Source organism: Malaya genurostris, chromosome 3, assembly GCF_030247185.1.
Source record: "Malaya genurostris strain Urasoe2022 chromosome 3, Malgen_1.1, whole genome shotgun sequence".
In the NCBI taxonomy this organism is placed as follows: domain Eukaryota; kingdom Metazoa; phylum Arthropoda; class Insecta; order Diptera; family Culicidae; genus Malaya; species Malaya genurostris.
In genome coordinates, this window is record NC_080572.1 from 73,289,406 (window position 1) to 73,407,574 (window position 118,169).

The 118,169-nt window shown below is 36.5% G+C and overlaps 5 protein-coding genes across 10 annotated transcripts; 3 read left to right on the forward strand and 2 right to left on the reverse strand.

Moving 5' to 3' along the window:
• The first annotated feature begins 1,790 nt into the window (after positions 1-1,790).
• On the forward strand, positions 1,791-94,137 carry LOC131435045 (uncharacterized). 6 transcript variants are annotated; one of them, XM_058602518.1, is made up of 7 exons: positions 1,791-1,985; positions 6,374-6,920; positions 44,424-44,461; positions 83,483-84,163; positions 91,042-91,412; positions 91,475-91,996; positions 92,051-94,137. In XM_058602518.1, the coding sequence occupies exons 4-7, from the start codon at positions 84,082-84,084 to the stop codon at positions 93,155-93,157; spliced, it is 2,082 nt and encodes a 693-aa protein (XP_058458501.1). In that variant the 5' UTR covers positions 1,791-1,985; positions 6,374-6,920; positions 44,424-44,461; positions 83,483-84,081; the 3' UTR covers positions 93,158-94,137. The 6 variants fall into 6 exon arrangements, with proteins under 6 accessions (XP_058458501.1, XP_058458502.1, XP_058458504.1 ...); XM_058602519.1 differs by having other exon boundaries at positions 44,424-44,450; XM_058602521.1 differs by having other exon boundaries at positions 6,502-6,920.
• Positions 94,138-104,833: 10,696 nt separating this feature from the next.
• LOC131439565 (histone H4) lies at positions 104,834-105,195 on the reverse strand. The gene has a single exon (XM_058610721.1). It carries the CDS (start codon positions 105,193-105,195, stop codon positions 104,884-104,886), a length of 312 nt encoding a protein of 103 aa, XP_058466704.1. The 3' UTR covers positions 104,834-104,883.
• A 286-nt stretch (positions 105,196-105,481) lies between these two features.
• Positions 105,482-105,936, forward strand: LOC131439561 (histone H3). The gene has a single exon (XM_058610717.1). It carries the CDS (start codon positions 105,526-105,528, stop codon positions 105,934-105,936), a length of 411 nt encoding a protein of 136 aa, XP_058466700.1. The 5' UTR covers positions 105,482-105,525.
• A 659-nt stretch (positions 105,937-106,595) lies between these two features.
• LOC131439562 (histone H2A) lies at positions 106,596-106,970 on the reverse strand. The gene has a single exon (XM_058610718.1). The coding sequence runs from the start codon at positions 106,968-106,970 to the stop codon at positions 106,596-106,598; it is 375 nt and encodes a 124-aa protein (XP_058466701.1).
• Positions 106,971-107,198: 228 nt separating this feature from the next.
• Positions 107,199-107,596, forward strand: LOC131439563 (histone H2B-like). The gene has a single exon (XM_058610719.1). It carries the CDS (start codon positions 107,222-107,224, stop codon positions 107,594-107,596), a length of 375 nt encoding a protein of 124 aa, XP_058466702.1. The 5' UTR covers positions 107,199-107,221.
• The last annotated feature ends 10,573 nt before the right edge of the window (positions 107,597-118,169 follow it).

Here is a 118,169-nt window from a genome sequence, read left to right on the forward strand (position 1 = left end):
ATTCAAATGAAAGGTCTTGAGGTCCCATAAAAAATTCCTGAATATTATTTGGATCCGACTTCCGGTTTGGGAGTTATGGGGTAAAATGTGCAAAAAAATGAAAATATGTTTTCTAACTTTTCTCATAGATGGCGCGACCGATTTTCACAAACAGGTCCTGTCCCATACGTAATTCCTGAATTTCATGCGGATCTGACTTCCGGATCCGGAAATATTAAAAATTGTATACCATCACTGAAAATGGGGTAAAACCTTAATCTAAATCGACCTCAACTGTTTTCCAATTGATAGTTTTTATCAGTAGACGGTCAAACAAACCGATTTCGGTTATTCTTTTATTTTGAAGAATACCACAGTATTATATATGATAGTTTGATTGATATGAGAAAGGCATCATTACACCATTAGGTGGATTAAAACAGGTTTTTATTTGCTCCATCTTCTTGACGATTGTTGAACCGATTTGAATAATTGCTGAAGATACTGTATTAAATTTACGTATTCAATATTTTGTGCAATAAAAGCTTACTCCTAACCGTTAGGATATGTAGTTCAATATAATCTAGAAGAAAAATCATGACTCCTTCTATTGCCATATATTTAGTAGAAAAATGACCGTGGCATTTTTTTTAGAACAGTGTTTTTTTCAGTACTCTATTCACCAGCTTTTGATCACATAACAATTTAATTCACTAAAATACGAACCCTCTTGATGATTACTTATACGTATTGTAATTCTTCTTTGTGCCTCATTCATTCTCGAACAGAAAGTTCAACATTTTCTCTAGCCAACATAAACAATTAATTAGACGAATGCATGAGTGAAGTAAAATTCTGCATGATGATGGTAACAGTTGATTCAATGGAATTTTACAGGTTTCGTCCGATTTGTGAAAAAACCGTGCGAAATCATGGAGTATAAATATATTTTAAAATATAATTTTAACGGTATGCTGAATCAAGCAGTGAAGATGAAAATTTATTCTAGATACACCTGACCCATGCGGCACCAACTTTAACATTATTAAAACGCATTTTTCTGTTAATTATGCTATTTCATGACTGATTGAGTTGTACATGTTTCTCGAGTAATTTTCACCTCACAGTTCAGTAAAAGTTTCATTTGTTACAATTGTATTCAATAAGTAATTCCGGACCGGAAAACGGATCCGGATAATATTCTACAGTAGACTACGCGAAACTCCAAAATGCCAAAATCGACATTAGTAAAATTATGTCCTTTTCGTTTGAGAAAACTGAAACTGACGCAGGGTAGTTTCATCAAACAAACACTATTCATGAAAATGTGTTTGGTTCGCACTTTGCAACGGGGGTTTGGAGCAAACCTGATATAAAAACCAGGTTCGAAACTGACTCGATTTTCAGTTCAACAACGTTGAAACTAGGTTCGAAACTGGCTTCAAACGAACGGTTTGACAGCAGTTAGAATGGAAACTAGTTTAGGTTTGGCATAAAGCGAAAACGACATAAGAAACAACGCTACCGAAACTGCTGATTATTTTCATCCACTGTACTCTGAATTTAGCAAATGCATTCATTTTTTTGTGGCAGTGTAGTTGGAGTGCGTTCACAAAGCTCAGCACGTCTATTACCAATCTACCACGTGCTTTCCGAAGATGGTGAGCGCAAACGAAATCAAAACATACAACTAGAACTGAGAGAATCCCAGTAATAGAGAGAGCGTGGAAGAAATTTACTCTTTTATTCTCCCGTAGCAATCCGCGATTCGAATGCAACATAAAATTAATTTACCAACTGAGTCAGCCGCGGATAGATTCAATGGTAGAAAACATACAGAGTTCGAAGCAAACCATCCACGGCTGTGTGGTATTGTTTTTGATCGTTCACATTTTCGCGTCCTTTTTCGCTGCGACTTTCAACCAGTTGCGTATGAACCGTGACCGCGAGCGGACGTTTGAAAAAGTTGTCGAGAAGATAGTGTTTTGTGCGTAAATTCTTTTCTGGTAATGACGTGCTAGATGAAAATATTTTTTTCCCTGCAACAGTTGCAAGCGTTCTCACTTTCATCTGTAGCAGTGTGCAGTTCGCTGGGTGGAAACATTTTTCCTCGCTTAAATGACATTGAAATTTTCAGCACCTTCAAAACCCGCGTCTAAACAGTGGTACATATATTTAAATTTTTTGTTCAAATGTCTCTGTCATTGTCATCTCTAAATCGAGTTCGACAAGTGCTATTTTCGTGTAGAATACGTTTTAGTGGAAATTTTTTTGAGTTATTCAACCCGTGGTGATCAATTTACCGAGTGACCGACTGAAGCTGACACCTACTGAAAAGATTGGTGCAGATCTCAACGTGTAGTTTTGAAGCCGGTGTGTGACTAAATTGAACCGTGGGTGGAGGTAGATTACTCACGCAACGAGTGCCGCAGATCCTTGATCCGCACGAGGAAACCGGAAAGAGGTTTTCAGACGAGCGGATTAATGTGTGTTTGTTTTTATTAGCCGACGTACATTCTTCTAGAACGGTACGGTCGAAGCAAATCAACAATTCAGGATTCACGTATTTTTTTTAAACAACCATCGATGTCGTGCATTTCTCAAAAGATTATTTATGTATGGCGAAAACTGCTACGAAAATAGTCTTTACAACCAAAATACTCTAGTGCTGTTTGGAATATTCATGAGTTTGATCAATGAACCGGATGTCGGCTTGTTTTGTTGGCGACACTATTTGCCTTCTAATAAAATTTTAATCTATTAGAAAAATAACTCTATTCGCCATAAAAGAATTTTTGTATTGTAGAGACTCAGAAGTTGATTCTGAAACAAACAATATTATATGTTTTTTATTTGGTTTTGAGTTCTCTATGGAATGTCGTTTTTGTTTCTTAATGATTGCTAGAAAAACTAGAAAATTTTCCAATTTTTTATTTTTTTGTTGAAATTGAATAAAAAAGCGGAATAATTTTTTCAGTGGTATTCCATTGAAAAGTTAATACCCTTTCATCAGATATAAAATTATTTTAAATTCAACATTTCTTTATATTCCGTCTATTCGTCTATTGGTCTATTCGTATTTTAAATTGGTTAAGGTGTTCTACGATTACGATAACTGCAAACACCGTTTACCTCTGTGAAAACAACATGTCCTTCTTTGAGCAACCATATCTCAGAAACAACTCGATATTTTTAGATAGAATTTAAACTATGGCAGTCTATGATAAAGAATAATAACTATCTTAAAATTGAAGATTAGACAACCCGCAGCTTTTTTCAATCCACATTCGAAACGAAGGATTATGAAACCCTGTTAATAGAAGAAGCTCCTATATACTGGAAACAATCACAATATTGGTATTTGAACAAATATTCAGAAATTTATATTAAATTTAATGGAAAGTAATGACTAATGCGGCTTTATGTCTTCATTTACAAACTACAATAAATTCCGTCGTAATCAATTTCCAAATATTTTTACTGCATTTGTTTGGTCGGTATAAAGTCAATCGAATTGGCCTGTTCGACACGCTGATTTTCGGTGTAGTACAAAAACTATCAAAGTAACATAATTCTGCGACATGACCAAATTTGTTTCCAGGGCTACCCAAGTAATCATATACATTATATAACAGAACATTTTTAACTCTATTTTGACATGGTTAATGTATAATTGCACTAATCATACATAGTTTAAAGCAATGTGAATTAAATTTGTTTTTGACATGTAGTGAATCATTATATTACAACAATTTTTCGTTGTTCCATATATCGGCATTCAAATCCATATTTAAGTGCAACGAAAGTACTTATAAGTTTCAGCACCTCAGAAAAAGTCCGTATGACAAATTTGGACTAAATCGGATATTTTTTTTAATATCGGCTCTGATATTTTTACAGATTTCCTAAATCGATTTCTTTTTGTCGTTGTCGAATGTCCTGAACTTGCATGAAATTTTTTCGAGATGATAACACCCGATCTTCACGTTTCATGCAACTTAAGACCCTTGGCATTTAAATAAATTTTCTATTTCGAAAATCTCAAAAGTCCCCGAAAGTCGATTTAAAAAAAAATTCGAGATGACACTAATTGTTGACGTTTCATGTAATCCTGAGCCTTTTGGCATAAAAAGAAATTTCGATTTTTAAAATCTCAAAATTTTTCAGAGTCCCAGAAAGCCAACCTTTACGAAAAAAAATAAAAAGTTTTCTATTTTTTTTGAATTTTTTTTCGAAATGTCGCTCAATCTCGACAAAATAAACTTTAATCACCGGGTACCCTTTACCCATATCCGATTTAGCTCAAATTTTGCAATTGAAAACGTTTTGAGCACTACCACTTAACGAAATTAGAGATGACCCTTATAGTATTGGCACCATGATAAACATGAGTTGTGCAATATAAAACACTATAATGCTATTATAGTGATGAATATATATTCAGGCTGGAACGATAAAAACATACAGTATACAAATATTACGCCATAAACAGCAGTGATGTTCATGTATTTATGTTTATTATTAAATACCTTTTCCGGTTTTAAAATTTATTTGCGAAGTAATTTTCAAAGTATTATTTATGTAGTATATATTTGCATTTTAGCTGCATTAATAATGCACAATTCCTATTTCACCTATCAGATCCTAGAAGAGTGTAATAATCGCGCTATTCGGTTTTATAATAACATTCTAAAAACATTTTAAGCTCAATTGCATTCAGTCAATTTCTTTACGAGAATTTTTAAAACTGAAATAATGTTGGGTTATAATGCGTCGTGGTTTCTTGGGAAATATGCACACTAGGGTGTGACAAAATATTGATTTCAGCTCCACTAAACTTTTCGTGTTCCTTTTGGGTCCCATAAGAACCATTCAAAATTTTAGCTTGATCTGAGAAACAACATTTTTGCGCCCGAGGTTTAAAGTTTGTATGGGATTTACTATGGAGAAATTCACAATCCAACATTTTTAGAAAAAGTTATCAAAGGAAACCGACACAAAGTCCAAAAAATAGCTCATTTTTTAATATATCTAGCATCACTGCTGGTCGTCTACTTTTTGTATAACGTTTTATTGATTGCACTGTTTGCTTCATAGTAAAATAGTTTATACTTAATATGAGGCTATGAAATTTGAACAGACCCTGTCAGCTTGGAGCGAAATTAATCCTTAGATCAGCAACGCCATCGCACGGCATCACATTCAACATATCATGTCAATTGTATGGGTGCGCAGTTCTGCTATTTTGGCGCGCACGAATTTGACATTTACGCTACTTCTATGTACGAAATTCGATGCGAACTCGCCTGAGGGTGCCATGCTCGCAAAAAAGGTTGTTGCCAATGATTTGTTCGGGAAATGTAAGAGCTGGATGTCTTGTTAATGTGATGTCTTTGGTTTAATGCAACGACCATTTCTGTACAATTTACAGTTTCCGATTGACAACGATTTGAACAGAACCCATGCAAACATTCATTCGAACCGTCTAGTGTCAAATTGACTTGACATACTGAAGATAAGAGACAAGTTTCATCTAAATCACAGTATTGTTATCAATTACTGGATATATGAATTTTTCAGGTAGCAGAATTCTACTAACGATACAATTCCTAACTACTTAACTTGTAAAAACGGCGCAATATTCCATTCGTACATAATTGCACTAGGTTACTAAGTGCCGCTGTATGGATTTATCTGTACCAATTATTCCTTGAGCAGATATGTGCTCATGTGGCTCAGTCGATAAACTGACGTGCTTTGTGATCTAATGTTTCTCGGTTCAAGTCGCGCGCTGCTGCTGCTATCGATCTTTTGTTTCATTTGATTTCAATATAAATTTATGTGGTTGAATATAAATTTATGAGAAATACGACGCTCCATTTTTGTGCATCTTATAAGATGTAAAATTACAAGATTTGTTCGAACTGTGTAACAACAATTTCAACATAGCAATTTTGCTGGCTCTAGTTAATTAGTAGTAGAAAACAGTAAAATTTTATCGTGGTTTGTGTTACTCTAGCAAAAGTGTTTACTATCAAAGCACGATGAAAACTACTTTTATTACCAAGAGATTTCTGCAGAAAGTACGATTCAGACGGCACCCAAACTTCCGGCAACACTTACGAATTGTCAGCGTTCTTTCAAGATTACGTCGTACGTTAAAATATTCCGTGCCGTTGAACTTGCGTGTCATTGTTTTAATATAAAATGCACTAATGCTGACATTCCGTTGTCGTTCCGTCTAGATGACGTACGCTTGACGAAATATGTAAATCGGACTTAAGTGTGACAGCAATTCTTATTTATCTTCTATCTTACAATCAGTCATGTAATGAAACAGAATAATTCCGTTTATAATGTGACATCTAATTGAGCAATACCGATTTTCATTTAGAACACCACAAAAAAATAGTTTTTCAAACGCTAAAATTTCAACGAAATTTCGAAAAACAATCGTACTCAACCTCCCGATTGTGCCCATCCAAAGTTCATTGTTATTCGAATATTAACTAAACGAAACAGTTTGTGGAATATATATAGCTAAATATAGAGGATCGTGCTCCCACTGGCACCACCACAACCACCGTCGTATCTGAAACCATTCAACAGGTGCTGTTCCTCCCGGACGATGTGAGTGCGCCAAATATTTTGGCAAATCAAATTTATTCAGTGTGTGTCGGTATATGCTGTGTGTATTTGTGTGTGGACCACGTCGAACTGGTCAAAAGTGTGCATAATATTACGCCTGTTCAAAGATTACGGCACGGCCTGTGGCGCGTTGTGAAATTAAGAATTTAAATCATCGATCCAAGACTGCTCACAGCAGGATTGCACGGTTGCTACATTTAGGAAACCGTTCCGCTTCACATTTGCAGCGCTACCCGGACGGGTCGGAGTACCGTTGGATCGACCCTTTAGAACAAAGCGGATCGAACTCGGAGGTGAGTGATCATATTTTTATGTTTCTTGGTACACTTCAACTAGCATTTGATTTTCGAATCGCAGAATAATTCATCCTGATCATCGCGAAGTTAGACTGTTTAGGGCGTAATGGTTCACTCACGTTCTCGATGACAGGCTAGCAACATTCGATGAGAATATTGCCCATTGCCCTCGACCTAAGCGACAAAAATCATTTTTAAACAAAGGGACATTACGGCAATCGCTGAATCCATGATGACAGCGACCAGTATTTAGCATATCATGAGCATTGTCGGTGTAAACAGTCGGCAGTCACGACTCGCTAGAATCATGTTCGACAGAGAGAAAATGCATGTTCCTCTGCGGCTCCACTATCTTATCCACCCATCAACACCTTTCGCCGCCGGTTCAGTGTTTTGAGGTGAGGTAGAACAGGACATGCAAATTAGGGAGTACAATTAGCTGTTTCTTGGATTGATTACGTATAATGCCAATTTACGTTTCGCAAAGTTGTTCCTGGAAGCTGGAAGGTAATAACACTATCTCGACTGCGACCCCTAGAATCTGTTTAAACTGAACATATTATGACATCGTCATCACTGCTCTTGTTTAATGATTCGTTTCGAGTATCAGCAATGTACATTAGGTTATTTTATTAATCAATTTGAGGTCAAATGTATCGCGAACAAGTTTGAACGTCCTGAAGTTCTCAATATGTCATGGTTTTATCGATTTATTTTGGTTTTGTGTGAGGACATTAGAAGCTGCCTTAAACTAGTTTTCATTATCCATCCCTGCCAACGAGAAACGGACCGAGAGGGAAGTTAGATGAATAAAATTGAGAAGTAAGACACGATCCCGCAACCTTCTCCGTATCGTTGAGATGAGATTTCGATTTTAAATCGCCGGTAAAAGCTTTTCCCATCTATATAACAGGCCACAACGTAGTTAAGTTAGAATCCGATTTTTGTTTCCGAAAATACAAAGTGATAAGTTTTTAAAATTTTAAAGCGTCATTAAAAGTGGCACTGTAAAAAAAACGTCAAACAATCCAGTATCCTATTGGGGTTATGCCCTCGTTATGTACACAAACTTCCCTGCATCTTTCATATTGGGAGTACAAATAATACGGTTCGTTTTTTTGGGGTCAAAATTGCAGTTATTTCAACATAAAAAGAATTAAAAGACTAATCAATGTATCATACATCGCTGGTTACTACTTTTTCCCACTTCTCGGTCAATTTTCAAATTCCATCCCGGAAAAATGTCTCGCTTTTAAGATTATCTAAACTTGAAGCAAATTTTCGATTTCTGTGAAAGAAGTGAACCGATGACCTACCAGATCGTTCTGCATTCGTCGTAACAACCAGTAATCAGAAAGAGCCAGCAAGTTTCCAAATACACTTTCAGGGCTTTTGTGACATGAGGCCGAGCGTTGTCATGCAGGAGAATAACTTTATCATGTAGCAGCTCATAGTACACATTACCCATGAATATTCCGTTGTTGTTGAGGTCGACGGCTACAATTAACCGGGTGTAGCGTAATATTTTTTCTTCTTAGGGTGATCATAGACTATCAATTTTTCATCCCCAGTAACAATTCGATTTAAAAAACCCTCTTTTGCCTTTCTCATATAGAAAGGCTATACAATCACTGTGAAAACCGACTTTTGAACCGAGGTCATATACCATTCGACTCAGTTCGACGATCTGAGTAAATGTCTGTGTATATTTTCTCTGAGATGGTTGAACCGATTTTCACAAACTTAGATTCGAACGAAAGGTCTTCTGATTCCATAGCTCGCTATTTTTTTATAATTCAATAATGTAATATAATTTTAGGCACACTGCTTAAGCTCTAAGATGCCAAGGGTATTTTCTAATCTTAATTAACGACTAACTTAAAACTAGGATAGTATCATTAGACTATGTCATCTCGGGTTCTCGAAAATCCAGCTTTCAGTTTTCTACAAGTAACTAGCAACATATTGGAGATCGGTTGGAAATAAGTTGTCGTTACGTTGCAATGTCATGCTGAAATAGCTAATCTTTCCATAACAAGTAAATAACTTGTTTTTAAGTAAACTAATAAAAACTTAGTCACCATCGACATTGTAATCATTGAAATAATTGAGAATGCTTTTCTATCAATAATAAAAAAGCAGCTTAGTATTTGACATTAAAACCATAAGACCTTTCATTTGAATTTAAGTTTGTGAAAATCAGTTCACCCATCTTTGAGACAAGTGAGTGACATTTTATTCAATTTTTGGTGCATATCACCCTGTTATTCCGGAACCGGAAGTCGAATCGGGATAAAATTCAATTGCAGTCTATGGGACCATGAGACCTTTCATTTGAATCTGAGTTTATGAAACTCGGTTCAACCATCTATATGAAATTTAAGTGACATTATTTGTCACATACACACGTGTATGCACATACACATACACACAGATACATACACATACACAGATATTTTGTGATCTTGACGAACTAAGTCGAATGGTATATGACACTCGAACCTCCAACGATATTTCGAAAAGCGGACATAAAATAGATTTCGTCTTCTACATTTATATATACGTACATATTGTTATACCCCCCACAAACAATCACTTAGCTACACCACCTTCAATGTTATGCTAGTGTTCAAACAACGATGTTCTCTTTCTTTATGGTCGAAATAAAATTATTTTTTCCACGGTAGCTACTACTTCTAAATCGCTTCATGGCTCTAATTTCAAAGATGCTAAAGTTAAACTGATGGGACGGGGAAAAGGTAGGAAACCAACCCTGATTATCTCTTTCAAGATACATCGATGCCGGCAGCTTTGAAGAGCATGCTTTGTTCGGTTGACCTTGGAAAATTTTCGAGAAAAATTGTGTTTATTTTCTGGCGATATCCGGAATGAACGATGGCAATGGGTAAATTTTTATTAGACTGCAATAAAATTATCGTATAATAAAATCAATGATGTGTATGTGCGATTCCCGTAACGATGCATTCTTCCAGTTTATCGTGGCACTACTCAAATTTGATCGCTTCGGAACGCTCAAATACTACTAAGAAATGTGATGTCCTTGATTTGTGATAGCATCTCGTAATCGTAATGTTATCGTTTAATACTCCGTCCGTGCTCTACAGTTGCTTTACAATCCTTAAAACAGTAAATAACATACTTTCCACAAGCATGAACTCTGTTTCAAACAACTAGTTCGCATCGTTCGATCGGCCCAATTCTGCGTCAAGTCGTCAAAACTAAGTCTAGCGTTGCGCTTCAATTTGCCCCTTCAGTTAATTTTACTTCTTCTGTATTAAAAGAAACGAAATTCTTCTCCGATTGTCTATTCGTCAACTGTATGATGTCATACGGTAAAATACGGTTGGTCAAAGCGTTTGGTGGCGATCATTTATAGTAAAGTTAATGGTGTTTCAGTAGTGCATTTGCCGGTACGAATAGCCGATAGAGTCGCGTGTGCCTTGAACTTACGACACAGTAGCCCATGAAAAAACAATAAAACACTTCGTCTGTGTGTGTATTTGAGTTTGCGGTGCGAACCATTAATTGAAAAGAATACCATTGGTGGCAAACTGATTGGTACTAATTTTAAATATTAACTCCAAATAAAACGCACTCAGTGTGACCGCCGCTGATAACACTGGCCACAACAAAAATCGATAGTGATGAATGTTATTGAAGCTCTTGTTTTTTTATGAAAATCGTTGCGAAAGAAACTAGTTTTGTATTTGATACTCTCAGAAAACAATGAACTGTGCAACAAATTGATAAACATAAATACACTAAGTAAGTTGTTGTTGTTTTTCAGAGGCGAACTCCTTTCGTAAAATAATTACACTTTACATAATTCCAGATCACATTCATTAACCCTAGAATGCTCTCTACCCCAGCGCTACTTCAAACCTCCGTTATTTGGTTACGGTTTAATATAACCATAACCATTCTTTACGACAGTTCAATCTGATATTTAGGATTCAATTTACATTGGTGCATAATTTTTATTTGACCTAACTTTTTAATGACTATGACTTTTTAAAGTTGGTCTGGGGTAGCAATGTACTCCACGAGAGCAATTATGTTAGTGTTTTTTTGGAAGCGAAACATTCGGAAATTTTATTATAACTTTTTATGTGAACAAAATATCTAAACACGGTAAGCAAAAACAAAATATGTAAAGGATACTGATACTGATCAATAGCAATGTCACGAAGAAAAGAGACAAAACACATTCGTTTTGCTGGAATAGGTTATAATTTTATACCATACAACACCATGTTTAATAGCTTGAAACACATGTATCTTCTGTAGCCCAACTTCTTATCATTTGCATAAGTAATAAAAAAAAGCTCAAACTACATATGGCGTTACTAAATACTTGCATTTGTTGCGTGTAGTATGTTGCATGTTTGTAGATGGATAGGAAACAAATTACCATTTATTAAAAAAAACATTTTCAAAATCTACCACAAAAAAAAAATCAAAATCGGTTGTGAAATTCTGTATTTATAGCTAAATGAAGGTAAAAGCGGAATTTTGACGTATTCAGGGACTTGTTTAAAAAATTATATCTCATAGGAAATTTTACCGAACTAAAATATTACTATAGAGGCTTCTTTGCGATAAGTTTAGAAATGAAACTGTACCGTTTATTTGTAAATACAGTAAAATTTCAACAGCTTCAGATAGATTTCAACTCTGGTGTAGAAATGTACCTCTAAGAGCGTTTACGTATATGAAAAGTCACGAGAGTATTCTAGTGTTAAATCAGAGTCAAACCAGATCGAGATAAACGATTTGAAGATCTTTCAATCTTCTAAATACGGTAATCAATAATAATCGTATAGTTGTCGTTATGCCTTTCACCATAGAAAGGTGAAAGAATTGCTGGTAAACCCGACTTTCGACCATACCTTCGGAGACCCAAAGTGTTATATACCATTCGACTCAGCTCGATGAGATCGAAAAATGTCTGTGTGTATGTGCATACACTTTTCGAATATTTGTAACGCTCAATTCTATCGAAGATCGCTGAACCCATTTCAACTAGCTTAGGCTCGTTTGAAAGCTACTATTGGACCATTGTAGAAGTGTAGATTGTAGATCAAATGACTGTCACTTCCGGATCTGGAGATATAATGGTATAAGTGACGTAACCGACAAATCCCAGTATTGTTCAATGTTTATCGGAGGTAAGAAACACTTAGCCTTGTTTGAAAGCTACTTAGGTTATTTGATGAGCTCACAATACTAATGGCCAAGATTAGAATCATACAAATGTTTCATTGAGACTATTCAAATGGCAAGAGAAAGGTATTATCACACCACTAGATGGATTAAGAAGTAACACTCCGTAAGCTCTACTATGCCGAGAGCTTTGGTAAAAGGTGCGTACCCCCCCTTGGCAGATGGGGGTGGGTATAAAAATTGTAATGCTCTCTGTATCGTTCACGGATTGGATATGATTCATAGTGCTTGAAATAGACAACATGTCATTCGGTGGTTTCATGCATTCTTATACCTGTAATTATGTCACCAATTTGGACTAACTTGATGCAGTTGGGGTGAATATTTATATATCACATTCGTCCTGAGCTGGTGAATTTATTTCGAAAAGGAGTACTATTATTATCAGGAATAAGAGTAAATTGACATCTCATGAACCGGGCTGGAACTTTCAAACCTATCCGATCCGGTTCGGTACCGGCACAAATGTCATGCATATTGCAATGACGACGAAACTGATTCGGTCAGGTGTGAATAAACTCTCAAATCGGGGAAGGTTTGAATGTACCTAAATTGCTCACTCTTTGACACAGATGCCACCTTCTAACTGAAAATGTGAGATGTTTGTCTCTGAAATAATACGGTTCACTTGGACCATTTCATCCAATAACCCCTAGTATTTCCATGCGAAATACATGTAATTATTGTTACAGGCAGAAATGTTGTTGACTGTAGAATACTTTGTAGTTTTCCTTTCCACAATGCTTCTTTCTTACTCTAACTTCATCACTCTCAGCACGGAACTACGATAAATAAAATACTCAATATACTTCTCAAAGGACCAGCAAACTGCTCATAGTTCTCAGCACATTGCACTGTAGCAATTCCATGAGAAACTGATATACTCAAAATTTTATAATATTTGGAAGAATCGTTCTTCATTGAACAATATTAGACCCGTATTTTTTTATTTTGCCTTTCTGCTAATTTTTGGATATGTTGTCAATAAATGCCTACAGTTTTAAGAAAAAATATGGGAATATTGTGAAATTTGAGATTTTGTTTTTGCAAAAGTCAATTTTTAACTGGTCTTCATGGTTTGGGCACTATGTCATATTGCTTTTTTTGTCGTGAATACGACTTACTTTACTATGGGGTGCCTTTTCAAAATTTACCCTCTGAGAGAGTGATAAGTTTTTGATCGTGAATATCTCTTGTTGTATCTAACGAATCAAGATAATTTTTGCTACACCCCATCGGAAATATGATCACAATTTTATGATAAAATTTTCAGTTGTGTGACATAATCTCAAAAAGTTCAAAATTAAACTTTTCTGAAATGTTTGGTATAAACGAGTATCAAAGAGGATAATTCATAAGGCGCGTTTGCTTTCTCGTATTTTAAAGCTCATAGCTCAGTGATCTGTGAAAGGGTTGATATAATCTAACTACCAATAGAATCGAAATTTTTCAACTTAAACGTGAATAGCAAAAGCATTGAAGTATTTCAATAGTACACTATTGAAAAACCTGTCTCATTTGACCCATGTCTACACCAGCCAATCAGAACGCGTTCTGAGGAAGAGAACAAAATATCTGCTGCTGTACAACAATTCGTTCGAGAAAAATGTTCCGAAAAGTGTTGAATATCGTAGTGAGTTCTTCAATTTGGTCCTTCTGAATGCTAGAAACGAATCCCTACAGCATATTGATAGTTTCTTTCAATAAATTATGCAAATCCGAAATGAAATAATCGACATTAAAATTCTGTATGCGGCTATTTTTATAGCCGTTAGGACCGCCTATTAGTGAAAAAGCTACAAACGAAATCAGGTAAAAACAAGCCTCTCAACTAAAATTGGATCAGTTTGGATTTTATCGCCACTGCGAGCAGATATATTTTATGTCATTTGCAAAGCTAGTTTCGCTTCCGACAAGAGCGATTACGTCACAGCTGCGTCATTTGCATTGGTGAAAAAGCAACGGTGAAGAGCATTACACAAAATCAGCCGTTCTAATGGCTCTAAAAGTTTTCTAAAAAACTATTAGGATTTTTTGCTCGCAAATCGAAGGGAAATATCCTCAGTTTAGTGCAAATCTAGAACTGTTTGATTTGATTCTTGCACTTTTCGCTGTGTGAAATTCACAGTAATCGAGATCAAGTGAAGCTTTCTTTGTTTTTGCGAAAAATGTGGAAAAGGGGAATGCTTGCATAATTCATATAATTGATCAACTAATTGATATTCGGAAGTGTTTAGGAACATGTCCGTTGTTTTCGTATTCACGACATCCAGTTATGTCTGACATTACCCACCCACCTTTTTTTCTTAAAGCTGAAACATTTTTCCATAAAATATCAAAAAATTGTCGATGTTTTTGTTTTTGAGTTACAATTTTTTTTCAACTCAAGTTTTCGTAGTTTTCGTGTTTTTTCGATTTTCTCTCCAAAACTCAAAACAAAAAAAAACATACATAGCCAATTTATGGATATGTTCTGTGGAAATGTTTCAGCTTTGAGAAAAGAATATAAAATGACATAGTCGCAAACCATGATAACCGTTAAAAAATTACACAATTGACTTTTTCAAACACAAAACATCAATTTTGCAATATTCGCATATTTTTCCCAAAAACCATAGGCATTTATTGACAACATATCATCAAGATAACAGAATCTGCCATTTGATTCAAAAGCTTTTTTAAGTAATGTATTTTTTAAGAAAATCGAAAATAATCGATTTTTTTATCCACCCTAACAAGGAAATGGTCACCCAAATTACAAAATGAAAAAAATACGGGTTCAATATTTTTCGACGGAGAACGATTCTTCAGTTTCTCAAGGAAATGCTGAATGATTATGGCAGAACGGATACTGCCCACTGATCTGTGGAAGAAATTAAATAAAGACTGTCCCAGAAAGTATGGACGCACTTTGATTTCGCTGTAAATAATTCATAAGTGTTATATATTCAAATTTTATTCGATATACTGATAATATTAGACTACAACAACAGAATATTATTCTCAACATTTCCTACTTAGCCATTGTAGACTAGCTGGCGCACCTTCTTGCGATCGTTACTCATTAAATTCCGTACAGACTTCTAGGCGACAAGTTTTGACACGTTTTTTCCAATCTTTTTCGAATTGTTGAATGGTTTCGGCTGCCGAGACATGTTTTCTAAGATGTGCCTTCGTTAATGCCCAAAATTCCTCAATTGGTCGAAGTTGTGGGCAAGTTGGTGAGTTCATGTCTTTTGGGACGAAAGTGACATTTTTGGTAGTATACCATTCTACAATTCGAATCATGGGTAGAAGTCGTTTTTGTAAACATTGCTTGATGTATATTTCTCTGTTCATTGAAGCAGTGGTGATGAAGAGTTTCGAAATCTTACTACAAATTGCTTTCTTACCAAATTTTTCGACTTCTATCGTTGTCTCGGACTGGTTTAACACTTGCCCTTCTCACTCGCAGCCATGAAAATTGACAGATTCTGAACCATTGTGAAATAGCAGCGGTTTTTGGTTGCGTCCATACTTTCTGGGACAGTCTTTAGTGCACTGACGAGTCTAAGACGAAACGTGAAGAAAAGTCAATATTTCTGTTTTCTCTGTCATTTGGCTTAGAAAGGGGGATGAAATGATGTACTCTTATACTGTTTTCGTTTTTGAACCTAGACGCGGGCTACTCTGACTCCGAGTAAAACGAACACGTGGTACGCGCCCTAAACAACAACTCATGAAAAAAAGAAAAAATAAACAAACTTGGCTGGATGCGTGGTGCGACCCGAGAAAATTTTCAGAGCGAAACTACGCGATTGGAGTCCGATCTAGAGCGGTTGGACCTCAGGTTGCTAAAACAAACATATCAAACGTTGTTTGGGCGGGCCTGGGTCAGCTCTCGGGCTGCTCTGATCAATAAACGAAAACGCTATTAGTCACCTCTGAGAACCGCCGACAGTGTGGACAACATCGTCCAAAGTCTACACACCTAGTAGTTTGATTGCATGCTGAGTGTAGCTCTGTTCTTAGATTGCGTTGTAGAATGCTTTTTACTTCCTCTAACATTTGTTACTTTCACTGAGTTCCTCACTATTGCAATCATCATTTATATACCACCATGCGAATGCAAAAAAAAAATCATCGACAAAGATAGAAACAAGGAGAGTAGATTAGAAAAGTTAGTGTTAGTAGACCAATCATTTCTATATAATTTCTAGATATTTAAAGTAACAATCATATGTACCGCTTCAGACATGAAAGACATAAACCGAAGCGGATACAATACGAAACTCTCCGAAGTTTCATTAACGAAAACATTGAAAACACAGAGGCAGTTGGTATTATGACAAAATACCGATACGATGCAGTCGCACGACCCAATGATTGAATGGTTACCGGGTAAAACACATTTCCGGTCCAAGTGACAAATATCATCGAGCAGTATGTTCGCTAGTGAACTTTTCACAACGGATTTTTGGCCATGTAAGATCAGTTCCAGTGAGAATCGCGTAAATCAGTAGTGAACTTTTATTCAGTGATTTTTCTGATCGATGATATTTTTGTCCGAAAATTACTTGTAAAATTTTTGGTTATGTTAGAAATTTTCATTTCTTTCCTACACTGGTTTGAAACATGTAGCATCATATTAATACTGACATAACATTGTTGTTTGCATTGTTATTCATAGCTCGCTCAGGTACGGAAATAGTTGCAGATAGAAGATTTGTTATATTACACAGTCTAATTTTATTGTAAAACTTGTGCATAGAATCGAATTAGTGATTCCAAATATCCAGTATCTGCTTCAGTTTGACATTGCAACGAAACGGTAAATAATTTCAAACTGATTGCAACTGATATCCAACTAATTGCCAGTCCCCAGGCACAATTAAACTTTTTCAATCACGTGTAATCATCTTCTTAAACTTTTTGTTGACAACTAGTCAGAAATAATCTACCGAATCAAAATTTGTAGTATGGGTAAGGACTTGGAATAAATCTCTCGGCATCATATATGGTTAAATCAATGCGTAGTTTTCGCAATTTTTTAGTAATTCTGATCTGATTGAAGTACAGACGTTTTTTGGGATCCATGATTTTATTCACATTTCCTAAATTCAAAGCAGATTACACAAGAAATAAGTAAGAACTTTTCCGTGTGAGCTCTCTTTGGTAGCAATGACGAGATAAAAGATATTTCTCAATAATTGCCGTAATCGCTAACAGTACTTATCCGGTGAACAACTAATTTTTGCAGGTCTCTAATTTACTTGGATAGCTTTCGTCCTAAACCAACTAAATGTCAGCCCTCGACATCTTAGAGCTTAAGCAGTTTACCGTTGAACTTATATAATCAAATTGAAAGAAACTAGAAGTCAACCATTTTCTTAAAACAGAAGTACATTTACTCTTCTAGTAAAATTCCAATTTCACCTACTGTCAGTAGATTTCGGTAGTTCTTTATCATGGCACATCCAGTTGGTGCCACTTACTTTCAAGATTTGCTCTTTTCTTCAGAATCGACTAAAACTCCTAGGTGACAACAATATCTTGTAAAGAACATTTATTGTTTGATACTGGTAGTTTCAAAGGTAAGCAGCTTATGACTGTATCGGACAAAATACGAATACGAACTTAATGACGAAGTTTCTCGCAATTTCTTCAGATATGTATAAGATGTTTTGTTTATGTAGCAACTTAACTATTTCCATTCTACCTTGAAATCGTTTATCTCTAGGAATATAATACCAGTTTGTATGGAAAAATAAATTTCTAGATCATATTTTATTTATATGCAATTCGTTTAAATATTCTGTGAACAGCTGCTTTATTTAAAAAATTATCATAATTCTCAAGATTTCGGATCTCGGGAATACCGCTACAATAACTTTGAGTGATTTTTGATTAATCATGGTAACGTAATATAAATTCTGCACATCTATCTCTGATAGCAAAACTTTCCTGCGCTTAGAACCCGTTTCTCAAATCGAACGATCAGAAAACCAAAGGCGAACGAACAGCATTTCGCGTTAAAACTTAAACAGCGCTAATGCGCCAATCAATAGCCGATAATTGGTGCGGTAATTGATTCAAGAGTTTTTCACTTCAATTTTATTGACGGAGCTGCTACGCCTTCACAGTTTTTGTATTATTTTCTTCCGTTTTGTGTGGTTCGTCTGGCAATACTCATGGCTCGGGCATTAAATCTTGGTTTGGGTGATTAATTAACGCTTAACTCGTGCCGTCACTTATGAAAGAATCGATTTTTCCGATAAAACTTTGTGACTTGAAAAGTAGAATACAATTAAATTGAAGAATAAATATTCTGAAAAAGTTTAAGGAACAAACTAATCGTAGTTTGGTTCACTTCAAAAACTCCACCGGAATAGTATCTATTCAGTGAAGTTAGGAGACATGTTAGCACATAAAGGCACGTACATTTTCTCCAAACAAACCATTAATTAATTCTGCACATCGGTGAACAACCAGGGTGTTTATTTTAGCGGAAAATTAACCTTCTCCGTACGATAGTGGTTTGTATGATAGGGACGATATTGTTAACGAACAGAGTATGTTGTACGCTTGATTGAAACACAAGAGGACTATCGTACGGAACGGATATCACAGCTGAACGGCTCTGAACGTAACACGTAACAGAGGCTGTAATCCGAATGGATAGAAATAACATAATCTTGATTACTAAAGCCTTGAAACATATAATTTTCAACGTCTCAAATAAATAACAAATAAAATATAAGTGATTTGTACAACATGTATACAGAACTAAGAAAAAATCGGATGGGTAATACCAGAGACCTAACTGGATGACGTAAAAACGAACAAACTACAAGGATCAGCCCCATTGACAAAGCAACCAAAATTTCTAATGATCTACAATCAAGTTCAATCAATTGTCACACTTTTGAATCCGCAGTTGCACGGGAGTCCTAGATTGATCTTGATTAGGAACCAACACCGAACATTGTTTGTTTTATAGCCGACGAAATTACACCAATATCCCAAATGTATGCAATTATATCTTTGTACATACCTGCGATACGATTTTGATATCAATTATTATTTTTCTCCAAGCTTGTGTTTAAGTTTTGGAAGCAAGAAGTTATTTTTATAGCGTTTCTCTACCATTACTACCATTCTGCGATTTCGGTTGAAGCGATAAACTTTTTCTCATTATTAATCGAGTTTATCTTATATTAAATAGAAATTAATCTTAAGCATACAAAATTTACCCTGGGGTAAATGTTAATTTCTCAGGCGAAACGACATTACATGGAATTTCATTCCAGCTTGCCTGACACAAGATCAGAGCATACTAATTAAAGCTTCAAATCGTTTTATGGCACTTTTTGTCTTGCTGTCTAGCAACAACCTACCTCTAGCACGCTACGCGTAGGACTGAAATGTTAGCTACAATTTGCCTTCTATTTATAGATTCGCGTGCTACCAACAGCTTCGCTTTTGCATCGATTGACCAATCAGAGCGATGCTTTCCCTTTGATATATCGCTTACTCCTTCAAAACAGTCGTCTATGGCAGGGAAATCCGATATGCCGGAGATTTTTAGCAGACAAAATAGAACACTGCTCGCTACTAATCAAAATTTCAATCATTTATAATTAAAAATACGTGACTTGATACATTCAAATCGAATCGTAGGAATATTTTCAATCAAATAATGAAATAATATTAATAATTGATACAAAATATACTGAGCTGTGAGTTTTTAAAACCTGACCACATTTCTACGTGTATTTTTCCTTGAGTTTCTAATTTGCAGCCCTATATAGAAAATAAAGATGTGTTCCACATCGAAAAATGACACGCTTCTTTCACACTTCTAAATAACAAAAATAGTTCTCATTGATTAATTGGTTGTGTGAATTGGACAAGCTTGTACATCTTCGCGTCTAGAATTGAAACGGTGCACCTATAGTACAGCACGACTTAGTCACGCCGAACATATTTTGCACTCAATCAAATAAGGTGGGACAAAAGAGAGTGAGACAATTTTTCGGGGTTCGAATCGATTTCAATGGATTCAAGTATATCAAACAAAGTTCTTTGGTATCTGTTTTAGAACTCAAAAGAACTTCTGCTGCTGAATATTGGTGAAAACAATCGTCACAATAAATGCGAACTGTACACAAAGTACATCTTCCAACTGGCTCCCTCACTGGTATCTTGCGAACACATGGGTATAATATTACCCGACTGCAGAACTGTGCACAGTTCCAACGCAACTAATACTGACGCTAGCTGAATGGAAGAGCTCTATATAAATACTACGTTACTACCCTTTACAGTCAATATGGCTGGTCTGACGATAGCAAAACAAATGCCCAACCACCGATGTGAATTATCACTCTCATTCTTGTTTACGTTCGTTTCGACCATTCATACGAACACATAATTTCGAACGAATACGAATAAGCCATTCCTGTTTTCACTCCAATTTTCGTAAGTGGCTCGTTTGCCACAAAATAATAAAATATCAGTAAACTCTTCTAAATAATTGCTAAGTCGTGAAGAAATCAAACAAATTCTAGTGATTAACCGTATGCGATACGCTACACCGAAGAAAAAAAAAACTTAATAATTTCTTAAGTTGTGACTTATGAACCAGTACAATTTTGATTTCATTGGCCATAGGCAGCAAAATCCCAAATCAGCGTCTGTCGGTAAAGCAGAAAGTGAAGATAGACTTAGATGTGTGTTTGTTTTCTATTGGATGGGTTTCCATAGAGATGGGACTATTTTTGAATGCTGTGGCGGCCAAATAACCCGGATTGGAGGTTCAATGCATATGACGTTGGTCTTACAAGCCAGTTGTCGTATGTTGGAGCCACGACCTGGAAGGATTCTTAGTGTCAGTAGGATCGTAGTACTAGCCATGCAATTATTAGTCAAATAGGCTATCTCTTGACGTATCTTCATATGCAGGGTAGTTTAATTGAAAAAAAAAACAATTTCGCGGTATTTTCCTCATTAGATACTGATCAAAATTATTCGATTTCTAGTCACAATTGGTTGCTGCACTTGAATCGGAGTTCATCTAGTAATGGTAGCGAGTTTCGGTAGATTTAAATGGGTTCTATTCCATTTCGGCTCAGATTGACGAAACCCTGTTCGTGGAACTGAAGGTGTATGAGGGGCCTGCCTCACGAGGATGTAAATAGTCCTACTGTATTGCCATAAAAAAACATAGTTTTTTGCTTGATGCCAACCCTAACCTAGTTTCTACCCTAACTGCTGTCAAACCGTTTGTTTGAAATTAGTCTCAAATCTAATTTCAACGCTGTTGAACTGAAAATCGAGTCAGTTTCGAACCTGGTTTTTATATCAGGTTTGCTCAAATTCCCGTTACTAAGTGCGAAAACGACATAAGAAAACCTTGGAATAGTTCTCATAGCACTAACTGTTTTGTTATCATTCCAGTGGTTACTAACAGTTTCGGAAAAATTTTGACTGCAAGAAAAAGTCTCCATATTTTCGCAGATGCTACTGATCGGATTGCAATCTTCAATACTCTGATTTTACCTTGTAACCTTTCTAACAGCTATTTCGAAGTTTTATTTAATTTTTTTTATCAGTTTGAATCAAACTGATTATCGCGAAGACGATATTTATTTATTCTGTAGAATTCGTCACTTCTTGTGAGCTTTGGTTCTTTTCGATTCCGAATCGCTTTCGTACACATTCGAGTGGAAACAATAATGGCTTATTTGAATACGTTCGAAAGTATGTGCTCGTATGAATGTTCGAATGCTCGGACGTAAACAAGATTGATGATACAAAACAATCAAACCAAATAACAAACAAGTTCATTACAACATAAGTCTGAACGTTCGAATTTTGCTTGAATGTTCTAGCTCAAAATTGGATACGTAAAATGTTTTACGAGAATTACGCTTGTATCATTTATTAATCTAACAAGAAAGCATGCAATTTTCATTGAACGTACTTCGTTAGACGATTCCAAAAACAGATTCTTCAAATAAAAATCAATAGAACTCAGCGGTGCCAGTAGCTTCTGCAATCAATTACAATCAACTTCGAAGTATCGTCCTTGCAAAGGAAGCGTACAATTATTCCGATGACTAATCTCTTTCCGCGTTTTCCCGATTAACTTTGCGCTATAGACCCGTCAAGGTCATTCGGATTGCTGGAGTGCTCATAAATACACAAACACACAAACATTCACTTTATAGCTACATCACGTAATTCTGCTAGACAGACCGACGCGTGCATTGTCCATAGTGCGAGAACAGTCCACCCCCTTTAATGGAATTAAATTCCGTGCACCCAAGAGCGCGCTCCATTTCCTTGCGGAAAGCAGCAAGGCGTCGGCATGTATTAAACAGGAAAATGTCAGTTAGTCCTGTGGGTCAAGTTGGTGCCAACCGGGAGCCTGGCAGGACTTTTCAAGGTCGCTCCGGTGAGTTTCGTTAAGGCATGAATTGCGAACGATTGCATTCGCCAGTAGAAGAAATTTGTCCTTCGAGCGAGTGCAAAAAATAACCGCTCGTGACAGTGGTGATGTCATGTCATGAACCAACCGTTACGACATCCGACACGAAATATTTGCGTGAACAACCGGTGTACATTGGATGATGGAGGAAGTTGAATTTAAAATCCTAGTTTTTCTGTCTTTCTAGAGTAAACTTCGTCCAGAGGCAATGGTTCGTAGCACGGACCGGGTTGAAATGAAATGTAAACAAATTTCGGTCGGACAACGTTAAACCGGGCAGTAGACCGGAAAGTGTGCGTGTGCGCTTCAGATGACGAAATCTATCCAAATGTTTACCAGCGCACTAATCATAACACATAAATTACGGATGGATTTAATATTGGAACGTTATGTCATTTGATAGAAACTCATCAATCTTTTCTCGATTGCGCCACCGCTGTCATTCGCCAACGCCACAGAGGGAATTTGCATGACATCACTTTATTAAGAACCGTTCTATGAATGACGAAATAAACGATTTGTTTTATGGTAACGTAGAACATAGCGTTTCAAGGAAAATAATTGGGTGGGTAATGCCAGCAATACAGGGTCCGGCACTCGAAGTGTAACCAACTTCAGACCGCTCGCGCAGCTGACGCACGGGCATCAGCTCTCTAGAAATTTGCTAAATGACAGTTCGGAGTTGTATTGTTTACAAGCGCAAGAAAGTGAACCCGAAAAAAAAATCTTGACTTGAGAGCGAAAGAGTTGCTTCGTTTGGCCAAAAGCGGTCAATTTCCGAACATTGTATTTTCTGACGAGAAAATTTTTCCAATTGAGCAATTCGTAAACTCTCAAAACGATAGGGTTTACTTGACCGACCGTTCATACGAGAATTTGAGTCATCGATTGGCCACCAGGAGGCAGCACCCGCAACAGATAATGGTTTGGGCCGCTGTAACCGCAGATGGGCGCTCTCCAATCGTTTTCATCGAGCCTGGCGTCAAAGTAAATGCGACATATTATCGGGAAAGTATTATGGAGGTTGCTTTGAAGCCGTGGGCAGACAAACATTTCGGTGGCAGACCATTGACGTTTCAGCAGGACTCGGAACCGTCTCACAAAGCTCGAGTGAACCAAGAATGGCTGAAAAACAACGTTCCGAACTTCATCACGTCCACACAATGGCTCTCGAATTCACCAGATGCTAATCCAATGGATTATTCTCTTTGGGCCATTTTGGAGAGCAAAGTCCGAACTAAAAGATACACCAGTCTCGAGGCGCTGAAAAAAGTTATTGTCCGCGAGTGGACCTAAATACCTGCAAGTCACATTCGGCAGCTTGCGATTCGTTTTTTGGCCGTCTCAAGGCCATAGTCAAGGCAAAAGGTGGTCATATCGAGCAAAAGTGAATTGATTCTGAATTTTGTATTATTTTTACACATTTTGTACTTTGAATTAAGTAAAAGTAATTTTTCAAACTGAATTTATGGTCTTTTTAATTGGTTACACTTCGAGTGCCGGACCCTGTACAAAAGGGTTATAAAAACTGGTTATACAAACTGTATACGTATCGCATAAAAAATCATATAACTTCAAAAATTCGCATAAAACACCGCATGATTTTGAAAATTCGTAAGCAAAATTATAGTAATCAGCATATGCATTTTATGTCAAGTGTCTTAGAAATGCGTCTTTTTTCGAGTGTAACACCACATTTCAACGATACATGTACTTTTTAGACGTTCGACATTAAAAAACCGGTTTTAAACCTCCGGGCTTCGGTGTCGGTTTCGCTTTCTCTACCGCGTGTGCGAGTCGAACACAGCACACAGCGTTCTTCGTTCGTAGAGGCGGTGTTGTGTTTTCTTATTTCGTAGCACGGAATTCAATTCACTTGGACGTCAACTGACAAGGCCTATATATTGGAGTTGATTTGAGCCCATTTGTGAACTATATTTTCGTGTTTTGCCGCCCTGCTCTGCAGAAATTTTCAACACTGTTCACCCTGTAACAATAAGACCTTTCAATTGAACCTAAAGGGTGTAGCCGGGTTTCCATATAAAAACTGCCCCCAAACAGGAATATTTCAGGAATTATGGGAAACCTTTCTGATTTTTTTCAGAACTTTTCAAAATGTATTTCATGTGAAATAAAAATGTTCAACAGTTTCGAATTTTTTTAATCGCGCTTACAACTTTGGTACCACTCTAGATTTTATATCAAAAATAAATCATTTATGAGTACATTACGCTGTATTTTGTTCAGATTTTTCAAAAATGTGGACGGGTATAATATCATACTTAAAAAAAACAAATCATACGGGAAACCATGTGTCTCCATCAAATTGTCATCATCCGATGAAGACGCATGGTATTTAGTTCGAAAATCATATATCACATGCCCTTAGAACTAAATACCATGCGTTTCCATCTACAACTTGAGCTCAGGGTATTTGATATATGATATGCTCAGGGCATGTGATATATGATTTTCGCACTAAATACCATGCGTCTCCATCGGATGATGACAATTTGATGGAGACACATGGTTTTCCGAATGATTAATTTTGTTAAAGTCTCATATTATATCCGTCTACATTTTTGAAAAATCTGAAGAAAATACAGCAATGTACTCATAAATGATTTATTTTTGATGTAAAATTTAGAGTGGTACCATAATTGTAAGTACGATTAAAAAAAATTCGAAAATTTTCAACATTTTTTTTGTGACATGAAATACATTTTGAAAAATTCTGAAAAAAATCAGAAAGGTTTCCCATAATTCCTAGATCATTCCTAATTTTTTTCAATTTGTTTGCTAAAGAGGTTTTAAAAAATAAAATTAAAATTAGAAGAACCACCCTAACCCCACCAATATGGCAGTTTAAATTTTGGGAAAATCATATCCAATATAAACCCTTTCAAACAGCGTATATAAATTTTTATTCTGTTTGGGGGCAGTTTTTATATACAAATCCGGATATACCCTTTTTCAAATCGGTCTCGCCAACTCATGAGAAAAGTGAGGAAGTAAATGAAATTGGAATTTGTACACTACCCGATCAACATATCGTTTCCAAATTATTTCTCTTTTTGATACTTGTTAGAAAATTTTATTTTTTCAACTACTAACGAAACCAGACTTATATCAGCACTTGCTACCAAAACATATTTTTGTCATAAACTTGTTACGGCTTCTTGATCGGGTAATCACCCTGTAATTCCGGAAGACGAATTCCCCGAGAAAAGCGAATGTAAACAAATGTTACATACGTACATACTTACATATTCACATACACACATTCATATACATACAAAAACATACACACACTTGAGAGACATTTTGCGTACTCGACGAACTGCGTGGAATGGTATATGACACTCAGTTCTCCAGGCCTCAGTTCAAAAATCAGTGTTCATAATAGTGATGGTTCAACCACTGTAGCACTTCTCCGCTGTAGTGACCAGTGCTGTAAAACTTCATCCAATTCATCATCAGTTTAACCACCGTCAGATTATCTCTTGAAGTAACAAAATAGCTCTTACAATTAAATACGAGAGCGGCCTTCAAGTGAGGTTCATGTAAACATTCGAATTGATTCAAGATAATGTATGAAAGGTAAACTAGTCATGATAACTGAAATATTAATTACAAAATAAACATAAATTATCGATTTTTGCTGGAGATTATTGAAAACTCAAATGAGAACCGACACTCTATTTATCATTATGGTCGGAGAGAGTTTTGTGTTATCGAGTTGATGTTTATGCACATGCTCAATACAAGGAATGCAATGATCTTGGCACTACAAACTGAGCAAGCCTAACTTCAAGTGACTAGGTAAGGTTATTCAATTGACGATGAGTTCTGGAAGCTCCGCAACAAAAGAAAAATAAATGAGAAGGGATATGCTGACAGTCAACGGCCATAAATTTAAAGTTTTATCTCACTGACAGTGACAGCTTGCCGAACAAGCCAAAACTTGACAGGTCTATTGTGAGGTTTAATGTAGTGATGGGCAAAACCGTTCATTTTGAAAGAACCATTCAGAGCTAGAAAGTTCAATCAAAAGAACTAGTGATTTCCAAAGCATCAATCACCACACATAAACCAATGACTTCACGTATCCATAAAAAAGATTAAAATAATCTAGTAGCGTCAAATCACACGAACGCGGAGGCCAATTTGCCGGTCCATTTCTCGAAATAATGTTGAAAATATCGTTGAAATGTTCTTTCAATAATTCGATTGTTTCGGCCGCAGTATGACAAGTAGCACGAAACAAAAAAATTGGAAGCGTTGTTCTGCAGTTAACCTATTCATGATGATTTGCCAAACAATACTGAGTAGAGACGTCACTTTACACTATTGATTCCCAAAATGGTTCCTACAGCCCACCATTGGGCACTAGCTCGTTTTCAGTGGACAGTAAGATAAAAATTTTCAATGGGTGGGTCGAGTCGCAAAAAGTGGGCTTCACCACTTTAAAATTTATCTGAGAATAGTTCAGAGCACATATATTCGTGACAAGTTCATATAGACATGTGGGGGATCTGGCTGCGTTCATTTATGGCTAGCGGATGTTCAGAAAGCTGAATTCTGATTGATTTATATCAAATGAGCTTTCAGATTACAGATAAAAAGCTTTAAGAAATTTCAGTGCTCAAAAAAAAAGTTATTTTACAACCATTATTAGTGCTTACTGGTTTCCTGGATTCCCTAGATACATTCAGGTCTATGAAACATTGTTGCAAAAAATGTTATTGTCATATGGATTTTGTTACCAAATAGAGAAATAGATTAATTATTACTGGTTGGAAGGATTTGTGAAATTCTCTAACAATCATACAACCAAACACTAACAAAATTTATAGACACAATTGTGCACATTCTTCATATTACAACTTCTGTCTAAAATTTCCATTTGGAAGACTGTGAGTCATGAAACAAACTATTTGATCTCAAATGTTTTTTTTTCTCTCATACAAGACGTAAATTCAAAGCCATAAATGTTTCAAAAAGATACTTTTGTCGTAAACAATAGGATTCTTTGGAAATTTTTTTAAGAAATTGAGCCACATAAATATTTAACCATGTGGTTGTCTTTGTATGTATTTTTAAATATTGTCCATTATTGTTTGTTTAAGCAAACACTATGCAGTTTATTATGTTTTGAAGTGCGGCAAGGTTTTCCAATTTAGTGGAGATATATAAATGTTTAATAAAAATCTTCACCCATTTAACGGTACAATTACAATGTCATAGTTATGCAATGTTTGCACCAAGCAAATTGAAAATCATATAATTTGGAAATCTAAATTCCTGATGGTTAGCTATTTCTTTGGATGATTATATAATGTGGAATAAATTGCGAAAACTAATTGATTGTATAAAACTGTCAGTTTTTCTTTGTCTCAGTCCTTCACACACTAGTAAAATTTTAGAAAAGCATCTAAGTAAAACACACAGTTTTGTCCACATATCCGACAATATTTCCTATGTAGAACTTTTCTTTGGGAATAAAATTAAAATAACTTTCCGTAAAATTAAGGTAATCGAATACGAACACTGGGATACTAGTTTATAATTCGCAATCTTTTTCAATCCGGGGAAATTGTCATGCCAACTGAACTATTGTGGATGTGATGAAACACAATTCAGAAAACGGTAGAACAGAGCTAGGTATATGATCTGACTATTTCTCTTTGATTATCCAGGAGAATTGATGTGGCATTTTGTTAAGTCTTTATTACCGTCTATTTTTCTCATCCATTGTTTTTTCGATAGGATCTTGAATTGATATATTATTTCAACCATGTCGGATTGGGAAGAATATTAGTTTTTTCACCCTTTTTCTCTACTTCACTCTACTATACTCAAGTTGACTACAAAAATGCTATACCCATTGGCATAAAATTTTCTAGTTTGTTTCATCGGGGGGCAGAAGAAAGAATAATATATAAAATATGGGGATTTGACCAAAAAGGTTTGGGAACCACTGCTTTACAGTGTCAAAACAGCTTTCAGACATAATAGTAATCCCTATTGAGGAAAAAAACACCCGTTATTATTGGGAAGGGAATACTAATTAGATCGCTTCAAGTTGCAGTCTAACACAAATACAAGCAGTAAAAAAACATTCATTCTCCAGTAACAAAATCTGCATCATTTTGTCTGGCAGAAATCGTAGTATAACAAATTTATGTTCAAAAATCCAAAACATATATCAACAAAATTATCACAAGCCAAGGCCAGAAAAACCATTCCAAACCATCTAACAAAAGAATCAACATTTTAGAATACCATGCGTAGTAATGCGATCTGTATAAACAACATTCATTGATGCTTTGACACAAGTTTGTTAGCTTCCGACTCCCTGTTATCGACTAGGGTAAGTGCAGTGGTATTTTCTATTTGGCAAATATTTCTTGTGAGGTAAAATACGCGGCTATGAATTGAGCTAAACGTGAAAAAAGGCATGTCGCAGCATAAACAGGATTCCAAAACTGGTATTGAATATGCATTGTACTCTGTGATGTGAGGGAATTTTTTTGGCAACTGTTTGCTTATACCATAGAACTACGTCGCTGTTCCTAACTATTAATTGCAGTATAATACAGAGAAGGGAAAAATGACGTATTCACCAACCGGCAGTCGGTACAAAACGTAGTCCAGAACCTATGATCAGTCAAGGAATATGCGGTAAAATTCAGTGAATTATTTCCCAGGTTAGTGAAACAATCACTCACCTGAGAACAATGTTCAAACAGTTATTATCTCACCCGAAAAAGGCATATAATATATTCAGAACAGTCCAGTTGAAAAATTGCTCACCAGATTATATCAAGATTTATTTCTGTTCAAAAGAAATGAGAGTAACTTAACCCTGCTAGGGGAGTCCGCACTATTTTCCCCCCGAAAAAAGCATTGTTCGTCATTATTTACTGTCCCTGCTATTTCGGAAAATTAGGTCAGCCAGCGTAAGAATCACAGCGCACCGACTGCGGTCGGGTCGCTTGTCTGTCTCCGTTCTTCCGCTCGTCGACTTTTCGCCGTACGAATTTAACTACCATTTGGCGAGTATGAAAATGCAGAGTGGGCCGCTATACAACATTTCGTTGATGTTTTTCTTTCTCCTACCGAAAAACACATCTAGCCGCTATCATCGGGCATGGACGGAGAGATTACAAGCCGACTAGAGAAAGGTCGTGATTCTTGTCTCGGTCGGTGTTCCAGTTTCCACTGCTTATGGAACGGTTGAAGCGGAGATAGTTTTGTTCCGGCCCAATGCTAAACCGGGTGCGGGGGTTCGAGAAACGAAAAAAGACATCTGTTTGTTGTTTTTCTATGACGGCTTCACTCGAAGAAAACAACAAACTGCGGACGTAGGAGACTGCTGCTGCTGATCTAAAAATAATCAATAGTACACCCTTGAACGACGCAATGACTCATTTGGCGACCGTTCTGATTTCATTCGATAGTCAAACATTAATATGCATAGTTTGTAATCGATAGTTCCTATAGATTTTCAATAAACGAAGAAAAAACAAAGTCTAGGCATTGTGTCTCATGCCTCATGTCTTGTTTTAATCCACATATTGCCTTTCTCATGTTACTCATATTCTCATGAATTTTAATGTGGTATTCTCTAAAAAACGCTTCATTTAATTTTGAATAAAAACAATAAAGTTTATTTGGGAATAATCTAGCATAACCTACAAATTAAAACAGTGTTGAGCAACATTTAGAAGAAGTTTTCCGCTAACTTCAAACACACTTCACCCTGTAGCTCGGAAAACGAAAGTTTTAACTTTAAGGTCATTCGCCTCCTCGGGCCTGAAAAACTTTCTGACTCTATGTTCGGGGCTTGGGCTGCATGAAAGACATCGGCTAGCCAACTCTGGAAAAACGAAGTGATTTCCTTGTTGGAGTGATTGACCATTATTTCCAGTACTTCCGGAACCGGGAACTGAGAACCGATGGATTCGAAATCAAATTTTCGTATTTGGCACTGTAGTGTCACGTCTTCACTAACGTGCCGAACAAAAACGTTGTTTTCGGCTTATGCTGGCCTATTCAGGTATGGTCATTTAGGGGTTAGCCTATGCTTGTGCTTAAGGAACATAACCGTACTTTACGTCTGCTTAGCGGTTCAAGTTGAACTGCTTAAGTTTACTCGAAGCAGTTCAATTTGTACTGATCTGCACTGACGAGTCTAAGATGAAACGTAAAGAAAATTAAAAACGGTTGTGTGCCCTAAGCACAAACATAGGCAAACCTCTAAATGCAAATGAATTCCAAGAAAAAATCACCTTGAGGCATTACATGCCTACAATCTACTTATACACATAGAAAAGATGTATTTATGTAGGTTTGTAACGACATAGCTCCGGAACCACACAAAGGATTGCCCACAATCTTGACCAGTGGCGTACCGAGGAAATTTGGCGCCCGGGGCAAAATAAGAGATTTGCCGCACGCATCGTTGTTTTAGGGAGCAAAAGAGATAAGCAAAGCTGAACTCCTTCTCCGGAAAGCTGACTTGAGCAAGCAAAAAAAAAAGTTCTCAAGGATTACTTTGCCGCCCTCTAAAATTGTGGCGCCCGGGGCTAATGCACCCTTCACCCTCCCTTAGATACGCCACTGATCTTGACACAGGTACTACTTGCTCTTCAGAGGTGGCCATAAAAATATTGTTTGATGCGGGTGCGACCAGTTAATGTTGTTTTAAATAAAGAGATGGCTTTTTGGTCAATTGGTTTCTCGTCAAAACATTTATTTTTCGTTAAAGGCCAACGTTTCGAAGGTTATACCTTCATCTTCAGGGCAAAACGACTACACTAAAAATATTTGTAGTCGTTTTGCCCTGAAGATGAAGGTATAACCTTCGAAACGTTGGCCTTTAACGAAAAATAAATGTTTTGACGAGAAACCAATTGACCAAAAAGCCATCTCTTTATTTAAAACATAAAAATATTTTTCGAGAAGAGAGAGTCTAGCAAGTGTCCATCATAGGGGGGAGGGTAGTTGTGATAAAATGGATTTTAAAATACCACCACAAATACTTCTTGCGTAACTCAGATATGGTCTCATGGGTTCTGGGAGGGGGGTCGATGTAGTAAGTGCCTCTAAAAATGGGAGTTTAAAGTGAAATTGATATAATTTTCATGATCATAATTATCTGGCTGATCATTATGGTGCCAATATTTTAGGATCTTATCTAATTTCGTTAAGCGGCAATGCTCTGATGTTTAAGCACCTCAAAAAAGTCCCTATGCAAAATTTTAGCTCTATCAAAAATTAGATGATGGCTTAGAATTACATGAAACGTTTCATGTCATTCCAAGGCATTTGATATGAAAAAAAAATTTGATTTAGGAAATCTCCCAAAAGTCCCGGAAATTATTAAAAAAAAATGGAGATGACACTAGATCTTGACGTTTCTGAGAAATCTCAAAATTCCCAGAGAGTAGATTTTTCTAAAAAACAATTTTTTTCGGGATGACACTAAATCTCGACGCTTCATGCAATTCTAAGACTTTTGGCACCATAAAAAAATTTCGATTCCGGAAACTTTCTTATTCATGTTCCCCAGTTTAAATGAAAGGTCTCTATCAAGTTTCGGAATTTTAAGCTGATAAGTAAAAAACATTAAATTTCAAGAACGTGATTCTCCAGTTCGTGCTCGACATTCATAGTTCAAGTGTAATAGTAATCACTAACAATAACGATTGAATTAGGATATATTCAAAGTGTGAAGGATTCAAAAATCCATTACGAATCAATGAGTCTTTTTTTGCAAACCAACAAAATTCAATTTGAACTGCTTTAAGCCGTAGGCGAAACGCGAAGAAATCGAAACGAAATATGTACTTTATGTACAAAACAAAAAATCCCTAAATGCTCAAGAGCCTGTATGTTCTCTTAAACAATCTCCGTAAACAACTTCATTGCAATAAGCAGTTCAATTTGAACTGCTCTGCACTGACGAGACTAAAACGAAACATAAAGAACAGTAACTTTATAAACTCTACCGACAAAACTTATGAAATCGTGTAAATTTACATCTTCTGATACCAACATATTCGAGCGGCTCAGTAAATCCAACATTTTCTTTTCCACTGTGTTAAGCAGTGTTCATATCTATCTTCATGCGGTAGCACAAAAATGAGTATTTCGTTAGAATGTGAATAAACTGTAATAAACAGGATTTCATTGAAGGAAAATTGAACTAACGAGAACACAAAGCAAGGTTTCGATTATATTTACATTGAAAAACTACAGGTTGGGAAAGTTGGCTTAGTCAAATACTTAGACTGTATTCTACTCTGCTGACGACCGTTTTGCTTCTAGAGTGTAGTGAAGAATCCAGATTTCATCCATTGTCACATATCGTCCCGTAAAATTTGGTTTATTACGGCGTTGTGACACGTTGTCGTTTTTGGTTCATCGGGAGCAAACGTGGCACCCACTTTGACAACAGCTTCCTCATAGACAAACGTTCGAGCAAAATTGGTGCGTATGACATTTTGATTTACGGTTTTCCACAACGATTTGATGTACTTTCTTCTCTGTTTCTGGTGTAATAACCTTCGGTTTTTTCAGTGATCGTACGAGCACGTTTCAACTTAGCATACCGCCGACAAATGATTTTGATTTCGATGGAGCAGAATCTTCGTAGCACTTTTCAAGCCATTTGCAGTAGGGGTGCTATCGGGATCACTGGCAACGATTTGTTTTGCTTTTGATGCGGGTAAGGTTATATGTTTTTCGGTGCTATAATCTGGAAACGAATTAGATGTCACTCGTGCAATTGAGCAAAAACACAATCCCAGCAAAGTTACTTGTATGCATGAAAGCAAAAAAATGTCTCAGTTGTTTCAATTAATAATTCAGTTATTTGACCTAAAACGTGAATTGCAATAAATATTTTTTACTGTCAGCCTCTTCGGGGGCAGCTAATCGTTCACTGCTTGAACAACGAAATTTTACCTAATTAACTGCTTATATCTTTATCATTAAACTCACAAAGGATATGGAAATGAACCAAAAGATTACAATTCCAAAAAGGGAACTCACCAGAAAATGGTCACAGGGAATTAGGAAATTTTTTCTTCACTCGCAGAATGGCTCGCTGGTAAACCTAGTGCTACAGATACACTTTCAAGAAAATACAAATAGTACCACTTCACTTTAGCAGCAAATTTTTAAGCGCTAAGCGGTTTCAATAACATTGACATGAACTGTCCTAGAAAACATTACTCTCAGATGAAATTAAAACATTTATACTGTAGGAATATCTATTTAACACATGGAAAACTTGTTTTACAATTAACTGTTATATTCTTCTGCATACTTTCACTTACGTAAAACGACCACTACGTAACTAACATAAATGACGTTCATTTACCATTGAAAATATGAAATGCTTCTGGTGAAATGAAGAGGTTTTTTGTTCTGCGTTTCGGTTACCTGAATGGTTATTACAAAATCAACAGATATGTTAGTTAAATCAACAAAATTTTAGTTGAAACAACCAGGGCAACAACAATATTGTAATTTTGTGAACTGCGGGTTCTCCGTGCAGCTCGAGAATTCAGAAAATTTATAAATCAAGTTCTACAGATTAAAAATTTCATATGAATTGTAATTGAACCTGCATTGAATATTTATAATCCTCCCTTCTGTTCCAGTAACATTGATCGAATTATCAAATTCATAACAGGGAAAAGATAGGAAGATGTATTTCTTTCTGGAGAGGCCGGTTGTCAGGCTCTGTCCTAGGGATTCATCAATGATAATATTCCTATAACATATACTAAAAAGTGTTCCTTCCTGTGATGCATGTGGGAATGCAGAGGATTCCTCGGTTTATAGTAGTAACATGCATCGAGCTAACAATCCTTCCCTTCCCAAGTAGATTTGCTAGCTTCACTGCCACTGGAACTCCCAAAATATCTAAAAACCCCGAATTGCTTGAAATGCACCCGCAAAAACTGTGTCGTTCAAACATACCACTTCACTGATTAGGATTGAAAGCCATATTCCCCGTTTCGATACATCTGACCAATGCATAGTGATGTCATTTTCAGCTTCCCCGGTACACTTTCATAACAGATTCAAACCTGAAGGTTCTTTATTTTTGAAGCATAAGAATTGTGTAAGGGACTGACATCAGCATCTTTCGGTGACATCTCGTTCGAGTGGTTTGCAGTTTCCATGTTTCATCAGTTCGCCTTGGAATATTATTACTGCTGATGAAGTCACAAATTTCAACCGGTTCAACGGTGGTGACGGCATCATACATTCACTATTTTGTTCGATGCAAGCGTTATTGTTTTTTTTCCAATCCAATAAGTATTAGCTTGATTCTGAATGATTCAACAAAATATGATCTATGATGCTTATCCGACAGGGCAGTCATTCTCAACATGTCAAAATAACGCACAAAAGTATCAATAAATCACTGCAATAGGTCTTACTCAAAATCAATTCGATTGTTGGGACCAATGTCGGCTCAGTGTCCCAACAAACGTCACATAATGCATTTTATTGTCAGCCCACCGGTTTTTTTTTTGGCATCTGGCAGCACATCATGGAGCTGACAGACAGACCGTGATGAAGAAGACCACGACGATTCAATGTGCGATATTTATGGGACGCACTGAGACCGCGAACGCACATATTCAAAGGCATGCCATCGCCGTCGCGACATTTCCTACCAATGAATTCCAGGTCGAACTTGTTTTGACCATACTTTGTCGGGAGCAAGTCAACCGGGATCCGGGCGTCCTCCTATGCCACCGCTGCACAATCCAATATTTATAACCACTTTTTTGTCCCAAAAAGCAGCAGCCTCTGCGACAGCATAAGCACACGATCCACTCGGTAGACTGTGTAAAATGGTGATCGCTCGTCGTTGACCGATCATTCCATGATTTAATGGCGCCATTATGCTGCCAAATATGGTGATCAGATATTCCGCGTCCAGCATGCGTTATCGCTACGTAACCATCGGGAAATTGTCAACTAATGACGAGTTTCGCGCAGATTCCAGGCTTCCTTGTAAGTTTGACAGGCAGCAGAAAGTGGACAAATTTGCCACAATAATTACGACTTCTGCAATAAACTTTACAAGCGAATGAAGAATCGAACCGTTTTCTGTTACGAAAGATTGATGCACAAAAGCGTAATCCTTTGAAGATTTGTACGATTGATTCGAATCATCTTCCGTTCAGACAGTCGCGTTACTCACCTCCCTACGTCGAACAGCTCCATTAGTCATTATTCCTATTCGGGTTACAAACGTGGGTGCATGTAGCCGGAAGATAAGTGAGTAATGCACTGCCCCTCCACGATATGTCTTGTGGTTTGGGAAGGTGCACGTGAAAATGAATAATTCATGCACCTTTGGGCTGGTGTAATGCAAAAGGTATAGTCCTCATAGGCGTAGTGAAATGTAGAATACAAAATCAATACTGCTACATGCCTTCATGCTACGTACCATGTAATAAAGTTAGTTTTTTTGCTTTTGTACTCAATGTGTTATCGAAACAATCGGTAGTTCCGCAAAAACAATTTACGGTTGGCATTGAAAGCAAGTTTTAACATTAAAACATGTTATTTCTAGGTCAGCGAAGCAAACTATTGTCGAACTCTTTCACCATGAAACTTAAACATTACTTCCATGAGACTCAAACTTTACCTATATACAAGATTGATATCATTGGTTTCAGACAGGTTTTTTTTCTAAACTATCATCTTGTTTTCTTCAAACTGACCAATAAGAGTTCCTTAAGGAATAAAACATCATTCAATATGTCGTATAAGAAAAAATATGAAAATATAAATAGAAAATCGATTTCTCATCTTCAATATAATCTTCTTTAAAAGCAACCTAATCATTCCAACGCTTCTCTATTTTCTCGATATCGTGCGAGTAAAATAATTGTTTTTTTTTTCTCAAAATAAATCTCACCGAATTTCTCATCGGCGAGATCAACGAATAGCCAGTAATCACTGGGGGCCAGATCAGGACTATATGGTAGATGAGAAAGCAATTTGAAGTGTATTTCGATCAGTTCAACCATCGTTGCCATCGACTTGTGAATCAGTGCAACAATGTTTTTTTCCGTATTTTTTGCATTCAAACAATGTTTTTTTTTCCATACTGTTTGCATTCAAACAATCTAACAATGCTATTTGTTGTTTTTCCTTTCTCAAGATAGTCGATAAAGATTATTCCATGTGCATCCCAAAATACTTCTCAGCTAACTGTTGTGTTTTTGGACGAAGAAAAATCTGATTCATTACCTGTAAACATGGCCAAACACAGCTCCTCGTCAGAACATTGTTGTTTTTGATCGGTGAGTAAACGAAGAGCAATGATAAATTAACACACCATTGCACAGTGGGGAAAAATGGACCAAAAACGCGACGATTTTTCTGGAGGCATGATACAGCTGACCATTATTCCGCAATCAGCCTGCTTTCTGTATGCGAAAAAAAGTTTAACCAGAAATATAAATATAAATTGAGGTAAAACGGGTTTAACAGGCTAGTACTGTCGTTCTCATTGTGTTTAATTGGATCACAGATGTTTTGCACGTATTATGAACCAATATTGATAGATCGTATTGGATCTTTTTTTGGATTGTAGATCATATTTCAACTGAATATTATAACTAGAAAAGAAATGGGGTAAAACGGTGCAAAGAGTTTTCTGCTGTCAATAAAACTATATGCAATCGATTTGTTAGACTCTTTCTAAATACATGGAATCGATTTTACTGACCATTTTACACCAAAAAAGTGCTTTTTGGTCAGCTGTATCATGCCTCCAAAAAAATCGTCGCTTTTTTGGTTCATTTTTTTCCACTGTGCATTGGTTTGAAAAAAGACAAAAATAGCTTCACTCTCTTCTGACTAATCGGAATATCTTGAAACTTCACACATAGTCTTTTGAAAGTTGGCAGTTCATATACGTCATATGGATTTGAGAATGTTAGCGCCATTTGTGTGTCAGTCACACGACTTCATAGAGGGTTCGGATTTTGGAAATCTTACCATTGCAACTTAAACAGAACAACTAGACGTTCACTGGGAAAAGTAAAGGATAAGGAGGAGAATATGTTGATGATTCACCTACTTTACGGAAGGATGACGACTCATCACTCTCTTCCATAGGTTTCACGGAGTTGGTAGTATAGCATGCTTTGCGACCATGAAATAAAATTTGTTATTTATAAATTGTTTAGAATTCGAGTGCACAGTTATTTGATTTCAAGTAAATAACATTCAGTAGTTTACATATTACTAATCGTTTCCACAAGCTACCGAAATCACACAGTACTGTTCTCTGAACGGCTCACTTGAAATCTTTACCGGCTATAGTTATTCGGAAACGCTCGAGTTTTATTTATATTTTATTTGTTTGTTTAAATTTTTTTGGTTTTTATTTTGTACTATCTTCTAATGTTTGAAAATCAACTTCATCAGTATTTATTGCTAAAATTTTCATTTATTTTTCTATTTCTCCCTGATACTTATTTGTGCCTGAACATCACTGTTAACAGTTCCTCGCGAATAGCGTCAACTCGCGAATAGCGTAAACTCGCGAATAGCGTACGACTAATTCTTCAAATCGAGTTATAAATAAAAACGCGATCATCGGCACTTCTGTATTCCATGATGTAAAACTACTAGACGAAAAATAAACCTTCATTCTTCTACTTTCCGATGCCCTATCCGGTTTCTACCTCCTCTGTTCAGTTTCAGTGTAACCAGAGAACAAAATGTGTCAGGTTCCAAATAAAACACATGGAGACATCCTTTTTTCTATAAATCGCTGTCATAGAATGGAGATTAAGATAGGAAAAACACACATAAGTGGGTCAGTTCAATTAAAAAGATTCAGGGGCGGAGGTATTTCATGAACTTAAAACCATGTTCATGTTAAACCAATGCCTTCGTACAAGAAGATATTGTGGTCTTTCGACTAATAATTTGAAAAATAAATTCACGATAGCAAAAAAGTGACAACTGTCAAGTTAGAATCAAGGTTCAGAATATTGTTTTAAAATTCAGATCTGAAATTCAGGCCCAGAATTCTGGATCTTAATTAAAGATCTGGATTTCTGATCGTCTAAACATCATGAGAAAGATTCAGAAGTAGGAAAATGGATTCCTGATGGACTGAGTGATAGACAGCCGGGAAAGCGAAAAACGGAGAGCGAAATTTTGCTTTTTCGACCTGAAACTTAGAGTTTTCTGCACCGGAACGTGACTGTAGATGAGAAATTGGATCATTAAAAGAATTTCAAGCGTAGAAAACCATGGATCGACTCTGGCGATCATTGACATCTACTGCAAAACCTAATCGCTTCGGAATGAAAACGATACTGTGCATTTGGTGAAATCAAGAATCAGTCTTGAACTACGAGCTTCACCGAACCAAGGGAAACAGTAAATACTATTCCCTACCGAGAGCAAATAATAACATTGAATCGAGCATTGCTCCAAAAACGACCTAAACACTTCACAAGACACGAAAAAGTCATTATACAGCACGACAACCGCCCTTCACATGCAGTGAAAGCGGCCAAAAGCATCATTCCTGAACTCAGAGGGAAACTTTTGCCCCACCTACCTCTTACTCCCCAGATTTGGCCCCTTCCGACTATTAATTGATTTCATAGATGTCTACCGCACTTGCTGAGTACTATTTACTGGTTATGAAGATGTGGAAAATGGCTTCACCACTGGATCGTTTCAAAAGATCGTTCTTCCGACGTGGTGTTCGTAAGTTGGTGAAAAGATGGGAAAATACACAGCTGAATGAGGGCAGCATCTCGAACCTATTACTTCAAACTAATATGAATTTGCATTCAAAAAATCCCGCATTCTTAACTGACACACCGAGTAATTCTTTACTTTTTTCAGACAAACAATGATAAGCGCGTTTTCTTGAATGAAGGTTATATTAGATGCTAAAGACTGTCCCAGAAAGTATAGACGCACTTTGATTTCGCTGTAAATAATTCACAAGTATTAGATATTCAAATTTTATTCGAGATACTGATAATATTAGACTACAACAGAATATTATTCTCAACATTTGCTACTTAGCCATTGTAGACTAGCTGGCGCACCTTCTTGCGAACGTTCCTCATTAAATTCCGTACAGACTTCTTGGCGACAAGTCGTTTTTGTAAACATTCCTTGATGTATATTTCGCTGTTCATTGAAGCAGTGGTGATGAAGGGTTTCGAAATCTTACCGCAGCTACAAATTGCTTGCCAGACCATAGCTTTCTTACCAAATTTTTCGACTTCAATCGATGTCTTGGACTGGTTTAACACTTGCCCTTTTCGCACCGTATAATATTGTGGTCCCGGCAAGGATTTGTAATCGAGTTTCACGTAGGTTTCGTCGTCCATGATTATGCAGTTCAAATTTCCAGCAAGAATCGTATTTTACAGCTTTCGAACCCTCGGTCTGATCGATGCTTCTAGTTTCGGACTACGTTTTGGTTGTTTCTGCATCTTTTAGGTTCGAAGATTCAAACGTTCTTTAGCAAGAAGAACATTTGACTTCGAAGTGCCCACTTTTTTGGCCACATCCCGAACTGAAACCTCCTTCTTTTGCTCGAACGCCTTCAGTATACGTTTATCCAACTGAGGGTTAGCAGGACCTTTTTTCGATCCGTTTTCGGTTTATCCTCAGAGGTGTTACCTCATCGAACTTCCTGATTGCATTTCGCACGGCTTTTTCACTTACTCCTTCCATTTTTGCTATCTTTCTCAGTGACAGTCCGCGTTATGTGCACCATTTGTACACAATTTTTCGACGTTGTTCTACTGAAAGTCCACGTATTTCGAAACACACTAATGAAAACGAATAAACAACTGCACAAGTGGTTAGAGAAGAGTGTAAAGAACAGGACGCAGCCATAAAAATTGACAGATTCTGAACCATTGCGAAATGGTAGCGGTTTTTGGTTGCGTAGAGATAGAGATCTGGAAGTGTTCCTACGGTCGCGATTTTATTAGCAAGTGTGGTGTGATTTCAACTCTAATTGAGTATGAACGTTGATTGATGAATAAGTGGAACATTAGAATGGTACTGAATGAATATAATGAATGTCTCAAGTATAATACCACTATAATAGAAACTTTATTGTGTCATGTCTGTAAAAGTACCAAGTATTAAACAACGCAATCTAACAGAGAACTACATTTATAATGCATACAATCTACCAGAAATGTCGTTTTTTATGTTGTGTTCCACGTTATTCGGCACTCTTCAAAAACACACATTTCAATTTGCAACCAATCCCCAACTAGCAATTAAAATATAATAACATTTCATGAGTTATCAACAATTAATTAACCCTGGGCTTTGGATGATGAGCTACAGGGCGCGTACCCCCGCTTGGCGGATGGGGGTGGGAGTCAATTTACACTTCGCGTATTGACAAAGTCGGACCATACCGAGATCGATCGTTCGCTTATAAATGTAAAAGATGAAAATTGTTATGTTATCTGGATCGATCTCGGAGTGGACAGGACTAATACTGCTTGAAATTGACAATAGGTCATTAGGTGGTTTCGAGCATTCTTATGCCTGGAATTGGTCACCAATTTGAATTATTTTGATCCATTTGGGATGAATATTAATATATCATATTCGTCCTGAACTTGGTGAATTCAATTCTAAAAGGAGGACTATTGTTATCAGGAATAGGAGTAAATTGACATCTTATGAACCGTTTAGGAACTTTCAAACCTTTTCGATCCAGTTCGGTATCGGTAATGTTTACAAATTGCAATTACGGTGAAACTGATTGATCAGGTGTAAATACACTTTCAAATCGGAAAAGGTTTGAATGTACTTAGATTTCTCCAACTTGGACGCAGATGTCACCTTGTAACTAAGATTGTGAGATGTGTGTTTCTGGAAGAGAACGGTTCACGTGGACCATTTTATCCAATCACACCTAGTATTTCTTCACGAAATGCATGTAGTTCTTGTTTCCTGGATGCGTGCTCAACACTAGAAAGCCCAAAACTTAGTTTAGACCTAAATTGCTCAAAAGCAGTCAAAATGATTGGAAGAGAGAAAGTCAATAATATAAACTGTGACAGAATAAATAAAAGCTAGTGCAGTGTGCCTAAGTGCATATATCGTTAAATAAAGAATTAGAAAAGTTCACAGAATTTCAAGCATTCCTTCCATTGTTTACATATTGTGACTTTCCTGGGCAATCTAGTGTTAAATGCGCATCCTTACATTATATAATTTAACAACACCTGATTTTATTTTATTTTTATCACGAGAAACTATCAAAATAAAAGATTATAGACAAAAACTATATGGAGCGGAAAAATCTTAGGGTGCCACAGGAATACCAAAAGGAAATTGAGAACAAATCAAGAGCCCCAGTAAAACAACGAAAAATTGGTATTTTTATGTAATAACTCATTTGATGACATATTAACTTTTGGTAAGTCACAATATTTCTATTTTTATTATTACTTTTATTATTATCATTATTATTATTGTTGTGATTGTCACTATTATTATTTCTTATTGATATTATTATTGTTATAGTAATTATTATTATTTCTTTATTCTTGATAAATTATCACATTGAGATATTAACAGGTTTCTCCGGCATAGTCGAAAAAACGATGCAATGGGGAAAAGGAAATGTAATGTAACTTCGACAAAGATAGAAACAATCAGAGCAGATTAGAATGAATAGTGTTAGTAGACCAAACATATCTACATCTATTTAGGAACTTTAAAGTAATAATCGTTTGTACCGCTTCAGACATAAAAGACTATATAGGAAAGCAGGGCCAAGACCGAAGCGGATACAAAGCGAAATTTTCCAAAGTATCATCGACGAAGACATTTAAGACACAGAAGCAGTTGGTAGGATGACAAAATACTAATACGATACAGACGCACGACTCAATGATTGACTGGTTACAGGGTGAAGCACACACTTCCTGCCCAAGTGACAAACTCTCTGGTGAACTTGCAATAGAAGATATTCGTATCTTTCGTTGCAAATTGATAACCGTAAAGGAATCTGTCGCTTGGGTTACATGCTGGAGAGAACCTATCAATGATAGGCCGGTTTCCTCCTTCGTTACTAGTGTTCATTTGGGCACCATAGCCTAGTTCGTCCGGTATGGAAAGTGTGGATCGTTGTAACCACCCCCCTCGACCAGAGCAACCCATAAAGGAAAAAAAATGAGTTATCAACAATTAATTAAATATTTACTCCTGATAATTATGATTCTACTTCTCGAAAGGACTCAACCAGCTCGGGACAAATGTGTTAGTTTAAAATTCATCCCAACCGTATTAGATACGGTTGGGATGAATTTTAAACTAATACGAATTGGAAATCAATTCCAATTCAATACGATGGCTAGCTTGAAATTACCTAACGACGAAACATCCATTTCCAGTGCCTTCAATTAAACCCAATCCGCAGTAAAGAAGAGTAAACGTACTCGCACCCGGCGGTACTCGCAGTGTGGCTCATCATCCGAAGCTCAGGGTTTTCAAGAGTTGATGATTATCATGAATTTATGGATCCTACTAAAATCACCACCAGTATTCAGTAAACTTCGATTTCGCAATGAAATATAAAGTCAAGTAAAACGATCGTATTCAACAGAGATGGCATTTCACCAGAGTGATAAACGCTAGAGTCAGATTTTTGCCACACCGAGGATGAAAAAAACGAAGCACCGCACAAAGAGGAAAGCGCACTTCTTCTCAGTGTCGAATAGACAGCATTTGAGTGTGTGCTCGTGGTTAAAGCAGCTGGCGCGAGTGAAACTTATTCTCTTCGCATGAATCGCTCACACGCGCTCTCGTCTAAATACACCCAAGTGACCACTGGCGCGTGATGGTGAGCGAACACTTCTGTGAACTTCAATTAATAGAGAGTAGATCTGGCCTTGCTATGAAAAATTTGCAAGGAAAACCGAAAATTTTACGATAAATTGTTTTATTTTGCTGATTTTGCGTGTCCACGCTTCATCTACGAAAACCATACAGCAGAGTGCTCACCGGCGTGTACACCTCTGTGAAAGTATCTGCATCCACCTCGGAGAATTTATTAGCTAATGCTCTAGCACTTTGGTGCGATTCAGTGGAAGAGGTAAAAGGAAATAAACAAACGCACTCATGATGCGTGTACACTTTACACAACAGTGGTGTATAAATGTGAAAGAGAAGAGCTCTCGTTGAAGTTGTCAGTGCGAGGGGAGAAATATTGCTTGCTCTTCGTCACACAGAGGAGATAGACATCTCTGGTATTCAATACTAAATACACTTATTTCGCGTAAAAAGTAATGCTATTTTCCAGTTAGGGTTTATTGCTTATCGCCCCACAGCGATAACTGATTCTTGGAAAAGGTGATAAAACCAGTATTGCAACGGCTTAAATTAAAAGTGATCGTAAAACTCGCTTTATGCTTCACCGCTTGGTGTGACAACGTGGAACCTTCATTCGTTAAAGATGAAGATCTTCCTTCTCGAAAATATCTTAAGTCTAGAGCCCATATGCTCGAGCCCTGACATGGAAAAATTTTCAGAGTCAGTGTGTTAACCATGTAATTGGCTGCAAAATTTTTCAGATGGTCATGTTCCGCATCGGAATGCAGCACCACGCACGGTTTTAATTTTATATTATTTTTATCCAATCTTTGATCGATTTTCTCATAAGTCTCGTGGTTATGACTAAATTCATTTAAATATCTTCCTCTATCTTTTTACAGGAAACCGATTAACGGCGCGAAAAAGAAGTAAGTCTACGGTAAGTAAATATATCAATCTATCGAAAAAATTAATCAGTCCCGTATTAATAATAATAATTAGGTGGACCAAAGTTGGCAGAAGTGATTTTATCGACTATACACGAACATGCGAACATTCGAATGATTTAATATCGATAGTCTCAATAGTCTAGATGGGAACTTTATTTTACCAAATAAATGAAATAAAAAGTCTAATTTGTTTCTACGCAGTATAGATATAAGATAACATCCCATAATAGAATTTGAACAGAAAGGTTTTCCTCACTGGACTTTGTAAATATAGTGTTCTTATTGTTCTGAGAACGCTGTTCGCAAAAACGCTTTATGCAGAGAAAGAGTGTGAATTTGAAGATGTAAAAATATAGAACATTGATTTTAGTATTGAGGCATAGCGTTGTGCAATTTTTAAACGAAAATGTTTTTCTTTAAAAAAAAGGGGCCATATCAAGCACCCTTCAAAGTAAAAATTTCATTAAATTATCTAAAGATCCTTCCTCTCCCTGAGAAATTCTCATTGTGTTATTCCCAAACATGTGTCATAATGTTGTTTCTTTTAGCTATTTATTTACTTATTTATCCATTCATTTATTCGTTTATATTTATCTATTAATTAATTGGTAGCTATCTGTAACTAAACATGAATATGCAACAATTCTCTGTTCACCTAATTAGTTAGCGAATCCATTCACCATAAATTAGTTCGTTTCGCGGTTCAGCAACTTCCATGAAGGGTTCTTCTAAATCTTCAGTACTTTCAAAACTATTACAAGCTTATAGAATCGATTCTTCTGAACTCTTATATCCGCTAGACCTCGACATTCGCCACTTTTTTCTTCGAGCTCATTCTTTTTTTCGCATTCCCTTCACTAAAACCAATTGCATCTATGATGAGACGTTCGTTAACATGTGACTTTCTTACTGGATGCCTACATTATTTCAACACCTGATAAAAGTATATTGTTCAGAGAACATAATTACTTCTGCTCCGATAGATACTTTTCGCATTTTAAAAATTCGAATACGCTTAAGCCGACATACGCTCCAAAGTCAATACTGGTCGACGGTGTGAAATGGTGCTTCTGTTGAAGGGAAACTCATTCATCGATTGTTGCCGGCACCGAAAGCTAAAGCTAAAAAAATGCACAACGAAACGTGACGACCAAACGGACCTGCCGAATTAAATGGAATTAATTTTCCGACTCACCTCTGCAAGTTGGTCACGCTACTGGCGGGTTTCCCATGTCCGAGGGGCTACCCGTCATGATTGGATCAGATAAGATTCAGAATATCTACAATTTTTGAGGAAAGGAAAACGTCAAATTCATGTCAGCAACCGTGTCCAACATGTAGATAGTTAAAATGTTTTGAATTCTTTGTCAATGAAATATGTTCAACGGTAAACATTCCGTTTGTTGTATTTTGACGCATTGAATTAGAAACTTGAAGTTTCGGAGGCTCGCCCCTCGCAAACGGTTATCCACATCTTGGAATGCTTGACAGCCGATAAATCCCTGACAATCCACGAAAGTATCGAGGAAGGTATTTAACTATCACTAATGAGCAGTTTAGCGCACCGTATGTGATTACGCGCGCTAGCTATATGAAGTTGGACACCCCGTGGGCAGAACCACACGGCACACAAAAATATATATGCCGATGCGTACACGTACGATGGCAAAGACCCAAAATTAATCAATTATCAAAACCAAGTTTCTGCAGTTTTAACGTGGAGTTAACGATCACGTGGTCGAAAACGACCGGTTAAATTTTCTTAATTGACACACCCGCTGATGTTGGTTTGATTGGTATGAGAACGAGCTGCTTGTCGCCGCATATTGGTGTGCAAGCATTCGAAGACCGGCTGTTTGCAACTTAACGCTTAAACGAGAGATTAATGATCCGAACAAAATACATCATTCAGAAAGATTGACGTGATCGAAAACAGACGAAAAATAATCTTATAATAGATAAAAGGAGAAAATGTTATCTTGATCTCGATGTGGAACAATTTCTTAATTAGAAATCGAGCAAATTGTGGATCATAGTTTTCTCCGGAATGCAGTTATGTTATTAAAAAATGTTATCATCTCAACACAACGTTTTACAAATAGCTTTTGATAGATACAGTTTAAGAATACGATTATTTTAAAAACAAGCTCAAAAGTTGTATACTAGATTGAATACTAATAAGATTACCGAAAATTTGAAATTTGTGCAAGATCAGAAAAATAGGATCATTTGTTTATTTATTTATTTAATCATTTATTTATTTATTTATTTATTTGTTTGTTTGTTTATTTATTGTTTTATTTATTTATTTATTTATTTATTTATTTATTTATTTATTTATTTATTTATTTATTTATTTAATTATTTATTTGTTTATTTATTTATTTATTTATTTGTTTATTTATTTATTTAATTATTTATTTGTTTATTTATTTATTTATTTATTTATATATTTATTTATTTATTTATTTATAAACTGTTCAATAATTATTTTACCCGGCGAATGACCATAATGGTTAAAGCCGGCCCTAATTAAACGATATATAAAAAATCATTTATCTATTCAGTAATTCATTTATTATTTTTTATTTATTTATTTATTTAGAGGTACGAAAAAAGCCTACTGGATCGATATTCTGTAATTCTCCTTTTCCAGCCTGCATGAAACCTTCTCATGTCTTATATCAACATCATTATTTCAATCTAAAATTTTACGCAAACAACAGGGTTGCGCAAACGAACCTGACACATTTTGATCTTTGGATACACTGGAACCAAACAAGGGAGAAAGAAACCGAAACTTGTTTCTAAAACAAACATTCTACTTTAATTTGATTAGTGCCTTTTAAAAAATGATACCACAGCTGAAACAATTTGAAGACATTTGCCAAAGATCAAGTTGTTGATGGAAAGATGCCATTCAAACACTAGAAAATAATTTCACAGATTGAAAGCAATGCATTTGCTCACAGTGGTCTTTTCTATAGATGTAGTCATTTTCTAAATATCTGAAAATGTAATTTTAAAAACCTATTCTCAATCCACCTAATGGTGTGCCTTTCTCTTGTCATTGACGCAGACTCATTAGAACATTTATTGCCTTTTTTATAAGATAATTGAATTTGCATCAAAATCGAGCCCAAAGATTTTGATGCAGATTCATTTAGGTTTATTCGGGTGGCTCACAAGAGCATGCTGTAGTGCTTAGGTCACCCATTTGGCAGCATTCCTCAAACCAAGTGCACCCGTAATAATACATTTGAACTTGATCATCGGTCATTTTCTAAAATAATTTTACGGTAGCGTGACTTTACCGATTATATCTCCGAAACTTGAATTGTCAGCCATATGATTTTCGAACTCGATCCACAACCCAATATTAGTTCCGAGCGAGCCTGAAATTTTTTAAATTGGTTTATTGTCGTTTATGTCACTTATACTATTTATCACCGGACCCGCATGTGACAGCTATTTTTACTTCAATTCCGTTCAATGAACCAATAGTAACTTCTAAGCGTGCCTAAGCTCGATAAAATCGGTACATGAAATTTCCGAAATCGACAAAATTTTTTTGATGCCAAAAGTCTTAGAATTGCATGAAACGTCGAGATTTTTTTTTCATTTAAAAGATATTTTATTCAGGCCTATTTGCGTACAAGCTTTACGTGGCCGATTTAGCTGAGTTTTTAGATAATTTTTTTTTGTATTGGATCTCGTTGTCACCCTTTTTCTAGGGGGAGAGGAGCTTCCATTTTCCTCCTGCGAGGATTGAGGGGCAGTTTGTTCGTGGTTCGTCTCGTCATCCATTGCCGTGGTATTGTTGTTGATTTCGTTGCTAGTTGCTGTAGATGCGCCTTGTTGTACATTGTTTGCAGTTGCTGGTTGGTTGGATGGTAAGCTGTTAATTGCAGCTGGTGTACTTTGTTCTATAGGGGTTACGTTGGATGGTTTCGTTGAAGGGGATACTTCCCTGTTGTTGGTGACTGTCACAGGTGTACTGGGGTTGCTTGGGGTTGGTGTAAAGGAAGCACCGTTGTCCTTTGGTATAGTTGTCTCCTTGTCCGGTTTATTACATGGCTTACCGTAGTGAACAGCTTTTTGGCAATATTGACATGTGGCCATCTGATTGTCATAGGTAACAAGTGATTTGCACGGTATTCTTGTATCCTGACCGAATGTCACATAAGAAGGTATAGGCCTCCTCAAGCGCATGCGTAACAAACGTACGCCATTTAGAATACCGGGGGAAAATTTTTTCCACTTTTCTTTTTCGATAGAGAGAATCTCTCCGTATTGGGACATAGTTGCGTGAATATAAGGATCGGGGACGCATGAGGGTAGATCATGCACACGCACTTCTATAGCACTATCTTCCATATATACTGGAATGTTGTACTTGATATTTTCATGCTCCACATAGTGCACATTATTATTGTCTTTAGCGAATTGAATTGCATCCAACTCTTTAGAGAACTGGATATAAACAACATTATTGGTTTTATTGCATTGAAGTAAATGCACACGTTTAATGTCAAGATGCATTTGCTCCTTAAGAAAACCTTCAAGTTCTCGTTTCGAAGGTCAAATTTTGCACTGTCTGAAGTCAACAATAATTGTATTCTTTCGTACCGGCGGTAGCTTTTGTTCGTTTGGTTCACTCATTTCGAGATCGTTCTATTGTTCACTACACAATACTGTACTTGATTTCTTCTGTCTCGAACGTAAGCGGTTTTGGTTTATCGACTGACTTGGTTGAGATGTACGAGCGAACTGACGTCGAGATTTATTTTTCAAAACATCGACTTTCTGGGACTTAGCACCCCTTACCTATGTCTGATTTAGCTCAAATTTTGCATGGGAACTTTTTTCGAAGTGCGGTTACGTCACTTATACAATCATATCTCCGGAACCAAAAGTCACAGCCATTTCATCTTTGAACTTGACCAATGGCCCAACAGTAGCTTTCAAACGAGCATAAGTTTGTTAAAATCGGTTCTCCATCTCTGAGAAAATTGAGCGCGTTAAAATATCTTCGAAAAGTGACATTTTCCGATCTCGTCGAACTGAGTCGAATGGTATATAACACTATGGGCCTCCGAGGCTCCGTTTGAAAGTCGGGTTTTCCAGAAATTCTAATACCATTCTATAAAGAAAGACAAAACAGACGTTCTTCCGATTTACGTCACTTATTCCATTATTCCTTTCAGACAAGTCTAAGTTTGCTGATAAGCAATGCTGAGTCCAACGATTTATAACACAAGGGGACTCCGTCGCTCCGGTGAAAAGTTAGTTTTTCCATCAATTCTATTACCTTTCGACAGAGAAAGAAATATACCAGGTTTATGTAGAACTAGAACCGATTCTCTTGAAATTGTTGTAACTCCAAAACTATTGATTGAGCGAACATTTTTTCAAAGAAGAAGTTCTTGGAAATCAAATGAGGACTTAAAATAAAATGCACTGAAAAAAAAATTCAAAGATTTTTCAAAAAGTATAAATTAACCGAAAAATCAAGTAAAAAATGGCATCTAAAGTTTTTTTAACAATATTTTTATTTCAAATACTAGAAGCTGCATTAGGTTGAACTTTTATTAAGTTATTAGTTATTCAACCAAAAAGTATTTCTCTGCAGTTCAAAGGTAATAAATTTTCTTATAACGAACTTTTCTTGAAGTAATCGTTCCTGAGATATAGGGACATGAAGTTAAAAATACTCAGATTTATTAACATCATCATTAAGAATTTTCTAAGTTTTGCAAGTGCCTGCAAATTGACTTAATTGTGATTTCTTCAACTTAAAAAACAAGTTCATTTTTCAACTTAATAAAACAAGTGTATATTTTTTCAAAGAACCCACGTTGTTTCCTATTACTATAACTTATTCCTTAACACCATTTTAATAAAATTAAAAACTGATACATATTCATACGCCCTTTTGAAAAATCAGTTCTGAGGTGAATCGGTCTCTCCATCTGAGCAAAACAAATGCTTTGCTTTACTGAAAACGACTGCATAATTTTAACCAAACCGGAGTATGTGGAATTTGATGATTTGTTATTCATTTTTGGAATCGCTCAGTCACTGTTATTCTATTCAATTTTATTAAGGAATGGGAAAAGCCTAATAAGGCTCAAATCTCATAGTCTCGCTTTCTATGCGGCGTAACAACAAAATTAACTCCATAGCCGAACCTAGCACCTAAGAGATAGAAAGGCAGTTTAAAAATGATTTACTGAAGCAGGAGAAAACCAAGTAGCTCAACATAAACTGCTAATACACTGATGAGTCGAAGACGAAACGTAATAATGTGTAAATAATCATATGCACTTCACGCGAACCGGTACCCATACGGTATTGAACCGAATTGACAGACCATTATGTTTGGTGCTTTCGTAAGCCGAAGTCCGATAAAGCAAGTTATTTTGTTTGGTCATCAACAAATATAGTCTGAAAACTTGTAGAATTTAATATTCAATTTGACGAAATCTGCACATATCAGTATGTAAAGTCGGATTCAAAAGTCTAGTCCAGGTGACATTCACGAATTTTCCGATCTTTCAATAGAATTGTTTTTGGAAATCGGCTCCGTCATCTATGGGAAAATTGAGTGACATTAAACTTATTCATTTTATCACTTATCACCATGTAATTCCAGATAAGGTAGTCAGATCCAGATAAATGGAATTGATTTCGCAAACCAGTTGTCATATGTCCGAGACCCGACCTGGAAGGATTCTTGGTATCAGTACGTAGCACAGAATCGATGTCAAAAAGGATGGCCAAATTCCATAAAAGAAATACCAAGCGAACTTTTTTGATATTAAAATTCAAATATGCAGTCGAATGGTTTGTGATTTGGTTAAAAATTTGGTGTTTTCAAATCACTTTCACAATTAATTCTCTAAGCGAAAGATTGCTGACACACACACCGTCGTTTTAGTAGGTGTATGTTTTCAAAGTCATGTCCGTTGCATAATTTAAATGCAAACAGTGGAAATACATGACCTAGGGTTATCAAGATTGACGCTTGATCGCAGTTCAACACGCGATCACTTATTCGACACATCACTTTCTCAGGATAGGATCGTAGCTTTCGTAGAGCTGCTACTTGAATGAATAGTCCCACACATCAAAACGCAACTAGCAGTAAATCTTCACAGGCGTGTATTTATAATTACTTTTAATTATGCGCGACTTGAAGTGTGACGTCATATGCTAGGGTCCCGGTGTTGGCCACTCAATTAATTCCACACCGTACGAATCTCATTATTTCCGGCACGCTGCCATCCCGTGTCGCAACGTTTAAAGGCGAACACGAGCAACGCACTCAGCTATCCGAAACATCTGGAGTTATACGCCCTCATTCCCAAATAGTGTCGGAGTAGGTAAACCGGTTGCGTAACAAAAAGTTTCGCCCTAAGCTTACTGAGTGGGTAGTTGCGATTTTGCACTCGTACTTTTTTGTTACTGTAGATAAGCACAATCGGGACTCATATAGGAAAGGAACGTAACAACAAAGGGTACTAAAAATCAAACAAATTCTCTTCTTATGGTACGGAGTCGTTAACTTTATAAAATTTTGCACAAGTTCATGAATTCTAATGAATACCGAAATACTAATATGTTATTTAAAGAAACTAGTAGTAATATGTTATATTAAATAGTAACAGTTTTGACTATAACTATATAAGGTTTGAAGTACTGTGTATGGTGGATGCTACGGCGAAGAAAAACTAATGTATATTACCGTAAGAAATGAACGTATTTATGAAAAAAAAGTTCATGGATTATTCAGTTCACAATCGAGTTTTGATAATTGGACGTTGAATAGGGTTATTAAAACTCATTTCGCAATCATACGTTTTAAAGTTGTTCGTTAGTTTGATTTACGGTATGATAATTTTCATTAACACAAAATCCATGAAAATGACGGGAAATAATGTCACCCTCAGCTTCGCTAGCAAATTATGAGAACTAAATCCATGCCCAGGCAACGACAAAAGCAGAACAGTAGTTTCAAAATAGTGTTGTTTCTTTGATTTGCCCTTTCAGTCATTTTTGGTTTCCAGTGAAAATCGCGTACGCATAAGCTTTGAGAATCGTTAGTGACAGAAAACGATTTACAATGATTGATTGCTCGAATCCGTAGTAGTTTTGGTATCCAACGATATTCTGGGACGTAATTACTTCGATTACTTTTAGACACTCTTTATAACCAAAAGATTATCAATGTATCGATCAAATAATGAGTATTGAAATTCTATTGATTCTCCCTGCAGGCGTTATTTTGGTTTTGTATTGTCAAAGAACAACGAATGACGTTGGCATTTATACCCTCTTTCGCAGTGAAAATATTTTTCAACATTTTATTAAATAATTTCTGACTCTAATTTTTTGATACCAAATAATTATAGATTGATTCGAGTAGTTCACAAAAGCATGCTTCAAACAAAGCGAATATGAGACTGTCGGATTGGATTTTTTCATTGGGAATGAGTGACAATTTTAAGCTCTGATGATAATAGAGTTGTTTGTAGTGAACTGATATTTTAATGATTTAATATTATTCTTCGAAACACACCGGTGGTGGGTATTCGTGTATGTAAAGTTACTATTAGTTCACAATTTAAGCACACAATTTAATGTGGGTAGACTCACCGTTGCCCAAGAATTATCCATCCAATTTCTAATAATAACGACACATCAAACTTACTGAAGAAAACGTGCTTAATCCACCTAGCAGTGAGATGATCAATCCGCATGTGTTTTTGCATGAATATTCTTCGGTGTTTTAGTTCTCATGGCATTATTTTAATGAGCGTCGTTCTAAGCGGCAATTTGAGATTTTAATCACTTATTGCTCTGTAATGACGAAACTGCAAACCGGATCGAATTTGAATCTAAAAGTGTGACAATCGGTTTACGGTACAATGAGTTTACGATTGTTTAAGATTTCTCCAGAGCCGGTATTCAGGAACCAGTATAACCCAAACCGATTCGTATGGCCATATGACGAATAAATTGCAATAGTTTTGAGTCCAACTTTAAAGCTTTTCGGGATTGTCATCTTCTATATCCGTTTGAATTCTAAAAATTAATCATTCTGTAATTACGGAGCAGGGGAAAGCCCAGTGGAGCAAGTTTAGTTAAAAACTTTCTCTCCAACAGGCATAAAACCTCTTCATCTTTTGCATCAACAGATTAGAATGATCCAAATAGTACATAATACATAATAACTTAAAACTAAAACTTAGAGATTATACAATGATGAGAGAAAACTAATACTAAATATAGTATTCTAGTTACCAGAACCTATCGAGACAGATAACTGAGAAACAGCTTTTTTAGAACATTACGAGAATAATGAAGGTCAAATACATTGCAGAAATTATTAAATAGGCAACACCTACTAGTCAAAGGTTCGTAATATAACTACAGTTATTACGAACCTAGATTAGTATGTGTCGCCTAGTTTTAGATGAGAGTATTCTAAGAAATGGCTGGAAACGAAGAGTACGGCGATGACTATCTAAGTGTAACAATTGTAGAAGATCTGAACAGACTATACGAACTTGTAGTAAATCAGTGACAAACATGACCTTACAGACGTCACGTCGAACAGAGAGCAAATCTAGGTCAATCAGCTTGCAACGATCTTCGTAGCTCGGAAGGTTCACGAAAGACGACGAAGTTCAAAACGGACGAATTTGCGTTGAATTGATTCAAGGCGTTGAATGTCTCGAAGGTAAAAAGGATGCATACTCCAGAGTTGAGCGTATAAAGCTACAGTTAATTAATTTTGTCTTTGTCGATTTGGCTTTTTTTGAGAAAACGATTGAGCTTTGAGAAACGATTCGATACTGGAACCAGAATTCGAAAATCGGGGTAGTCGAAGTCAGATAAATTCATCTGAGTAGCTGTATAGTTCACATTTGTTTCAAAATGTTTGAAAATCAATGCAGACATATTTGAAAAATCGTAGTGCGAATTAAATCCGAATCGAAAACTGAATACCACTAAAACTGAACTATCCAAATCTGCAAACCCGATAAACCTGATTAATTTATGTGAAAAAAACATTTTTATATTAATCACCCCGAGTCCCCTAAACCGGAAGATCTGACTGAAAAGCAAGATGTGCGATAGGATCATAAAACTTTTCCTTTGGATCTTAGATGATTCTTATATTTCCATATCATCTTGTAGTTCCGGAACCAGAAGTCGAATCCAAACATAATTCAGGAACCCTGTTTGGGAGCATACGACTTTTCATATGAATCTGAGTTTGTAGAAAACGGTTGAGTCATCTTCGAGAAAATTGAGTGAACTTATTTGTCACACACGCATTTACTGATCTCGACGAACTGATGCGAATGGTATAAGGGTGTTATGTTCTTCCAACATTTATTGCTGTAAGTAGTTGAAATCAATATAATCATGGAATTGCTTTCAATTCAAAAATGCTGCCATCATCTGGTTTGCTTATGTCATATTCGAACGATTATGTTGCAAAAACCGAACCGTGCTAAAATCAGTCCGAGGCAAAATGTCATGAAAAAGGATGCTGTACACAGTCTTTTTGGTGCTTGGAAACAATTGGATGTAACAGTATAAAAAATCATGTTTCACGTAGCTCCCAAGCATTGCTTTGTATTACAGCGCTCAAAACTCCTACTGCTGGAAAAGGGGGAAAATTCGCTTAAACAAAAATGTCGATATCTCCGTTAAAAATGGACCGATTTTAACAATCTATGGCTTGTTGGATAGCTATTTTCGAGCGAAATTTAAGTCTAAAAACATATCCTGTTTTCAAGGTCAATTGTGACAGTCATTGTTAAAAAACTGAAAATTTTGACATAAAACTTCGTATAACTCAAAAAGTAAACATCCGATCTCAAAACAATTCAATAGCGTTCTGGGTGACGGGGAGACCTTTCATTTGCGACTAATTTGATCAAAATCGTTTCAGCCATCTCTGAGATCTCGACCTCTTAGTTGACAACACACATACAGACACACACACACATACACACACACACACATACACACACACACACAAACACACACACGGACATTTGCTCAGTTCGTCGAGCTGAATCGATTGGTATATGACATTCGGCCCTCCAGGCATCGGAAAATTTTTCTAAAGTTTGAGCGAATTTTATACCTATTTTTTATACTTATTCGGTAAATTCTATACTTATTCGGTAAATTTTATACTTATTCGGTAAATTCGGACAGTTCTCCATGATGTCGTCTTCAGCCGCACTAGTGACGCCAATTTTTTCACATATTCAATTATCGTGTAATCGATTAGTTGCTCATAAGCTTGAATATTAATAATAATCGATTAGTAGTGAAATGAATCGCAAAAAAATAATCTGTTCTCAATTTCAAAGGAACCATCCTATTTACTGCGATTTTTTTATTCAATTCATTTATTTGGCTCAAGATCCTTAAATTTATTCCGTTTTCTTGGAGAAGCGGTGTTCTGTTTACTACTCGCAGCTTAATTCATTTCACCATCGTCGTTGTTGTCATAATTGCTGAAGTTGATTTTAGAGTTATTGGAATCGATAGTCCTATTGCTATATTCATTTTTTAGCTCTGGAGTACTTGCCAATTACTATTCCTTGCTTTCAGTTGAACTTTTTTTCAGTTTCAATATATAGTTTATAGTTAGAACTCGAGCTCGAACAGTACCCGATTAAAACTAAAAAACTTTCACCTGCTCCCGACCTGAAACCGAAAAAAAATTACCTGAGCTTGTCAGGTTCGTTTTTTCGGGTCAAATATCGGGTTCAAATACCCGTACCCGTTCAAAATGTAAAAATCGTCACTCGTACCCGACCCGAACCCGATAAACAAATTCCAACTGAACCCGAACCCGATCCGAATAGCTTTGTCCATCACTGACAAGTCGATCATGAGTCGTAAAGAAAATTAAAAATGATTATGAGCCCCTAGCTCAAACTGGTTAATTTATAACCAAATCCCTAAATTATTTTACACTATGTCCTCTGTATAACTACCATACCTATTTTTCACAAAACATATTCATATAGAACAGAATATTAGCTCCAAGATCAGCCATTCATCAAAATCTGGATCACGCGGTGTGAATATCTTGATTCAATTAATGACTAAAGGCCACTGAAGCTAGGCCGCACGACCCGTGCCAAATTGGATCATTCATACTTCCATTAGCATATACAATAAGCTACAGTATAGATACTGTAACGAGTTTCGATCTCATCACTACAGTGTAGGTCGAAAAAATGGGCACGGTCACTTCAATTCCATCTCTTAGCAAAGTATGCTAGAAAATATTCTATCTATTCGTTGCATTGACTAATCACACAACCTTTGTAATTGAAATGAAAATTTTAGTAGTCACTGTATATGCACTAAAGATGAGAGAAAAGTATACACCAAAGCCGGGTGGCTCAATTTGTTGCTTTTAATTCTTTCCATATAAGCTTAAATGCGAGTTGTATCAAACGATCAGTGCTGCTATTCGTCAATTAACCTCTGATGAATTGTGTACTGACAACTATCAACAATTTCAACATCAGGCGTTTTTGCACACTCCTACGCATTCCACGGTATTTTCGTTGAAGCTGATTGCTACTCTGTAGTGGGTGGTCATAACTGATGATTACCATTTTTTTATGTTTTCCCTTGTACGATCAATTGTCTGCATCAATTACTTTAGGCGTATTTGTATTATAATGAAATACTTCCGATACCTTCAAATATTGATAGCCGCCAGTCTTCAAGTGTTTCATCTTATTGAAATATTGATCTCGCTTGTCGCTTGTTTACTATTTCATTGTTAGTATCCGAAAAAATAATCTAACCTACGATTACAAGCCTGAACCGGAGCCAAATTTCACGGTTAAATATTTATGAACAACGATCCTCTCCAGTTTCTGGCAGCTGTCGGTGGTTTGGCCAGCATAAAAACGCCCACACTTTGGATGATCAACCTCTCGATTGAGGCTAACACAAAGGAAGCTCATTGTGAGCACGTCACAACATCGCGTCGTACATGCCTCAAGCATTTTTTTATTTATGCAAGCCATTATGCCAACTTACAACTTTTAGAAGACATTTTTTTTTGCGCAAACAAAATTTTTCGTTTGACAACCTGGGCCCCTTTTGAAGTACCGTTTTCTGACTCCACTTTGGCAATAACAGTCTTTTATCGTGTTGAAACCTCAAAGGCTCTAACTGTGACTTTGGTGGTTGAAATAGGAGGAAATTAAACGCGAATAATTTAAGTCACGCTCAGATTATTTGTCAAAATTTATTTTTCATGCAGAAAAAATACGAATCGAATATATTGTTCGTGCTTCTACGAACTTCACATTTACATGGTATTCTAGAATTGCTGTGTGGCATAATTTCGGCATCTACGAATAATTTTTAAGCATTTCATAATGGAATTTTCATTGTATCTTTTTGAACTCATGGTGTTTATTCTAATCGATTGTTGAATCTCACTTCTGGTAATTTTGAATGATTTAATAAGGTGCAATACCTCTTTCGAAATTTTGCCTTGCTTTTGCGAGTTTCGAACCGAGATCAGTCGCCGAATCGATTTTTAAAAAAACTTCGAATGAAAAGTCTTACCCTATCCCATGCAAAATTTTAAATCTTATTTCGTTATGACCTCAGTTTCCGGGATAGCCTTTCAATTTCAATTTCAAGAGTGTTTGATATGATCATAAATGACCATGTAACGAAAAACGAATTCTCTACTAATTTCAATGTATATCAAATAACTTATAGTAGAGCAATTGATCGAAACAGTTATTTTGTTGGTGAAAAGTGTTAAAAGTATTATTTATTGAATAATTCTGATTCGCGAAACTAAAAAATCTTCATGCGACGAATACTGCGAACTTACCGCGCAAAATTAAACGATGTCAACTAAAATCTAAAATTTGTCTGCAGCAAACACATCCGCGAGTGTTTTTTTTATTATATTTTCTCAGTAGTGGTGGGTCGTCGCGCGTTGTTTACAGCAATGCGAATAGGAGAAACAGGATACTGGTGTGATCGTTCCTTAGATATATTTCACATTTTTCTAATTTACAATGTTTTATTATATTTCTTCTTACTATAATCGGGCTAGACTAAACTCCGTCGATTATTCGGGGAACGTTTGATCAATCGATCTATTTTTCTTCGGGCTGAACGCTAAGTTTAAGACGTTTGCGTAAAGTTTGGAACCGTGCGAATATTTATAGTGACCGTGCTAAACTAGGACGTATGTAAATAAAGTTTAGACTGCGATGAGGATCCATTTGGTATTTTTTTTTTTTTTTTTTTTTTGTTAGGGAGTAGATACCCGAGCAAAGTCAAACATCAAAACGAGAGCAAATCGAAATCTTATTATGATAGCAACATCACATTGAAATCTTAATTTGATCTCAGCTCATTAATTTTTCAATTGATATCACATTATGTTATCATTTTTGGTTAAAAAAACTTGGGAGGCAAAAATTTTGAGAAACTCCAAAAATGATTATTCAAAACCAACAACTTAATAACTGCATCAAAATAGGACTAATTTCATTAGGCGATACAAAAATACAAATACAATAAATTTTAATGGAACAATTATTCCTTTAATTCTATGTTGCGTTTTACAAAAATGCTTCCTGTGGCAGTTGTCCGGAACCATAACCGTGATCAAGGAAAAGATTTTTGTCAACACTTTTGCAACCTTTACATTAATAATCCTCTATATTTTTACTTGCGAGATTATTGTTGTAACACCACATATCTGGAGGACATTGGATAGGTTGACGATCATTGGTGCCACGTCTATCTGAAGCTAGCTCATCTCCTTTGGCGATCTCCTGGCATACTGGGCCTTCACCAGATCCGGCCAAAATGGGCATTCTCATCTCTCTGATCGTCAGCCACAGAAAGACCTTCGTCAGGAACTTGATATGAAAAATACATTTGACGTCCACGATTTCCTTCTGGTGGGGTACGTTAAATATCAGATTCTCTAACAGTTTTCGCGTTTAGTTAAAAAAAACAAGATGTTAGATGTTCTGACTATTATTTTCGGTTGTTGTTTTTACCGTTATTTGTGGTTCAGAATTCGAGTATCGGTATTGCCAAAGTGATTGTTTTTTCGTGCATCAACTAACAAGTCCTTTGAATAATACGCTCTTCTTTATATCATACTAGCTGAATTACACGGCGTTGCTCGGAAATGTTTCGTGAATACAAGGCCTCAAAAACCATTTTAGAAATTGTTCTGACCATTGAAATACTCAGAGCGTAGTGAAACACAGTTTATTTCAACATAATTGCACAAGATTGTGATAATGATTATTTGATAACGAAAGGCTGTTCATAACTACGTTAGATAATACTAACGATTCAGTTAATTCAAATGTTGTCGTAAACTTATTTTCATGAGCTTGGGTCGACAGTTTTCTCAATTCACCTAAAAAAATGCACATTAATTTTATGATTTCTTCAACAATTCAGATCAATTTTACCTCCCTTGGTTAAGAATATTTATTCTCCTGCCTCTTGATTTGATGTGAAGGTAGTATCTGTATTAATCAAGAAGTATCGTTTCTCGTTCGATGAATTTTACATTGAACTCCTCTTTTGTTAGTGAATTTGCAACAGCTCTTTGCCCTCTGAGTAGTGTAAAAAGTGCTCGTCAAAAAAGAGAGGGGGGATGAAAATGGATTTTCCAGACTATTTTCTCCTAGTCTATATCCTCCGGCTTCCCTCGTTTGTCGACAAATAAGATAAATTCAACAATAAACCTATAATAGCAATCCATTCAGTAGTTTCGGAGTTATAACATTAAAAAATATTACACCCCCCTTTTCAAAGGCACTTGCTGCATTCACCCCCTATATAAGCATATCTAAGATATGCAAAATGTTTCTATGGTCTTAAAAAACTATCGATTTCTTGTTCCCCTCCTCCATCATCCCCCGGTAAAGGACACTTGCTACGCTCTCTCCCTTTTATGACCATCTCTGAAGAGCAAGAAGTATCTGTGCCAAGTTTGGTGGCAATCCGTTCAGTAGTTTTGGAGTTATGCTGTTACTAACATTACACCCCCCGTTTTGAAGGCACTTGCTACATCTACCCCTCGTCAATTCTAAGGTATGCAAAATGTTTCTATGACCTTCAAAACGTGTCGATTCTCGTCAAGTTATATGAATTTTTTCATAACCACACAAACGCCCCCCCCCCCCCATCCACTCTTTTTGTCCCAACCATTTAAAAATATCCCAAGGACCATCTCTAAAAAGTTTGAATATTTGATTGCATTTTAGCGCCACCAAATGAAAGAATTTTATTAACTCCAATCAACGACGTTATAAATCATCACGTTTCAGAGATATACACAGAACGAAATAATGAAATTTACACGAGATGTAAATCAATAGTAACATGTAATAGACATGGGTTGAATCGAAATTTTGATTGAAAACCTTCATCGGTGCAAAACTAAATTGAATTGCATTGAATTTTCAATGAATATAACTGTATCTTTCAATTAACGCTTATTTTGCGATTAAATTGTATTGAAACGTACAGAATTGTAAGGTAATTTTATGTTCAATTACGTGCTCCAAATATGTGCATGAAAATAGATGTAAATTCACAAAATATTTTTATCTGTGTAGCGTAATATGTCTTCTATCATTTCTATTTCGAGCGCTGTAGGAGCGCTTGGCGAATAAATTCCTAACTAACATATTTTTCATATTGTAGACCTTCACAGATAAAAATATTTTGTGAATTTACATCTATTTTCATGCACATATTTGGAGCAGGTAATTAAACATAAAATTACTTTACAATTCTGTACGTTTCAATACAATTTAATCGCAAAATAAGCGTTAATTGAAAGATACAGTTATATTCATTGAAAATTCAATGCAATTCAATTTATTTTTGCATCGATGAAGGTTTTCAATCAAAATTTCGATTCAACTCATGTCTATTCCATGTTACTATTGATTTACATCTCGTGTAAATTTCATTATTTCTTTCTGTGTTGACATCCCGCACAACTTTCATTAGAAAAAAAAGCTTTGAAGATTTCAGGTTCTGATCTAGATCATATTATAGTCAAATATAGTCCATATAGTACAGCGATTTTGCATTAATATTTGAAAAACTTAGAAAACTAGTTTGAAAACCCTATTCTCTAAATAATCAGATTTCCACGAGTTATCTATGTTTAATCCATTTTATCTGAAGCAAGTAAATGAATTGCTTAATGTTCGCTCCGAAATTAATCTTCATCGAATGATCCCGAATTTAAGTCTACACAAGAATTAAAAACTTGCTAAATCGGTGTGATGCTGTCTGTGGGCAGAAGTGAGATACTCGTTCATTGTCCCAATTAGTCGAAATAAGTAAGATATTTTTTTGGAATCGAAATAACATATGATCTGGGATTGCTTATTATCAGATTCCTAATTCACGTCTCCAGTAAGCCTTTGCTGTAAAAGACTTCACTCTAAAGCGCTCGCTCTTCTGAGCCTAGAAATTCGTATTTCAAAGTGATTACATACTCGAGTAGTGTGACATCAAATAAATAACTCAATTTGATATTATGATGTTCAAATGCTACAGCTTCTGGATACGAGAAAGACAAAGACCACATTTTCATACCTATCAAATAGCCGCACTGCCATTCACGATGGCTGCGGGACGGATGCGACGAAACGACTGTACATCGGCTAAAACTACCTGTATACAGCTTGGTGAATCAACACTGCTTGTCATATGATCGAAAATTCTCCATGTACTCACAACTTAACGTCACAGTCCATAGCATTCGCAGAAAGTTCGGAATCCGAATCACCTAGGTTCGAAACCCAAGTCTCTCTCTGTGGAGGTGTTGTGCTTTTTGACGCTTTTTTATTGTTGCAAGTAATATCGCCTAAAGGTATACTATCCCGGGTCTTTTGCCCGATCTATTTTTAGCTTATGCTCGCGACTTGTTTGTTTTCAGTAATGTCTTTTTAAAGCAAATTAATAACTGATTATGCATTTCAGGTTTGTTTTCGTTATTTGATAATAACTTCAAATTGAAAACTAGTTTTGCTATCAACAAGAAAAAATCTATATCTTATTTAGATTTCAGTTTGCTTTCGCTGTTAGCAAAAATAGTTTTCTTTTTGCTATCATCGGAATATCTTTTTGCTTTCGATTTTGATGTTTTGCCACTTAAAACGACCAAAACAACAGCAAATTGAGTAATCGATAAATGCGAACATCACAACATCAAAATGAGTTTTCTATTTGATCTCACACTCTGCTCGGGTATCGCCATTACTTCGTATCGCGTGGAAGTTAGATTGATGGTGATCGATTGATACCTTGTCAGTATTACGGCTGTATATTGAAAAAAAACTACAAGGATCAGCCCCATGGGGTTGTTCGAGCCATTGACGTGGAACAAGGCAACCAAAATTTCTAATGATCGACATTTTCAATTAATCGTCACACTTTTGAATCCGCAAATGCACGAGAGTCTGCTTAGTCTTTATTATGAACCAACACGCGAACCCAAAATATAGACTATTTGTCATGATTTGTATTTGTTTTTTAGCCGACGAAATTACATCATGTTTGCATATGTTTGCATATGCTTGCGATACAGATATCGATATTTAAGCTTCTTTTCGCCAAGCTTGTGTTCAAATTTTGTATGCAAGTAGTTATTTTTATAGCGTTTCTCTACCATCCATTACTACCATTCTGCGATTTCGGTTGAAGCGATAAACTTTTTCTCATTATCAATCGAGTTCATCTTATATAAATAAGAAATTAATCTTATGCACTCAAAATTTACCCTGGGGTAGTTGTTCATTTCTCAGGCGAAACGACATAACATGGGATTTCATCCAATCTTTCATGACACAAGATCAGGGCATACCAATTAAAGCTTCAAATCGTTTTATGGCACTTTTTGTCTTACTGTCTAGCAACAACCTACCTCTAGCAAGCTACGTGTAGGACTGAAACGTTAGCTATAATTTTGCTTATATTTATAGCTTCGTGTGCTTCCAACAGCTTCGCTTTTGCATCGATTGACCAATCAGAGCGCTGCTTTCCTCTTCATATATCGCTTACTCCTTCAAAACCGTCGACTATGGCAGGGAAATCCGGTATGCCGGAGATTTTTTGCAGCCAAAATAGGAGCTATTAATCTACATTTCAATGATATAAAATAAAAATACATGGCTACGAACATTCAAATCAATACGTAGAAATATTTCCAATCAAATGGTAACATAATATTAACAATTGATACAAAATTAACTGAGCTGTAATTGTTCAAAACCTGACCACTTTTCTACGTGTATTTTTCTTGAGTTTCTAGTTTGCACCGCTATATAGAAAACAAAAATGTGTTCCACATTAAAAACAGAACGCAATGAATTAAATGTATGAATTGGTAGCGAACCTCCCGACAGCCGGCTGTCCGGAATTTCGTAAGGAATTTTGTTTTTTTGTGCAAAGCACATATTAATACAAAACGCAACGTATTCTCGGTAGCCGGCTACCCAGAGCAATAAACACATGATAATCTTATTCAAAAATTAACTAACAAATATCCTCTTCTCGTGATGCATAAAGAAATGTAAATGATTCCTCGGTTTCTAGTAGCAACATGAATGCAACTAACAATTCTTCCTTCACAAATAGATCTGCATCCGGACTTAGCCGGCGTCGGTATTGATCAGCATGCAGGGATCAATGCAGTTTATACAATGTGAAACTACGTGCTATTTCCAAGCAAGTTGTTTCAGAAAAAACATTTTGCAAGCATTATTGGTTCTGATCAATAACGGAGTAGCAACATACGGGCGGTCTCTAATGCTAATGCTAATGCTTTATGTTGTCGACCAAACGAACCGACTTTGGCCATCACGGTTCCCGGTTGCTGTTTCCGGAAGTTACGAGAATAGTGGTCAAATATTCTAACGAACGCACTTCGATTTCGCAGTTAAACTGGTTAAACTGTTTTTTTTTTAAACTTAGTTCTAAATAAAAGTTCTTATATTCTCAAATAAAGAGATCAATTCTTTATGGATCTAACCTCCGGTTTCAGTATTGCTATTGTGCAGTAATACTCGCTGTTGATGGTTTTCCCATTTCCGTAAACCATGACAACTCCAGAAAATTTATGCCATGTCCTTTCCGACTCATTGAGTCTTCCTAGACCGCTTTGGAGCATTTATACCGGTAATAGTACATTTTCTGTCCATTCTCATTATGTTTTTTGACGTGTAATAGTTGATCAACAGTTACCAATCGAAGCCGAACGTTCACCCGATTCCGTATCAATATGGTAAAACACGTTTCCGAAGTCCACTGGCGTTTGTGTTTTTAGTTTGGCACTCAACAGCAGTACTATTTTTTCATCGCCTTCCACGTAGCCTACTTGAGTTTGATTCCCATCTCCGCACATAGTGTTGTTCATGACAATGTTAAATATAAAATCCCTGTGTACATGGTAGACTATGCAATAGAAGTACGCGTGCATGACCTTCCCCCGCAGACCAGTAATGGGTTCGTTCGGGAAAACATGTCGCAGTACGGTGAAGTTCTTTCCGTCGAAAGGGAAGTATGGCGGAATTTTTTTCCGGGTATCCGGAATGGCGTGCGAGTGGCACGTATGCAACTACGTAAAGCAATTCCATCTTACATCGTTTGTGGTTAAGATGGAATACATCCGTGTAAAACGCTGATTACGTATGACAATCAACTGGTTACATGTCAGTTTTGTGAACAACCTGCACACTACGGCAAACCTTGCACTGAAACTGCGAAAACAAACAAAACAAACAAAAACAAGGACAACCGCTCAACAACGGAAACTAGTGAATGCAGTGCTCCTGTTTCAAAAACACCTTCACCATCTAACCAACCAGCAACTGCAACCAATGTTTGGCTTCTACAGTAACTAGCAACGAGATCAAGACTGCGAATAACAAGGAAAACGAAAAGAAAACGGAAATCAACAATACCACCGATGCGTCAATGGACGACGAGACGAGTCACGAACAAAGTGCCCCTCAATACTCGCAGGAGGGAAATAGAAGCTCCTCTCCCCCTAGAAAAAGGGTGACAACGAGATCGAATACAAAACATTTTTTATTTAAAAAAATCGGCTCAATCGGCTACGTAAAGCTTGTACGCAAATAGGCCTGAATAAAAATGTCTTTTAAATAAAAATAATATCACGTTCACTATGTAAACATTGTTCAAATATTGCAAAATGAGGTCGGAAGACTAGTACGCAACTTCAAAACGTTGTTTCAATTAATTGAAAATAATTAAGTATTTAAAAACGGCAAAGAAATATTTTTTATAAAAAATACTGGTCCTCGCTTTCAACACATTTTGTTAATTTTTTGGGCAAACATCCACCTCAGAACACGTATTCACATTCTATTGGCGGCCTTCGAGAATTTTTAGTATATTCGCGGTGGATTAAACAGGTTTTTTCAAACAAGCCCTCGATGATAAAGGTTGCTTTGGCATTACCAATGATTTTTTGCGATTCAAATTCTCAAAACATAACCATTTTGGTCGTTATTTACAATCCAATGCAAAAAAACTGAGTTTTTCGTATTTCATTCAGTTTGTGTGGAACCCATTTACCAATCTTTTATATTTTTCACATGACTCTCAGGCAATCGGAAACGGCATGGTGAGTGTCGTTTAACTATTCTACCTTCATTTGTCGTGTTTTTGTATCATTTTCGTCCAATAATAGTTATAGTTCGTCATGGAACGTATTTGACCAACGGGGGACTTCCGTTGAACGTTTTTTCTAACCGGGTATTCATTCTTTTTGAAGACCCGACATTCAAATCGCGCCTATGAAAGCCGAATGCTACTTTCCATTCGACTCATATGGACTGTGGATATGTGCGTGAAAAAGAGATAGAAAGAATGAATATGAAAGAAAAATATGCACTCAACTTTCTCCGGGAAGGTTGAACCGATTTTTTTTTCAAGCTTAGATTGGAATAAATGATCTTATTTTCATCCGAACCCGACTTCTGATATTACAGGGAGGTATAATATGGATTCATATTTCTCAAAAATAACTGCTCCGCTTTTTACAAACTTAGATTCAACTGAAAAGTCTATTGGATTTTGCAGAAAATTTTTGAATTCTATCCCGTTTCGGTTTCAGAATTACATCGTGATACGCGCAAAATACGAAAGTGATGTGTGTAGTTTCTTATCTTTAGCTTTCATAGCCGTTACTTTCCGAAAAATACCAATAAAATGAATCGATACAGTACACACATACATTATTTACTTTCACTATTACACCGTGTTGTTTTGGTCACAGTGCCGACATGTTCACTATTTTTTTTATCATTTGTCTTCTATGTGTATCACTAAACAAATCTTACCAAATGGTAGTGTTTTTTTTCTATCCGTGTTCATATTTTCCATTTCTCATTCCACCAACTTCCAGTTCTAAACGAAATTGTGTTTCGTTGATTTTTCAAAATAAAAACCCATTGCGTAAATCGCCTTCAGGGAATGGCGAGCAAAAGGAACAACGCAATCTTTCAGACAAACGAAGAAAAAAAGCATAATTCTTTGATAAATCCGTTAGGTCGCGGAACCCAAGATTCGTAGCTGGAGGTAATGTATTTTGTTCGTTATAATTCCACGGAGATATTTATTTATTTATTTCTCCGTATCTACATGATTCCTTCTCGCTTAGGCAGATGATCGGTATGCTCATCAACCTTTCGGTTCGCAGCAAATGGGGCATAATGTTGACGACTATCTCGCGGGGCAAAACAAACGCTGATGAACCGTCAACGGACTGGAGCACATTCGCAGTCCTATCTCGGATGATCTTTTGGCCTGTCTGTTTCGTATTACGGCCGACTAGCAATGATGGTGATGATGACGATGACGGCGATGATGAAAACAGGAACATGTGCCCGACACGGTGGATGAATAATAACCCTCGAAACAACCTCGGTGCGCTGATCATCAACAGCGTATTCATTCATAAAATTCAATGTGTGTCACGCTTTTGTAAGAGACAGACTGGCATTTACTTTTGCTAGGTACCATTGATTAACAATTCGGCTCACGAGTTAAGTTCACAGTGCCGTATGCTAGGTGGTCTTGGATGATGCTCTTCCAACGAAATACTTGAAATCTAGTAGAAGAAATTGTGATTTCTGGTCGGAGTACAGAATCCGGTTTTCATTTTCAGCATATTTCTCCTACACTTCATCATCACAATCACATTGACCTTTCTGTCCTGTGATTTTACTGCCTACCTTCGTACCACTATGCGGTAATATTCACGAGTCCTACGAACTACGCATATAAATGGGGCTGCTCAATGACAGAGATCGCCATTTATGAATATACGATATTAATTGGAATTTTATTTAAATTATCCACATGTTACCCATCTATGGATGGGCGGGTTGCGACTATGCGAATAAACAAAAAAGCTACCGCTGTATGCTGTTCACACTCAACCATCATGGTAAATATATCGTACAGGGTATCTTCGGAATCACATGCATCCAGAGGCGGATGTAGTGGAAGCTAATTAGGTTGATAATATGATTTCCAGTAAGCCAACAAAGGTGAAACCGGTCGAAGTGATTATCGCAAATTATGACCAAATGTTCCGTAAACATTTAGGATCGCCATTCCTTTCAATACTTGATGGCATCGACATATCAGTATTTGGAAACAAATAAATAGCCTGTTTCAATCCACCAAATGATGCAAAATGCCTTTCTCAAATTCCCCATATTTTCATAGGGGAGAGCGGGGCTAAACACTTTTTAGAAATTGAAAAAGAACACCCTTTACAACTATGTTTTTACCCAAGATATCTATACCGTTGTGTAACTACAACCTTCATCTACAATTCCCAATTTGCGATTTAGAAAAATGTACAATATCAAATTTTTGTGACACTTCCACCCTATCCTATACACAATTTGATTATAACCGTTAAGTCATCTAATTTCGCAATTCTGCGATGTAAGAAAAATATGCAATAGTTTCCCGAGTAAAGTCTAACATCAAAATGAGAACAAATTGAAATCTGATTATGATAGCAACATCAGATTAAAATCCTAATATGATATCGACTCATCAAATTATCAATTAATATCACATTATGCTACCATTTTGCTGTTTAAAGGCAAAAGTTTTGTGAACCTCAAAAAATATTAAAATCAACAACCTAGTGAATCCATTGAAATTGAGCAAATTTCAAATGGCAACACAAAAATACAAAGTTAAGTTTCAGTGGAAGAATCATTCATTTAAACCTATGTTGCCTTTTACAAAAATGCTTTGACTTCCTGTCGAGATCCTGCAGTTGACCGCAACCATAACCGCGAAGAAACGATTTTTTTTCAACTTTTAGGCAAATAATGCTTCTTCTTTTTAATCTCGAGAATATTGGTGTCGAACTACAAGAGCTTTAAAATAACAATTATCAAAAAAATCGAAACCCTGATTTTTTTAATTTAATTTTTTTGGTTAATTTTGAAATTATTGAGAAAGAAAAATTAATTTTTTAACTTTTTCGGATTACTTTGTAATTATTGAGAAAAAAAATCAAAAATTTTTTTCAGTGTATATTTTTTTAGAGTGCCCAATCGATTCCCTACAACTTTTTCCTGAACGCCATTTTCGTACAATTAACGGTTTCCGAGTTACAACGATTTGAAAAAGGCAATTTTTGTGAAATGCAAAAATACATACACCCTTTTTAAAAATCAGTCGTGAGTCGGATTGACCTCTCCATCGGTTCAAAACTTATGGTTTGCCATACTGAAGCTATGTGCAAAGTTTCATTCAAATCGGAGAAGGTCGAGTCTGATGATCTGCTAAGCATTTTTGGAATTGCTCTACAGTGCACAGAAATCAAATGTACTAAAAAAAATAGGAAATTTCAAAAAACAATCAGTCAAATCCGTACACGTTTTAATAAGAACACGATTTACGTCAAACTGAATTGACTGAGCATCATCCAACTAACCGACGTTTGTCTGTCACAAGTAAGTCGATACACAAAGTAAATCCATGGAACGAAATAATAATTCCCTATGTACTACTGTAAGATTCTTCAAAAGACTTTTCTTTGATTATTACATTAAAACTAGATTTTTTTCTGGGTATAAACTAACGTAACACACAAAGTTTTGTAGATTTTTTTACGTTTTTTGGAATCGTCACTTGAAAAATCAGATTTTGAAATTTTAATAACACTTCATCTCGTAACTCCGAGACTGGATTGTGGAGGTAATTTCCGAAGAAAATTTACTAGCAACCTACGTTCGAGAAAAACAGTTAAGTCAGATCTGAGAACGTGAAATGAGTTTCATTTGAAAGTTGGTGACCATTATTTCCTGTATTTACGATATGGGAAACTGTAACCGGCTCCGTCAAAAAACAGTTCGTTTGGCCATCACCTAACAAAACCAATAAATTGAAACAGTTCTCAGTGAAATTAGGAAAAAAAATTACGTTTACATTTGAATTTTGAAACAAACACTCTGCAATTCCGAAACCGTAAGTCGGATCCAGACGAAATTAAATAGAAAACTTTACGACCATAAGATCTTTCGTTTGAAACTAAGTTTGAGAAATCAATTTCAACATATCTGAGAAAATGAAGTGTTAGTTCTATTTTTGGACTATTTTATTACTATTTCCGGTAGTTCCGAATACAGAAACATTCCGGTAGTTTCGAAAACAGAACTTTTAATATTAGTAGATGTTACATTAAATTAAAATGTATTTCATTCAATATCATGGCAACATCTACCTCAAGTCATGTTACCTTCTATGATATTGGGGAAGATGGGAGTAAAACGCACCTCCGGGGCAAAATGCATTCCATGATTTGTTTGAAGTTCAGATTGCTATAAAATTTTGGTAGCTATGGATTATTCATATGTGGTATAATGAACAAAAACAAATAATGTCGTTATTGTAAATAATTTTTACATTTTCTTGCAGTTTAACATCTCAAAAATATTGTGTCAAAATTTCAAATCAATCGGAACAAAACTGTCAAAATACCAGAAATATATTGATGCTCACTTTTTGAGAAAAAAATTTAAACGCGTTTTTCTGAAAACCAAGTCCGTGAACACGATCCTGCAAAATCTACTGAACCGATTCTTCTCAAACTTGGAACATACCTTCTTCGTATAAAAGGCTTCCATCCAACGTTTTTGGAATTTTTTCCATTTTTATATTATGGTAGTTTTTCACCTCAAAATTGGCGGAAAATGTAGCGAAAGATCGTATTTTTGCTTGAATATTCCGGGAACTGTTAAAAAAAATCAAAATTATAACTTGAGAACGACGGAGGGGGGAGAAGTTACTCGTACTTTAAGTACATTTAAGAACATTTTTGATTTCAGATATTTCTACGCCGAGTTATCGTGTTCACCGCGCAACGTGATTATCCACAGAAGTTTTGGAAAATGCTCTGTTACAGCCCTGTTTTTCAATATTAAAGACTGTCCCAGAAAGTAAGGACGCACTTTGATTTCGCTGTAAATAATTCACAATTGTTAGATATTCAAATTTTATTCGATATACTGATAATATTATATCCAACTGAGGGTTAGCAGGACCTTTTTTTTTCGACCCGTTTTCGGTTTATCCTCGAAGGTGTTATTTTTGCTATCCTTCTCAGTGACAGTCCGCGTTCTGTGCACCATTTGTACACAATTTTTCGACGTTGTTCTGCTGAAAGTCCACGCATTTCGAAACAAACTAATGAAAACGAATAAACAACTGCACAAGTGGTTAGATAAGAGTGTAAACAACAGGACGCAGCCATAAAAATTGATAGATTCTGAACCATTGCGAAATGGCTGCGGTTTTTGGTTGCGTCCATACTGTCTGGGAGAGTCTTTAATATACGGAAATTTGACTAAATATTTTTTTAATGATGCATCATAATGCAAAAAGAGTTTGAATAAATTTGCTTTAGCTGTTTTTCCGTAGAAGATTACAAAAAATTAATTAATTAAGATATGTAACCTTTTCCTTGGGGGGGTGCGTATTACTCCATCTTTCCCTAGATCCTGCAAAGTTGAAAAGAATATTCAAAACTAAACCACAATTCTTTGCTTTGTAGTCTATGTATAAATTATTGTTTTAGTGAAGATTTTTTACAAATTTTTGAACTAATTATATTTTAAGAGCTCACTGTTCTCCATTTTCCAATTCAAATTTTTCACACTGTAAATTCACGTAGTTTGTTTGACGTTTGGTTAATTCGCGTAAACTGTGTGTGATAATTCTATCCATTTTAGAGGATTGTTCGTCGCGTAAAACATTTAATTTGACGTATGAAACTCTTTCACTTGATTTTTAAGTAAGTCGAACGTAAATATTTATTTGAGTCTATATGAGCAAGGCAAAAAGGGGAAAGTGAAAATAAGCTATTTTGAATAATCCGAAATTTCATTAATCTATCGGTTTAAAATGAAATTTCTGTTCTCCGAGTTATCCGTAAGTTGATATGTCAAAAATTATATTACCGAACGATCGGTAATCAATTCAATTAACTAACAACCGATCAATAAATGAGAATTTTGGGTACCATTTATTATTATTGATTCGCTTAAAAATAATTCAAAACCCAGATAATTGTATGTCCATTACAGAAAATTCGATTTTGCTTTACACTGAAACAGAAAGTTGTATCAGCTTCACCAAAAATCATGCCTGATACGTGTCAGTGACCGGCTCTAGGGATTATGAAAGCACAATACATGCTACATAATCAGGTTCTATAACAAATAACTGACGGAAATAGCGATGATGTAAAGAATTTTGCACGTTCAACTTTCCACGGAGGCGCGCTGACAAAGCCTGAATAGAAGTGATGTCATGGGCTGAAGCAACGAGATAATATGAACACAATACACAAATGTGTACCTCAATGTACAGACATCTTTTCAAACATGATGTCTTGTTGTATTTGCATTCAGCCTGTTGAAATTTTCGGTTGTTTTGTTATATTAACATTTGCTTAGTCGAGGATTTGTTTGGGATGACGGGAAGCAAAACTAATTGTTTCTGCGTATGGAATTTCGCGTTCGCTTTTTGCCCGGCTATCGCTTCATTACACGAATATTAATAAACTTTTAATTGGGTGATATCACCATTTTAAACACATATCGGCTATGAATGTTTATGCATATTGAACTAAATTGACAAAATTTGTCATGAGAGAAATTATTTAGCGAATTTCGACATCGACTGGCATAAGTAATTCGGGAATCCAGAAATTAAGTCATGGAAACTTATTGATAAAAAGTGACAACTGAATTCAGCAGACAATTCAACAAACATAATAAAATCATCCTACAAGGAAACATGAACAATTTGCAAACGACATGCACTCACCGGCTATCCACATATTGTATATTGATTTTACTCAATCACGTTCGATCAAAGGTAAAACAGAAGCGCTTTTGATGATATTCTCGTCCAACACCGGCTGCAGCTCCACACTTCATACAATTTCCCGTATGGCTCGAGTAAAATAAACATGTAGGAAAAAGCGCATCATAAAATCCAATTACGGTCGCCCATTGATTGTCACTTCCGAGAGCGGCAAGGCAAGCCAATGCCATGGATATCGCAATAAGAGTCATCCTCCCTCGAACAGCTCAAGCCAGCCCACCGTCAATCGTCGAGCGAAGAAACGGCGGTAGGTCGGTTGCCTTGAATAAATCACCGGTGGAGTCGTTGGTTACTGATGCACAGCTCGTTTCTGCACCCAGATCTACGACCGATGATTGAAAAATTCAAAATGTCAATAAAACTTTCCAAACCGGCGAAACAAAAGCGCTCGATAAAGTTAGTACCCTACATACATAAATCAATCACGTAACTGCCGGGAAGTCGGATGCGCACGCTTTCAGGGTTTGACTTTTATGGAGCATTGTATGCGCGCTCGTAACTTTGGTGGAGAAAAATCTAAACTCGACCTATCTAGCAGTGTCTTGGAAACCAATCTGCGCGGTCATGCGACCGTTGAAAATTAAATTAGGTGTGTACGATCTCTTTAGAAAATTCGATAGGATCGTAGAATTTCATGTAATTAAATGATTCTACTCGACTGCGGGTGATTATTCACATTCTAATTTTATCAGAACATTAGACGTATTCGAACGAATAGTAAATTATACCTCACCTAATATGGATATACCACGTTTACCTCTGAGCTGTTCAAAGCTGTTTATCGTAAAAATAGAAACTACTTCTTCATTTCAATAGTCAATAAATGAACTTAAAACAACACGCCTAGTTTTGGGCAACAGTTACGGCTATTTGCTTTTTTCTACGGAACTTACCAATTGCAATAAGTGGACTTTTATTGTTCCTACCCATACCCACTATTAAATCGCTAACTTGGAGATTCAAATTGTAGAATGACGACATTGTGTATGGAACCAACTATTGGCCTTAACTCTTCGATTCTCGTTAAGGTTCGGTGGGACAAGGAGTTGAATCGTTTTCCTGTTTATTTTCGATACAGTAGTAAAAGCCATTATATGCAAATTCAGTGACTATTTGCACTCTATACATATGTCAGACTGCAAGAGTTGCACGTAAAGTTTTGCATTACAGATTTTCTTCAGTGCGAGATAGTATCAATTGGACTCTAGCAAATCTACGATGCTCAGTTAGACGGGCTAAAAACAACCACTCATATTTATGAACCTTTTGACACCATTCATCGGAATCAAAACAGGAGTTTTTTTTTACTGCGAAAGAGCCACTCCAATCAATAGTGCAATGTTTACAGCAATATGTGCTTTCTTTTTTGCTGCCACTCATCCTTCAATGCTTCATTTGCATCCATCGCGTAACGACAAAGAAACGATTCATCAACGAACATTGTTCTGCTCAACTCAGGGTCGCGTAATCTGATATCGGGTATGCCTTGCAATCTATACCGCAAACATAAACACAAAGCTTGGCTAATCGTGCCTAAACATGCAAACAAAAAAATCGTCAACCATTTCGAAATCATTTGCAATAACACTGCATTTTAAGAGCAACCGCGAAACGCGAGATGTGTTACCAGAGCGCGGGAAAAAAAGAAAATTCCTTTCGGTGACATCATCCTAAGTGTTTGTACATCACAGAATTAAGCTTGGAGAAATTGCTCGATCAAGACCCGTTGCAAACGTAAGAAGAACTACCTAAATCATTCAAAGTTACTCAGCTAATCATTTGCCAACGTTTAAAAGCAATGGGAATGATCCAGAGCCGTAGTCAGCATTTCTGGCGCCCGAGGCAAACTCAAAAATAGTCGCTCAAAACCCAATTTCCAACAAACACCATGAAGACACACACACTATTTCATTTTTCTGTAAGGTTATCTCAAGAAACATTTTCAATTTTAGTAAATACTTGTAGCTATCTTGAGTGTTGTATCATAAATCTCGCATTGAAACTGTAAACTCAACAAAAGCCTTCTGAAAACTGTTATAAGATCATACTGCAGCCAAGTGAACAGTTCTTGATAAGTTTTATAAAGCAAAATGAAGAATTAGCATACCCCTGCGTTAAATCTATTTTGAAATGAATCAAAATTCAAGAATGTTTTAAAACCTGTTTTACGATAAACATTAAAATTAATCCATATTAAGAATATATTGGATTTTATTTACGGCTTTGAGGCCTTTTCAGAATTAAAAAAATTCCCTTTCATTTTTTATCGTAAGGAATAAGTATTATAACCAATGAAAATTATTTTTTTTGTGATTTATTGTCATTTTAGTATAAATCAGCTACGTTGCGTCAAAACTAATTCAAGGGTTCCAGAAGTGAAACATAAAAATCAATCGCATTTAATGCAAATTACACTTAACCTAAAAAGTAGTAAATTCTATAGCCCACAACACATTGACACAAAAGTAGTTTTGTGAGAGGATTGAATTAAAAATGTTTAATTGTTTAATTCTTGCTCCAGTTATTTCATTTTTGGTTATTTGTTCTTGCTCAAATCGACTCTGGAACTTTTGAGATTTCTGAAACGAACTTTTTCTTATGCCAAATGTCTTAGAATTTAAAACTTCGGGATCAAAATTAAAAAAAAAATCCTCATTCGATATCTACAATTATAAAGTTTATTTTTTAGGAAAAAAGCTCGATTCAAGAATTGAAAATTTTTTTGATATTTTCGAATCGAACTTTTTTTAAGCCTTTGTCTTAGAATTTAAAGCTTCGGGATCTAAAATTTCAAATTTTCCTAAAATTTCAAAATTTATTAGAAAAAAACTCGACTTTAGAGCTTAGAAAACTTTTGAGATTTCGAGAATGGACAATGAAACTTTTGAAATTTCCGAAATCGAATGTCTTTGTATGCTGAATGTATTAGAATTGCATTAAATGTCGAAATCTCGTGTCATAAAAAAAAGATTTTTAAAATCGAAAAAAAATTCATGCCAAATGTCTTAGAATTTCATAAAATGTCGAGATCTGGTGTTATCTCGTTCAAGGCAACTTTAGCAATAAAAAGAAATTTAGGATCTCGGAAATCTCAAAATTTCCAAAGTCTTTTGTTAAAATAAGTTTTTCGAGATGACACTAGATTTCGCCGTATCAGACAATTCTAAGACTTTTGGCATCAAGAAATATCTACCACAATGTCACCTCTGATAAAAGCTATTCAGCACTCGATGATCGAGGTCATTCAGCATCTCAAATAGGAAAAATTATCAAAAATCCAACAAAAAACATTGCCTCTCATGTAAGGCGAACGGCGCATAAAATCCACGGAAGGCTGAAGAGCATAGAATCTTTTTTTTTCCACCATCTACTATCTCAAACATATAGTTTAGTTCGAATCGATGCGACCTTACCACTGTTTGCATGTTTTTTTTCGTATTTTGAATTCCATTCCTATATAGAATTCAAAGAGTACACTCTAAAAAATTTTGAATTTTACAGGTGACTTAATACCTCATACGATGTAATTCATAAAGACCTAATTTGTCAAATGACGGAAAATTTTATTTGTAATGACTTAATGTTAGAATAGCTTGAATTTTACTGGTTTCGACTGTAACTTGCATTCTGCTAGCAGGTGCGACTGTAAGAATTTAAATGTACCTTTTACCAACCAAGCAGATGTATGCTTCTGTGGCTTAGTCGATTAACAGACGTACTTGCGATCCAATGATTCTCGGTTCAAGTCGCGGCGGTTGCTATCAGTAATCTTTTTTTATTTCAACGAATTTCATGCATGGAGTTTTAGACACAATATTAAATGTTCTTCGACGTAAATTTGCGTGCACTGCGACACTCCATTTATGTGCATCACAGAGTTTTTTAAGTGTATAGTCCTACGTCAAAACGAGCAATATCAGCGCAGTGAACAGATATCTACGCACTTGCACATATGATTAAATTTGGATCTCCAAATAGCCAATTTTCCGGAATGGTAATCCTTTTCGGGGAGGACGGGGAACCTTTCCAATGGCTTTCGGAGAATCTAAGTTTTGTTCGTCAAAAAGTTCGAAAGATTGCTCTTTGAGAATTAGATCTTTTGTAGGTTCAATCCAATAGGCGGTTCTGTATTCTAAATGACTGTAGAATTGCATTTTCATGTATATTAACCGCAAGAAATTGAGAAATTGAACAATTTTTCACCAAATCGATCATGTTTTGGTGCCTAACTCGTCTCACCCTCACTACGGCACTGGAATGATCCGGAAGGCAGGCAATTGGGCGCCGTATGAATTGAAGCCAAGGAATGTTTATTCACGTGCGTACAACTCCTTCAATGATTCAAACGAAAAAGAGTTTTCTATCGAATTGTTGCTGGCGATTAAAAGTGAGACCTCGGCTATGTATCATCATCGACGGCCGTTCAGAATGCGTTTGAACCGAGCGACCACAATACACAGATAGATACGACAAAGTAATTTCGCGACATGACAATGCTCGCCCTCATATGGCATAGCCGGTCAATCATGCTTAGAATGACTCAAATGGGAAGTTCTATCCCACCCGCCGTATAGTCCAGACATTGCAGCTTCCTATTACTTATTTGTTCCGGTTGTTGCAACTTGTCCTGGGTGAACAGCACTTCTCAAATTATGATGAAGTCAAAAAATGAATCGATTCGTGGTTTGCTGCCAAGCCAGTCGAACTTTTGAAAGAGTATCCGTGAATTGTCGAAAAGATGGGAAAAAGTAATGGTTAGGACAATACTTTGAAATTGAATTTATAAATAGGTTTTGTTAATAAAATGTCTAATTTAGAATTCATTTATTCTCCCAATAATTTGAATTAGATCAGTGAATTTGTTTTGAGTTTTATCGATTAAGTCTCTTATTCGATTATATCTCCAGAACCGAAAGTAGCAGGCGAAAGTGATCTCCGATCTTGATCAATGAATAAATAATAGTAAGAGAGAGTGTTCGGTTACCGGCACCCTTTTATTTTAAGCTCATAACGTCTGACTTAGTGCACATTATGCGGACATCTATACATCAATTAAAAGCTAAAGTCCCTAGCTAACAACTGATTAAGAAACTAAGTTGATTCCTTTGATTAGAAAAACTTTATTATCAATTTAGTAAAGTGATAGATTTTGGCCATTTCAAAAAAGGTGTTCGGTTACCGGCACCCCTAGAAATTTCGGAAAAATATAAGTAAAGAATGAAATTATTCAAAGGAAACCCAGAATTTATACTTTTCGGAGATATTTTGGACAAAAGTCTTCATTGTCTGATGGTGACTTCGCCTTGACTCTCTTGGCCGATGATTTGGATGGTGGCACCGGAGCATCTGCTGTACGAGCAACTAGATGTTTGGCCAAAACTTTGGCTTTGCTTTGTCTCGACAGCAGCCTGCATATCACTGACAATTTTTCTCGATTTGTCGAAAAAAATGTGGTGCCGGTAACCGAACACCTTGGGGTACCGGTAACCGAAATCGGTAGACATTTTGATAATGACAAAACAAATCTTTGGTTGCGAAAATTTTGGTCTTTGGTTGCATCCGGTATTAAATCACGAAATAGATCGATTTCACTTCATAAGTATTCAATCCACTCACCTTTCCGATTGATGCTCTTCAATTTATGATGCTATAAAAAAAGTTAGAAAAAACTTTTGTGTTGTTTTTCACGTAATTAAAATTTGTTTTCAATGCAGTAAAAAGTACAAGCGTCTGTTTGCTTCGGTATTCGCCACAAAAAGAATGTGCTGCTATTACACACACACATGACATTTGTCGTAATGACGCTATCTTCTTTCTGTCAAAAGCTACGGTGGGGTGCCGGCAACCGAACACCTTCCCCTAACTTTCTTTCAAACGAGCCTAAGCTTGTTAAAATTGGTCGAGCCATTTCCTAAAAAAGTGAGCGGAATGTTCTATTCCCTACCTATTGTTTCCTCAGCTCCAGTGCTCAAAACCAGCCATTTAATCCTATAGAAGGGTGCAGTACCTTGAACTACCATTGAACTAATAGGAAAGAATGCGAAAAATATGCAAACTCTTGCTAATAAAGACATATTTTGTAACATCTTCAGATGTTGAAGTCCTGGCATAACATTCCTTTTGTGGAATGCAATAGCCGATTCTTAGCGTATGGAATTTCATTGCATGGTTATCCTATTGATACTACGATCCTATTGATACTAAGAATCTAAGTCTAAATTAATTACCACACCATTTCAGTGAATTAGTATACTATTCCAGCGTGCCTTTTGAATATGGAGACATGGAGCATTCAGCTAAAAAGATCATACATCTCGTCTTTACGTCATCAGACTTGAAGTCTCTTAGTGCGTTGATCAAATTGTAGTTGAAGAACTTATCCCTTGTCCTAAACACACAAATACGCTCGTGTGCTATTGGAATGGGTGCGTTCTGAGCGAGTATTACTTTCAACTTGTCATTACCACATGAGAAGTATTTAAAATTGTCTCACTCGTCAATCTTCCTTTTCCTGCGCAGGTTCTGACTTTTCCGAATAATACGAAAGTGGTCATCCATGAAACACGCCACGAACGTATCTTCTAAGTACTTCTACTTCGCTTAGCAATTAATCTAAATTCACCAAGTGACGTATTGAAAGGCTAATCAAAGTAATTATTTCTCACACAAGTACATATAACATAAATCACGGATGGTGAAGCAGAAGACACCCAAATATATTTACGTTCATGATGCATCAAAGGAAAATCCATCTTTTTACTATAAAAAAAAAATCAACAAGTGGTGCTAATTTGGCAGCATTTGAGCACCGGCGTGTTACGAGAAACCTAAACCAAACACATTTGCTGAGCATTAATTATCGTATGTTTGTCGACTCTTTCGAACCCAGCGAACGGGAATAGGATTGAACGTTGGAAAATTTATATTTGAAGGCAGTCCGAGTGACGCTTACTTCTTATGTTAGCCTAGTTGTAATGTTTTCCAGTGCACAGTGGTTCAAAAGATCCATTTTACGCTCATAATTGATAACTCATTAAAAACGTAATTTTCGAGGTATAGTATATTCAGTGAAGTTTCTCAAAATGATAGGAACAATCGTTGGAAAATTTCATTCATATGATTAACCCCTCCGAAAATGAGATAAAAATATTATTTTAGCGCAGGGTCAACATAGGGCAAAGTAATTTCGACAAAGTTGTGCAGAAATTTCATTTCAAACAAATTTTCAGAACGTACTATTCCCGTAACTTTAGTAGAATTCATGATATAATGTATGATAAAAGGTATCAGAAAAACCAGTTTTTGTATAAAAATATATTTTTAATTTCTATGAGTTTCTCATGTTATACAAAGTTTTTCATCCTTGAAAACTACACAACTTTCTCACATATACTATGCCGCTATCATTTCAGTTTAATGAAACAGAGCCATTTTTCAAATTGTTTTAAATATAATTCTAAATTGTCTATCATCAAAAAGCGCAGAAAGGTGCAGATGAGACCACTTACATATAAAAGCTTCCATACCGTGGTTGAATTACTCGTCTGCAGGCGAGATATGTTCTTTTCAAATATCTTTGTTCTTTACATTTGTAATGATAAGGTTCATTGTATATCAGATCAGCTTTCAGTATTTCAGTATTCGTTACCATGGTAACTTTCACAATAAATGATGCGCATCAAAGCCTATGTATAGAAAATATTTGTAACCGTTACAGACGTTTTGCCTTACTCACATAGAAAGGCTATGCAATCGCTGTGAAAACCAACTTTACAACCGAGGCCCGGAGGGCCGAGTGTCATGTACCATTCGACTCAGTTCTTCGAGAACACAGAATGTTTGTGTGTGTGTGTGTGTGTATGTGACAAATAATCACACTCAATTTTCTCGGAGATAGCTAAACCGATTTTCACAAACTTAGATTCAATTGAAAGGTCGTATGGTCTCATATAATTTTCTTAAATTTCATTTGGTTCCGGAATTACAAGGAAATATGTGCAAACTTATTGAAAAATGCGCACTCAATTTACCCGGAAATTTCTTAACCGATTTTCACAAATTAGGAAGCAAATAAGAGGTCTTGAAATTCTTTTAAAAGTCCCCGAAAAGTTCATTGAGATTCCGACTTCCGGTTACAGTGCGATTAGTGAAAAATTTCAATTTCATGAGTATTTTTTCACAAGTGGTGGTGAAACGAGGTGCACATTTTTATAAAACTTACTACTAAATTCATCTAATTAACAGATCTTGTTAGTTAGTAAATATATAAAACTACTTTGGGAGAGCTAGTCCTCGGTTTCAGCTTCCGAAAGCACCGATAATAGTGAAGAAAAGCTCCAAAAACGAAACTTACTTCGATTTCTCAGCAACGGTTAAACCGATTTCACAAATCTTGATTTAAATTAAAACTCTCATTGTCTTTAAATACACTGTGTAATATCATCCAGATCCGACTTCCGGTTACGAAACTATAGGGCGATGAGTTTCAAAACATTCAAACCGTTATTCAAAATGACGATGCCAAACCGGTACACGTCGATACGTGCTGGTACTGAAGAAGAAGAAAACACCACCGGCTTTGATCCGTTCGCAGCGTGCTTTGTTCAATTTCTTAAAGCGTGCATGGTTGCAACATTTAAATCTATATCTCATAGTCCCATAGGTTGCTATTGAATTTCATCGTGCTTTCATAGGGTAAAGTGTGTTTTAAATTGCACACCGTCATTTAGAGCGACGATGCAAAAAAGGATAAGATTTTTCTAGATTTGGCTCAAAACTGATTCAATTTGTATGCTATATTAGTTACTTACTAAACGAACCGACTTCGGCTATACTGGTTCCAAGCTCCCGGTTACAGAAGTACCGGAAATAGAGGTCAAAAAGTCTAAAACAAGACTCACTCAATTTTATCATAGATGATTTGATCGATTTTCACAAACAGGCTCAAATTAGAGTTTCTATAGTCTCATAGGTTGCTGTTTGGTTCATCCTGGTCTGACTTCCGGTTCCAGATCTATACGATAAAGTGTGTTTAATCATTTAGTGCGACGATGCAAAATAAAGAAAAATTATTATAAACTTGACATAACTGTTTACAAATTGAAACGGTTATGTTAGTTCATACCCAAAGAGAGATTCTTGTTTTATTTTATCGCAGCATTTTCTAGTGATATTTTTAGAAATATAAATAATATGAAAAAGGCATCATTACACCACTAGGTGGATCACGCGGTAAAAAATAATTCGTTTTATCGGTTACGTCACTTATACCATCATATCTCCGGAACCAGAAAACATAGCCATTTGATCCTTAAGCTTGCCCAATAGAAGCTTTCAAATGAGCCTTGATCGGTAAAAATATCTTCGAAAAGTGCACACATATACACACACAGAAACATTTTCCGATCTCGTCGAACTGAGTCGAATGGTATATAACACTATGAGTCTCTGAGCCTCCGTTGGAAAGTCGAGTTTTCCAGCAATTTTAATACCTTTCCATAAAGAAAGAAGGAATTTCGGCGTATTTACGGACTTGTTTTACAAAAAAAATATATTTCATGGAAAATTTTCCTAAGCTCAAATATGATTATAGAGACTTCTTTGCGATAGATTTTGAAAATAAACTATACCGTTTATTTGTAAATACATTGAAGTTCAGTAATTTTAGACTGATTTCAGTTACTGGGTGGAAATGTACCTAAAAGAGCATTCACGCATAGGAAAAGTCACGCAAGAAACTCAAGAAACTACGGCACGCTTAAATGTACCCCAAGTATAAGTTTAATTTTTTTCTTCGAGTGTATACATGAACATCGTTATTAATTGTGAAATCTAATGCTCACTTTAAATTCAGATTGTTTTTTCCATTTTTATTCAATAAGAATGAGTTGAAACACGTTAGGATTTATTTACAAGGAGACGTAATTGAAACCAGCGAGTTATTGCAGCTCTAATATTAGCAACTCAAAAACATCATCAACTCATCATCCGTGCCATGTGATAGTAAAATAAACAAACTACAAGTCGGGTTATTTGCTCAGATGACCGTACTGTAGTCTGGTTTATTTTTACCGTCATCAGTAAGCGCCATCTGTTGTATCTACAACTTAAATACCATGTTTCCTTGGAAACAGAAATAAACAATACAGCCAATTTGTCATCCCACAGCTACAGCACAACTTTCAATGTCACAAAAATTTATCTCTTAAAATATAAAATAATATCATAGAAATTATCAAAGCCAAAAATGTCACTTGTAAAGCACTTCTCGTTCTTTATAATATAATTTTTTCGTGATTGGACCCAGCCAACCATAACACGAATCCAAAACGTCAGGTTTGGTGACACACCATTAACCCAAATCTGATACACGTAGCGCTACCCACGATTTGCCAACCCGTCTAAACCCGCACTCATGCATACTGCCCATAACCGTTAACATCTGACTGATTTGCTATTTCCGTTTTCCTTCTTTTCAGATATTTCCCCCTTCCTAGTGCCTCGGAAAAGACACACATAAACACATTTCGCAGTCATCTCTAGCAAAGCTTCGTCAGTAGCAGAACACTTAAAACGCAAAACTATTAGATCATTAAATTTCCGTTCCGGGCCCATTTTACGACCTCCGAGACGAACTCGTTCTCGAATCCACCCGCTACCGAGCATCAACGTCAACGAATTGCATCATCATCATCATCACCATCATCAGCAACATCAACAGCAACAACCTCGCCACTGCCATCGTCAAACGGCGAAGAAAACCTGCGAAGAAATGGAGCAGCTCAGTTCAAACATTTACTGAACCACTCCCCGAACTATAGAGTGCTAGCTCGTCTACTAGCAGATAGTAGTGCCGTTGTAGAACAATCTGTAACGCTAGAGGTGTTTTCCAGAAGCTACCGATTGTGTTCAAGCACTAGTACGTAAGCCGTTGCTATTTATTCCCACGAGACACGCGGTTCTGATTTCGGACTGCGAAGGACGCCCGTTTGTGGTAGTGTGAAAAGTGTGAAAAGTGAAACCGAAACCATCTCCGTCACCGTGCCGGGATAGTCACTGAACTGAGAAGTAAAACAAGATGGGAGCGCCACCTGCCAAGAAACCATTAGTCAACCGAAACCTCGTATCGCTCAAGGTTGTCCTGTTTCTGTTCTATGCCGGTGAGTGAAATGTTAGCAGTAAATGTATGGTGATGAACATGTTTGAATGAACTCAATTTGTGTGCTGGGAAATCAGAGCTGGGCAAGCAATTTGCTCTGATTGTTCAAGACAATATCTAAACCGTTCCGGGGGAACGACGGTTTAAATTTTTGTTGAATCCGAAAATATGCAGTAATTTTAATAACCTTTCATTTGACTCTAATATTGGGAAAATCGGTTCTGCAATCTCTCAGAAAAGTGAGAAACATCCGTTTTTGAGCATATGACTATTATCTTCCGTCGTTAATCGAAAACCGGGAACCAGGATAGCCAGAATTGGTTTGCCTACTAATGTGTAGTTTCAAGTCCAGTTTTTGTTCCGCCGCTTTAAGTGACGGTGTAGAATATTTAACACACTTTACACTAAAACTCCGGAACCGGAAGTCAGGAAACTCGTTTGGGACCTCTCATTTGAATTGTGGAAATCGGTCAAACCCTCGCTGAGAAAAGTGAGTGAGATCAAATTTGAAACACATGACCACTATTTCCTGTGCTTCCGGAACCATAGACCGGGAACCAGGAATCGGTTTGTTTAGTTGCCTACTGATAATGACTATCGATTTGTGGAGTTTTGAGTCCAGTTGGGAAATTTTTTTGCGGTTTTTGTTACGCCGGTATACAATATTTAACACACTCTACCCTATAAATCCGGAACCGGATCCGACTTCTGGAATTCCGTATGAGACCATGCGACCTTTCATTTGAATTTAAGATGTGGAAATCGATCAAACCATCGCTGAGAAAAATGAGTGAGATCCACTTTGGAATATATGACCATTATTTCAAGTGCTTCCGGAACCGAAGACCGGGAACCAGGATGGCCGGAATTGGTTTGTTTAGCTGCCTACTGATCGATTTGTGAAGTTTTGAGTTCAATTTAGAAAAAAAATTGCGGTTTTTGTTTCGGTTTCGTCGGTTTAAGTGACGCTGTACAATATTTAACACACTTTACCCTATAACACCGTAATCGGAAGTCGCATCCGGATGAAATTTAGAAATTTTTTTTGGCACCGTAAGACCTTTCATTTGAATCTAAGTTTATAAAAATTGGATGAGTGGTCTCTGAGAAAATCGATTTCACGTTTTTAGTTAATTTTGCACATTTTACCCCATAACACCCGAATCGGAAGTCGGACCCAGATCAATGAGAATCAATGAGACTACAAGGCCTTCATTTAAATCTCATTAAAATCGAGTGCACGTTTTCTTCATTTTTTTCACATTTTACCCCGTTACTCCCGAGCCAGAAGTCCGATCCTGGTGAAATTCAATAGCACCCTATGGGACCAAGAGACCTTTCGTTTGAATCTTAGTTTGTGAAAATCGGTCCAGCCATCTCCGAGAAACTTATATAGCTAAAATTGTTATCAACACCAGCACCGCCTTTTACCAATATCACACACTAGTAGAAGACATCCGTAGCCGTTTCGTTTTTTTATAGCGCGTACGAAATATATGGTGTTGTACATATTGTATATTGTTGTATATATTGTACATATATGGCGATTTGAAAACTTTGACACTCATCGCCCTGTAACTGCGGAATCGGAGGTCGAATCCGGATAAAATTTCACGGTACCTTTAAAGATAATATGAGCTTCAATTCAAATCAATATTTGTTCAATCGGTTCAAGTATCGCAGAGAAATCGAAGTGAATTCTATTTTTGGAGTTTTTCTTCACCACCAGTAGTGCCGAATTAAGTTTTTATGCCCACAAACTAACAAGCTCTGTAAACTGGAAAAATTTATCAGACTGTTTTATGGGATTAATACCAGTTTTTAATCATCGTTCGTTAAAAAATACCAATAAAATTGGTAATTTTCCACTTATCACACTTAAGTTCGGTAACCGGAAGTCAGTTTTGCATAAATGGTTCTGGAAATTTTTAAGAAACTATAAGACCATTCATATGAATCTCAGATTGTGAAAATCGATTAAGCCGTTTCAGAGAAAACTAAGTACACACTTTTTCTCTAATTTTCCTGAATATCATTTGGATCCGACTTGATATGCACCATAACTGTGAAATTAATGCATTAAAAATGTGAAAAAAAATGTCACTCACTTTTCTCGGATATGGCTTAACAGATTTTCACAAACTTAGATTCAAATAAAAAGCCTTATGGCCTCATACAAAGTTCCGGAATTTCGTTTGGATCCGTCTTCCGGTTCCGTTATTACAGGGTGATATGCAACAAAACTGTGGAAATATTGCACCGTAACTGTGAAAATAATGTCACTCACTTTCCCAGGAGATGCTGAATCGATTTTCACAAACTCAAATTCAAATGAAAGGATTTACGGTCCCATACATAGTTCCTGAATTTCAATTGAATCCGACTTCCAGTTCCGAAATTACAGGGTGATATGCACCAAAAATGTGAAATAATGTAACACACTTTTCTCGATGACGGCTGAACCGATTTTCACAAACTTCGATTCAAATGGAACGTCTCAAGATACCACAAGACTATTCCAATTTTTACTCGGCCTTAACCCCTACTTCCGGAGATAGCGTGCTTAGTGTAAAAATGTCAGTTTAAAGAATTTTTTTTCATAAGCTCCCTTTTTATATTTGTTAGTTAATTTCTCTAGTTTGCAGACCATGAGAGTCTGTAATAAAATAAACCATTGATAGTCCCATAAATGATTTGCTGTAGCTCATTCAAGTCCGACTACCGGTACATTTTTTTTCGTAATTTCAAATCTTCATATAAAATCGTAAACAAATTTGTATGTTAGGTCATATTAGTGTATGGTTGAATGAACCGAATGTCACTATGCCGATATCCAGCTTTTGGTTACGGAAGTACCAACAATAATAATCAAATGTAATAGGGTAACAGGTATTTTGGCCACTTCATATATTTCGGCCACCTAACAAACTTTATGAATTCAATCGATGTTAAGTAACGCATGTAGCGTCAATTTAAAGCTAATCACATTAAATTACCGAAGATAATACAACATTTGATGGATATTTTTACAAAGTTGACCAAAATAAAATCAATCCTGAAGTAGGCCAAAATACCTCTGTAATGTAGCTTCACTTCACTTTCTCACATATGATTGAATAGATTTTCACTTGTATTTTCAATGTAGCAGTATTATGCAACAGAAATCTACAAAACTAGGTGGAATAAAACAGGTTTTTTGAGAAGACAGACAGACAGACAGACATTTGCTCAGCTCGTCGAGCTGAGTCGAATTGTATATGACATTCGGCCCTCCGGGCCTCGGTTGAAAAGTCTGTTTTGCAGTGATTGTATAGCCTTTCTATATGAGAAAGGTAAAAAATAACTTTTTTACATCGTCGCTTTATATCATGAGTTGAAATTTAAAATACACTCCACCCTGTAAATCTGGAACCGTAAGTCGGATCCGGATAAAATTCAACAGCAACATACGAGTCTATAACACCTTCCATTCGAACTTAACTTTGTAAAATCGGTTCTGCAATCTCTGCATAACTGAAGTGAGTTCCAGTTTCCGACATGGCCAAAGTCGTTTCGTTTGGCTAACAGCTAACCAGACCTGAACGATTGAATAATTATAGTTAGGCTAGTTTTTTTCTGCTATTCCGGCTGTTATTCCGAAACCATATATCCGATCCGATTCGATTCAATTGCATTCTATGGGACCATCAGACCTTTCATATGAATCTAAGATTTTTGGAAAATTGGATCAACCATGTTCTAGAAAATCTAGTGCGTAGTTTCACCGGAAAAGCAAAAACATTATTTTTATTTAAACGGTTGGGTTGGATTCGAGAATTTTCATTTCGCAAGGATCATATCAAAAGATTGTTTAATAAAATATTTTCTCCATGTTCAACGAGATAGTTTTTCCATATAAAGAAATGTTTTGTCAAAGTGTTTATTACTTTTCATCTAAAATTTTGTTGATTTCAAACTGGATATATAATTGAACTTTTTTGAACAAAATTCACCAAATATGCAATATGCTTTTAACTTGTAATCTTCTGGTGTTTTAACTTGAAGCTAAATTTAGTTTGTATGGATTTGACTGTAGTTAGAGTTGAAATTGGGTTAGTTATAGCTTTAAATGAAAACGACATATGTTCATCCAATGTGTTGGGACTTTTCACATTTAGGGTAACGGCTTCCTATTTTATCTGAGCTACTATTTCCATCTCATCCCTTCACCTCATTACTTTGAACATAAATAATATTTTTCAACCTATCTGAACCAAACTGTGAAATATTTGAAAATGATTATAAAAGCTATTGTCACACTTTTCCATTGGAAGAAATGGTTTTAAATTCTTCGGTGATTGTTTTTTTTTCATTTAAAATAAACTCACTTTTCAATTTAGGACACATTTTCGTTTCAAGATTTACAGTTCGTCATGTTTCTGAATATCTACTAATCGATTCGTCTCAAAACATGATCAATATTTCGCACAATTACACTACCATTGAATGCTGGATGACTTCATAATTAGTAATGTTCACTTGTAAATTGTTTAATTAACGATTAAAAACTTCTAAAATTATCCGACAAGCAATAAAAGTCTTCAAAAATATGAAATGAAAGTTTTTCACTTAGTTCACTTGATTGCGCTTTGTTTTCATCTTTCATTTTGGTTTCGCAAAGTTGCCAAGTTATCTCATAATGTTACAAAACAAAAATTGTTTTTCTTCTTCAAATTATCGTCAAAAAGTATGTTTTTGGTATCCGTGACATTTCAATAAAACTGTTTCGGCTTCGAGTATTACCAGAAAGTGCGCGTTAAATACGAATGAAATAACCATTGTGACGAATCTAGTAGCACTGGTTTCATTCCGCTCACTCAAATAAAAATTCACTTTCGATTCACTTGAAAAATCACGTAGAATGGTTTCAAATTGAATATTTTACGTGACGAAAATGAATGTTATACGAACATCCCCTAAAATGAATAGAGTCATCACATAAGGTTTACGTGAATTGACCAAACGTCAAACAATCTACGTGAATTTCCAGTGTGAAAAACTCGATTTTGAAAATGGCAAGCAGTGGCCCTCGAAGTGTAAGTAGTGTAAATATTTGCGAGAAAAGTTATTTAATTACAATTTTTTACTCCATCGACCGGACCATTCCAGTATGAAAGTTTCCATGTGTTCAACTGGACCGAGTGCCTGCATGAGTCCGGAAGTTTACCCGCTCCTGCCGAATGCTTCAAACAGGCCGTCGGTATGAAGCTAGAGACACTGGAACCATATAATGCGACTTCATCCTGCATCGGTAGTGTTGTGGGAGTTCTTGGATCTCGACTTCGGCTTCGGTTGGATGGCAGTGACAACATAAACGATTTCTGGAGGCTTGTCGATTTGAGATACCACGACGTTATTAGTTGCTTTTTAAGCCATTGGTATTATATGACAATTTTCTGAAATAAATGTTTTATATTTCATGGCATTTTTCATTTCATAGATTTATATCAAAATCTGGAATCTTCCTTTCGACTTCAACCAATATGTAAAATAGTAATTTTCTGGTATCTAAATTTGATATGAACTGATAGATAAATGTGATATGAACAGTACATTATATTTTAACTATGAAACACGTAACTTTTACTGGATTATGCATTAAACAGCTTTCAAATGCCAGTCCATTAAAACCTACGTGAAAAGTAGGGTGGAAAATATTCACATAACTTTTCACGTAACTATAATATGATTATTATTTTGAGTGCTGTACGTCAACATAGCGCTGTGAAGTGTATGTGTTTCATCGGCTGTGCACCGAGGGGCCAGATATTTTCATAGAAAATATGTATTGCTTTGCATAAAAAGTCTATATCTGCTCTATCTATTTTCACTAATAAAATGATGTTAAAAGATAGTTCTTTATACCTCCGTAAGTCATTACCCCACTCACTAGAATATTCACAGAAGAAAATTTTTATCGATAACATGTATATCAGTTCAAATTGGTTTAAATTTTAAAATAAATGTTTGTCAGTGTTCATAACATGTTTATCTGCATAAAATATTTCCACTTTAACAATCACTGCAATCAAATACTAATAGATACTCAGAGAGAAAAGTCTAATTTATTACTTCTCACTTTTTATGAACTTGTACAAATCTGTATTAAATTTAGGAAGTCTGTATAAAATCTGTACTCTGATTTTAACTAGTATGCGAACGCAAAAATCTATACAATACAGATAAATCTGTATAAATGGTCTCTCTGGCTATGCGTTTTGTTTTTAGAAGGGCTAATGACTAAATAGTAACAATTCTTTTTTTTTTTGTTTTTATTTAAAGTTCACCAAATTAACTTTACAGCAAAAATTTAAAATTTCAAACCAAAGATAACGAAAACGACCGAAATTTGTTTAAACGTTGAAATGATTTCAAACTAATTCTAAAAATATCGTGTGTTGTCTCATAGTTGGCATTGGGCCGTTTTAAGAAGAATTCTGACATTTTAAACCTGAGAGTGTGATAGTGGAATATTTTCTTTTGACTGCTGTCGCCATTGGTAATTTATAGTATGAATAAAAGACCAACGATAGGATGGATAAAAATCCATTGAGATGAAATTAGTAGCAGAGTAGTGAACAAATCATAAGTGTTTTTAGCTGTTTTATGAATTAAATAAAAAAATGTGAATCAATTCTCAACATAGAGCAAGGCGAAATAGGCAGTAATATGAAAAAGTTATAGTGATTTTAGTGGCTAAATCGAGGTTTCGAGGCGACGTCCTTACAAATGAGATGAAATAGGGAGCCCTCACCCTACTTCTAGATGCTTATGAAGAAAAAAACATACCAATGTTTAGATGAACATAGCCTAATAAATCTCGTCTTTTTTCATTCCCAGGTCTAGGATGTCTCCATCCGTATCTTCAGAAGCACATGACCTTAATCGGTCTCAACTACAAAGAATCGCAAATCATTTCAGTAGTCGCACCATTGATAGCCATCCTAGGACCGTTGATTGTCGCACCGCTAGCGGATCGGCTTGCCGGAACAAATGGTTCGTCGTACGGAAAGCGACTTCGTCTGCTGGCCTCCTTCTGCATGATCGTTTCCGCCATTCTGTATTCGATACTGTTCTTCGCCGTTCCGGCTGTTGAGCGGCATGAGTCCAGTCGATCACAAGTCAGCTTCGCGTGTGATCTGGACGGTGCCATCATTTTCCAGCAGCGCTGCTCCGAGGAGCGTACCTGTTATCAGTGGAAACGAGAGAAGGTTGTGCTTAACAGAATGTATCCTCGGCTCAATTAGACTAACTCTTTCGTTTTACCTCCTAGATTGGTCATCTAACGCTCACAAACTGTTCATACACCTGTCAAAAACCGATTGAATTTGAGAACCTAAATCATCCCTACACCAAAGGAGTGACCATTTCCCCCTCAACGGAAAGCTCACTGGAAGACGACGAGTACGATTTGATCGATGAAGATATTGATTCCGTGCCGGCCCACTTGGAGATGCCACGGGTTGAAGTGGATAATACCCCGATACCGGTGCCGCATATCTGCGAACGGCGTAAAGGTCCCGACTCGGAGATTTGTCATGCCTACACTAAAGCTACGGAATCTTTGAAATTTGAAACTGTCCTGCGAAGTGCTGTCAACGAAGAAAACGAAACACACAGTGCGGACTGGTGCCGTTACCCATTGGATGGATTTTCCTGCAACATTCCGGAGAAGCAGGTTGTCTGGATGAAACTGTTAATCAACTCGTCCAACTGCACTCCCAAGATCGAGTGCGAAGTCAACAATCCGTACGATAATGAAGATAGTGTGCTGGCGGAGAGTGTGTGTATGAGAGTAAGTATGCTATGATATGTACGGCGAAGAATTTTCACATTTTTTTTTCTCTAGATCGTGGGCGATCCGGAACTTACTTTTTGGTCTTACCTGTTACTCCGTTCGTTTGCGGATGCTTTCCCATTAGCAGCCATCGTCTTGTTGAATGCAGCTACAATCATTGCCACGCGAGAGACATCTACTGGTAGGGGAGATTTTGGCCGCCAAATTGTCTGGGGTGCCATAGGATGGGCCTTGTTCTATTTCGTGCTTTCGTGGGTGTTCGAAACATACTATGTCTACATAGTGCTAGTGGTGTTAGCTGCCATTGTACTGCTTTGCTCTTCTGGGATGCCACTTACGCCACCGGAAATGTGGTGGCATACAAAGTGTGGCATGGTAGCTATTCCAATGTCGGCAATCCGACGATATGTTCCGGAGGCGGCAGGAATTTGTTTCATCACTCTAGTTCTCGGAATATTCTGGAGTGTGCTGGATAATTACGAGGGAGTTTTGGTAAAAACATTCAATGTCCATCCGGTATCGGATGAATATTACGGGACAACATGGAGCGTGTTCGTAATTTTAGGTGCTTTACTGGTAGTCCCCACCCTGTGGTACGCAGAAAATATCATAGACTACTGTGGTCATTCGAATATCTTGATCGCTGCTGTCACCACATTTATCTTCAGATTTTCCTTGTTGGCCAGTTTGGATGTCACCTGGTGGCGAGTGATCATAGACTTCCTCTATCCAGTATCTCTTGGTCTAACTTGGCTAACGATTGTGTTCTATATGCGCCACATTATACCACGCCGCATTATCACCACCGGCCAAGCTCTGCCCGTGATTTTCCACTTTTGTTTGGGTCGATTTTTCGGCACTCTAATTGGAACATGGACTAAACTGGACTGCCTTATTGTCACCTTTCAAGCACTGGCCATCACTGCCTGTGTCGTTGCCATCGTTTACTTCTTACTTTACCACCTAGTACTCGCCCCACGATGCGCCGCTCGTCTCAACACAATGCCTTCGACATCTGCACTAAACATTACCTCGCCGGACACAAATGGCCAATCGCATCCTCCACATACACAACCCCTGCAGCCTTCCAATGGTAGCTATCAACCTCTTCGTATCTATCATAACAACCAGGGCCGAAAGGGTCATTTCAGATATTAATTATTAGTATACGTTCGATGAGGCATCTAGTCTTCGTCAAATAAAGTACGAAAAGGACGATTGTAGCTCGTAAATTGGTACCAAAATGTACTCGAACATTGGAAGAATCCGTTCAAATTGTAGATTATTTATTGTAGTTCTTTTCAACATGAATCAGGCTGATTGAATCCGAACCATTAGCCAGGCTGTAGCTTTTAGAACAGTTGAAAATGCATTGTATTATTTTTGACAATTTTCTTTAGCTCTAGTATAAAATAAAATCGAATCTTCTGAAGCATACCAATTTTTGGTAAAACTCGATCTATTATCATACTCGTTTTTTATTTGCAGTGAATCTCTACATGATTGACTACTTACGCTTAAATACAACTAATAAGATAAGATTATTCTTTAACCTAGAATTGTAAAGTGATTGTCACTAAAAACTACAAAATAAACAAAAAAGCAGTATGTGAGCTATTATGGAAATTCAACCGATACTGATACCTTAAGTATCTATACTGAAACAATCGCAGTGCTACTCGTTGAAACATAAGTGTACCTTACTATTTGAAACAAAAAAAATGCTTATGCGTCATCAATATGCTATTGAAATGTTCCATTGGAAATCCTAAAGCAGTGGGGAAAGCCTTGAGAAAATGTCTTTCGGAATACAATTCAAATATGAAAAATTAAAATAAACTAGATAAACAATATATTAAAAAGAATTGATCTATTACATAAAACAATTAATACTATCACAAAAAAGCCAATGATGGAAATATTTACTGAAAACAAATATTTAAAATTCTGAAAATGAAAGCTAATACAGAAATGATAACCAAAATGAAAAGATTCTCGATATATTTTCTTGTTACTGCGAAATACATTAATGTAAGCCCGCACAGGCACAATGTTGACAAATGCGCAACCAAAACCCAGAATTGACAGCTGTTATTATCTTATATATATATTTGTAAATAAAATATAAAAAAGAAGTATAGCTTATCTTGCTTCTGTTAATCTTCCTGTTGACTTCCCAGTATTCGTTAAAATATGAACTAATTAGTCACTGTTTAAGGACCCTTGCAAGAGAACCATTAATATCATTTTTAATGATTACTAGGTAATGACATTCAAAATTTGTATGCAGATTTCATCGTTACTGCCATTACACGTTCAGTAAGAGTAGCATTACTTGGTAATAATGATATTACTGATCGTCGTGTAAGGTCCCCTTGTATGTTTTCATCATGTTTGCTCGTTGATCTATGTCTTAGTATGGCACTGCTCTGTCGACTACTAACATGTAAGATCAGTACCTATGCATTGAACTGTCGACCCGGAGCAAAACAAAAATTCATTGGAAACCGTTCATAAACTACGTAATCACCCCAATTCTGCAATCCGACGGATTTGTGACGTTCGAGTTCGAATTTTGCATTCTTTATTCCGTTCGACTTGTATGATTCGATCGACTCTCGTTCGGGAACACTTGAAATTTCTAACACTAACCATCAAAGCTGTCAACACTACTTACACGTTCTATATTATTTATATTATTCATTTCTTAGTAAACGAAACAGTCACACTTGTATAAACAAAATAGAACGATTCTAAACCGAACAGAAATAATACGTACGCAAGTCGATCGAGTAGTGTTCGAAAATTTAACAACTCAAACGAATGATATTCGAGTTCATACTAGAGATGGTCGGGTCTCGGGTATTTTACCCGAAACCCGACCTGTACCCGTACCCGACGGGTTTTTGGTCGGATACGGGTAAAAATTTTTATTTTCAATCGGGTACGTGTCGGGTACGGGTAAAAAAATTTACTGCTTACTCGGGTACGGGTAAATTTTTTTTCTGATCGATTACCCGACCATTTGTACTTTACATAAATATGTTTACACGTTGACGAGAATTTTTTATTCCAAAACAGTTCTTCCGAAAAATAAACAATTTGATTCAAGGGGTTTCGACATTCGCGCCTAGGACCAGATCTGACAACTGGCATCTTTTTCCAAAAAAAAAAAACATTTCTTTTCTACATTAAAAAAACGATCAATCATAGTTACGTGAAAAGTTATGTGAATATTTTCCACCCTACTTTTTTATAACATGTTTAATAAGACACAATGCCTTAACTCTAATACCGTTTTCGTTTTTGTACCTAGATTCGGGCGACTCTGACTCCGAGTAAAGCGAACACGTGGTACGCGCCCTAAACAACAACACATGAAAAAAAGAAAAAATAAACAAACTTGCATGGATGCGTGGTGCGACCCGAGAAAATTTTCAGAGCGAAACTACGCGATTGGAGTCCGATCTAGAGCGACCTCAGGTTGCTAAAACAAACATATCAAACGTTGTTTGGGCGACTCTGGATCAGCTTTCGGGCTGCTCTGATCAATAAACGAAAACGGTATAAGATGTTACGGTCAGACCTTACTTTTCACGTAGGTTTTAATGGACTGCCATTTTAAAACTAATTAACGCACAATTCAGTAAAAATTATTTGATTCATATATTAAATGTAGTGTAGTACTCATATCACATTCAGATACCAGAAAACTGTTATGTTAAATATTGGTTGGAGATTTTCAAAATTTTCATATAAATCATTAGGATTCTAACCATAAAAACATGAACATTTATTTCAGAAAATCTGCATATAAGCTCTTCTTATTCTTAACTTCTGGGTGGTATCACCTCACTTGAAATGACAGCGATTGATGGCACAGCAAGTTGGGCTATATTGCTAGTTAATTTTCATTTCTTTTCACTGGACTACAAGTGAAAATCTCGATGCGTGACAACGTGGAGTCGCAAAAGTACGGGTGAAAATCTTTTCTCGCGAAATACTCAAATTTTCACCGTGTTCACTCGTTGAGGGTTCCACCGGAGGTGGCACAGAAGTTAAATGGCTGTAAAAACCATCAGCTACATCGTGGGTGTGAGGCTTACAAAACGGGCATAGTTGACATTAATTTAAATCAAAATCATAATTCATTTTGCTTTGTAGTAAAAAATTGTAACCAAAAATATTTTTTCACGAATTTTCAAGCTACTTACACTTGAAGGACTCACTGTTCACCATTTTCAAATTTGAATTTTTCACATTATTTGATGTTTGGTCAATTCACGTAAACGAACTGATGATACTCTATTCATTTTAGTGGATGTTCGCATAACATTCATTTTCGTCCCGTATAATATTCAATTTGACATTTGGAACCATTTTACGTGATTTTTCAAGTGATTCGAATGTGAATTTTTATTTGTGTGTCAAGATAATGAGCACGCTTACTTGTGGTTCTAAAGAATTGGATCAAAAGTCGCACTGTTTCGTAAAAACCATACCTACCCAAAATTGAATACAACGGGTATTACGACATTTTGGGTAAATATGCTTCTCGAAAAATTTGAGTAGATATTACTCCCTTTTGTTGACATTTGTAAATGAGTATAAAGTGCCAAAGACATTGGAAATCTATTCATGCTTCACAATGTATTCATATGTTTAAATGTAAACAAGCATTTTAATGTATTTTACTTACCAACTAGAGCCTGATACGACTCGCTATTTAAAACACTTTATTTTTTTCATCCTGAATTTTGGCATTTTTTTTTTTTTTTTTGCATAAATATCTGTTTATTAATCTTATTTTTGTGTATTACATCAACATTTTACAGTACAAGTGTTTTGACCCTTTGGCCTTTCATCTTTGTTGTTCATACGATTCGTTATTAATAATAGGTGTTTTAGTTACTCTTGTTTTACATACTAATGTTTAATCATAATATTTATTTTAATTATTTATAAAATGTCTACCTACTTATAACTATCCCTAACCTAATACGTACAAATTTTGAATTATTTGTATTTCAGAGATTGAGCACCTCTCTTCAAATTTCGTGCAGTATTGTTCGAATTTTTGTTCTAGTATATCCAGGGAGGCCATCTCATGTACTTCACTAGTCCTTGTCCAAGGGGGTAGGTTTAGAATCATCTTTAAGATCTTACTTTGAATGCGTTGAAGCCTAAGTTTGTGTGTTCGTGCACAACCCCGCCAAACAGGGACTGCGTATTCAATTGCGGGGTAGATGATTTGTTTATAGACAGCCATCTGATTCTTCAGGCATAGTTTAGATGTTCTACAAATCAGCGGATACAGAGACCTGATGAGTATGCTACATTTTTGAACGATTTTGTCAACATGTGACCTGAATATCAGATGTCTGTCAAAGGTGAGTCCTAGATAGATAACTTCATCGGACCATTGAATGACCTCATCACCGAATCGTATTCTGCATTCGTCTGATGGAACAAGTTTTGGAGATCTTGAATGTGGAAACAAGATGACCTGAGTTTTTGCTGCATTGATCACAATTTTCCAGCTTGTAAAATATTCCGTTAAAGCGTCCAGACCTGTCTGTAGTTTATTTTTCAGAGCATTAATGACACGACCTTTGTAAAGAATGGCAGTATCATCAGCAAATTGTGACAGAACACCACCACCTGGAAGAGGTGGGATGTCTGATGTGAAAATGTTGTATAGAATGGGACCTAGGATACTTCCCTGGGGTACACCAGCAGGAATAGTAAATCTTTCTGAAAGTGCATTATTCAGAGAAACCTGGAATGCTCTATCTGCAAGATAATTTTTGATAATTTTAATAAGATACATGGGAAAATTATACCGATGCAGTTTGAACACCAGTCCATCGTGCCACACATTATCGAATGCCTTTTCAATATCCAATATTGCCATGGCAGTCGTTTTGGACACTGATTTGTTTTGCTGGATGACGTTGTTAACCCTTGTGAGCTGGTGGATGGTGGATCTTCCTTTCCGGAACCCAAACTGTTCTTCCAGGAATATATCCTGTTCATCTGCAAAAGCAAGAATTCGCCTTTGTATTGACTTTTCAAACAGCTTGGATAGGGCAGAGAGTACGCTGATGGGCCGATAGCTCTTGGAAAAGGAAGGATCTTTCCCCGGTTTCAAAACTGGGATAACTTTAGCTAACTTCCACATTGAAGGGAAGTAACCAAGCTCCCAGCACCTGTTAAAAAGTTTAGCTAAGAAGACAAATGAGCGAATACTCAAATGTTTCAGCTCAATGTTGAATGTGTTGTCGAAACCGGGGGCCTTCATATTTTTGGATTTTTTCACAAAAGCCATCAGCTCATTCGCAGTGACTCTACTTTCCTCAGGAACTAAGCTGTCTGATTGGTCAACCTCAGCTACGCTATCAGCAACGGCTCTTTCATATGGACTAACAATGTTGAGTCCTAAATTGTGAGAACACACAAACTGCTGGCCTAGCGCATTTGCCTTCTCTACTGGTGTGATTAAAGGTATTCCTTCAGCTGCGTCCTGGGGTGACATCAGAGGAGGAATAGGCTTCGGTTTTTTCTTAAGCACCTTCGTTAAGGACCAGAAGGGCTTTGAATGTGGAAGAATTTCTCGAAGCTTTTGCTGGAAGTTCCTGTTGCGAAGCTCAGATATCCTTTCCTGGATTATCCTAGTTAAGTTGTTATAAGTAATCTTCCTATCTAGAATGCCAGTTCGTTGATACTGCCTCCGGTAGATATTCCGAAGTCGGATGAGTTTCTTGGTGACACTGTCGATTTGAAGAGAGGAACTCGGCATATGTTGTACTGGAACCGTCCTATCACGAGCGACTGTGATTGAATGCTGGAAGGAAGATAGGGCTGCATCGATTTCCATCGGGGAATCAAGTGGTAAATCGATATTAATAAGTTGGTCGGCGATATGTTGAAATTGGACCCAATCGGTGCGATAATAGTTCCTCCGAGGTTGAATAGGCACTGTTTCTGGTGAAGATCCCAACGTCAATATTACTGGAAAGTGGTCAGAAGAGAGCTCGTTGAAGACAACCGGAGAGCTGTCTATAGCGATGTTGCTGATGAATATATCCAAAATGGAATGAACTCCCGATCTGGAAAGTCGCGTTGGTTGATCCGGAGCGAAGATGTTGTATTGTCCAGCTTCGTAATCTTCGGCAAGTACGAATCCGTTTCGATTCTGTCTTCTGTTTCCCCACAGCTCATGCCGTGCGTTCAGGTCCCCAGCAATGATGAATTTGTTTTGTCGTCGAGTGAGCATAGCCAGATCTCGCTTCAATGATGCACACGTACCATCTCGAAGATTGGTTTGTTTGGGGCAGTACGCTGCAATGATGATGATGGGTCCCATCGTCGTTGTAATCTCAATTCCGATGGCTTCTATGAGTTGCAATTTAAAGGCTGACAGAAGCCTGTGCTGAATGGATCGTTTAATGGCAATGGCAACTCCCCCTCCTCTGGTAGTTGCCCTGTCGAGCCTGTGAATCCTGTAATTGGAAATAAAAATAGAAATTTCAGGTTTAAGATGAGTTTCAGTTAAAATAGCAATATCGGCATTCTTCTCTTGAAGAAAGTCGGACAATTCAGCAGTTTTGCTCCTGAGTGAGCAAGCATTCCAATTTACTATAACCAACTCATTATATTGCATATTCGATGATGAATTTGCCTAAGGCGTTGATTTGCTCTAACCGCGTTCTGCAGTTTCGTAGTTTTGTTGTCATTGTTTCAAAAATGACGATCAGTTGTTCAGCAGAGAATAAATCACCAGAGTCATCCTTTGCTTGTGGTTGATTATTGCCCCATCCAGGAGGGATTCTTGAGGAAGATTCTTTTTGAGATCCAGCGGCTGAAGTCTTTGGATTGCGGCGAGGAAGTGGCGGCAAATTCGGAATATCCCTCTTCGGTGGGAGCCGTGGGAAATTAACTTCATCCTTCTGTGGAACATTCTTGCGCGTTGATTGTTTGCGGGACGCCTGTTGTCGAATTTTTGTGAACTCAGCACGTTTGGGACACGATTTGCTAGTAGATGGATGGTCGCCATCACAGTTCACACATTTTACAGCGATGTCATCTAGTAGGCAATCGTTGGTATTGTGTGGTTCGGCACACTTCCCGCACCGACTTTTCATGTGGCAATTCCTCGCTCCATGGCCGTAGTTCAAACAGTTCGTGCACTGTGTGACATCCCGATGTACCGGTTTATACTTTTGCCATTCGATGATTATGTGAAATAACGATTTAATCGTTTTCAGTTGACTCATGGTGATGGAGCCCTTCTCCAGATGAATCAGGTACAGTTGATCTCTAAACTTTTTGTCCGTATTATGGCGCTTCATTTTAAATACCATCAAAGGCTTTAGTCCAGCCTCCGACAGTGCCTGCTTTAGTTCGGCTTCCATCATGTCGGGTAGTCCTCGAAGTACAACCTTCATAGGTTTGTTGGCGGCAATATCGTGTGTGAAGTATTCCGCTTTTGTCTGCTTCAGATAGCATTCCACTCCTTTGTAGTGGTTCAAAGCCGGAACAGTTATTTTGTAGCCTTCAGTACATAAACGGATTGTTGCCTGTAGTCCTTTGCTGATCAGTGTGTTGAAATCCGAGCGTAGAGTTGGTGGGAAGCCCTTCAGGTAGAAAGGCGGCATTTTTTCCTTCTTCTGCAGTTCCTCTTCGACATCTACTGGCAGATCAGCATATTGGTTTTTACTCAGCAAACGGTCGTTTACCTGTACATCACTTGGCTTCAGACGCTTAGCATCCTTTGGATCCTTCTCGGATCTATGGCGGTTTTTACCCATAGCTTGGGTAGGTAGACAACTGCGAATAAAAAATAAAACAAAATCGAAATTAGTCGTAGTAGGTTATTCGTCTATCCACATCGAGTGTTAGATGACGAATATTCCTGAATTTTGGTAAAATTTTTACTACTCATTCGGGTCGGGTACGGGTACAGGTAATTTTTAACCGGGTACGGATAAGTTTTGTCTTTCTCATATAGAAAGGTTATGCAATCACTGTGAAAACCGACTTTTGAACCGAGGCCCGGAGGGCCGAGTGTCATATACCATTCGACTCAGTTCGTCGAGTACGCAAAATGTCTGTGTGTGTGTATGTGCGTATGTGTGTATGTAACGTTTTTTTGCACTAACTTTTCTCGGAGATGGCTGAACCGATTTTCACAAACTTAGATTCAAATGAAAGGTCTTGTGGTCCCATACAAAATTCCTTAATATTAATTGGATCCGACTTCCGGTTCCGGAATTATGGGGTAAAATGTGCAAAAAATTGTGAAAATAAGTGCACTAACTTTTCTCAGAGATGGCTGAACCGATTTTCACAAACTTAGATTCAAATGAAAGGTCTTGAAGTCCCATACAAAATTCCTGAATTTTATTTTGATCCGACTTCCGGTTCGAGAGTTATGGGGTAAAATGTGCAAAAAAAATAAAATATGTGTTTTAACTTTTCTCATAGATGGCGCGACCGATTTTCACAAACTAGGATTCAAATGAAAGGTCCTGTGGTCCGATACGTTATTCCTGAATTTCATGCGGATCCGATTTCCGGATCCGGAAATATAGGGTAAAGTGTGTTAAAAATTGTTCACCATCACTGAAAATGGGGAAAAACCTTAAAATTTTTTTTAAATCGACCTCAAATCTTTTCCAATTTGATGGTTTTTATCAGTAGACGGTCAAACAAATCTATTTCGATTAATCTTTTAAGAATCGAAGAAAAATAATTTTGAAGAATACCACAGTTATATATAGGTATGATAGTATGATTGATATGAGAAAGGCATCATTACACCACTAGGTGGATTAAAACAGGTTTTTTATTTTTTATCGGGTACGGGTCGGGTACGGGTAATTTTTTTTTACTATTGATCGGGTACGGGTATTTTTTTTAAATTTCGGTTCGGGTATAAAAATTTCTATACCTGACCATCTCTAGTTCATAACCAACTCGAATGGAATGCAGAATGGAAATTGCACATTCGATCGGAATATTTCGAATCGATCGACGTACAGAATAGGGGTGAATACCTTCTTTGACGTACCTGTTTGGGCGGGATATGTCAATTACTGTGTGTTTGGCAGCTGTTTGTTTACGACACGAAACATTTGTCTGGCTACTTTTACCATGGAAAAAAATGGACAACGAGTTTGTTGAAATTTCTTGTTTCAAATGGAATTCCGGCTGCGGGATCATTAAAAATGTTGCAGAAGTATTTTGGGGATAACTACTGATAAAAACCTAGGACAGGACCAGACAACTGGCTTCTTTTTCCAGAAAAATATTTCTCTTCTTATTCCGGTTGCTCCCTGCTGTAAATAATAAATGCCTCGGGATCACTGTTGCCAGTAGAGATAATTATTCATTCTGAAAACTTTCTCCCCTTATAACATACAATTATTTATCATTTGAAAACACTTAGACAAATGTTATATCGCTCAAAAATATAGCTCTGGATTCATTTTGATCAGATGTTTGTTTTGAAGAAAACGTTTAGTTGAAACAGCTTAATAAATTTTTTCTAAAACACTCAATTTTGGGTAATTAATTTTTGCAGCTTTTTTAACTAAAGTATTCAACATATTCTATTTGAGAAAAAAAAAACATACAGAAGTATCCAAAGATTCGGTACTATTCTCAACCAACATAATCAATATTTTCGTCCATATCACACTTCGTGATTTCAGGCTTTCTCTTTGTATCATCCAGTGATTGTTAAATGTACTCGTATACTTTCCGCATTGACAGGACTTAAAAACAAATTGAATATAAATCCTATTGAAATTAATAATTTTGAAAAGATGACCCGAAAAATAAAATATCCAATATCAAGCAACATTGTTACCGACGATACTGACAACACTTTTTCTACCACCCTGCAGTAATATTGATTTCAACAACTTGTACTTGCTTATGTCAATTTCAACCAATCACGAGCTGGTCCGAAATTGGTCCTAAAAATGGATTAACAATTGTCAGGTCCTGTCCTAGATAAAAACTATCAATTGGAGAAAATTTGAGGACGATTTAGAAATTTTTACGGTTTTTCGCCCTTTTCAGAGATGATATAAAATTTTTAACACACTTTACCCTATATTTCCGGATCCGGACATCGATTTCGGATGAAATTGAGAGATTTCCGTATGGGACCACAGGACCTTTCATTTGAATCTAATGACTATCGATTTGACTAATTTTCAGACCAGTCGGATCCGTATGAAATTCAGGAAATCCGTATGGGCCCATGAGACCTTTCATTTGAATCTAAGTTTGTCAAAATCGGTTAAACTATCCCTGAGAAAAGTGAGTGAGATTATCTGACACATACACGCACACACACCTCCGGACCAATTTTTACTAGTCGGGTTTTAAAGTGATTGCATAGCCTTTCTATATGAGAAAGGCAAAACGTTGTCGAATTGTACTCAGATAACCGAAAAGTTACTCAGGTAACCTATTATTCATTAACAATGCTTATTTGCGGCTGCTTAGCATCCAAACATCTTAATATTGTTCAAATCGCAACAGGTAAACTTTCAGATGGCCAATATGAAGCAAACAGAGTTTAAGGTACATATAAACAGCTCTTGCACTATCTATATAAGTGCTTATTGACTACCTGAGTATTTACGAATTCAAACACATAAATTTTACAATTTGTGGCACCCATACATACAATTTTACTTGTGAATGTTAACATATGTAGCGGAACCAATAGAAATTTCATTGGTCAAGCGATCTTTGTAGATTAGTACAATATTACTAATTGGTCTACAATCAACAAATCGCGATGGAATCGGAGCCAGCATTTTCGCTTCAGCCCTAATAAACAATATGACAGCAAAATTAAAATGAAATATATCTAATACTCCAGCTATAGCGACACGAAAATTCGAAGCGAATGTACAATGTTTGTACAATGTAGATAGCAAATCGCACTCTGACTAATGGTTTAAAAGTATGAAATGAATTGTGGAACTGAGATTATTGAGGATTCCTTTTCCCTTTTTCCTTCGTTCAAATATACTCCACAAAAAATCGGCTAACAATTTGTTTCCGTAGTGTAGTTCGAAACTACTACGAGAAAATCAATAAATTTTGTTAAAGATACACTAAATAACAAAAAAAAATCACGCCTTGTATTTGCATTGGATCAAAAGATTCCTCTTGAAATATTAATTCTTAGGAGCAAAACAAAACCCTTTGTTATTATTTCTATTGTAAAGCAAGTACCTATTTAGTAAGCATTTGTGAAGTTTCGTGAGCATTTGTGAACCATTTTAACGTCACTTGAACTAACCAACCTTTGTTATTATTATAGAGCCTTCTTTGCGATAGGTTTTGAATTGAAACTTTATCGTTTATTTTTAAGTACATTGAAGTAAAGTAATTTTAGATAGATTTGAATTCTGGGGTAGAAATGTACTCTAAAGAACGTTTACGTATACAAAAAAGTCACGAGAGCGTTCTAGGGTTAAATAAGAAATTATCATATATATATCCAAGTGGAAACGGAGAAGGCAGATTCTTTAATTTACCTAGGACTATTCTCTTGCACGTAACGTGCAACACAAGCACGATTGTCATTGAATTTACGAACGATGTTATCTAAAGTGTTAATAGCTATAACTGAATACGAAAAAATCATCACATAGCATACACATTTGATGCGCGTTGTATTTTTTTTTTAAAGATGGCGACCAATTTGTGATTTTTATATCTGAAATTTTATTTTGACACTTTAAGTGATTAAACTAAAAACGTCCGGCTGGACGGAGCATTCTGAAATGGTTCTTTATCTTTTATATGGTGGCCCTTAAAAGGGCCGTTTGTATGACAGTATCGGCTTTGATAATTTAACCGCCGAAACCGTACAGAGTGCGTCCTTGGCGTTTCAGCGCATAGACGACATCCATCGCGGTAACGGTCTTTCGCTTGGCATGTTCAGTGTAGGTCACAGCATCCCGGATAACATTTTCTAGGAACACTTTCAGCACACCGCGGGTTTCTTCGTAGATCAAACCGGAGATACGCTTCACTCCTCCACGACGGGCGAGACGACGAATGGCTGGTTTGGTGATTCCCTGGATGTTATCACGGAGAACCTTTCGATGACGCTTGGCACCTCCTTTGCCGAGTCCTTTACCTCCTTTGCCGCGGCCAGTCATTCTCGTACAGTAAATTGATTAGTTGATGCTCTCAGAGTATAAATCGAAAACTGAGATGTGGATTGCCTACAAGCTAACGTTTTTATATGTTTTTCGTTGGTAGCAACCTCACTAATACTCATACATCTGCAATCTACACTTAGACATTTCATACACTCGTCCCCTTCTATATACTTTATGCAACAAACAGCAGATGTTAGAATATTGAAAAGGGCGCGAAATTTCAGGTATCAGTTTGCCTTCGTTTAGGGTATAAAAGGGATCAAGCTTGAAAAATATCGTTAGTTTGAATTTACACTTATCGCAAGGATAACAGAAAAAAATACTACAATGGCTCGTACCAAGCAGACCGCTCGTAAGTCCACCGGAGGAAAGGCTCCTCGTAAGCAGCTGGCTACGAAAGCCGCTCGCAAGAGTGCACCAGCCACCGGAGGCGTTAAGAAGCCACATCGTTACCGACCAGGAACCGTCGCTCTGCGTGAAATCCGTCGTTACCAAAAATCCACGGAATTGTTGATCCGAAAATTACCATTCCAGCGTTTGGTTCGTGAAATTGCTCAGGACTTCAAAACCGATCTGCGTTTCCAGAGCTCGGCCGTGATGGCCCTGCAGGAAGCCAGCGAGGCTTATTTGGTGGGTCTGTTCGAAGATACCAATCTGTGTGCCATCCACGCCAAGCGAGTGACCATCATGCCGAAGGATATTCAGTTGGCACGCCGCATCCGCGGAGAACGTGCTTAATTTTAACATTCAACTGACATCAAACATATCAACGGTCCTTTTCAGGACCACTGCATAGTTTAATGAGAGTTTTTGCTCGATATTTCCATTTTTAGTGTGATTGATAAAAATCAATGGAGTTTTGTTGATTTAGAAAGCCATTTCACATCAAAGCTGTCCATGATGTTGTCCGTATTGAAAAAGTGGCGGTAAGTTATCAACAAAGTTTAATTTTAGGAAGGAAGGAAGTGCAGTTGTTTTTGTTTGATATTTCATCTGCAAAACTGTTATGTTTACGCTACATATTTATGCGTTTCAAAAATAGTTTTGTTACTTTTGAAATAAGGTAATTTAATCATTCTGTTTCAACGGACTTCGCAATCGATTCTTAGCGTGCAGAACCATTGCATAGCTAGTCTTATTGGCATTGAAAATTCACCCTGGTCTACCTGAATATCGACTGGCTTCTAGGTCTAGCGCCCTATGCATTGAACCAACTCAACGTAGAAACTATTTTCAACCATGTTACTGAAAACGATTCGTAATAAATGACTTATGAATCTAGACGCGCATGCAATGTAGAGTAGAGTTTATGAATATTCGAGTTAATTCTTTCTGTGAGTAGATTGGTCGCCCTGAAAAGGGCGTTTTGTTCAGTTTGAGTGCCAATATGCTTTCATTTAGGCTTTCTTTTCGGTCTTCTTGGGGAGCAGCACGGCTTGGATGTTAGGTAGCACACCGCCCTGAGCAATCGTAACACCAGATAACAGCTTATTCAACTCCTCGTCGTTACGGATGGCCAGTTGCAGATGGCGCGGGATGATTCTTGTTTTCTTGTTATCGCGAGCAGCATTTCCTGCCAATTCCAGAACTTCAGCAGCGAGGTATTCCATCACAGCTGCCAGATAGACAGGGGCTCCTGCTCCGACGCGTTCGGCATAGTTTCCTTTCCTCAGCAGACGGTGAATTCGGCCCACAGGGAACTGAAGACCGGCACGATTTGAGCGGGACTTTGCCTTTCCCTTAACCTTACCTCCTTTACCGCGTCCAGACATGTTTTGTTAGATTTTCTATAACCGTTCTTTCACTTCCAACCGAAAATTGGTTCTGATGCTTGAAGCCCGGAAAGACCCTTCTTATATACCAATTTCAAAGTGCATTATTTACTACTGGGGTGAAATAGGGAGGGTGAAAATGAATAAGGGATGGGCATGTGTTAGTTTGGAATCAAGTATAAAAGACGTGGCAGATAGCGTTTCATCATCACTATATTTGAAGCATTTGAAAGTACAGTACAACAATCGAGATGGCACCGAAAGCTAGTGGAAAGGCCGTTAAGAAATCCGGCAAAGCTCAGAAGAACATTGTGAAGGGAGACAAGAAGAAGCGCAAGCAACGCCGTAAGGAAAGCTACGCTATCTACATCTACAAGGTGTTGAAGCAAGTTCACCCGGACACCGGAGTCTCGTCGAAAGCCATGAGCATCATGAACAGCTTCGTCAACGATATCTTCGAACGTATTGCTGCCGAAGCTTCTCGTCTGGCTCATTACAACAAACGTTCTACGATCACGTCTCGCGAGGTTCAGACAGCCGTTCGCCTGCTGCTGCCAGGAGAATTAGCGAAACATGCCGTTTCGGAGGGAACAAAGGCTGTCACCAAATATACCAGTTCCAAGTAAATTCTTCTGACCAATAACCTCTAACATCGGCCCTTTTCAGGGCCATCAATTTGTTACCAAAGAGTTGGACTGAATTACTTCATTACCGCTTACTACATTTCATTGTTTCGACATAATATTCATGTAGAATGGGGTGTGGCGGTCAGTGGACAGTCAGTGGGACGAGGCAGTGATTTGTTTTTAAAATTCACGGAGTTGCACTGTTCAACAAAATTTTAGTTTTCTCGGTGACGTAATTTCTTAGAAACATTATATTTAGGAAAAAAATCGCTCGCCGATCTAAGATTATCGTTCTTTATTATTTATAATCATTCGAGTTTGGGTTATATAACAAAAAGTCCATAAAGCGTTTCTAACAGTAAAAGTTGTGCTGAATACGATGATATAATCAGTTATGATATTTTTGATATTCTCAATATTACGATATTATTGAATGTTTGCGAAAAATAGTACACGTGGGGCGAGGCAGCCACACTACGCGCAATACGAATGACTAAACGCTTTAGTTTGTTGATTTGTGATCCTACAATCAACGGATCCCAATGGAATCTGAGTCAATATCACAGCATAGTTAAAGCCAAACAAACACACATAAAACTTTATTTTGATCTGGGCAAAAAAAGATGCCGAAAGCGAACGGCAAAGTGATATTTGACTGAAATTTCGGCAAAGATAGCTTTTTCCAAAATACTCGGATTATTATATCCGTAATTGCTTTCCAAAGGCGACGAACATCTCGGCAATTTATAGTCTTCTCGAAACCGAGAATCTCGGTGAATGCAAACTACTTATCAGATAAAAAATAACGAGAATTTAAATTCAGTTGTTTTAAAGTTTACCGAGATGATCTTGGCATCTTGGAAATAATGTGTATATAATACTCCTACCAGGCCCGTACCCAGGATTTCGTTTCGGGAGGGGCCCACAAATAAGAAATAATGCATCTAACTGATGATTCTTGTGTCTTAAGTAGTTTTTGTTTTTTTTTTTGAAGAGTGAGTGCAAGTAATTATAAATTTAAGTAAAGGCTATAGCAGGATAAGCATGTGAAATCTGCCCCCAAAGGGAATGTATATTGTTATACCACATTCGAAAGGTCATAGACTGGAAACAATTTTCTCAAAGTTTCAACCCTTTAACTGCCATATTGACGGAGCTAGGGTGGTTCTATTGATTTTAATTTTATTTGATTTTTGAAGAAATTGCTTCTCCGAAAAATTTGAAAAAAATCAGGCATGTTTAAGGCATTATGGGGATGCTTTACAATTTTTTTCAAAATTTTTGAAGATGTATTTCTTTTATTAAAAAATACTTGAAAATTTTGAAACATATTTTTTCCCTCTTCCAATTTTTGCACCACCCTGGATTATTTAGTGATAAATAAAGAATTTTTGGACATGTTAAAATGGTATGTTTTCATGTTTTTTTAAAATGTGCACGACCAAAATATTTAATTTTTTCTAAAAAATCAATAACAGTGGACCATGCGTTCCCATCAAATTCTGAGAGAAGGAAACGCATGGTGCTTTATCTTAGCAGTTTCTAGTAGTAGTCGACCATGCGTTCCCATAAAGTTCTCTTAAAACGGAAACGCATGGTGCTTTGTTCTAGTAGTTTATGATGCAACTCAAGCGCAGGGCTTAGAAATCAAAGTAACGACAAGAAGGAAATGAGTATCAACCTTTGCATAATACATACACGATCATACTTCGGGTACAACCTAGAAAGCTACAAAGCGAGAACTTACTGGTATGTGGTTTATATATGAATGGTAGTAATATATGAACGTTGCGAGTATCACACATATGCAGTTCGGTTACGGCAGTCAAGAACTAGAGCGAGTGACTGTATATAATTCGATGATTCGATAGTGTTTCATGAAATGGTCAAATCGTTTTGCACTGTTGGGTCTCGTACAACGCGGTTTTCTTTTTGCCAGCTCTGTACATTTCACTAAATACATAGCGAGTTGAAACAGCAGTGAATTTAATTTTTTCTTTTTTATATTGGTGTCAAACAAAAGTGGCCACTGATGAAGGTTGGAATCGATTTCTTAGAACTGTTTTTCCATAAATACGTTTATTTCTTAAGGCAATTTACATAAGTTGTTCTTCGCCGTAGCATCACTTTTACATAGAATTCTTATCCTAATATAATACTCATCAATTTGAGTTTAATAAAGCATATTCCTCTTATTTTTTAAATATCATATTATTTAAACCAAACGATGAACTGCTATAAATTTTAAAATAAGCTGAAATTTTCATACATTTTGTGGTTGATTTCATAACCCACTTGGAGTTTTTTTTTATCAGCACATCATTTTTAATAAAATTTTGCTATTGGATGAACTAACGGACGCAGTAGGAGTCAGAACTAAGACTCAAAAGGGTCAATTATTAAATTGAAACTTCAATTGTCTTTATGAAATGATTAAGAAGATTCATGTAAGAAAGGTCACGAAAAAATTTCTGAAAATTATTGACTGTATTTTTCATTTAAATAGGAAATGGGATAAAAATGTTATAAAAATACATTGCTGTTTCAATGCACACATTTTCTCTCTAATTCTTTTCGTTTATTCTATAGAATTATCATCGTCACTTGGTAGCTGTTCTGATTTAAGCATTTCTGACAATATTTTCACCGGTCTCACAATTCTGGATAAAAACCGAGCATAAGGAAAGGTAGTGAATAATGGCGGCCTCGTGTGAACAGCAACCAACAGTTCTATTGCCAATAACGCATTCACAGCAACGGCGCTGGATTCCCAAATATCCAGTCGAATTTGTAGTGTACTCGATATAGTACTTGTAAGCTTTTAAAAATGAGACTTATTACCGGCCCGAATAGCTTTTTTGTGATCTGTATGTCTCAATTGGGTCATCTCGTGATAAAGCTTTAAATCCAAAATTACTTGGCAGAACATCCTTTTCAAAAGCTTCTGTTCCAGAGCTACTATATTCCGATACTTGTTGCACTCGTTCCAATCCAAGGATTGATAATATTATCTTATTAGAACTTCCCGTTCGCAATTTGAACAAAAATACGAATAAATCTTTCTCATTTACACCAGCATATCACGAAGCTCAATGATATTTGACCATATTAAACCTGTTAAAACCTGGAAGCGTTCCTCTGAGAGTAAAAATAACTTACTGAGTTAATTATGTATTCTCAGATATTTTCTGGAAAATATGGAGCTTTCTACACAATATACCCAAAAATTAAAGAGATCGATTCAGCGAATCAAATTTTTTAATAGACATGGTCGATAAATGCTTGATTTGAAATTATGCAAAGGTTATAACTCAAAAATGAAAAATAACGCATCACTATTTTTTTATATCTGTTGTTTCAAATTTTAGAATAAATAAAAAAATATACAGCGCTCTCAGTCTACAAACCATGAAAACCATCATAAAGATATTCGATTGAAGTTTTCAAACACAAAACTCCAACTTTATCTTTATTATACATTTTTCCAGAAAACTGTACACATCCCTGGATAGCATATCTTTATGATAACTTTTGACACTGTAATGAAATTTTCATTCTTTCTTTCATTATTCTTTCTTTACATCCATCAGCAACACGTAAAAAACTGACACTCGCTCTAGTTCTTGACTACCATAACCGAATTTCATATGTGTGATACTCGCGACGTTCATGTATTACTACCATTCATATATGAACCTCATACCAGTAAGTTCTCGCTTTGTAGCTTTCTAGGTTGTACCCGAAGTATGATCGTGTATGTATTATGCAAAGGTTGATACTCATTTCCTTCTTTTCGTTACTTTGATTTCTAAGGCTTGCGCTTGAGTTGCATCATAAACTACTAGAACAAAGCACCATGCGTTTCCCTTTTAAGAGAACTTTATGGGAACGCATGGTCGACTACTACTAGAAACTGCTAAGATAAAGCACCATGCGTTTCCTTCTCTTAGAATTCGATGGGGACGCATGGTCGACTGTTATTAATTTTTTAGAAAAAATCAAATATTTTGGTCGTCCACATTTTTAAAAAATATGGAAACATACTACTTTAACAAGTCCAAAAATTCTTTATTTATCACTAAAAAATCCAGGGTGGTGCAAAAATTGGAAGAGGGAAAAAATATGTTTCAAAAATTTCTAGTAATTTTTAATAAAAGAAATACATCTTCAAAAATTTTGAAAAAATTGTAAAGCATCCCCATAATGCCTTAAACATGCCTGATTTTTTTCAAATTTTTCGGAGAAGCAGTTTCTTCAAAAATCAAATAAAATAAAAATCAATAGAACCACCCTAGTTCCGTCAATATGGCAGTTAAAGGGTTGAAACTTTGAGAAAATAGTTTACAGTCTATGACCTTTCGAATGTGGTATAACAATATGAATTCCCGTTGGGGGCAGATTTTACATGCTTATTCTGCTATAGCCTTTATACTCACATATTTTGGATTGCACAATGAGGGATTGAAGCAAGAAGTTATATGTATCAAAGGGAAGAGATCGATTTTTTACATTTCTTTTATCATATAGTCCCATAGTTCGGCTTCGACTTCTGGTTCAGGAAAAACTGAGTGATGAGTATTAAAACCTTCAATTTTAAAGGTGTATTTTTGAAACTATTCAAGCTCTTCTAGTTTGTAAAATTTGTTGATTGTTTGTCGAACAGATGATCGAGCAGATTTAAATAAATTTATATTCAAATGAAGTGCTTTATAACCCCACATGATCCTATTTAATTTCATCGAGTCATCTTCCGTGTCTGGATCAGAGATGTCAGACCTGCAGATTTGTTTGTAAATCAACAGATTTATAAAATAAGCTGCAGACATGTTTCAGTTGCAGACTTTTTTGAAGACTTGAAAATCACGTTTTTTGTAGACGTTTGTAAAAATTTACAGACTTTTGAAATCGCCGCGGTCTGTTTTGTTCACTATACCAATTCCTTACATCATTCTTTGAAGAAAACTTGGAGTTCAGACAGTACGGACTTCTTCAGCCCTGCATGAATATATTCAAAATTTTTACTTTGTATTTCTGTTCTGGTTATACAGGGTGATAAGTATAAAAATTTAAATTCGTCATTGGGAGTGACGATGCTACAACAGAAAAATCTTCTTAGTAGTAGTCAAAAACTCCAAAATGGAACTCACATAAATTTCTCAGAGATGACTAGGACGATTTGCACAAATGTAAGAATGGATGGTCTTATGGATTCATAGACTTGTATGCTATTTTAACCCAATCCGGCTTGCGGTTTCGGGACAGGTCCGGAAGAAGCGGTCAGAACTCCAAAATGAAGCTCACACTCTGCTCTGTGCCTTGTCTCGAAAAACCAATCGCTATAACAATGCACACTTATACTTGCTGTCGAAGGTGTTTTTCTTTGTTCGAGGTAGTCCACGAAAAGTATACCGAGACAAACCCAAAGAACCGACCTCATAACCATTTCGCCTAATTTAGCCTACCTAGGTCGCTTCGGAGCACTCGTGCCGAATTCCAGCGGCAGGACATCTTTTTCATTCTCAGAATCTTGCTAAAAGTATGATAATTTTGCTCAGTACTAATCCTCATGGCACTTTTTGGTCATCCTGTACCATTTCCTTTAATTTTGACATTGATTGAAATCACTGTGAAAACCGATTTTTGTGCTTCGAAAAAATTTCGATTGGGTTATCTGAAACTGGCTGGTAATATCTTCTAATTAACAGATCATGTTAGTTGATGAGTCATTTCTGTTCTTGATTCTGGAAATAGTGGGTATGGTGGCCGGTACCCAGGAGGAGCCCAAAGATAAAAAGTAATGTTACTGAAGATTGCTTATGTACCTGATTTTCGGTGTGCTTTTTACGGGTTTTTTTAACAGACGCTATAAACTTTTCCACTGGATCTGTTTACTGTCTTATTTTTTTTGTAACACATGTCTGAGATCTTCTAAATAATTATATATCTGTTTTCGATTTCGGGAGGGGCCAGGGCCCCTCGGGCCCCCCCTCTGGGTACGTGACTGACTCCTACTATAGCAACAAGAAAATGTAATTTTTTTATTCTTTGAGCCAATTCTTTGCTACCTCGAACCGAGGTAGCAGATCTCACTCTAACCTAAAGTTTTCGGGAAATAGATTAATTGTGGAGTTGAAACGGTAACGGTTACCCTATGCTAATAATTCGTTTTCGCCTTTCTCGTTTAGAAAGGTTATGCAATTACTTGAAAAACCGACTAGCAAAAATTGTCGTATACCATTCGACTCAGTTCATCGAGACGAACAATGTAAATGGCTGAACCAATTTTGACAAACTTAGATTCAAATGAAAGCTCTTATGGTCCCATACGGAATTCCTGAATTTCATCCGGATCCGACTTCCGGTTCCGAAGTTATAGGCTAAAGTGTTTTATATATTGTACAGTCACTTACGTACGTCACTTAAACCGGCGAAACAAAACACGTAAAAAAATTCTAAACTTATCATCTGGATTCGACTTTCGGTTCAGAAGTTATAGAGTAAAGTGTGTTAAATATTGTACACCGTCACTTAAACAGGCAAAACAAAAACCGTAAAAAATGTTGTAAACTGGACTCAAAACTGTTATTCCCAATCTTAGGGTCAAATGAAAGGTCTTATGCTCCTACCAAAAATTTCGGATACAACAAAATGTCAAATCGTCGTTTAGAGTACAATGGCAAAATTGTAAAAAATCTTCAAAATTTGAATAAAAACTAGTAGAGTTTGTACGTCGTGTTAGTTGGTGGTCGTACGAATCGGCTTCGATTATATTGGTTCTCGGGTTCCGGTGCCTTAAGTGCATATAATAGTGAGCCCACTTCGTTTTCTTAAGAATGACCTTGTGACCTGTTATTCTTTGGTCACAATATAATTCCTTTGGTCACTGAGTCCAGCTTGTATATATTTTTTGAATATTGTATATTTTTGGTTCTTTTCATTGTCAGTAAATGCTTAACACAACTTGTCACGCTAAACTGTGGAAAAACCTCAATACAGTTATGGGTCGAGTAAGGGAAACAGAAAAAATCAAACTAGTTGCAGATGGAATCCATACGACAAATGACCAGGAAGTATGTGAAGCCTTTAACAAATACTTCTCAAGCATTGGCAGTACTCTAGCGACCAGTATTCCGAACACTATTATCGACCCCGTTAGCAATATACTTTGTAATTCGAACTCCATATTTCTGAAGCCAGCTACAGTGAACGAAATTATTCCTTTAATAAATGAGTTAAATAGCAAAAAAGCTACTGGTCCTGATAATATATCGGTGAAAGCTTTGAAGAGCAATCCTACTTCATTCGCTTCAATTTTATCTCAAGCTTTCAACAAAATCCTGATTAACGGAATTTATCCTGGATGTCTCAAAGTTGCCAGAGTTGTTCCAATATTTAAGTCGGGGAATCCTCACGATCCATGCAACTACCGTCCAATTTCAACTCTATCAGTGTTCAACAAAATTTTAGAGAAACTTCTTATTACCAGGCTGATTGATTTCTTCAATTCCAATAACATCCTGTACAACTTTCAATATGGGGTTCGACATGGTTGCAATACTACAACTGCAATAGTTGAGCTCATGGATAGTATCATTAAGGAGATCGACTCTAAACAGATTGTTGAGTCGTTGTTCTTGGATCTAAGGAAAGCTTTCGATACACTTTACCACAAAATTCTCCTGCGGAAACTGGATCGGTACGGAATCAGAGGAATTGCCAACGACATCTTTCGCAGTTACCTTTCAAATAGAACACAGTTTGTAAATATAGGGTATGCGAAAAGCTCAAGACGCCAAATCGACGTAGGTGTTCCACAAAGCAGCAATATTGGGCCTCTCTTGTTCTTGGTATATATCAATGATATTGGTAACCTAACACTGATTTCGATTCCGAGATTGTTTGCTGACGACACTGCGCTTTTTTATCCATGCAAAGACACACCAACTTTAGTGACATGCATAGAAAACGACTTACGTATCCTAATGGGCTACTTTAACTCTATTTTACTGTCTTTGAACATAGCGAAAACCAAATACATGGTATTCCATTCACCTAGGAAAAAACTGACGCATCACACGAACCCATGCATTGGTCAAACATTTATAGAGAAAGTTGATAGTTTCAAATACTTAGGAATTCATCTAGATTCAACACTATCTTGGGATAGTCACATAAAAGTGATTGAAAGCAAACTATCTTCACTTGCTGGTGCTCTCAGGAAAGTTCGCAATTTTGTTCCTAGGAAAGCATTGATCAGCTTTTACTTTGCATGTATCCACTCTCATATACAATACTTATTGATTATATGGGGTTATGCCTCGAAATCCAAGCTGAAAAGAATTCAAGTACTGCAAAATCGCTGCCTAAAAACTATATACAACCTCCCATATCTTCATCCAACATTGCAACTTTATTCCGATTCTTCACACTGTATCTTACCTCTCCTGGCACTTCGTGATATGCAGGCTATCTTGTTTGTGCACAAAGTTCTCCATCAACCACATGCTCATCACAACATCTCATTACCCGTTGGTACCCAGCAGCGGTATACAAGACAGGCCAACTCATTATTTCGAGTAAGAGCTTATTCGAATTTGGGTCAAACTCGTATGACATATTACGGTCCATCGATATATAATAGTCTTCCTGATGAGCTCAAACAAACCTTCAATCCGGTCGAAAAGCGCTACCTAAAGACAAAGATCTTTGTCCTGAGATTAAAGCGCTACCTAAAGACAAAGATAGCTAACTATATACTGTAATCGTATCAACCGTGTTTTTGTGTTTGTACAGTTCATTCACTCACTCATTCATACACTGATTCACTCAATAATTACTTCCCTCACTCATAAACTCTTTTATTCATTCATTCATTCATTGATTAATTCATTTATTAATTCGTAACATCATGTACCTATTCATTCATACATTTATCAACTTATAAATTCGAGTCTTCGTTCAAATGTTGCAATCTTAAAAGTAGAGGTGGTTTTTGTGCCCTTTTGAGGTAGTGCTGGTACCACAGTCTACTCAAGAGGGGTTTTTTTTTCCTGTTCAAGTGTTGAAATGAATAGATTACTGTTAGTTAATTAGTTAATAAATAACTACTGTTATTTTTTGTAAGCTTTGAAATATTAGTAAGAGCCCCTTAAAAGGAATTCTACATTCCACTGGGAGCTCTAGCATAGTGTAAATAGTTAAATGTCTCTTCGCTAGTATATAACGTTAGTAGTAATGACCTCAGCTTGTCATCATTGCGGTTTTTTCCTTTTTTTTGCTATAGTTTTTTCTTTTCCAAGCTGAGGTATGTATGTGTCCGTGACCAGGGAGCTCCAATTGTGAGCTTTTTGGTGCGGGGGAGTGCGGAGGGCTATTAAAAAAATATATATATCTAAGTAGAATTTAAACGTCAATCGCTTTTCTACTCCGTGTTTACACGTTTGAGTCACGTTTAAGTTCTACTTAATAGCAAAGGTTGGTGTCAAAAATAGGGTATTGTTTAATTATTTATTCTATTTATTTATTTATTTATTTATTTATATTCATCAATTTATATATATCTTTGTTATTGTTCAATTCATATATCAAATCATATCGCATATTAAATAAGATTTTAAAAAAGGAAACAAGTATAGCAGGTACACATATTAATCAAGACACCAACCAGAAAACGATAATACATTGTAACCGTCATCTGTCTACACACTGTCATCGTCGTCATCATCGTCATCATCGCAGCATAAAATGCGGGGTGGCATGCTTTGAAGGCGGCGATGGGATTGGGATGGAAAACGGACAGCAATCCGATAAAACCACGGGAAAACCCTTGAGTGGGAGCTAGTATTTTGTTGACTCGGGAGAGTATTGGTTGCAGCAGCGTGTCACCCACTAAAAAGTGACAATCAGTTTCGTTCCGTTGTTTGAATTCAGGTCTAAGTGGATCCAAAGGGATCAGCATTTAGTACCGAAGGTATCCCACGAACGTATATTTCGGGACAAGTGCAATAGACCGGTTAAGTTTGCCGGTTAAGTCCGTTTGCTGTTAGCCGTGTGTGCCTTTGCGGTGAAACGAAGAAAATAGTTCACGCAGTACCACTCCCCGGGTATTTACCTCGGAACGAAGATCTCCGCTACAGACAGGCCGAGTTGCTCCTTCATCTGAAGACGAGTTGCTGTCCCACCGCCCCGGCGCCAGTGCCGTCCCGCCCGTCGTCGCCCGCCGAGATCATCTAGTCGACCAACGATCATCACGGCCGCAACGGAGTGTCGAGGAGAAGTTACCAGACAATAAACTTGCGCAAGTAGTAAAAAGTTTAATATTCTATTGTTTTTTTATAACAAAATATAGTGCCTAAGATTAAAATTGTGCGGTCTTTTTATATACAAGCTGTGTCGTCCATTTTGTTTTTTTTTATGTAACTTGTTTCCCCCGCAAACGATTCGCTCAGTGACCACAGGTCTAAAGAAAAGTCCGCCCTAAAAATAGTGAAGTGAAGATTCTTCAGGAGACCCAAAAGTTAAACGACCCTGAACTGGTGGTTCGCGGTAAAAAGTTGCCACCAGTAGAGTGTAT

Coding starts and splice junctions, on each gene's coding strand:
- LOC131435045 (XM_058602518.1), top strand. CDS start 84,082: ATGGGAGCGCCACCTGCCAAGAAACCATTAGTCAACCGAAACCTCGTA. Junction 84,164..91,041: donor CCTGTTTCTGTTCTATGCCG/GTGAGTGAAATG, acceptor TTTCATTCCCAG/GTCTAGGATGTCTCCATCCG. Junction 91,997..92,050: donor CGGAGAGTGTGTGTATGAGA/GTAAGTATGCTA, acceptor TTTTTTCTCTAG/ATCGTGGGCGATCCGGAACT.
- LOC131439565 (XM_058610721.1), bottom strand. CDS start 105,195: ATGACTGGCCGCGGCAAAGGAGGTAAAGGACTCGGCAAAGGAGGTGCC.
- LOC131439561 (XM_058610717.1), top strand. CDS start 105,526: ATGGCTCGTACCAAGCAGACCGCTCGTAAGTCCACCGGAGGAAAGGCT.
- LOC131439562 (XM_058610718.1), bottom strand. CDS start 106,970: ATGTCTGGACGCGGTAAAGGAGGTAAGGTTAAGGGAAAGGCAAAGTCC.
- LOC131439563 (XM_058610719.1), top strand. CDS start 107,222: ATGGCACCGAAAGCTAGTGGAAAGGCCGTTAAGAAATCCGGCAAAGCT.